The sequence below is a fragment of the Macaca mulatta genome, chromosome 7, assembly GCF_049350105.2.
Source record: "Macaca mulatta isolate MMU2019108-1 chromosome 7, T2T-MMU8v2.0, whole genome shotgun sequence".
NCBI classification, from domain to species: Eukaryota; Metazoa; Chordata; class Mammalia; order Primates; family Cercopithecidae; genus Macaca; species Macaca mulatta.
Genome location: NC_133412.1, coordinates 40,497,476 through 40,602,658, shown reverse-complemented (window position 1 = coordinate 40,602,658; position 105,183 = coordinate 40,497,476). Strand labels below are relative to the sequence as shown.

The window sequence follows — 105,183 nt, the reverse complement described above, 5'->3', positions numbered from 1 at the left end:
AGGTCTGAAATGGCTGTGGGATGAATGGGAAAGGCTGAGACTGGGAACATGTGCAAACAAAGTAGGAGAGTATCGACAATGCTGGTGCCATCAAATTGGTTCTTTCCGTCTGGGCGTGGTGGCTCATGCCTATAATCCCAGTACTTTGGGAGGCCGTGGTGAGAGCATCACTTGAGCCCAGGAGTTGGAGATCAGGCTGGGCAACATAGTGAAACCCTGTCTCTACCAAAAAAAAAAAAAAAAAAAAAAATTAGCTGAGTTAGGTAGTGCCTGTAGTCCCAGCTACTCAGGAGGCTGAGGTGGGAGGATCACCTGAACCTGGGAAGTAGAGGCCACAGTGAGCCATGATCACACCACTGCACTCCAGCCTGGGTAACAGAGTAGACCTTGTCTCAAAAACACCATAAGGCTGGGCATGGTGGCTCACGCCTGTAATCCCAGCACTTTGGGAGACCAAGGCGGGCCGATCACCTGAGGTCAGGAGTTCAAGACCAGCCTAGCCAAAATGGCAAAACCCCATCTCTACTAAAAATACAAAATTAGCTGGGCATGGTGGTGTGTGCCTATAATCTCAGCTACTTGGGAGGCTGAGGCAAGAGAATTGCTTGAACCTGGGAGGCAGAGGTTGCAGTGAGTCGGGATTGTGCCACTACACTCCAGCCTGGGCAACAGAGTGGGGCTCCATCTAATTAAAAAAAAAAAAAAAAAAAGCACCACAAAACAAATTATTTTCAAGTGAAAACACAACAACAGAAACTAAATTTGCAAGGTCTAAGAAAGGAAGGGTGATCAATTTAAAGCTACAGGTTCTACAACAGAATAACCTTAGTGTATGCTGAGCTAAGTATGATGAACAGGAACAGGGGAGCTGGCTATTTTTCTAGATCTTTAAACAATTCTGGGTCAGATATAAAGTTTGCTAAAATATCTTAGGTCTGCCATGGTTTGAGTCATATACCTATCAAATTTGCAGAAACATTTTAAATTTTATTTATTTATTTATTTATTTATTTATTTATTTATTTTTGTGAAACAGGTCTCACTCCACTGTGTAGGCTGGAGTGCAATGGCCCAATCCCAGCTCACGGCAACCTCCACCTCCCAAGTCCAAGCAATTCTTCCACCTCAGCCTCCTGAGCAGCCGGGACCACAGGTGTGTCCTGCCATGCTCGGCTAATTTTTGTATTTTGTAATTTTGTAGTAGAGATCGGTGTCTCACCATGCTGGCCAGGTTAGTTTTGAATTCCCGACCTCAAGTGATCCACCCACCCCAGCCTCCCAAAGTGCTGGGACCACAGGCGTGAGCCACTGCGTCTGGTCCAAATTTGCAGAAACATTTTTAAAATGTGCAGTCCATTTCAGAGAGCCATTAGCATTTTCATTTTCATTACGTAGTTTTTATTTTAGACGAACATTATTATAAAAAAAAAGTTCACCTGGAATAAAATCCATTTAAAAAAAACACAGCATCAGTATCAGTACACAGTTAATGAACTGGCTTAAACAAGATTAACCACATGACAGGTCCACTTATCTGCAGGAGCTTTTCACATTAAGCCATTGGAGTAAAAATAAAATATGTTTAAACATGTACAGTAGGATAATTATATGGAAAAACTAGAGAGTTTCCATTAGGGGCATGATTTTCATCAGTTTATGGTATTTTGCATGAAAGGAACTGCAGTGTCAGCTGCAAACAAAATAAAACCCATCTGTAAGGTCATAAAATTGAACTATAATAACTAAATTCACATTTTAAGAAAAGGTAAGAAAGTGAAATAAGTTCTATTAGTTTCTTGGCACAAGAAATGCAATTGCATATGGCACACGCATTTCAAGAAATGAAGTAAAATCTGAAAATATCCCTAGAATAATTGTTTGCTAAGTTTTATTTCTGTACATTTCATTTAGATTTTTTTCAGAGTGAACATGATAGTCATTAATTTTATTAGTCTAAAAAAATGACTGATTCTACTCTAAAGTCGTGCTAGAATTTGAAATTCTTTTAGCATATCCTGTCCGTCTGGGTCCCTCTGTATCAAGGGATTTCATTTTTAGACATTCCTTTCCAACCACTCCTGTGCGCCCTTTGGATGTAACAAGGAAAAAAGAATGTCTCTTCTGTTTAAAAAAAAAAAAAAATTATAAGAAACCTGATTGCAGAAATGAGTGCTTAAAATTTACGATAAGTAAACCAACATAATGAAATGTGGTTTTCAAATCTTCAGCTTAGAAGCTCATCTTTAAAGACTGAGAACTACATTTGTAAAGGAATCTAAGTCATGAACTTGAAAAGAATGTCTGCTTAAATGTATCACTTACTGACCACAGGAAAAACTTTATAAGCCTTAATATAGACTCTCAGCATTCAGAACCTGTAAAATGGAGTTATAATCTCTTACTTAGAAACTTCTGCAAAAACGCACCTATATTGCACAGCTAAATTTATTAATGGAGACAGGGAGATAATACTTTTTTTATGCTACTGGATATGACATGTATGCTCTATTCTAAACTAATATTTCCTACCTTTCCCAATGATGTCTTCAGTTCAAAACAAAACATAGAGTCTAAATTTTGTTAGATGCTTAAAAGCTGGCTCACTGTTTTTCTACCAGGTATTAGAATACTAGTTAGCTAAATGAGGTATAATTAAAAAATAGTCCTTCAAAGTAAAGAGTATAGTCTTCTGAAAATTTGTAACAAAGACTGCACAAAATGTTTATGTAAATAGTAAGAAACCCTGCAGCACCCACTAACTGATGCACAGGTAGATTATTGTATCATAGTCTGTCCAAGTAAAATATAGCTAAAATAAGTTCCCAGTGAAACATTTTACAATCAACTGATTTACATGCTACTTAGTTACAGCACATTTCCACTGTCTGACAGGCTCAGACTCTATTTGAAAAGGTCTAGTCCAATCATTGTCAAAAATTTACACATGATAATAGAGTGCAGCCACGGAACCACTAATACTGCTGCAAAACTCTTCATGTACCTTATCTGTAAGACCGCAAAAATGTCCACAAAAAACTAGATTTCTTCCGTTTCAGCAGGGAACAGACAATTATCTGTCATTGAATTCATCTACAAATAGAAAAAATAATGCACTGTATGTACATTATTAAGCAAAGTGGAATATTTATTGGGTCATTTTATCATGCAGAAAGTGAATTACCTAAGGTCTTAGCTCAATGTATATACAATTTAGCAAAGCTAAATGTAAGAAAATAGCAAGGACAATTTATTTCTATATAACAGAGCATATACTCCCAGTTTGCTGCTACTTCAAAGAGCACTTTTAGACTCATCTAACTTTCACAGGCTCTTTCAAGTGAAGTTCATGGAGACTAGTTATTCCACATAAGACAAAAGAAGAAAGAAGAAATAGAACCAAAGCAAAGCATTCTGTTAAAAAAAAAAAAAAAAGTAATAAAAGCTAACCACAGAATATGTCAGTTTTGGTTTGCAGACAACCCCTGAGATTATATAAACCAAAGCATTAAGACACCAAATAGTCAGAGGTAAATTACTAAGAGAATTACATTCATACATGGTGTCATAGCACTTATCTTTTAGAAGGTACTTTGTTACCATCCAGAAAGCTTAACTGCTTGGATTTTTTTCAGGAAATAGTCAATATAAGATGTTTCTAAAAAATTATTTTTTCCTTTTGAAAATGTATCTAATTTGAAGATAGTAGAATTACAATAAACTTTCAATCACGGAACTACTAATTATACTAGAAGAGCAATGAATGACTTTTAAGCCTATAGGTAATTACAAAAAAAAATTACGGAGGCTGAAATTTGTCAACAATAAGTTTAGTGTATCAAAAATAGCTTGGGCATATTTGCAGCTGCTAAATTGTTCCTTTATTTTCAAGTAAGTACGAAAGATCGACTGGTCCAAGCATTCTAAAGACATATCTTAATTTGAAGAGAATTCTCTGTGGTAACAAGCAATCCCTTTCCACTGCCATCTCCTGTTCTTAACTATCCAGCATGATAGTAGCCTTTGTGAAGCAAAACAGGCATACCAGGAAGAATAATTATTAACAGAATTCATTTCCCTCATCCCCTCGGTATTATCCCCCCTCTGCGTTATGACACTGAAGGCTAGAGTAACAGCAATGACATAGTGATCTGAATTTGGCACATAAGTTAACACTAAATACCTTATGATGGTTTTATCTACACAAGTATACCAGTACCAGTGTTTGCTGAGAAAGGCAACTAAGCTTTTGGTCGGCTTTAGCCCAGATGACTAGACTAAGTTCTATAACAATGAACCAAAACAGATGGAACTGGGTTCTACACATTCAACAACAGCTGTTTGAAAACTGAAACCTTGGTCCTGTTTTCTCTAATGAAAAGGCAAGACTTTTCCTAGAGGCTACACTAGATCTAAGTACTTTTATTTCTAAAAATACCTCCCAAATAAAACCAACCAAAAGTCATTATTTTCACCATTACCAAGAGCTAGCTCTATTAAATTTATATCAACAAGTTAATCTGTCTTTATATAGGTAAGCTTTCCACAAACTAAAATCTAAACCTAACTTTTGTAGACAGGGGTTATGGCAGGAATTTGGTATTACAACTAAACCAGCCAGCTAAGGAGTGAACCTAAGAAAAAATCTATTACATATCCTTATTGACAGAATCACAGTTAGACGCTGGACTAAAACCCTAAATGGTCTATCTCTCAGCCCACGTAAAATTTCAGCTCAACAAGTTCACAAATAGAAACAGATAATAATGTTCGAATGTGTTACTAGTTTTAGGTAACTGAGTGATTACAGTAAGTCAAACATGGAAAAGAATAGCAAATACAAACCCCAGGGAAAAATGAGATTATGGTGATTTCCAAATGCAGTTTCTATAGATTAGGCAGAGGTAATCATTTTAAAAAGTGATTCATTCAGCTACCCAGACTCTGGCAAACAGGTCAGGAAGGAGCAAAGCTCTTAACAATCTGAAGAAATAAAGAAATTGTGGCCTTTGATGACTAGATGGGCATTTCAGTAAAATTTTTTAATGACTTTAATGATTATTTAAGAAAAAGCCCTTAAATAAATGCTACCAAGGCAGTAATATTTGACCATATGAACCAGACCAAATACCCTTTTAGTATATTAACCTCTGCCGTAAATGCTCTGCTTTTAACATTGCCACACGTACAATTTTGTCTAGAACTTCACGACACAAAAGTGTGCAAACATGAGTCTAAGATTGTGCTGAAATAGGGAAAGGCTAACACTGATGTGCAAAGTAAAAAAGAAAGATAACTTCTGCAACAGGTACTAAAACAAGGAAAAAACGAGTTAGGTCCTGCATGTGTCTCCACTTCATTGCTTCCATGTTTGAAAAAAGCAGCCTGTTCTTTTGCTAGGCCATGAGGCTGGAATCCACTTGGCATTCTGTGTTGAGAGGTCTAAGTTCAGTGGTGCTCTCAGCAGCAGCCGGGAGGTGTGATTCTGAGGCTGGGTGACCTGTGCTTTCAGAGAAGCAGGAAAGGGCCCTCTAGGTGTGCTGCAGTCTCTCAGAAAGAGTTCATCAAAGTAGCGAGCAACGAAAGAAACTGGTCTTCTTTGATCGGTTTTCTGTTATTTTCACTGGTCCACCTGCTCCTGCTGAATTGCTGTCATTCTAAAAAATAGAAGATAAAGTTACCAAGGAAATAAAAGTTTCATGGTTTGACCTCAGTTACCTAAAAAATAAAAATAACTAACCACACCATGTGAAATGTGTATTCTAGTGACATGTGTATTCACTAGAGTATTTTATTAGAACGGGAACTAGTTAAGCACCAATGTTGTCTTTTTATTTGGAAATGGTGAATTAAAAGGAGGAAAATGCCCTTACAACAGCAGCTTTTATATCAATAATGTATTAGATAGGAAGCTTCTATTTCCAGTTCCAATAGAGTGCAAAGTTTCAAAGGTAATGATGGAAACAATGTTAAGATACTGGCATAGGCAATTCTGTTAGAGGTAAGAAGAGCTAGTAGTATAAGGTATGCAATTATACTCAGGACTCAGCATAAAACAAACTTTCAAGGTTGTCTTAATGATTTCAAATTTAAGCACACTTTAGCAACTTCAAAAGCATAGCTACATAGATATAAATATCTGTCACATGAAAACTGAACTGGATAATTTTATGGCAAAAATCGAATTTGTGCCATTACTGTTTTTATTATTCTGGTCAAAACTCAATTTCAAGATCACTTAAACAGCCAGATGAAAGATATGAAACAGCTGCAGTTCAGAAATAAGAATCCTAAACAAATAGAACTAAGAATCAGAGTTCAACCAAATGAGTATCTGAGTCAGGGAAAAAAATGAGTTTAATGTGAATATCTTATAATTAGACCTATCCTTTTCATCAAATGCCAAATAGAGAGCATAATGGAAATAAAAATTATAAGTGATACAAACCATTTTTCTGTTGAGTTTTGTCATTATATCTCGTGCAAGTGTAAAAAATGCCTATAGGTAAAACAAAACATTTTCATTATTATATATTCACTATATATATATATATATATATATATTCCCCCCACCTCAGAGATGGGGTCTTGCTATGTTGCCCTGGCTGGATTGGAACTCCTGGGCTCAAGCAATCCTCCCACCTTAGTCTCTCCTGAGTAGCTAGGACTGCAGGTGTGAGCCACGATGCCTGACTTATTTTAAAACAGAAATACAGAATTTTTCATTATTTCACTATAAATATACCACTTTAAAGTTTTAACATTAAGAAAGTAACAATTGTAATCATAGTATGCATGTGTTTACTCTTTTGAGATTGTATCATAAACATTTTCTAATGTTATCAAACTATCATTCATTCATCAAACATTTTCTTCATGTGACATAATATCTCTCACAATAACACCCTTGTTGAATCACGAGTAACTTCCTCAGTACACCAAAAACAGGACAGAAGCTCTGTCTAAGCTACCTAACTTCCCTAGAGCAGGGCACAGTGCTGATCTAGGAGATGCTAAATATCTAGTTTAATGAGTGAATCATTATGTATTACCCTATAGCTCTAAAATATGTCTTCACAAAAAACTCTACTTTTTATTTCTGACCTTTTCTTTCAAATTGCTCTCACTGTTATAGCTGAATATGTATAATTTTCCGTGTCTTAACACTTCAAAATCCCAACAGTTGCTGGAGCTCTCGGCTAAACTCCCCACTGTGGAAGTCAGTTCAAATAGAAGCAGGGCAAATCTGATTAATCTTAGTGATTAATTTATCCATAATGTCTCTTGATACAAACCAAGCATTTTTTAAACCCATCATCTCTTTTTCTATGAAGCCAAGAACTATTAAAGATTCTCCATTTGTCCCCATGCTAAACCCACTGTTAAATCAGCCTCTGTTCCCAACACTCCTGATCCCCAAAAACTGTTCACGACAAGGATTATTTCCAATCTAATCAAATAAATATGACAACTACTATTATTACTCATTGTCAGTGTCTCACTGTCAAACTCGTCACCTATGAGTCTAACTACACTGATTTAAAGCTCTGGTAAAATTTGTTACCATCTGTATGCCTGGCTAGAATAAGCAGCTCAGGCAACTCCCAGTTCAGGGAGCTCTATCCATACTGTTGCAAATTATAGGATTTCATTCCTTTTTATTGCTAAATAGTATTCCATTGCATATACATACCACATTATTATTTATTTATTTTTTTTTTAGACGGAGTCTCGCTCTGTTGCCCAGGCTGGGTGCAGTGGCACAATCTCCGCTCATGGCAAGCTCCGCCTCCCGGGTTCACACCATTCTCCTGCCTCAGCCTCCCGAGTAGCTTGGACTACAGGTGCCCACCACCATGCCCGGCTAATTTTTTGTATTTTTAGTAGAGACGGGGTTTCACCGTGTTAGCCAGGATGGTCTCGATCTCCCGACCTCGTGATCTGCCCACCTCGGCCTCCCAAGGTGCTGGGATTAAAGGCGTGAGCCACCGCGCCTGGCCCATACCACATTTTCTTTATCCGTTCATCCACTGATGGACACTTAGGTTGATATACTGATTTCTGTCTTTTGGGTAAATATCCAGTAGTGAGACTGCTAGATCATATGGCAGTTCTATTTTTAGTTTTTTGATTGTTCTCCATAGTGGCTGTACTAATTTACATTCCTACCCACAATATATGAGGGTTCCCCTTTCTCTACATCCTTTCCAGCATTTGTTATTGCCTATCTCTTTGATAAAAGCCATTTTAATTGGGGTGAGATGATAGCTCACTGTAGTTTTGATATGCATTGCCCCGGTGACTAGTGATGTCGCCATTTTTTCATATACCTGTTGGCCATTTGTTTGTCCTCTTTTGAGAAATGTCTATTCAGATCTTTTGCCCATTTTTAACTTGGATTATTTCTGATGGCGGGAAATTATTTTGTAGCAAGCAGAGGGAAGCATTTTTCTGCTTATCTAAGCTTGTGTAAATAAATCAGTAGAGGCTTCCTGTTTCCTAACACCCATCGGCCAACCTAAACAAATAACTGTTATATTATTTAAAACAAAAAAAAAGTTCTGATCAGTGTCCACTGGCTAATAAAGTCATGTAGGTCTCGATTTTTAACCATCATGTTATGATGAACAATGAGTAACCTAGGAAATTAAATGTTTATGAGACTATCAGTATGATTAATTACATGTATTAATACATATCACATGTAAATTACAGTAAATTACATGTATTATTTTTATGATCAGTTGAAAAAATGTTTTTTAAAAAAGAAAATATCAACAGTTCTCTTGGTGAAGAAAACCTATATTTTTTTTTTTTTTTTTTTTTTTACACTTTAAGTTCTGGTATACATGTGCAGAATGTGCAGGTTTGTTACATAGGTATACACGTGCCATGGTGGTTTGCTGCACCCATCAACTGGTCATCTACGTTAGGTATTGAAGAAAACGTATTCTCCTAAGACTTTAGATGGTTTGGTTTTCCTTAACAGCTATCTTAATGAAAATTTATTAACGCTACTCCCTGATAAACACACTTTCTTATTTCTACTAAATGCCACTGTTACAATTTATTGTGCTTAATCTACCTCAAATGTGTACACTAAAGGAATGTGTCCTATAAACTAACAGCTTAATTTTCTCTTGAGAGAGTACAGCCTTGAAAGTGATTTAACTCTTCTGCTGCAGGCATACAGAATGACATGAATGAGCACAGGACACTGGTTGGTCTTCTAGTCAAGGATTTCCAGCTGCCCAAACAAAGGGCAAAACTGAACTTCCACATTCTATTCTGTGAATCTTAACTGTGCAATCTAATTAACCCACGTGGAGGCTACATGCTAGAAATTCAACAACCAGTGTCTGCGTAAAAATCAGAAGCAGCCAGTTGTGGTGGCTCACGCCTGTAATCCCAGCACTTTGGGAGGCCAAGGCGAGTGGATCACGAGGTCAAGAGATCGAGACCATCCTGGCCAACATGATGAAACCCTGTTTCTACTAAAAATACAAAAATTAGCTGGGTGTGGTTGTGCACACCTGTAGTACCAGCTACTCAGGAGGCTGACACAGGAGAATCGCTTGAACCTGGGAGACAGAGGTTGCAGTGAGCTGAGATCATGCCACTGCATTGCAGCCTAGCAACAGAGCGAGACACCATCTCAAAAAAAAAAAAAAAAAAAAAAATTAGAAGCACAAAAGCCTACAAAGTGGAGTTGGGTCAACAAAAGGCATTCACTAGGTCAGAAAATACCAAAGCTTTGAGAGCTGCTTGAACACAGGCCCCTAAGCACCTGTGCTGCTCTGTAACAAGTCACCAAACGTTTCCTTCTTACCTCTTCTACATTTGCACTGGATTTTGCGCTTGTCTCCAAGAATTTAATCCCATAGTCAATTGCTAGCTGAAAGGCAAACAGAAATATTTAAATTTAGCAAAAGATGCTTGAACATATAATGCATTTATATTTCTTAGGTTTTTCAAAGTCTCAAAGGTAGGGTATCTATTTCAGAACTCCTGTGGTTCTCAAATTTCTTTGTTTTCTTCTACTGTATTCGGAATTTAATAATTTAACTTAATCATCATAAGAAAGATGGCACAACTTCCATTTAAAACATAATTTAAGGCCGGGCGTGGTGGCTCACGCACTTTGGGAGGCCGAGGCAGGTGGATCACGAGGTCAAGAGATCGAGACCCTCCTGGCTAACACGATGAAACCCCGTCTCTACTGAAAACATAAAAAATTAGACAGGCGTGGTGGCACGCGCCTGTAGTCCCAGCTACTCGGGAGGCTGAGGCAGGAGAATTGCTTGAATCCAGGAGGCGGAGGTTGGAGCGAGTGGAGATCACGTCACTGCACTCCAGCCCGGGTGACAGAGCAAGACTCTGTCTCAAAATAAATAAATAAATAAAATAAAATAATAATAATAATTTAAGTACTTCTCTTTTTTTCTTTTTTTGTACTTTTAGTTCTCTAATATAGGATAAATATCTCCTGAGGTAGGAGAATAGGGTCTGTTGGCAGGGAACCTAAAACCAATTCATACTGACTTCCTATAACTAAATCAAAAGAAAAACCCCAGTCTTCCACGCCCAAGTAACACAAGTACAGGGGTTATTCCCTTTGCATCCTCCTCCCGTTTTCTGACTCACAGATTAAAAATGGAAAGTACCTCTGATTGGTTCTCTCCCACAACCAATCAGACGTCTGCGCAGGGCATAACTTTGTAACTTCATTTCATCCTCTGATTGGTCACCTTCTGCAACCAATCAGACTGGTCATGGGCCACTACTTCATTTATGTAGGGTGTGAACGAAGTAACCCATGGGAAATTTCTAGAGGGTATTTAAACCTCAGAAAATTCTGTAACCAGTGCTCAAGCTGCTTGCTCAAGCCCACTCCCACTCTGTGGAGTATACTTTCATTGCGATAATTCTGTGCTTTTTTTGTCTTCATTCTTTCATTGTTTTGTTTGTGCGTTTTGTCCAGTTCTTTGCTCAAAATGCCAAGAACCTGGATGACTTTGTAGTCAAGATCCTCCACTGGTAAAACTACCATTAGCCTGGGATTCATTCACTCCTTTTATCTGCTCCCAAAGTATAATTCTCCAACTTTACTATACTGACCGGGCGCAGTGGCTCGCGCCAGTAATCCCAGCACTTTGGGAGGTCGAGGCGGGCGGATCACCTGAGGTCAGGAGGTAGAGACCAGGATGGCACATGGCGAAACCCGGTCTCTACTAAAAATACAAAAATTAGCCAGGTGTGGCGGCGGGCGTCTATAATCCCAGCTACTTGGGAGGCTGAGACAAGAGAATCGCTTGAACCAGGGAGCTGGAGGTTGTAGTGGGCCCAGATCGTGCAATTGCATTCCAGCCTGGATGACAAGAGTGAAACTCCGTCTCAAATAAAAAACAAAAAACTATACTGACTTTTAATTACCCTTGTTTTTTTTTTTTGAGACAGAGTGTCACTCTGTTGCCCAGGCTGGAGTGCAGTGGCACTCTCTCAGCTCACTGCAACCTCCGCCTCCCGGGTTCAAGCGATTCTTCTGCCTCAGCCTCCTGAGTAGCGGGGATTACAGGTGCGTGCCACCATGCCCAGCTAATTTTTGTATTTTTAGTAGAGACAGGGTTTCACCATGTTGGTCAGGCTGGTTTTGAACTCCTGACCTCGTGATCCGCCCACCTTGGCCTCTCAAAGTGCTGGGATTACAGGTGTGAGCCATCGTGCCAGGCCTTAATTACTTTTAATAAATGAGTCCAGAACTGAACAAAAATTTAAATACTAAAGTATTCAAGCTTTGATTTCTATTAAGACAAACTGAACTCTCATATATTCCTCAAAAAGTTCTTAGTTTATTTACAATGCTAAAATTAAGTAAATGTTTTTAGGGGAAAAAAGTCTTTAGCAAAAGTTCACAGTCAAATTGAAAAACAAAATGTGGCCAGGCATGGTGGCTCACACCTGTAACCCCAGCACTTTGGGAGGCCGAGGCAGGTGGACTGCTTGAGGCCGGGAGTTCAAGACGAGCCTGGCCAGCATGGCAAAACCCCGTTTCTACTAAAAATACAAAAACTAGCCAGGTGTGGTGGCACATACCTATAATCCCAGCTTCTTGGAGGCTGAGGCATAAGAATTGCTTGAACCCAGGAGGCAGAGGTTGCAGTGAACTGAGAATACACCACTGCACTCCAGCCTGGGAGACAGAGCAAGACTCTGTCTCAAAAAAAAAAAAACCAAAAAAAAAAAAAAAAAGAAAAAAGAAAATTCAATTTGCATATATAATTTTTTTAAAGGCTAAAGCAAAATTCCAAGACTTAAAAAGTGAAGCTTCTAAGTCAATTTAGAATCTGCCACAGAAGTAAATATGTGCACAAAATATCCTTTTGCTTTACAGGAGGACACAAAAGAGAGAAATGCCCATAAACAACATATAAATGACATCCATAGCTTGATCAATTACAAGGAATTTATCCATAAAACCTAAAGCTAATGTATAGTAAAATATTCTTAGGGGAAAAAATGAATTGGAAAATGATTCCTGTTGAAACTTCACCTACCCTGTAACTTTTTTTAAAAAAAGAATGAATTACTTTAGCTTCAAAACTGGGCATTTTCACACAGATCTGGAAGAAACAGCCTGAACTCTAAGCTGCAGGAATCTGAGAAAGGACCAATTTGTATCTCCCAGAAAACATTAGCAAATTCTTTAGGAATGAGTCATGACCACACAGTATAGGGAGCTGGATCTCGAATACTAATTCACACCATTCAAGTATGGATTACATCTCTTTGTTGTTGATATCCAATTTAAAAGGATTAAAACACAGATTAAAAAAAAAACTTAAATCAATAATTAAACAATATGAAGAAAAGAAATGCTTAATGTGAGTAGAATCCAACCTTTATTCATTCCATTCACATTTACCTTCTCCCCTCTTTCTTTTGACACTTGTCTTTTGTCATTCATATCACATTTGTTACCCAGGATCATTCTTTCAACATCGGAAGAGGCATGCTGCAGGGAGAAAATAGCATGCTATAAAAACAGCCTGAGAAAAACCCATTACTTACTAGACAAATCCAACTTGTCAGAAACACATGAATTTAATAAGACAAATAATCTTTCACTCACACAAGGCCTAATTCAGAGAAAAGTTTAAAGATGGGAGGAGGGGCAAAGCTACAGCACAAGAGCCCTCACAGAGCCTGTGCAAACCTTCTTCCCGAGGTTTGGAAAGAAGGTGGAACACACACAAATAAAGCTTACGGTGATCTAATGACAAAATTTCCAAATATTTGGGTCAAAGAAGGACAAAAACTTGGTACTGAGTGAACCAGTGGAGAAGGCATTCTGGATTCTGAACTATTTTAAAAAGAAATTCATCTAAGTTAATAGAAACATGTACAAAATTGTATCAGTCAGATTTCTTTCTTAAGTGACAAAGACATTAAAAAATCTTAATACCAATTATCCTGGGATTAAAACAATCTTCAAATATCTAAGATGGAGAAAATGTCAGAAGGGTAAAAAGTTGCCAGGGTAAAGAGATACTGTTGCTAGCCAAACAGCATGGTGGGATAGAAGTTGGGAACCAGATGTTTTAATCCTGGCTCTTCTTTTTAAAGGCTGTATGAGCACAGGCAAATCATTTCTTTCTGGTCTGTTATTCATGTGTAAAATGTGATCTAGGATTAAATTATTTCCCATATCTGGCCCAAACTTAAAATCTTGTGACATTATTTCTCTGTTCCCCTATGCCCCAGTAGTCAGACTGGCAGCACCAGAGATTTATGGAGCTCTTCAGAGAGAGAAGGCCCAACCTGCCCATGCCCTGCTTCTAAGCAGCTCAGCTGCCTTGCAGAGACAGAGGAGCCTTTTAAAAGCACCCAGCAGGACTCTTCTCCAATGTCACCATTCTCTTTCCGCACATACCTCTTCAATGTTTCTGATCCAATTTTTAATATTGTCAAAGGATTTTTCATTTGTGATGTCATAGACCAGCATAATGCCCTGTAATGGGGAAAAAGACCTTTATTTAGTACTTTATATATTTAAAGTTATAGTATATAATGTCAATGTACTCCTACCCTCCAGAAACCTTTTGTTTGTCCATTTTTCCCTTTACAAAAGGATTCATAATAAATTTGAAAAGTACAGAGAAACAAAAATCAATAAATACATTATTCCACTGGTCTCACCATGTAAATAAAAACCCTGTTAACATTTTCACTGTTAACCTTTAATGAACTGGTGATTGTGGTAAAGGTGAGACACCCTTTCCACCTGGCCTAACATGAAAACAATCAGCACCAACTGGGGCTGAGTGTTCAGTCAAAACACAGATAACACTGGGAGTAAGAGTTCGTCACTTCCATTGTGCACTTGTTTATTCCAAGTAGAAACTATCTTGCTTCCTACTGTTCTACTAAGATTGAGACTACACTGATTTAAAATTATTTTTTATATATGTTGATCAAAAAATAGGTTGTCACTATTTATCTAAGTACATCACAGACACTTAAAATCCAATGTATTTGTTATACTGGTTTAATGAAAGGCATTCTCGTCATATTTTTAAAGACTCCATGTCTGATATATCTTTCTTTCTTTCTCTTTTCTTTTGAGACAGTCTCCCTCTGTCACCCAGGCTGGAGTGCAGGGGCACGATCTCCGCTCTCTGCAAGCTCTGCCTCCCAGGTTCACACCATTCTCCTGCCTCAGCCTCCCGAGTAGCTGGGACTACAGGTGCCCGCCACCTCGCCCGGCTAGTTTTTGTATTTTTAGTAGAGACGGGTTTCACCATATTAGCCAGGATAGTCTCGATCTCCTGACCTTGTGATCCGCCCACCTCAGTCTCCCAAAGTGCTGGGATTACAGGCGTGAGCCACCGCGCCCGGTCCATGTCTGGTATCTCTAAAAGGTTTACCTTCCAAATGTTTAAACTAACACCGGTATGCTATTGCAAAATCTATATCCCCAGACCACACTTCTGTACTAAGTGCTAGAACTACTCACCTGTCCATCTACTACACAAATATTTAGTGAGCACCTAATGTGTGCCTGATACTATACCAGATGCTACTAGCAATGAACAAGATAGAAAAGGTCTCTTCCTCTTGTAGATGGCTAGCAAAGACAACAGACAATGAACCAATATCTATACAACTAATCATAATTTTGACAATTGCTATGAAGATGCACGGGGAGCTCATATGCTAGGGATGTAATTGAATCTGGTTGAGGGGCTGGAGTGGGCAGGGGAGGCTTCCCTGAGGAAATGACATTAAAGCCAAAGCTGGGGATCTTAGTAGACATAAACTAGGCAAAGAACTAGGAGCTAGGGTGAAGAGGGGAAGCCCAGGTACCTGGCAAATGGCAGAAACATTGTAAATCTCTTACTGATGTTGAACCAGAGACCACTGGATTGAGTGAAAGAAAGTCAGCTCTGCAAGGCTGCACAGATCTAATGGGTGGAGGGCACAAGCTGAGGCTGAAGGGCTAGGCTGGGGTACTCGAGAGACCACTGTCTGGACATTGGCCAATAGATACCCCCTGTGATCACGGCAAACTCAACAAAGTAAAACATGAGGTTGTCTTGTCTCCTTTGAATCTTCTATTTGTCCCTGTATTACCATTTTGGTGAAAGTAATACAACCCAGTCAGCCAGTCCAAGCACACATGTGGGAGCTGTCTTCTTTGCTATAGCCAATCAGTCACTAAGTCCTGGAGACCCAATGTCCTAAATATTCCAGAATCTTACCTATCACACACACAGCCTTATTCAGATTCTCACAAATTAGTCTTTACCTGGATTCCCATCATCTTTAATTGATTTCCCTGATGAATTTCATTCTTTTTTTTTCTTTCTTGTTTTTTTTTAAGAGACGAGGTCTCGCTATGTTGCCCAGGCTGGCCTCAAACTTCTGAACTCAAGCAGTCCTCCCACCTCCGCCTCCTGAGCTGCTGAGATTCTGGGCATGAGCAACCACATCCAGCTTCCCTGCTTTCATTCTTAGCCTCCTCTAATCCACTTTCCATAAGGGCACTAGAACTATCACTTCATTGATCAAATCTCTTTAGCACCTCTCCATTACACTCAAATTTAAATTAAAATTCCTTAGTATGGTAGGGGGAAGTCCTTCCAGGTCTGGCTTCCAACTTTGTAAGTAAATATAAAATATAAACATAAATAAATATGTATCATATAAAACACACACATACATATAGACAAAGAATACAGGAAATTAAATGTTAACAGAATATATCTCTCAGAGTAGTGGGATTTTAGATGATTTCTTGGGATTTTCAAAGTTTCCTATAGTATATGTATCCTTTTTGCAACCAGAAAAACATACATTATTGTTTAAATGACAAACAACTTCTCTATCCTCCCTTCCTCTAGCCTCAAATACAAATGCTTCACTTCGGTTACATGCTGGAAAGGCGATTTTACAATTGTCTCAATGTAAATAATTTTATTTATAAAGGTCAGCCTGGGCGTGGTGGCTCACGCCTATAATCCCCAGCACTTTGGGAGGCCAAGGCAGGTGGATCACCTGAGGTCGGGAGTTCGAGACCAGCCTGGCCAACATGGTGAAACCCTGTCTCTATTAAAAATACAAAATTAGCTGAGCGTGGTGGTGCATGCCTGTAATCTCAGCTACTTGGGAGGCTGAGGCAGGAGAATCACTTGAACCTGGGAGGTGGAGGCTGCAGTGAGCTGAGATCGTGCCATTGCACTCCAGCCTGGGCAACAAGAGTGAAACTCTGTCTCAAAAAAAAAAAAAAAAAAAAAGGTCAAAGTAGAGAACTATACATTTTAAAATCATCAAAATGGGTAAATGTTCTATTATGTATATTTTACCACAATAAAAATAAATCAAAGTGGATTCTGCATAATTCCTGATGCAATGTGTTTGGCTGCCTACAATATTAAAATTACCCAAATTATTGCCCTAGCTCTACCATTCTTTGGACTGTGTGAACAACCCAGATCATACGTGCCATTTCATCATGAAGTTTCATTTCACTGGTTAGCACAGAAAGTGTGAACATGGTGTGGTGTTACGAACACAAGCTCTAGAGTCTGAGGCTCCTAACTCAGACTCCAGCACATATTAACTGGGAGATCCTGTAGACATTATTTTATTCCTCTCAGTCTCCATGACCTCATTTACAGAATGAGGACAATACTTCTTCCACGCTAGATCGTTTTGAGGATCTACTGAGATATGTGTAAACTACTTCACCTAGAGTCTGGGACATAGCTTGGACTCAACAAATGGCAGTTATCATTAATTTATATCTTTAGTTTCAATAGCAGAAATCATTCACCTATTTCTTATGTTTTTAAGCTAATAAGATTATGAATCAGTTAGAAATACAAATTCAAGTGTATCAGTTAAAACTTTATGTATCTAGTATATATCTACAAGAAGAACAGCTTCCTAAGAATTCAGAAGATGGTGTTGGTCTATGAGAAATGTTAATAATGTAATGATATGGTCCTGTTTTTCCCCAAAGCCCAAATGTCCATCAGGATCACTGCTATGCCTATGAATGCTGCTGATGTGTTTGAAGTGACATGGTGACAGACTCCAGTATAGTGCTTGTCAACATGCCACATACCTGAATCAACCAAACTAAACCTGCCATAACCACTACTTCCTGAAAATGGGGGCCCCGCAACCCACTGGAACAGATGACTTGAGAGATCCAAGACTCAGGCACAGCAGGATTTCCAGAAGATTTATCTAAGATGGTTTCTAGATCTAAAATATCCCACCGATTCACCCCTTTAGCAAGCATTTATTGAGCCTCTACTACGTGTCAGATACTGGCATTGTATACAGGAGAACAAAGACAGAAATCTCTACCTTCAAAATGTGGAAAATAATACTCTTTAGAATAGCAACAATTTCTAATTATCTGAAGTAATGTGAGGAAAGACTAGGCAGTAAATAAATTAAAAGACAATCCTCAAATCTAAATATATTATTTAATATATTTCCATGCCCTCTTTCTTCATACAATGGACTACAGCCAGACATTCAAGCGAAACATTTACTCTCATATTCTAAGTGCCCCTGCCCACCCTCCAGTGAAAATGAGCATGCAAATGGTGTCAGCACATCATTCCTAGCATGCAAAAAACTACTCAACAGAAAGGCATGTGTGTCTAAGATGCCTCTAATCAGAATTACCTGTAAACTATTCCAAATCATCCCTGTTATGATGTTCTTTTTATCCCTAAAATTCCTTCCTGGGGGAAACAAACAAACGACAAACAAATGTCTTCCTGGCACATATAATAAGCCCCTTCCCTTTGATTCCAGTCTAAGCAAAATAGAGAGTGGCTGGCAGCTATTTTTATTAAAACGATGACCCTTTACAATCTTAAAAGTATTATAGGGTGGAGTGTGCGGAACAAATACACATAAAATGGTTAGTGGTACACTTCAGCTTTAAAAAGAAATCCCTACTCTTCTTGTGGGGATGAGTTATGATGCTACTCCAACACTGGAGAGTGAGTGGTGGTGGAGGAGGAAGGGCAGCATGTCAGTGAGGGGATCTGTGGGTTCAGACCACATCTTCCTGGAGGCGTGGGGACAGCTATCACCCCTTCAGCTCTGTCACCCTAGCACCACTCCAGGAATACAAGAATCTTTTAAGCAATGAGTTGGGAATGATGGCAGCTGGTACCCTACAATCTACCAGTTGGGGTTCATGATCTCAGTTGTTCAACCGTCAGACTCTCTGAGCATACTGGATTTCATCATAGTTCAAGACTCCAACTTGTGCTTGGCTTAGGCCTAAACACCAGAGATAAAGCCGTGGTCTGAACCTGACATTCTAGGCATGGTTAAGCACAGCTCATGGAAGTAAGGCGGCTTCCAAGCTGCCTTACTCACCACTGTACTCCTAGCATCACACTGCCCAGAGCCAAAAAGCAATAAAAGTGCACTGAATAGATGAAACATCTTAGGATAGAACATAACAAGTGACAAAGTTATGACAGCAAGGAAAAATGCCTGGATTCAGCAAAGAACTTGGTAGTCAAGATTCACCAGATTCTTTCCGGCCAGCTGGCAGAATGTGGTCAGGGGGATGACAGAGACATGAGCCACAGCAGTGGATGTTGTGGAGGTGGTGAGGTAAGAGATAATGGTGGCAGGGCTGAATGACAAGAGAGTATAAGAAAGGAATACTTAGTCATAGGGCTTGTGGTTTGCTAAGATTGCCATAAGGTATTAATAAAAGGAAAAATAATGAAAATATAGAATCATATCAGAATGTGTGGAGGAGTTCTAGAACATCTATAAGTTAATCACCTGATTATTGTGATGAAGACCACTGGCAAAGTATACAGTTGCTAAACACAACCAAAAAAACCCTTTAAATGTCTTGTTTCCCCATCATAAATTGTATTTTTCTCCATTGTACTAGACTCCAGCTTGAATCCTATAATCTTGGCAAACAAACATTCATGCTTTACTTCTACCTGAAGAGTTACAAAACCCTACAACACACTCACCATGGCTCCTCTGTAGTACGCTGTCGTGATTGTTCGGAATCTTTCCTGACCCGCTGTGTCCCTAAAATATGAAACAAAGGAGAGTGGTTTTTAAAGTCATCACCAGCATCACTGAGGAGAAACCCTGCTGTAGGAGATGTAATTCTGGTCTGCTCAGGGTGCAGTGGTCACAGGGGAAAGGAGAATGAGACACAAAGGGAGCCCTCTGCACATCTGCAAGCTGGAGGCGGTGGTAGCCACAGGAGCCTGTCAAGAGCTCACAATGACCTGGGTGAAAAACCCAGACCTTGAAAAAAACAGCAACAGAAAAATAGACAGAAAAATCCTCCTAGGAACTGGCGTGTTATATTAGTCGAACACACGTGGGAGGGAATAGAGAATAATTCTAAATTCTTGGACTCCCGGAGGTAGTTATAATCCTTTTTGTAAGTGCTTAATGATTAAAGCACTTTGCTTTCTTGCCTGAATGTCTGATTTCTGTATAAAGCAAGCAGTTGAGCTGGACTTATTACTGTGTACATTCTGCTCAGCAGAGCACAATAAAATAGATCTCCTTAAGAACTCGTTCAGCTATGGAGCCCATGATTTCATGGGGACCTGGAGTTCAACACATAAATTTTGACAATGTTTTCAAAGACTTTTAAACATAAACAACATGTCAAAACTCTATAAACTTTCACATATTTTTGCTTTTTAGCTGATGGCATACCATTAAAATGCATTCTGAAAAATACAAGAGTTTCTGATTTCATTTATAGAAGCAATCCTATAAAGGAAGTTAAATTTCCTTGATACTTGAGAAAATCAATATTCTCAAATTTTCCACTTCCAGCCAGAGCTAATTCATTCCCTGTGCTACTAAGACAATTTAATTGCAGGACAGAAAGCAGCATTTGTCGAAATAGACTAGAAATCTAGTATATATCAAATCCTAATAAAATATGAAGGCCCAGGGGAATATCATAAGTTAAAAAGCAATAAATACCTCAACGTAGACATATACCTTACAAAATACTTTCACACTGCACTCACGTGATGTCTACTACAGCCCAGTAGGGTGGGCTACTGGGTGGGGGTATTACCAGTATCCAAGTTCTGCAGATGAGAAAACAAGCTCAGAGGAACTATGGCCCGAGCTCTGCCACTAAAGAGCTCATACTATTTGTTTATTTATTTGTTTGTTTTTGAGACGGAGTCTCGCTCTGTTGCCCAGGCTGGAGTGCAGTGGCACGATCTTGGCTCACTGCAACCTCTGCCTCCCGGGTTCAAGCAATTCTCCTGCCTCAGTCTCCCGAGTAGCTGGGACTACAGGCGCCTGCCACCACACCCAGCTAATTTTTGTATTTTTAGTAGAGACGGGGTTTCACCATATTGGCCAGGATGGTCTCCAACTCCTGACCTTGTGATCTACCCGCCTCGGTCTCCCAAGGTGCTGGGATTACAGGTGTGAGCCACCGCGCCCAGCCCAGCTCAAACTCTTGAAGGAGACAAGCATCTTAGGTCTCAGCTGTTCAGCTCTGGGTCAGGCCTCACACAAAAGCTATCTTATCTTGTCATTCTCTTTGATCAGCATTAGATACATGGGGCACTTGTTTGATGCACAGCTAACAAATCATGGGGAAATGGAAGCCAAGCACTTTTGGGTAGACTAACGATATTTTCTTGATTTGAACACACTGCTGACCTAGAACCCGCTTTGCAGTGAGGATGGAAGAAAAACATTACCACTCTAAATGTAAGTTGTGAGGACTGAATGGAGACAATTTTGTTGCTGAGAGTAATGAGAGATTGTGCCATGATGTTGTGGCTACTCTCTATTAAGTTATAATTAGCTGATCACACACAGGCTCCTAGAAACACTTATGATCAGGACTACACAGCACAGAGTCAGAAATTCTCTGAGAAACCCAAGGAGGGGATCATGAGAAAAGATGTAATTTTTTAAATCTGTAAAATATTTGGCATCTTGTTCAATACCAATGGATGGAAAGGGCAGCCTATAGTAACCTTCATAACATTTTCCAATGAAGTACACTGGAAACCACTAGGAAGCTAATCACTACGTTACAGGGCAGTTGAGTAGTTGTCCCAGCTTCATCACATATGCCCTCAGGTGGACCTAATCACTCTCAGTCCCTGTTTCCTTCTCTATAAAAGAAGGGCTGGGGGATATTCTTCTTCTATCCCAGTTCTGAGATTCAAAAAAGAAATAGAGCCTAAGGCAAAAGCTAATATGTATAACTTTACTCTTTAGCCCTGCCTCATTCTTAGTCAGTGCTGCTCTGAATTCTACGTTTTGTCTACTGCTGTCATCATTACACATTAGATCTGCAAACATCACCAAAAACCTCCCCAAAGCTCCAAATCTATATGGCTCCATGCAAGGCACTGAACTGAAAGAAATTAAACCAGCTTCTAGGAGGTTAAAAAAAAAATCTAAGAAGAGCTTCTGAGTTCATGTCAAAAATATTCAATCTAGCAATCTGGAGGAACCATATTTATTCATTGTAGTTGGACAGATTCTTCAGGAGTTTATGAACCAGAGTTGGGTAATCATAAGATCTTTGCCTTGTATATTGCAACATTAGAGTTGGGAAACATCCTAAGGACTGATAGTTTGTGTTCCTCCAACATTTATATGTTGAAGCCTAATCCTCAATGTGATGGTATTTAGATAGGGGAACTTTGGGAGGTAATTAGGTCATGAGGGTGGAGCCCTTGTGAAAGGGATTAGTGCTCTTCTAAGAGACACCAGAGAGATGATCTCTCTCTGGGCCATGTGAGGATACAAGTGAGATAGCTGTCTACAAATCAGGAAGCAAGCCTTCACTAGACGCTGGATCTACTGGCACCCTGATCTTGGATTTCCCAGCCTCCAGAACTGTGAGAAATAAATGTTTATTGTTTAAGACACCCATCTATGGTATTTTTGTTATAGTAGCTGTGATAGTGTGATACAGTAAGAAACACATACAATAAGAAACATATTTGGTCTCTGCTCCTGATTCTTGGCACACAGATAGTAAAATTCTTGGACTCTCCAACAAAGTGTTTAAGTTCTTTTTGTGTGCTAATGAAATAACTGGTGGCTGGGGCTCCTGTCCAGCCCCAGGATAGGAGGCTGGTTGCCAGGAGAACCAACCAACTAATAGGTGGGCTGGAACTTCAGTCCTACCACCCAACCTCTGGAGAAGAGAGAGGGGCTAAAGGTTGACTTAATCACCAATGGCCCACGATGTAATCAAGCACGGCTACATAAGGAAGCTTCCATAAAAATCCAAAGGACTGGGTTTGGAGAGTTTCAGGATAGTGAGACACGTGGAGGTGCTGGATGTGCTTGGAAGGTAGATGCCCCCTCCCACAAGGAAGGAAGTGTGGAAGTTCCTCACCCCTTCCCACAGGCCTTGCCCTGTGCATCTCTTCCATCTGGCTGTTCATCTGTATTCCTTGCAATAATAAATGGGTAAACACAAATAAAGTGTTTCCCTGAGTTCTGTAAGCTGCTCTAGTAAATTAAAGGAATCAGAGGAGGGATCATCAGAATCCCAATTTATAGCCAGTCAGTCAGAAGTAGAGGTGACAACCTACTACAACTGAGTATCCCTTATCTGAAAATCCAAAATCTAAAATGCTCCCAAATCCAAAACTTTTTGAGTGCTGACATGATGCCACAGTGGAATATTCCACACCTGAGCTCATGTGATGGGTCACAGTCAAAATGTAGGCATACAACACAGTTTATTCAAAAAATTTCATTGGCCAGGCGCAGTGGCTCACACCTGTAATCCCAGCACTTTGGGAGGCCAAGGCGAGTGGATTACCTGAGGTCAGGAGTTCAAGACCATCTGGCTACCATGTAGAAACCCCGTTTCTACTAAAAATACAAAAAAATAGCAGGGCATGGTGGCGCATGCCTGTAATCCCAGCCACTCAGGAGGCTGAGGCAGGAGAATCACTTGAATCCGGGAGGTGGACATTGCAGTGAGCTGAGATCATGCCATTGCACCCCAGCTTGGGCAACAAGAGCGAAACTCCATCTCAAAAAAAAAAAAATTAAAATATTGTATAAAGTTATGTTCAGCTTCATGTGTATCAGCTGTATATGAAACATGAATGAATTTCGTGTTTAGACTTGAGTCCCATCCCCAAGATATCTCATTATGTATATGCAAATATTCCAAAATCCAAGAAAATCCAAAATCGGAAACACTTCTGTTCCCAAGCATTTTGGATAAGGGATACTTAACCTGTACTTGCAACTGGCAGCTGAAGTGGGGACACTGCGGGACCCAGCCCTCAACCTGTGGGATCTGACGCTATCTCCAGGTAGACAGTATCAGAATTGACTTAAATTATAGGACAACCCAGAAAGAAAAAGAAGATTAAAAAGTATAGGACACCCAATTGGCATCGGCTGGAGAATTACCTGGTGTTGGTAGGGGAAACCCCCTGACATCTGGTGTCAGAAGTACTGTGCTATGTATGAGCAAAAAAGTGTGTTTAAAAATATCTTACAGAGCAGCCTGAACTATGACATAATTTTTTTCTTTTTTTTCTCAGTCTTCATTTTTCTACTTAATAAGAAATATGCAAATAAATCATAAAATATCATAGCTGGAGGGGAACCTCCAGTGTCATCAATCCAACCAATTTACAAGTGAGGAAAAGGTGAGACCGAGAAGGGAAATAACGGGCCCAAAGCCGTCAATGTGGAGGCATCATGGCTAGAACCTAGATCTGTACTTCCTGCCAAAGGTTCCTACGATGTGATTACTTTGTCTTACCAGATTTCAAAGCTACAACAACTGTGACGAAGAAGTAATCTGCATTCCTTAGAATTTAGTTTCCTCCCCTCAAAAATTGTAGTTTTGGAAAGATGAGCTATGGGATCTCTTCTGGCTCCAACAGTTAGTACCCTTTCTCACCTTCCCAGCTCTTGGTGGAGATACCTTTGAAGGATTCCCAATACTTACTTATTTCCCCTTGCTTCTGATAAAGAAAAGATGTTTTAGCTATCACAAGATGACTGTAACTTATTACAATTCACATTTAATTCCTACTTTCAATTCCTAATTAAAGCAGAAACTGTGTGTGTGTGTTTACTTACCATATCTGAAGCTTAATTTTCTTTCCATCTAGTTCTATCGTTCTGATTTTAAAATCAATTCCTGCCAGAAAAACAAAGAAAGATATGTTAAGTTTCTTCAGATGTAATCCAAGTCTCATTAGGAAGAGGACAAAGATTTCTATTGAAAAAAAGCTCTCCAACGCACTGGAAAATGTGAACACAGAGAGGGTGTGAATGGTATGTTTCCTCTGAATACAGGCTGGAGAAAGGAATGCTAATTACTCAGCAAAGAATTCCCACACATGTTAAATGCAACGTATTATATGCCTCATTATTCTGACACAAATGGATCACATCCTGCAAAGTTATATAATTTAGATAGATTGAGAACATGCCATATTTCCAACTTCCTGAAGTACATGTAAACAATGCTTCCTATCTACTCCTCAACCCCAATCCTTCCCTAAAGAAGGCTATGGGACCTCTTTAAAGAATATTCCTCCATCCTCTTCCATTTTTTTATTCAGATTTTGCAATTGACTATGGAAAAAAATCTGCATATTTGACAGTACGGGAGGGAAAGCCTGCATATCTATTTTAAACAGTTAGCAAGTATTTTATACACATTTTAATAAATGTTCCCCACAGATTACTTGCTAGAGCTGAAAACAGGCAGAATAGACTTTAGCCCTGACTGTACTCTAGAATTGCCTGGTACTATGATCTGAATGTCCTCTCCAAAACTCACGTTGAAATTAGATTGCCATTGTGGGATCTTAGAGATACTAAGTACTAAGAGGTGGGACCTTTCAGAGCTGATTCATATGGAGCCTGTAAGAATGGATTGTCCTTATCACAGGAGTGAGTTATCTTGAGAGTGGGTTTTTATAAAAGTGAGTCCTGCTCCTCCTACATTCTTTTCTGCACGAGCGTACTTCCCTTTCCAGTCTTCCAGCATGAGATAATGAAGCATGAAGGTCCTCAACAGATGCTGATGCCATACCCTTGGAGTTCCCAGCCTCCGGAACTATAAGCTAAATAAATTTCTGTTCATTATAAACTATGCAGTTTCAGGTATTCTGTCATAGCAGCAGAAAATGGACTAAGATGACTGAGAAATATTAAAAAAAACACACACACACAAAAATTCATGATTAGGCCCACCCCCTTCCCCAAATTCTGAGATTGTGACTTAATTAGTCAAGGGTGGGACCTGGGCACTGGTAATTTTTAAGTTTCCCAGATGATTCTAACCTGAAGCCAAGAGTTTTGGCTTTCGAAGGGCTATGCCTTTTGAAGGGCTCTGGCACTTCAAAAGTTCAACCCTTCCCTCACATATTTTCCCCCACTATGGTAGTTCAAAACTTATTTATCACTGTCAACGACAAGGAACCACAAAGCCCTTGACAAATATCAGCAAGCTCTATCATATATTAGGAATAAGCTTTCTGAGGAGACCAGTTAGTGAATACAACTTAGTTGCAATTTGCCAAATCCTCATCATCTGGCTACTCAGCTTTGTTTAGATTTTTCTATTATTTTGCATTATATCCAGCAGGGGTTCTCAGCCCCTGGGCCACGGACCAGTACTGGGCTGCACAGCAGGAGGTGAGTGGCAGGCAAGTGACAGAAGCTTCATCTGTATTTACAGCTGCTCCCCATTACTTGCATTGCCGCCTAAGCTCAGCCTCCTGTCAGATCAGCGGTGGCATTCGATTCTCATAGGTGCGCAAACCCTATTGTGAACTGCACATGCGGGGGATCTAGGTTGTACACTCCTATGAGAATCTAATGCCTGATGATCTGTCACTGTCTTCTATCACCCCCAGATAGGACCATCTTGTTGCAGGAAAACAAGCTCACGGCTCCAGCTGATTCTACCTTGGTGAGTTGTATAATTATTTCACTATATATTACAACGTAATAAAAATATAATATAAGTGCATAATAATAATCAAGTAATGCGCTTGAATCATTCCTAAACCACCCCCACTACCACCTCCAGTCACTGGAGGAAAAACTGTCTTCTATGAAATCAGTTCCTGGTGCCAAAAAGGTTGGGGACCACTGCTATACAGAACCCCTTAAAGTGGTTTCCAAGAAATTTCAGGAAAACATGTAAATTACGTATCCTCTAAATTGACTCAAACATTAACTCCAGTTTTGTTTGTTTTGTTTTTTGAGACGGAGTCTCACTCTGTTGCCAGGCGGGAGTGCAGTGGGGCGATCTCGGCTCACTACAACCTCCGCCTCCCAGGTTCAAGTGATTCTCCTGCCTCAGCCTCCCGAGTAGCTGGAACTACAGGCATGTACCACCGTGCCCAGCTAACTTTTTGTATTTTTAGTAGAGATGGGGTTTCACCATGTTGGCCAGGATGGTCTCATTCTCCTGACCTTGTGATCCGCCCGCCTCGGCCTCCCAAAGTGCTAGGATTACAGGTGTGAGCCACTGTGCCCAGCCAACTCCAGTTTTTTTAGGTGGGGAGCATTCAACTGCTAAGTTACTACAATGTTTCTTCATATAAACAATGAAAGCACCCCAAAAGGCTGCTTCCTAGCTCCAGCTTTATACAATGCATAGACATAAACCAACTGAATTTCCCCCCTTTTTCTCTGTGTGGTACTTTTCCCCCAGGGAGCCTTTTTAGATACTCTTGTGAGTCTTGAAATAGGCAACAATCACACCCAAGCTAATTTAGCAGAACACCTTCTCAATCATTATTTCCCCTCACTAACAATCATAAATTATTAGTAAGTATTAGGTTGGTGCATAAGTAATTGTGGTTTTTGCCATTCTTTTTAATGGCAACCTAATACAATCTGATAACCAATATTCCCAAGTTATCTGGCTCACATTTTCTCCGTTAAGGTACCTCCCTCAGCATTTCAGGGTCTGAAAAGGTGACACAAAACTCAGCAACTCAGCATAAATATTACTGCTAGCATCTGACAAAATGTCCTGTTTCCATCACTCATGTAAGATTTAATAGACATTGATTTTTATTTTGATTTACGTTTTACATGCCACCAAATCCAGTGTAACAAAGACCCTCTAGGAATCCTCCTCCAACCTTTACCTCTCTCTGGGCCTGGCATCAAGAAGAATGCCCAGCACCTGGTATGTACTCAATACATGTTTCTTCAGATTAACATTTTAAAACAATTCATGACTTTCCAAATCCATAGAAACAGAATAGTAGTACAATGGTAGTTACCAGGATCTGGAGGGAGGGGGAAAGGAATAGTTGTTTAATAGGTTTGGAGTTTCAGATTTGCTAGGTGAAATAGTTCCAGAGATCATTTGCACAACAGTGTGAACATGTGTAAAACTACTGAACTGTACACTTAAAAATGGTTAAGATTGCAACTTACATATTATGTTTTTTACCAAAATAAAAAATAATGACTTTCAAAATGCCTACTGTATACTTGAATAAATTAATTAGAAGGCTAATGTTCAACATTTCACCACTGAAGAGTTCATTCACTTATTTTATTTATTTATTTTTTTGAGACGGGTCTCCTTCTGTCGTGCAGGCTGGAGTGCAGTGGCGTGATCTTGGCTCACTGCAACCTCTGCTTCTTGGGTTCAAGAGATTCTCCTGCCTCCTGCCTCAGCCTCCCGACTAGCTGGGATTACAGGTGTGCTCCACCACAGCCAGCTAACTTTGGTATTTTCAGTAGAGATGGGGTTTCACCATGTTGACCAGACTGGTCTCGAATTCCTGGCCTCATGTGATCCACCTGCCTTAGCCTCCCAAAGTGCTGGGATTACAGGCATGAGCTAGCCTGCCCGACCTTCATTCACATTTTAAATAAAAGACATCATATACCAGAATATTTGTTCAGATTAATACTTTCCTTAAAAGATAGTAACTCCTGTTCTTTTAAGGTTGATTTTGCCTATAATTGGAAGTCATGGGCAACTTTACCACCTTTACTCAACAACGCCAATTTGAGGCTCCTTAAAGTCTCACTCTCCATTCATCTAAAACACTTCAAAAACTTTCTACTGACAGAGGCTTTTTTTTTTTTTTTTTTTTTTTTTGGTATTTGTTAGGAACATTATCTTTCAGTTATGTGAGAAGTTCTACAAGATGGTGATACTTAGCCATCTTTTCACTGCTCAAAGGTTTTCGATGTTTGTAAGAGCTGTGAACTATGGTATTTAGCTTTTGCTTATGCTGCTGTCAAGGGCCAATTGACAGACAAGTGCTGTAGAACAAATTCAAATTAGCACAACATGGAAAAAAAAAGTAAGTGGGGACCTAAAATAGGCAATAGTTTTAGAAAGTAAGAATTTCACTAAAAGTGGTAAAAATTCATTGAAAAGCACTGAACTGTAGGTTAGGTTCTGTCACTAAAAACTTGTGAACAGGCTGCTTGACTGCTCTGAATCTACATATCCTCATCCATAAAAAAGGGTTGACAGCATCTAATTAGATAAATTAGATGATTTATGTGAACGTGCTCTGAGATCTCTGAAATTCCATATAAACCTAAGAGATTACACATTGAGAGTCTATAACCCGACAGCTCTTGTCACTTCATGCATGGATTATTTGTAATAGTTTTCCAGGATACTGTGCCAACATCTCTCCCTGGTCTAATTCCCCTATATGCCACTTCTAGAATAACTTGCAACAATCCCTGTGGTAACGTCGCTGTACTATTTAAGAAGCCACGGAGCCAACTTCTTCAGCCTGGTGATACAGCCTTTCCCACCAGATGCACCATTCTCCTGACACTGCAAACCTCAGAGTTTCTCCACACGAGGTCTTTTGCTTCTTTCAGTGGGCCCCATACCTCCTTTCCTCCACTCCTGCATGACCACCTCACTTTGCAGCCTTCTCTGAGGATGCCATTCCACCCATGTAATTCTCTCTCTTCTCTCCTCAGCTCTTCACTCAGCCATGCCCATTCCTACCTCAAGACCTGGCTTTTGCACAGTGATTTAATCCTGTGTCATTGGGTTTTATTAACATAGTGCCCTGCAATTGCTCTCAGATCATGCAAAGACTCTATCCTCTCTTTGCCCGTTAAGTTATGCACAGAAACATGTGTACAGTAACTAAATTAAAGGGTAAGTACTCTTACATATTTAATTAAACATTATATACTACTAAGGGTGAAGATGGCTTTAAAAACTTTGGAAATTTGGCCAGGTGTGGTAGCTCATGCCTGTAATCCCAGCACTTTGGGAGGCCAAGGCGGGCGGATCACCTGAGGTCAGGAGTTGGTCAGCCTGGCCAACATGGTGAAATCCCTACTCTACTAAAAATATAAAAATTAGCTGGGCGTGGTGGTGGGTGCCTGTAATCCCAGATAGCGGGGAGGCTGAGGCAGGAGAATGAATCACTTGAACCCAGGAGGTGGAGGTTGCAGTGAGGTGAGGTTGCACCACCACACTCCAGCCCAGGCAACAGAGTGAGACTCTGTCTTAAAAAAAAAAAAAACTTTGGAAATTTCTTAATATATTATAGTTACAATAGTAAGGATGCTGAGAAATCTTATTTCAATAAGAAAATAAAGACACAATACAATTAGCTTGACAATAATATCAGTAGTGAATTAACATTCATGTTAAAATTTAAAGCAAAGATAATTTCCTGATGCTACTCCAGGGATTAAAAGAATAATTAGCTGTAAAATGATAATATAATTAGGATGCTTTCAACTGCAAATACAGAAACCCCAAATCAAACTAGCTTAAGGTAATTTGTTGACTCATCCACAACAAGCTCAGTGGTGAGCTGGGGTTCAGAGATGGCTCAATCTAGGGCTCCAGCTCCCTTCTCTGCACCTCCCTGGGCTCTGCCGTCCAGGGAGTATCAATTTCACACTCTTGACTGACAGCAGTTCCTGACCACAACAGCAATACCAGATGAAAATAGATTATTTTCCTCTGCCTCTCAAAAGTGAGAAAGCGTTTCCCCAAAGCCTCCAGTGAGTTTTCCTTCATGTCTCATTTCTGGACTTATAACCATGGGAATGTCATGTTCTGGCAGGCTAAGGCTGAATTCTGAACTAATCACTGCCACGGAGAATTACCAAGATTGGATTAATCTAAATCCATTCTCTAAATTTAGATTAATCAAGGCCTATCCCTGGACCTGGGTCACTCCTAGAATCCACAGGCTGCTGAAAATAGAATAGAAAGGCTATTGAGAAAAATCATAGTATCTCTATATTATATACATATTATATATCCTCTATATAATACTCAAACCTATCTCATTAATAAAATTTTATATTCATAGCTATATGAAAGGACAAATTTTATATTCATATCTATATGAAAGAGCTGCACTACTACCCTGTCATGAATGCTATTACATTTAATGAGAAACTGTAGTACTTCTCTGAAGGCAATTTCATGTAGTGTTTGGCTAAGAACTAGAAAATAAGAAAGAAAAAGGGGACAATGAGAAGCCCAAGTAGCTGCCACAACATCTCTGTGCTGAACTGTGACCACAGCTGCTAGAAGAGTCCTTGAGTTCACAACTCCAAAGACATGGCTTATCCCCTAGCCCCAGATGACTGGAGACTGGAAAGAAGGAGGGGGCTATCACACCAACAGCAGCAAGAACCAGAGGTTATCCTGGCAGTAAGGGAGCAACTTTATTTATTTATTTTTTTAATTTAAAAGAACTATACAATCTCAAAAAACATAGTTATTGAAGGGCATTATCCCTAAGGTCAAAAAGCTCTTTGTTTAAATTATACTACAGAGCTATAGTAACCAAAATGGCATGGTACTAGCATAAAAACAGACACATACATCAGTGGAACAGAATAGAGAACCCAGAGATAAATCTATACATCTACAGTGAACTCATTTTGACAAAGGTGCCAAGAACATACACTGGGGGATAAATGGTGCTGGGAGAACTGGATATCTGTATGCAGAAGAATGAAACTAGACCCCAACCCCCACCATACACAAAAATCAAATCAAAATGGATTAAAGACTTACATCTAAGACTTCAAATTATGAAACTACTAAAAGAAAACATTGTCGAAACTCTCCAGGACATTGGGTTGGGCAAATATTTCTAGAGTAATACTCTGCAAGCACAGCCAACCAATGTAAAAATGAACAAACAGGATCACATCAAGTTAAAAAGCTTCTGTACAGCAAAGGAAACAATCAGCAAAGTGAAGAGACAACCCACAGAATGGGAAAAAATATTTGCAAACTACCCATCTGACAAGCTATTAATAATCAGAATATATAAGGAGCTCAAACAGCTCTACAGGAAAAAAATCTAATAATCTGATTTTAAAATGAGCAGAAGACATAAGCAGACATTTTTCAAAAGAAGACATACAAATGGCAAACAGATACATGAAAAGGTACTCAACATCATTGATCATCAGAGAAATGCAAATCAAAACTACAATGAGATATCATCTCACCCCAGTTAAAATGGCTTTTATCCAAAAGATAGGCAATAACAAACGCTGGCAGAGATGTGGAGAAAAGGGAACCCTTGTACACTGTTCGTGGGAATGTAAATTAGTACAGCCACTATGGGGAACAGTTTGAAGGTTCCTCACAAAATTAAAAATAGAGCCATCATATGACCCAGCAATCCTGCTCCAAAAGAAAGGAAATGAGTATGTCAAAGAAATAACTGCACTCCCATGTTTATTGAAGCACTATTCACAATAGCCAAGATTTGGAAGCAATCTAAGCATCTATCAACAGATGAATGGACAAAGAAAATGTGGTACATATACACAATGGAGTACTATTCAGCCATAAAGAGAATGAGATCCTGTCATTTGCATCAACATGGATGGAACTGGAGGTCATTATATTAAGTGAAATAAGCCAGGTACAGGAAGATAAACTTCACAAGTTCTAATTTATTTGTAGGAGCTAAAAATCAAAATAATTGAATTCATGGAGGTAACGAGTAGAAGAATGGTTAGGTTGGGAAGGGTAGTGGGGGGTAGGGGAAAGTGGTAATGGTTAATGGGTACAAAAAATAGTTAGAAAGAATAAGACCTAGTATTTGCTAGGACAACAGGGTGACTATAATCAAAAATAATTTAATTATACATTTTAAAATAACTACGAGTATAATTGGACTGTTTGTAACACAAAGGATAAAAATGCTTGAAGTGATGGATACTCCATTTGCCCTGATGTGATTATTATTACTCATTGCATGCCTGTATCAAAATATCTCATGTAACCCATAAATATATACATCTACTATGTACCCACAATTTTTTTAAAAAGCCTCTTTGTATTTCAAAAGTCTTTTTGAGAGCATCATTTTTTGGCAGCACATGATATAATAATTCATGTTCAAAATGACGTTCCTGAGTCATCCTGACTCATGAGCAATCCATGACCCACCAGGAGGCATGCAGCCCACCCAGCTGGAAATACAATCCAACATCTAAGTGTAGGAGGCAAGATTCCAAAGGTATTTCCATGTGTTCAAATATGCCTCAACATTCATTTTTTGATGGTTTTAAAGTAGTCCCAGTTTCCTCATTAATATTTATCTAGTCAATACAATAGGAAATATAAATTGTAAGAAAACATTCCCAAGGGAATGACTCAAAGACATTTTCATTTTGAATTTAAAAACTCTCTCTCTCTCTAATGGATTTTGCTTTCCTGAATTGACTCTTACGCTAAATGGTTGCTTATAACATAAGGAGACAGGGAAATAAGTATGAAAGAGAATCACAGAATTACAGACTTGAGAAGTACTTTAGAGATCATTTAGTTGAGTCCTGTATGTGTAGCTAAGGAAACTGAGGCCGAGAGAGACGCAGCAATTTACCCAGATTCATGAAGACCAACAAAAAAAGGTTAGGTTAAAATCAAGTTTTGGCACTGAAAGATCAGGCCTTCCCTAAGAGGAATACAAGAGATACGTACAAGAATGTCCACATCTTGGTGGGGAAACCTCCTTTTTAAGGGTCATAGTATAGAACACAGGCAACAACTTAAATGTCCACCAACTGCAGAATGCCTTGGTACACAAGAAGAGAAGGAATACTTGAGCAGTGAACAAAAGCCATATTTATCAACATAGATGAATCTAAAAAGATGATGGTAAGTGAAAAGAACAAGTTGCAGAAATATACAGTCAAACCAATTTGTATATTTCTGAAAAAATATTTAAAATACCAACACAACAGTATTATCATTCATATATATGTTTTATATATATATATCCATGTATAATAAAACATGGATAGGAATGATTATTAACAAATTGAGGATAATACTCAATGTTACCTCTAGAGAGAAATGGAAGAGGAGGGATTCATAGAGGACTTCGACTCTATAATTTATTATTTCCAAAATTGAGTGGTGGGTACATGGACATGGGAATGTTTTATATTAGCTATACTTTAATAGGTCTAAAAGTTTTTTAAATTCTTTTAAAAAGCAAATATTAGTAACCTGGAAAACATACATGGAGGTATGTTCATTAATGGCAGTTAAAAACCAAAGCAAATTTTAGAGATGAGGGGTACCTTACAAGATTTAGTCAGGGGAAAAGGAGGCTCTATCGCCCTTATTCAATACAGTATAAAGAGGTCCTGTGAGCCCTTGGTAGCCCACCCTATCCATCCCTGGTCACCAATGGCTTACAGCCCTTCTTTGTATCGAACAAGGGTGGTATGGCAGTGCCTGCTCTTTCCCTGACTAAATCTTCTAGGGTACATTTTATCTCTGAAATTTTGGTTGATTTTTCTACCACCATTAATGAATGCATGCCTTCACACGTCAGATTTCCAGATAACTAATACTGGATCAAGTTCAGATTGGATCAAGTTCAGATAGTGAGGGACAGAGCAGGGAACTGGGGTGGCAAGGAATGCTAGCTACTCTGATTTCAAGCAGGGGGTTTGGGGACTTTTCTTCTCCACCTCGTGGAAAAGGAGTTTTGACTTGGACCAAGAACAAGTGAAGAACATTTGGGTCACTGTTGGGAGTGGCACTCTGGCAGGAAGAACAAAGGAGTTCTGATTTTCCATTCAAGTGAAGAAGGCAGACAAGCCATTGCCCCACCCTTGGGGTGGGAGGTTTGGGCCAGGAGGCTCTTTCCTGCACCTCTGAGGAGAAGGCAGTGGGGTATTTGAGGTTTCTGCATTGTCCAGGGCAACCCACAGGGCACCAGAGCTCCCAGATACCTCACCATGAGGCACCAGTGAGGGGTAAGGAGCAAGCACTTATCCAGAGTACTGCTTATCAGCGATTTCTCAGCAACCAGTGATGTCGCTGGAGGCAGCTGAGGGGAAGGGCTTGGCCAGCAAAACCGAGAGAAGGAAACTTCCAAACTGGCCCAAGTCCATAGTTAACAGATCTAACAGGGAAAAGGAACTTGGAATGAGCAGTACTGGGCCACTTTTCATTCCACAAATTAGATATAATTGAACATGGGAAAGGGACAGATTGACATGAGTCTTTCACACTAAAGTTAAATTAGTCAGTCAACAGATGTTAATAACATAATCTTTTCTGTTTCAAGAGAATAGGGAGGTTGCCCCTGGGTTTGTGAATGGGTGAAAGGATACCATTGCTGGAGTGTGGGAAAGAGTACTTTTCTTGGCCTTCGGAACTCTCTCTCTAGGGCCAGCTAGTTCTCCTGACCTCCAGCATGAGCTGTGACTTGATGAATTTTGGCCGGTGGGTGGTGCAGCTTATAGAACACACACAGCTCTCCTGCTTTGGGTACTATCTTAGGGAAGTCTGCTGCCTGGTCCAGAAAAATCAGGGGTAGAAAAACATCAGGGACCTTCAACTAAGGTTTTCTATACCTGGTTCCCACTGAATTTCTTTTGAAAGACTAATTTGGCTGCAGTCATGAGAACCTTGAAAAAAAATTCAGACTTCTGGGTCATTCAGCCTTTCAATGAATGATAACAATGAAAGATTTCAATGTTGGGTTTACTCACAGCACTGCACATTTTTCTACAAAGGTTATCTATCCCCTTTGACCCACTTTAAGAAGCAGAAGTTAAATACTGTGCTTTTACAACTAAAAAGGAGAAAAAAAAAGGACTTTGTTTCAAAAGTACATTTGGAAACATGTGTGATCCCAGGCTATCTGAATATGGGTTACATGGTTTGTCTATTTACATTTCAGAGATCTTCCAGAAATAGAAAAATAGTTTCCCAAATATTGAAGTCTACTTTAAAGAAATGCTACATTCACCTCCTTGCTTAAGATTTTTATTAACAATAAAGATACAGTTCTTGCCAGTTTTGAAACTTTCTTTGACAATCAAATTTTGCTTATACTTTTTTTGGTGTGAATTTAGATTAATGAAATTTGAGAGTAGCTGATTTTAGGATAATTAGTTGAAATCTCTAATTAGAAAAATTGACTACTGAAATAAAAAAAAATGAGTTATAAACTGAAGCTTTAAACTATTTTTTTTCTCAAAATAAAGGACTTGGAGAAAATATACAAGTAGAAATAAATTAAGAATGTTACTTAGATCGAGGCTGGGAACAGTGGCTCATGCCTGTAATCCCAACATTTAGGGAGGTTGAGGTGGGAGGATCATTTGAGGCCAGGAGTTGGAGACCAGCCTGGGCAACATAGTGAGATCCCATCTCTAAAAAAATAAATAAAATAAAAATTAGCTGGGTGTTGTGGCACGTGCCTGTGGTCCTAGCTACTTGGAAGGCTGAAGTGGGAAGATAGCTTGAGGCCAGGAGTTAAAGGCTACAGTGAGCTATGATCATTGCGCCACCACTCCCCAGCCCTGGCATGGCATGAGACTGTTCCCAAAAAAAAAAAAAAAAACAAACAAACAAAAACCACGTTACTTAGATTGAAACAAAAGAGTTCAAGGCATTGTTCTTTCACAAATATACATCACATTAAGTTATAAAGCTATTTTCACCAAGTACAAGTTATTTTGCTGGATATATTTAGAACTATTTAAATTTGGGTTTATTTATATTAAAATTGACTGTTGTTTGAAAATTAGAAAGTCTAAAGTTTAAGAGGAAAAACACAATAAAAGTAAGTTTAGAAAACATTTAACAACAGTGTGAAATGATCACTGGCAGCCAAATATGTTTATGTTAGCTTTGTTCAACCCAACAGAGGAAAAGGAGGCATTTTAAGGGGGACAAACAAATGGTCAGCAAATATAACTTGCCCTTAAAAAAATACCTGACAAACTAAGAAGACGGACTAGAATTTTCTGATGTGTTTGGTTCTTACATCCTATGAATAGGAAATGGCAAATTAAATGCCATTTATGTATAAGTCAACAGTGACACACATTACCACTTCCTGCTGAAAAAGCTGAACGGCTTTACACTGTTTTAGAATTTTCTATTTGTTACTAAATTAAATTCAATTCTTGGCATTCTTCATATGACAGCTGTACCCATAAGATCTAATCATACCAACAAAATATAACAAACTCATAAACTAATTCCAGAAATTAGGAAGAATTTACTAATTTCTCTTTGAGCCATAAACATGCATTACAGATATACAAATAGTACAATTAAGAATAGTTTTAAATAATGTCTCTATTTGAGTCTTGAAGGGCTTTAATTTGTAAGATTAAAATATAATGATCTAATTAACTCTTAACATATCTCTGGGAAATAAATGAGCAAAATAAATAATTATATATCAAATGATAACTACCAAAATATGTGTTGAATCACAAATAAAAGGTTTCTATAATGCTAGAACTACCAAAAGTCAAGAAAGACAGAAATAGTAAACAAAGTGTAATAACACAGCTACAATTCAGATAAAGTATGCAGAAACAATTAGGAAACACTAAGAATTTTAAATCTGATTAAGGAGCCAGCAGAGATTACCCAGCATTCAGCTCACCATTTGAGCCAGGCCAAAAGACTTTATGACAAGTCTCTTTTGCAAATCTTGCACTTTGAAAAGGAAATGTGTTTCAAGTGTTACTCAATCTAGAAGTAGCAATAAGCTTGACGATGTCAAAATGTGGATTTTAGAGATTCTCAGTGAACAGATGTTTTACCTTCAGTAAAGTCTCTTTTCACAAAGGGGCTAACTGGTGAACAGCCTTTAACTCCTGGCCTCAAGCTATCTTCCCACTTCAGCCTCCCAAGTAGCTAGGACCACAGGCACATGCCACCACACCCAACTAATTTTTAATTTTTTTTTTTTTTTAGAGATGGGGTCTCACTATGTTGCCCAGGCTGGTCTCCAACTCCTTTCCTTTTATTCTTTCTTAAAGAATAAAAGTTCATCGGGAGGCTGAGGCAGGAGAATGGTGTAAACCCGGGAGGCGGAGCTTGCAGTGAGCTGAGATCCAGCCACTGCACTCCAGCCTGGGCGACTGAGCGAGACTCTGTCTCAAAAAAAAAAAAAAAAAAAAAAAAAGAATAAAAGTTCAGAATGCTTCTGAGCTTCCATTTCTTTTCCCATTATTAATTCATCACTATCTCAAGAACCAAACTGCTCCAAAACAAAACCAGTTGTGTCTCTCCTGCTCCATCGTTTCCAATAAAGTGTACCTTTGTAGCAGGAAAACCCCTCTAGTATGAATCTCTATTACTTCCTAAACCTAGAATTTCCTTGTTTGAATTCTGACAGCTTAGTCAGGTCTGTTTCTTTTAAGGGTGAGGTGAATACTCTGAAGACATTCAAAAACTGAAGTTGAAAAAAAAAAAAAAAAAAGAAGAAGTAAATCCCTGATTTTAGGCACTAAGGCACTATTGCTAAGGGAAGACCATATTGCCAAATCACTGGAATTATCACTGGAAAAAATTACAGCTACATTCCAATGATGCTGCACCAAAAATGCAGTGAAACTGATTATTTAGCTCTTTCCAAGTATTGACCATGTATCATATTTTCCATTCATTTAGAGGTAAGTGAAAGCTAAAAAAAAAACTAATAGAACTAAGTAACAACACTACATAGTACAACTAACTAAAAACAAATGATATCTCTTTTCCCTTTTAGAATGAACTCTTAAAAGAAAAAATAAAAAAGATTGTTATCCACATAATATATCAGATAGCAACCAGGGTTAAAACAAACTTTAGCTATATATACTTTTTTTACTTTCCAGGAAAATTCCCAAGTCACTTTGTTTAGAAATATTTCAGCTTATACTGGTATGAACTGTAAAATGTGGTAATTTTCCCCACCCAGTTAATACAAATAAACGTTTTAGCAGAGAGGGGAAGAGGAAGGGTCTTCACCAAATTACTAGAGGCAGTAGAGAAAAATCTAAAGTCATACTCTCCCAGCCTGGGCAACATAGTGAGAGCCCATCTCCACAAATTAAATTAAAAATTAGCTGGGCATGGTGGCACAGGCCTATAGACCTAGCTACTTGGGAGACAGAGACAGGAAGATCATTTGAGCCTAGGAGTTCAAGGTTACAGTGAGCTATGACTGTGCCACTGCACTCCCACCTGGGAAACAAAGCAAGGCCCTGTCTCTAAAATAATATAATAATTAGTAAAATCATATTCTCTCCTGCAGGCCTGCCTCTTCGTTCTCTCGTCCTCTTATCCCCCTGACTTTTCTCTAAATAAAAAGTGATAAGAGGCCGGGCATGGTGGCTCACGCCTGTAAGCCCAGCACTTTGGGAGGTCAAGGCAGGCAGATTACCTGAGGTCAGGAGTTTGAAACCAGCCTGTCCAACATGGCGAAACCCTGTCTCTACTAAAAATACAAAAATTAGCTGGGTATGGTGGTGCATGCCTGTAATCCCAGCTACTCGGGAAGCTGAGGCAGGAGAATTGCTTGAACCCAGGAGGCAGAGGTTGCAGTGAGCCGAGATCACACCACTGCACTCCAGCATGGGTGACAAGAGCAAGACTGTCTCAGCAGCAACAACAACAACAAAAAAGTGATAAGAGATGATAAAATAAACAAACATAACTGCAAACTTCCAGTGTTCTGAATCTAGTTAACAAGAGCCTTTTCTTGATCAAAACCAACATCAATGCCACAAAAGTGTATGAAAATTAAGCAGCACTTACAGTTAACTGTAGCCAGTGTGATGGAAGGATAATTATAATAAGCTATTGCTGATGAGTAAAGTTATAACCAACAGAGTAATGCAGGTAAGAGGATGAGTAAAAAAATTAACATTTTGGTACAAATGCCGTATTTTTGCCAACCAATAATGAAAAACTACCAGTGACTACATCCTCCTGATTTGTAAGCACAATCCTCTATGATAAAAAAGTTTGAAGGTGACAACACCTTCATGGCCAATTACACTTATCTATATATGTAGCCATTCACCTTAAAATAAAGACACTCTTCTAACTTTACAGGGTGCCAAAGGATTCTGTCCTCTATTACTTCCTTGGTTTGGCTTCTTTTTTTTTTTTTTTTTTTTGAGACAGAGTCTTGCTCTGTCACCTAGGCTGGAGTGCCGTGGTGCGATCTCGGCTCCCAGGGTCTGCAACCTCTGCCCCCAGGGTCCAAGAGATTCTTGTGCCTCAGCCTCCAGAGTAGCTGGAATTACAGGCACGTGCCACCACATCTGGCTAATTTTTGTATTATTAGTAGAGACATGGTTTCACCAGGTTGGCCAGAATAGCTCGAACTCCTGACCTCAGGCAATCTGCCCGCCTTGGTCTCCCAAAGTGCTGGGATTACAGGTGTGAGCCACCATGCCTTCTTTTCAAATACTGGAGAAATACATTAAGGATCACTGAATGTCTGTGAGCACCTATCTTTCTCAGGCATATTTTTCCAAGTTACAAAATGCTTTTCAAACAGGTCATCATCAGGCGGTCACCCCAAATGACTGACATGTAAGATACTGAAGACTCATTTGGAAATCTCGAGCCTGACCTTGAGTCCTGAAGGGCAATGACCCTTATTTCTATAGCAGAATACCTGGGAGTGTATATGCCTTTTCTTAGGCATGCATAGAAATACTTCCTGGAAAATAGCTTTCCTCCTCTCCCCCACCCCTTATTTCCCAATGCTGGGGTAGCCACTGAAGCCTTTGTGTCTTATTTACCATGAAGGAATATTTTGAAGCTATTAGAAGTGATCCTTGGTTGTTACCAAGGTTATATAGAGATCTCAAAAATATTTATGTTATCATGTTATAAACGTGGCAAAATATAAAATGCACTGTCTGCAACTATGCAGAAAATACATGTACATACGGAAAGCAACGTGTAAAACAATTAAGTAGCTATGTTAGGCTAAGTATATTAATGTGAGATGATTTTCAAAATTACAAACTAAAATTTTCACTTATATTAATTTTGCATTAATACGTTTTGAAGCAAATATTATACATACGATAGTGAAAACAGTACTCGCTATAAGTATACTTCAAATTCTGAATTAAAGAAGCTTTTAGGGGCTGCCCTTGCAAAATCTTAGCATTTAGTATAATGTTGTTTCTATGGGGAAAAAAAGCACAAAAAATGGCACCAAACAACTAATTCACACACTCCATCAAAAGAGCTGGTGTTAAGTGGGGACTGCAATCATTATCTACCAAACAGCCCACACAAATTTGTTCCTCCTTCTCTAATACTGCAGTTCCAGTTTATTTGCTGTCACCTGCAAGACAGCATGCGGGAAACAAAGAAAGGGATCAAGATGTGAACTTGCTTTCACGCGCTGTGTTTTATGACCATCTGCAGAAACAAATCCAGGAGGAAAGGCATCATTTGCAGAATTCATTTTTCCAGGCTATCCCTGTCCCTAATTAACACAGATAATTCTGAGTTTGCCATATCATAATTTATTAACCATATTAAATTAATCTAATCAGCTGTAAAACAGGAGAGGACAACAGTACAAGTTTTAATAAAGTGAGCTCACTGGGGCAGGGTTCTGTAGCTCACACCTATAATCCCAGCACTTTGGGAGACCAAGCAGGAGGATCGCTTGAGCCCAGGAGTTTGAGACCAGCTTGGGAAACATAGGAGACTCTATCTCTACAAAAAAAAATAAAACAATTAGCCAGGTGTGGTGGTGGGTGCCTGTAGTCCCAACTACTTAGGAGGCTAAGGTGGGAGAATTGCTTGAGCCTAGGAGGTCGAGGCTGCAGTGAGCCATGTTTGTGTCTCCAGCCTGGGTGACTACACTCCAGTGTGGGTGACAAAGTAAGACACTGTGAAAGAGAAAGAAAAGGAAGAAAAGGAAAGAGAAAGGAAAGGAAAGGAAAGAGAAAGGAAAGGAAAGAGAAAGGAAAGGAAAGGAAAGAGAAGGGAAAGGAAAAGAAAGGAAAGGAAAGGAAAAGAAAAAAGAAAAGGGAAAGAAAAGAAAAGAAAAGAAAAGAAAAAAGAGGGTGCTCACTGGATTTTAAAAGCTGCTCAGCTGAGGATCATGGTGAATTCCCACACAAAGGGCAAAAGCACCCTTGGTGAACAATTTGATTTGTTATATTTTTAACTCATCTATCTGTTTATAAAGCCCCATAATACAATGAAGTTAAGAACAAAACAAAACAGCAGGTATGTACAGATTATTTTAAAAATAAATCCAGGGGTTCAGAGGGTGAAGAATTCTGGGTTCCTGGGTGAACAGAGCCAGAATGTTTCCATATATGAACAGTTGAGGAAAACAGCCAAAACTAAACAAAACAAAATTGAACATCAAGTTGTAAATTTACCTCTGCAATTGAAAAGTTAGTATTTTACTATGTTAACTTCATTTACCCAGTTTCTGACTGATTCAAAAGTACTTCTGCAGCACCCTAACAGTAACCCTAAGTTACTAATATGAAAAACAAAAACAGAACTATTCACTCACAGATAACTTTACAGACACAGTGTCATTTCAAAGATGTCCTCAGGCAAGCCTGGGGCAGGATTTCCACATCTGGTGGTCACAGTGTTGGTGTTCTCAGTTTGGTCCTCATTGTCATTAGGTCAGGAAATACATACAACAATGGATGCAAATGTCAGAGGCGTGTGAATCAGAGCAACTCCATCTTATACAAGAGCAGGGTAAAATAAGGCTGAAACCCACTGGGCTCCATTCCCAGATGGCTAAGGCATTCTAAGTCACAGGATGAGACAGGAGGTCAGCACAAAATAAAGGTCAGGAAGACCTTGCTGATAAAACAGGTTGCCCTAAAGGAGCCAGCCCAAACCCACCAAAAACAAAATGGCCACGAGTGACCTCTGGTCGTCCTCACTGTTACATTCCCACCAGCACCATGACAGTTTACAAATGTCATGGCAACGTCAAGAAGTTACCCTATATGGCCTAAAAAGGGGAGGCATGAATAATCCACCCTTTGTTTAGCATATCATCAAAAAATAACCACAAAAATGGGCAACCAGCAGCCCTAGGGGCTGCTCTGTCTATGGAGTAGCCATTCTTTTACTCATTTACGTTCTTAATAAACTTGCTTTCACTTTGCACTGCAGACTCGCCCTGAATTCTTTCTTGCATAAGATCCAAGAACCCTCTTTTGGGGTCTGGATCAGAATCCCTTTCCTGTAACACAAAGAAGTCAAGAAATGTGAAAACACAATGACTATGTATTTTTAACCTCAAATGGTCTATCAGCAGAATGAGAAGTGTGAAGGAAAATGTCACTGGCCATTTTAGGAACAGATCACAACCATAGATGGCAAATCTTTGCATGAATTTCTGAGGGTGAGAGAAGAAAGCAGGAAAAAATGTGTGCATTCTGAAAAATTGATATTTAATCTATTTTGGATAGGTAATATACCTTTGCAGGCCTCAAAGTTGAAGGCTGAAGTCTGTATTTGGAGACTATGATACTGAAGTCAGAAAAGTGGGAGATTTGGCCCCTTATCAGATTTACAACCAATTCCTTATCCTACATGTGAGTATAATCCATTTATCAAATTGTAGATAAAAACATATATATATAATCCATAGATCAAATTGTAGTTTTCTGTTCTGAAAACTGACGGAGGCTGCTTCATTCTAGCTATGTAACAGATATGGCTAAAGAGTGCTCAACCACACGTGATAGATACAATAAGGTTTACCTGAGTCAAATGAAGTCAAATTTAGCAAAAATCAAATTGACTAATGAAAGGGCAAATTTCAAGATTTAATTTGACAAAGAATGAGTGGCTGGGCACGGTGGCTCACACTGTAATCCCAGCACTTCGGGAGGCATAGGTGAGAGGATCACTTGAGCCCAGGAGTTCAACACCAGCCTGGGAACACAGCAAAATCCCGTCTCTACAAAAAATACAAAAATTAGCCAGGCAGGTGGCAAGCGCCTGTAGTCACAGCTACTGAGAGGGTTGAGGTGGGTGGATCGCTTGAGCCCAGGAGGTCGAGGCTACAGTGAGCTATGATCACGCCACTGTACTCCATCCTGGGTGACAGAGCCAGACCTTCTCTCAAAAAGAAAACAACAACAAAAACAAAAACAAAAAAACAGAGAAGGAAAAAAAATAATAAATTATTCCTGTCAATTAGCTAAACAAGAAAAAAGAAAAAGAATTAGTGGGCACCTCCACGAGCCTGACACTATGCTAGGCACTGAGGAATTCAACAATGAAGTTAGGAGTCTCAAGGAGCTCCTACGCTAATAGTCATTAAAATTTCATCATGTGAAAATCCTACTCCATACTGGTGTCTTTGTTAAAGACAATATTCCAAGGTTCGCTGTTTAGGAGCAGGAATTAACAACAGATGACAAACTAACAAAACCATGATTTCCTAAAATGTGACACTGTCTGCTTTAATTCTGCCATTTCCAGAAGCAAGTATATATTTATCACCCAAAAGGCTGAGAGTAAGCAAGTGGCATTTGTCTGTCACAAATGGCAAAAAGTGTAATTAGTAACTTTTCATGTTGTTTAGAAACAAATTCGGCTTAAAATATATGACAGCAATAGAAATTAAAAGTACTCAATACACCACCACTTTTGCATTCTCTCCTAGCACTCCAGTAAATAAACTCTAGTCTTGGTCAAGTTTGAAATTCTGACTTGTAAGAGCTTTGATGACTAGCTAAAAATAAAAATTATCAAACATATTTATAAGGAATGGTAATACTAAAAACTCCATCACAGTTAAGTTACATTAACAAAGGCTAAGGGGCTCAGCAAACTTTGGTAGTGCAGCTGCAGTCTTGAATCCTGACTCCAAAGTCCTTTGTTTGATAAGCATGATGATATTACATTAAAGATGATATTATATTTATTGTGTAACTACTATGTGCCAGGTAGAACTATAGGAAATAGCCATCCCTAACCCTCATTTCACTGATAAAGAACCTACAGCTCTAAGAGGTTGAGTAACTTATACAAAATAACAAGAAAGTGGCAGAGCTGGGGTTTCAGCCCATGTCTGCCCATCTCTGACGTCTGATTTTCCCTTGTTGGGCTAAGGATGAGAATTCTGTGTCTCAAGTGACTCTAACAGGAGAATCAACCTTTAGAGTCCACCCTGGAGGTGGTACTAGCTCAGATTATGGAGGATTTGGGAGGAATCTGTTTCCAATACATCCCTTAAAACTGAACCTAACTCCAGATTATGTCGAGATCACAAAAGGAAAATTGGTTCATTCCTGGTGGACCTAAACATTAGGAATTAGTTCTTTGAGCCTCTGAGTATGCTTAGCATAGCCATTTTATTATGAAATGCTTATTTCTAGATTAATCTGAAATAGATCTGATCATCCTCACAAACTAGAGAAGACCCCATCTATGTAGGTCTGTTTTGATTCAGAATGAAGCTATCTCCCAAGGCAAGGTTCAAAATAAGAGATGTTAAGGAGATAGGGCAATAGGTAATTTTCCACTCATATGATTGAAATCCATCCCATGTCAGCCTATGTGACAGGGACTGTGACACTCATGCTGCTCCAGGAAACATGATCTTGGTTCTACAGTATGGCTAGGAAGAACTAAAAAAGTTTGGATACCTGGGGTATTATCAGTGGTCAAATGTACTTGGCCATTTGAAGCATACCTTTTAAACACACATAAATATCTTCCAACATGGAATGAATGCTTTCTATAACTTTTCTCTATCTAATTATAGTAGCATCCTCCAATTCTGAGTTTATAATGAGAAAGAAACTATGTTGGAAACAACTACAAATGATAAAAATAAAATACGGCCAGCTGGCAGACTGTTCTACAACATCATTGAGGCTCCCTGCATCACTTGAATAAAGCCTGATAGTTTATAAGCGTTTCCTTGTTTTGATCATCACAGACAACAACCCTGAAGATGTGGGTATAACAGGAATCATAACCTCCACACAGAGAGAATGAGTGACTTACCCAACACCACAGTGCTATAAGTGACAGTGATTCCAAATCCAATACTCTGTCCACTACATCACACTGCTTCATTAGGAGACATTTTGTGGGATAATAAAATGGGTTGCTTTTATTCCTCTATCTGAGGCCGCACTATAGAAGAAAACAATATAAAGACAAAAGAAAAACTCCTTTTTTGGAACAGTGTATCAGTCAGGGTCTAGTCAGGAAAAAGAAATCAAATACAGTCATGTGTCACTTAATCACCAAGTACAGTCATGTGTCACTTAACAACCAGTACAAGTACAGTCACGTGTCTTCAAGTACAGTCATGTCACTTAACAATCAGTACAAGTACAGTCATGTGTCTTCAAGTACAGTCATGTGTCACTTAACAACCAGAACGTTCTGGGGAATGCAGTTAGGTGGTTTCATCTTTGTGCAAACATCATAGCATGTACTATACATCTAGTCTACGTGGTATAGCCTATTTATTGCTCCTAGGCTACAAACCTACATAGTATGCTACTGTACCAAATACTGCAGGCAATTGTAACACAGTGGTATTTATGTATTTAAACATATCTAAACATAGAAAAAGTACAGTAAAAACATGGCATAAAAGATAAAAAATGGTGGCTGGGCCCAGTGGCTCATGCCTATAATCCCAGCACTTTGGGAGGCCGAGGCAGGCGGATCACCTGAGGTCAGGAGTTCGAGACCAGCCTGGCCAATATAGTGAAACCCCGTCTCTACTAAAAACACAAAAATTAGCCAGGCATGGTGCAGGCGCCTGTAGTCCCAGCTACTCGGGAGGCTGAGGCAGGAGAATTGCTTGAACCCAGGAAGCGGAGGTTGCAGTGAGCCGAGATCAAGCCACTGCATACCAGCCTGGGCAACAGAGCAAGACTCTGTCTCAAAAAAAAAAAAAAAAAAAGGAAAATAAAAATGGTATACCTATATAGGGTACTTAGCATGAAAGGAGCTTGCAGCACTGGAAGTTGCTCTGAATGAATCAATGAGTGACTGGTGAGTGAATGTGAAGGCCTAGGACATTACTATACACTACTGTACACTCTATAAACACTATACACCTAGGCTATACCAAAATTATATTTAAAAAATAAGGTAACTGTAGTACAACGTTACAATAGTTATGATGTCACTAGGCAACAGAAATGTTTTAGCTCCATTATAATCTTATGTGGGCTGGGCATGGTGGCTCACACCTGTAATCCCAGCACTTTGGGAGGCCAAGGCGGGTGGATCACTTGAGGTCAGGAGTTCGAGGCCAGCCTGACCAACATGGCGAAACCCCATCTCTACTGAAATTACAAAAAAAATTAGTTGGGTGTCGTGGCACATGCCTGTAGTCCCAGTTACTCGGGTGGCTGAGGCAGGAGAATTGCTTGCACCCAGGAAGCAAAGGTTGCAGTGAGCCGAGATTGTGCCACTGCACTCCAGCCTGAGCAACAGAGTGAGAATTGGTCTCAAATAATCACCACCACCACCACCATCATCATCATCATCATCATCATCACCACCACCACCACCATCATCATCATCATCAGCATCATCATCATCATCTTATGGGACGACCATCGTATACATGATCCATCATTTACCAAAATGTTATGTGGTGCATGACTGTATTTACAACAGAAGGAATTTAATAGAGGGAACCAGCTAGATAAGCCATTAAGTTGCTGCAAACTATACTGGGGACGGTAAAAGGTTTAACAACAGCAGGGAGCCACTACCACCCCTTAGCTGGAGAAACAAAAGGAGGAGATGGTGTTACGGGAACTGAAGACCTAGAGTCACTTGACAAGAACTATGATGGTCCTGTCCAGTGAGAGCTAAGGCCAGAGAGAAACAGTCTCTGCTACAGAAGCCACCCAAGGCAGGAAGGGAAAAAGAGAAATATCTTGGTTTCTCCCTTTCTCCTCTTACACTATTTCCTGCCAGTTTCTCTAATTGGCTGAACCCAGTCTGAAGCTAGCTGACCCAGGAGCCTGGGTGGAGAAAGAGGGAAGAATGAAAGTTAGAGAAAACTGACCGAGGGCTACAGTTAATCCTCAGCTGCAATAATCAAATATGTGACTGTTACAAGCAACTGAGATTTTGGGGTTGTATAACTGCAAAAGCTAACTGATACACACCTCCACAAACATCAAGGAGGTAAATAAATAAGCAGACAGAAGTGAAATAAATGGAGAATCAAAAGTGAAATCACAGCAATAATTACTTTTAATAATTGCTTTGAAGGCATTTCCACTACTAATTTGTGAGCCCAGGATGGAAGGCAAGCACATGTACAGACCCCCAGCCATGCCCCAGTCCTGAAGGAGAAGTCCATTCAGGAACTTGTCTAGCAATGTGGTAGGATCCCCAGCTAGCGGTGGAGATGAGCCCTGGCCAGGACTGTCTTGTAGCTTCACAATTAACTGGGCAGTTCGGGACAGGATAACCCGGTGAACTAGGAGTGTCATGCTGGCAACTCAGGAGCCAGGACTTCCAAAAAGGAAGTTTGTCACTGAGTCAGCGATGTTGCCAAGCCCTAAGCCAGAGCAGTACTAATATAGCTCAAAGGTAACCACTGATATGGCCACTCAAGCTTTTTGCTTATAATACTTCCAGCACAGTACTAGCTTCCATCATAATACACACAGCATAGCTTCACTAGTTATTTATAATCCCTCCCTTCTCCCAAAGTAGACTGTATGCACCACAGGATACTGGATACCTTTTTAGCTTATGTAACTCTACAATTACCCATCTTAAAATAAATGGCCCCATCCAACATATCCAATGTTACTTTTCACAATTCCTCAGCAAACAACCTCACAAATGCCCCTTTCATGCTCTGTGGTATTCCCTGCCTCTAAGCATTTTTCAAGATCTCCCCATTGTCTGATACATTCTCCATCCTTTCCATCTAAATCCTGAAAGTGCTTCAAGATTCAGAAACTCTACCTCCTCTGTCCTCCAGTTATCCCAGCCAACTCTGCTCACTCTCTACCCTAAACTCCTACAGAATTTAGAATGCATATCATTATGCAGGCGGCATTTAATTATTTTTGTTGTTTCATATAAGTTTTACCTTCCCAATTACACTTGAACAGAGGATCTAGCACTGTATACAGCTGATTAAGTGCCTGATAAATGTTTAAAGGGATAAATGAAAGATAAACCCTTTTAAAAAAAGCAGGAGCCTCATCTTTTACTTACAGTACTTCATTTGGAACCTCCCTCCTGTTTGCCAAGCAAGTAATAGGCACTCAATGAACACTTCTTGACATTGATCAATTACTTTGGAATACAATCAGGTTTACATATGTCCAAATTGATCCTACTGGAATGCATCTTAATGGCTGGCAAACGAAGTTACATATTTGGGTAACTTTAAGAGATAAAACAAAAAAGTGAAACACAAAAAAACACTAAAATATGAAACCACTGAAAGTTTCATAAAATAGCACTTGACTCTTACTCCTCCTTACTCTTATATCTGCAGTGAACACTACTCTGTCTTCTATTTTCATGTTCATGTCCTATTGTCTTTCACTCCATTAAAAAAAAGTTGGTCTGTACACAGTTGACTTCATGACCCAATAAAGGGTTGTAATCCATATTAAAAACACTGCCTAAAGATCATTCTAGAACAATTTTCTTAAATTATTAAGAAAAGTACAAATGACAAAACAGTACTAAGCATACATAAAGTAGATGTCTTCATTTTAGAACGAAGAAAAGGCAACAATGCAGTCTCTTCTACAGAAATGAAATAGAATGAAAGGTTCTGCTACCATTGTCTCAATTCTAATCACATTTTAATTTAGACAGGTTTAGGCGTTCGGATGATTTTTTAAAATTCCACACACTGAAATAAATACCAATTCTGTAATTATATTAAAAGGCCTGATATAAGGGCTACCACTGAAGTGGAGGGAAATAATTGGATATTTCATGTTGGTTAGAAAGTCTTACTTTCTTCAGAAACCATAGTTTTCTTAACACGTGGACAACAATCACAAAACCAAATGTTGCGGATGTCTCTATAGTGTGTGGGAACTTCTACCATTTTCCCAACAACTAGAATGGCTTCCAGAGTTCATGCAGAAAGAGTAGAAAGCAGAAAACCAAAAAAGAAGAGAGACAATAGACTCATTACCCAAGTGACCCTCTCAAAAACACAGCCAGTGAAGCCAGGAGCAGAAGCCTTCTATCAATATAGGCTCAACAGTAAAAGACCCACTTTTCTTTCATGGAAAAAAAGGGATCTGTCTGATCAAATACAGCCTCCATAGAATTGGTTTTTCTAAAAAATGAGACAAGTCTTCAGTGGCAAACTGCCCTACAGCAGTGGCTTTCTGCCTTTTTTGACCTGCTGGTAAGAAATAATTTTTCTATAACAACACATTCCACATATATACATACTTACATAACTGAAACAAAAGTTTTATGAAATAGCACTTGACTCTTACTGCTCGTTATTCTTACATGTGCAGTGGACTCTGTGTTCTCTTACCTATTCTCATGTTCTTGTCTGTTCTCTTTCAATTCATTAAAAAAAAAAAAAAAAAAAAAGTTGGTCTGGACACAGTAAATTGACTTCCTGACCCAGTAATGGGCTGCAACACTTATTGAAAACATTGACCTAAAGAACATTCTGGAAGTCAAGGTCACATTCTCTCTCTCAAGCTCTTTCTCTCTCTCTTTCTTTCTTTTTTTTTTTTTTTTTTTGACAGAGTCTCACTCTTTCTCCAGGCTGGAGTGCAGTGGCGTGATCTCGGCTCACTACAACCTCTGCCTCCCGGGTTCAAGCGATTCCCCTGCCACAGCCTCCTGAGTAACTGGGATTACAGGCACACGCCACCACCCCCGGCTAAATTTTTGTATTTTAGTAGAGACAGGGTTTCACCATGTTGGCCAGGATGGCCTCGATATCCTGACCTCGTGATCCACCCGCCTCAGCCTCCCCACGCCCAGTGATCTCTCTTTCAAAACAAAACAAAACAAAACAAAACAAAACAAATCCACTGCTGGAAGAAAAGGTCATTTTAGTTTCACTTTTTAGTGAGAGAGAGGAAAATGACAACTTCAGGGTCTAAATAAAATATTTGTTAAACTTAAGAGGCTATTCTAAAGTATTTTTTTCTTCCTATTTTGTGAGTAAAGTAACATATTAGGGAGCAGGGAGGCTAAGATTTAAAGGAAAAAAGGAGAATTCCAATAATGGAAATACTGCTTGAGCAACATGCCTAATATTTTGAGTATGACATTGCCAGGAATTCCTCTATCACCTGAGATACTTTGATTTATCAGCCTAAGGTCAAGAAACAAAAGAGAGAAAGGCCCATCACAAAAGGCCAGAAGACTTCAGCGGTTTGGTAACTGACCTCATTTCAAATGAATGAAGTGGGACTATGCCCTTTAAATGAGGAAATAATTGCCTGCAAAATCAATGACTCCAGCTTCAAACAATCCAGAATGGCTAAAGCACAAACTTTTAGAACAAAATGCAGCCAAACAAAATGAGCTTCAGATTAGATAACCCCGTATAGTGGAGTCCAATGATATTCTTTAAGATACTCTCCTGAGATCCCTGCTCAACAGATAATGATGCTGACAGCTATAATGGGATAGGCTATCATTAATAAAAATAGCTATCACTTCTCAAGAGCCCACTTAGGGCCAGGCACTGGGTTAGGTACTGAATATACCTTATCACTATTCTCGTAACAAGTCTGCAAGAGGGCTTTAATCCCCATTTAACGTAAGAGGAAACAGAGGTCCAGATAAGTAACTTGCTTATACTTGTAGAAAGTGATAAAACTGGGATAATGAACTCAATTGTTATATTTTAAACCTTCACCTCCCATTGGTACATTTCTTTTGCCAACATAAGGGTAGAAGCATTAAAAAAAAAAAAAAAGAACAGATAACCACATGTACAACATACATGAAGCAATAGGAAGGAAGGGAGGAAGGGGAAAAAAGACAAAAAGGAACTGGTCCTTTTAAATAAGAAAGACACATTACTTCAGAAAATGGCAGCTTCCCTTAGTTTGGAACCTAAGCTTTAGCTCTATAGTTCTAAGTGTCTATTTTAACAGCAGTTATTACTATGTGAGCTCTGTAGTCTCAATCCAGGGAAAAGAATCTTGCCACTAGAAGAATAATTTTAAAGTGAGAGTCTGCTTTTGATACAAATATTTGATACAGATACTAAGTGGAATAAACATAGCAATCTACCCTTCTCTCTCCTGAAAAACTGTCTTTATCACATTTTACTTTAAATTTAAAGACAGTTTAAAAAATTGCCTTTACCACATTTTACTTTACTTTACTTTAAATTGTTTAGATTTTCCTCAAATTAAAAAGACAAGCTAAAGAAAAGGTAATAAAATATTATTAAAGGCAATGCTTTAATTATACAGCATGGAAACCACTCATTTGCACAATGAGCATTTTATAGCTGAATGAAACTCTTCTCAAGCTTGGGGAAAACACTCAGAGGTATTCAAAATAATTAGTCCTTTGATCCTTCATTTGGTTTCAAATGGCCATAAGTGACTCTCCAAACTTGGTCAAGGATCTGGAGTTATTATACACAGTACCGCCCAACAATCGTCTTGGTTAAGGCTTTCTCACTGACCCAAAAACATGGCACATAGTGAAAAACATTTTCCTTAAATGTCTAAATTGCTGCTGGAATAAATACTGGTAAAGATTGGAAACTTCCAATGGAAAACCCCCATATTCCATTCAATACTTTTAAATGTAAAGGACATTTATTTTTACATCTTTTACACAAAAAGAAAGTAATCATATAGAACAATCCTAACGCCATTATGCTTATTCCTCAAACCATTAGGCCCCCATATGTACCATCTTTTCATCCATCTCTCAAAGTACATTTGAATTCCTTTTATCTGACTAATCATACATTAATCATATATGATTTACCTAATGAGATATCTGATTATTCTTTCTAAAGATGAAGGAAACTACCATGAGCTCAGAGGATATAAGGAAATGAAATGAAAGAAAATTAGATTCAGTGGAACTAAGAGAAACACAGATGTAATCAACCCATGTGCATCTAGTCAGAGGCCAACTTCTCCCTGGCAAAAGTCCCCCAGTGTGTGAGCAACAGAGACTACTGCACTGATACCACTTTATGACTAAAAAAGGAGGAATACTTTACAAGTCAAAACTTTTTTTTTTTTTTTTTTTGAGACGGAGTCTCACTCTGTCACCAAGGCTGGAAGGCAGTAGCCCAGTCTCGGCTCACTGCAACCTCTGCCTCCCAGGTTCAAGTGATTCTCCTGCCTCAGCCTCCCAAGTAGCCGGGACTACAGGCTCATACCACCATGCCTGACTAATTTTGTATTTTTAGTAGAGACGGGGTTTCATCATATTGGTCAGCCTGGTCTTGAACTCCTGCCTTGTGATCTGCCTGCATCGGCCTTCCAAAGTGCTGGGATTACAGGCGTGAGCCACCGCGCCCGACCACAAGTCAGAACTTTTAAATCAGTGGCACTGAACATTTAAAAGCTGGATTGAGGCCAGGCGCGGTGGCTCATGCCTATAATCCCAGCACTTTGGCAGGCCGAGGCAGGTGGACTGCTCGAGCTCACGAGACCAGCATGGACAACATGGTAGAATCCCATCTCCACCAAAATACAAAAAAAATTAGCCAGGTGTGGTGGTGTGCACCTGTAGTCCCAGCTACTCTGGAGGCTGAGGCAGGAGAATTGCATGAAACCAGGAGGCGGAGGTTGCAGTGAGCCGAGATTGTGCCCCTGTACTCCAGTGGGGGAGAGACAGCAAGACTCCGTCTCCAGAAAATAAGTAAATAAATAAATTAATTAATTAAAGTAAAAGTTGGATTGAAACATTTATATGGACATTCAAAGAGAGGAGAAATCACAGTAGATAATATATATGAAAAATTATAAAGAAGAAAAACACATCATATGGTACTAAGATACTAATTATGGACTCTTGAAGAGGGTAATTTTCTTTTATTTTTCTTTTTTTTTTTTGAGACAGTGTCTCATTCTGTTGCCCAGACTGGAGTGCAGTGACGTAAAAAGGCTTGCTGCAGCCTCAACCTCCTGGGTTCAAGTCATCCTCCCACCTCAGCCGCCAGAGTAGCTGGGACCACAGGTGCATGTCACCACACCTGGCTAATTTTTAAAATTTTTTACAGATACGGGGTCTCACCATGTTGCCCAGGCTGGTCTCAAATACCTGGGCTCAAGCAATCATCCTGCCTCAGCCCCCCAAAGTGCTGGAATTATAGGCATGAGCAGCTGTGCCTGGTCTATAGGGTAAAAATTTTAAGGGCAAATATAATACAGTTCCTCTTTCCTCTGTATGTTCTGCCAATTCCCACTTCAACTTTCAGTAAAAAGTAAAGGGTTGTGAAAATAAGACTGAGTTGACAATTTTAAAACTGGCTAAAATAAAAATGAAAATTATGAGGACCTCAGGCATTTTTCAAAATAAACTAGAAAGAACTTTCCTTCTGATAGTCCATTTACGAATAGCAAAGTCTGTCATACAGGGATTCTCAATTCCTTCAAAGACTACAAAGAAATACAGTATGACAAAGATACAGTGTTAATTGGTTAAATTTTTACATAAGCATAAAAACTACTTACTCTTTACAAACTTGATATTGACCAGAAGGCAGTTTTTCATCTAATATGTTTGAAAAATCAGCAGTTAAGTAAAAAATATCAAGACGATTTTTGGAACACTTTAATCAGCAGTATAGAAGCATACAAATGAATTTTAAAATAAAATCAATGCATCAGTGAGTAATATCTAATATGAAAGTACTCACATTTCACGATGAGACTATGATCAGATGCAGAAAGGCAAAGGTCTAAATCCCAGTAGACAAGGGATGGGTATGAGGGACAAAGGCCCTTGGACTGAATTATCAAGAGTGATGTCTTCAGCTTTCAGATTCCCAAAGCCCCTGTTGGTAGTTTGTGATAAACATGGTATTTGGTCACAAATAGCAACAGCAGGTATCTCTTGTGTCTAGAATGGGAAAGGAGCTCAGAATCCTGTGGAGACTGCAAACTCCTGACTCCATAAGAATGAGGTGGAAGGTCTGAGAACAGATGCCCTATTCAATTTTAAAGACCTTAGTAAACAAGAAAAATAAAATTAAATACTGTATGTGTGTTCCATAGGAAATTATTTTTATTTTTTCTTTTTGCAGGGGAGAACACCACTATATGCAGTTTTAGGAGGAAAAGATAAGAAACATGAATTCTCAGAAGCAGATTTTAACCCCCACAGCTCAAGGGTTACATTAAAAAAGAGAAATGAACTGCTGCTGAAATTAGAAGCAAGAGAACCCGCCCTGGTCACATCCACTGTCAGATGCAAAAGCTTTGTGAAGTGTTAGAAACTGGGCTGGGCATGGTGGCTCACGCCTGTAATCCCAGCACTTTGAGAAGCCGTGGTGGATGGCTTCTGGGCCTTTTGGCTAAGATCAAGTAAGAAGCTGTGGTAGGCGGATCACCTGACATTAGGAGTTCGAAAGCAGCCTGGCCAACGTGGTGAAACCCCATCTCTACTAAAAATACAAAAATTAGCCAGGCGTGGTGGCGTGTGCCTGTAATCCCAGCTACCCGGGAGGCTGAGGCAGGAGAACCGCTGCAACCCGGGAGGCGGAGGCTGCAGTGAGCCAAGATTGTGGCCCTGCACTCCAGCCTGGGTGACAGAGTGAGACTCCGTCTCAAAAAAAAAAAAAAAAAAAGAAAGAAAGAAACTGAGCATACCCATTTCCAAGGAATTCAACACCATTGGTGAACTCTTTTTCAAACTGAAATCAAACTCTTAGATAACTGCATTAGATCCTTTACCTCCCACACTGTAATACTCTGAAAGGAAGAGCCAATCAGAATTTTTAAACACTGGAAATTTCTACATTTTACATGTTGGTATAGAGAAGGAAACCACTTTTTTTTTTTTTCCCCCTGAGACGGAGTCTCACTCTGTCACCCAGGCTGGAGTGCAATGGTGCAATCTCGGCTCACCGCAACCTCCACCGCCTAGGTTCAAGCAACTCTCCTGCCTCAGCCTCCCAAGTAGCTGGGATTACAGACACATGCCAACACACCCAGCTAATTTTTGTATTTTTAGTAGAGACGGGTTTTACCATGTTGGCCAGGCTGGTCTCAAACTCCTGACCTCGTGATCCGCCCGCTGCGGCCTCCCAAAGTGCTGGGATTACAGGCATGAGCCACTGTGCCTGGCCTGGAAACTACTTTTGTTTTGTTCTTGAGAGCAGACATAAGAGATGGGAATAAATGGAAAATGTAGAAAATTATTTGGAAGACAGAATTTACTCACTTTAAGTTTCAACACTCATATAAACAAAAGCAGTTGGAAAGAATTCATGTAGGAATTCCCCATAAGCAGAAGGAAGACTGTTTTGTTTTGGGTTTTTTTTAATTGTCCATATTACAACTTAAATTTACAACTTAAGCTTTTATCATTATTTTTAAAAAGAGAGCAGTATCATCTATAGTCATAAATGCACAGCCTACTGAATTTAAAAGAGGCGCACATTCCAGTTTTAGGCATAAGTACAGTAACTACATAGACTTGAACAAGAAATTCCTTATCCAGTACAGATTTTCTGAGCATTTGGCACCATACAGAAAACCATGATTTACTAAGCACCAATCAACTGACCTAAGTTACACTGTAACAGCACCCCTAGCCTAACCTCTGCTTTGCACCATGTCCCCCTCCACACATATCCACCCGGTTTTGGTAGTGAAATAGTACCTAGAAGACATTTGTCCTCATCGGATTTTATTTGAAGGAAGAAGTCAGAAAGGAATCATCTAGTAATAACTTAGTTACAATTTCAGGTACCAGCAGAGAAGCCGAAAAATGAAAATTAATCTGTGTACAAGCTAAAATTGTCCCTAGTTCTGAAAAGAGAATAGTCAGAACCTAGAGAGTTCCTTTTTGATTCCAAAGAGGGAGGGAAGGAAGGAAAGAAGGGAGGAAGAGAGGGAGGGAGGGAGGACTTAGACACTAAAACATGCTTTAGGACTCTGCCAAAGTCTTATTAAAAAAACTAAGACAAACCTCATAGTTAACTACTGACAGTGGCATGTGCTTTTAATTATATTCTGAAAATGTGCATGCAAGCAAGGCAAAATTATATCATGGTTCTCATTTACATTTATCATTGCCTCACTATGGGAATATATAATCACATACGGACATCTGTGGATGATTATATACGAAGATGGGCCTTTCAAGATCGAGTTTAAGAGTTCTAGTGTCTTGCTATTCACACACCAATCATGAAGCAATTCACTAGAGCTGTTTTAGGGAATACGGAAATATTTGGGGAAGTCCAGAGGCTGTCTCCTCATCACGTACGAAAATTTTGTAATAATTTCCTTCACCTCCCCCTCTCCCCACAGTAAAGCTCAGCAGTGACATTTCCTTTCCCCTGTCTAGTTATATGAATCACTTTGTACTTTACAACATTTTTAGGGATCCTGTGTTTTTACCTTCAATCAAAAGTGATGCCAAATTATCACTAATACATCTTGACTCTTCTGACCCCCAATCAGAATTTCCCCTCCCCTAACTGAAAGTGACATTTTCTAGTACAAAAATTTTCACGCAAAATGAGGTTAGAATAGAATAAATATGAGTCAGATGAACATGAACTGAAACAGAAAAATGTGCTGGTGCAATCCCTCCCTTAACAACTTTATCTCACAACCCAAGATGTTTAAAAATGATAAACATGGTGACCTATCCAAGAACAACCTGGATATCAAGTTTTCGTTGTTTGTGTTTTGCTGTGAACTAGTTCAGCATGCTTTGCTTGTTATACAACCAAGGATGCCTCTACATCAACTCAGAAGGAAAGACTACAATGCACTGTTCAGGAAGATGGGGCTTTTAGGCCAGGCACTGTGGCTCACACCTGTAATCCCAGCACTTTGGGATGCTGAGGCAGGAGGACTGCTTGAGCCCAGGAGTTCAAGACCAGTCCAGGCAACACAGAGAGACTCTCTCTCTTAAAAAATAAAATAAAATGAGCTGGGCATGGTGGGACACACCTGTAGTCCCAGCTACTTGGGAAGCTGAGGTGGGAGAATCACCTTAGCCTGGGAAGTCGAGGCTGCAGTGAGCCGTGACTGCGCCACTGCACTCCAGCCTAAACGACAGAGTGAAATCCTGTCTCTAAAAAAAAAGAAAAAAACACAGGGCTCTTCATGATGATGAATGATCAACTAGGGGCAACTCCCCTTCAGCCATGACAGATATGAGATGTCTATCAATATCTATCATGACCAGTCACTAGTCACAATTGACTAGTGTCAGTCAATATGTGACAATATTAAAAAAAATGTGGTGCTTGGCAAAAAAGTCCACCAAAACTATGACTACATTTAACTGGAAGTTAATTTTGAACTCTATCACACTACCTGTACTTTTAAGAAAATACATTTAAAGAAAGTAAATACTAAACACAGTATCAGGAAGCTTTATAAAGGAAATATCAAACTACGGCTCTCTCTAAAGTCTTCCTTAAACATTCTTTCCTATTCTAATGGCCATCAAAGTTAAGGATATAAAAGAGTTAAACAAGAATCTCAATGAGAGAGATGGTGAACATATACAATCTGGGGTAGAACACAGTTACAATATCCCAGGACGTGAGACAATAATCTCCCAACCTCCTAACACAGAAAGGGACAAGAATTCACTCAATCTGGCTGTAGTTTCAGGAACATCTGTGAAGCATTTCCCAGTATTCTCAGTAATTTCTACACTTCCGATCTACAAAGGATATTCTACTATTTGTTCTCTTGTCAAAAAAGAAAAGTTAGGCCAAAAGAGATTTTAACACAGAACACTTAAGCTAATAAAAGCAGAGCTGGTCTTTCACTTTTATTTGGGTTTTTGCAGATAAGACACACATCTCAAACCAACCATAGAATCCTCCCCCAAACTCTTTCCCTGCTGTTTATCTTTTGATATTGCAAGAGCTCTGATGGGTCCCTTATGTAGTGGTCTCTTCTGGCAAAAGAGGTTTCCTCAGGTTGAGTTGAGCTCCAGCTCTTCAAAGCTAATCAGAACCACACCACACAGTATCTCGAGTATGCTGCTAGAAAATGCCTGTGGTGTGATGTTAAGGAGACAATTAAATTTCTCTTTGTTCTCTTCAGAAGACAATTACATTTCTCATCTTTTATTTGCATACCAGCCACTCAATAAAAACCAGCCTACAGCCTAGTGAAAAAAAGAAGGCCAAGAATGGGCCTTGCCCACAGCTGCAGCTACCACCCACTATTTGCCCACCCCTTTCTCAATAGAAAAGTCAGGGGGAGGCCATGACACACACCTCCTCCTCCTTTCAGGGTCTTCTATGTCAGAAACCCTCCACATTCCCCACGTCCAAAACTGTCTCAGTGCTTTGGTGGGAAAAAATTGAAAAATGATCCACAGAAGGTTGGGAAGCTGGAGGTGGAAGGTACTTGGGCAGCACTGAAGGTTCCCTTGTGCAGACAGCAGGAGGCCTAGCTGTGGCACTACCTATCTCTTACCCAGGTTTGCTTTCACACAATTCAATCTCAGTAACAAAAGATTTTAGGGGAGAGAGTAGAGGTAGACAAAGCAGGAAGAAGAAACAAATTCATTAAGGAAACATTTTGTAATGAAGAATGAAAGTGACAGTGCTGTGTGCAGCACAAAGATGGCTTTCTCAAACACACAGAGAAAGCCTCATTGTCTAAATCAGGCCAATGTTCACAGGGCACTGACAGCTCTAGAGAGGGCCAGAGGCAAAGAAACTGTAGCCTCTTACCTGGGGAAAAAGAAGATTTTTAGGGCCTCTTCTGTCAAAATAAAATAAAAATCAACTTTTCACAAAAGAAAGCCAATGAAACATGCAACTTCTCCACTTCACCACCACAACCACAGCAGGCCTGAATCCCACTCTGAGATGTCTAGAGTTGCAATCTAAGATTATTTTTTCTTTAAAAGATAAATGGTCATTCTCAGCAAACTAACACAGGAACAGAAAACCAAACACTGTGTGTTCTCACTCATAAGCGGGAGTTGAACGATGAGACACATGGACACAGAAAGGGGAACATCACACACTGTGGCCTATCGGGGAGTGGAGGGCAAGGGGAGGGAGAGAATTAGGAGAAATACCTAATGTAGATGACGGGTTGATGGGTGCAGCAAACCACCATGGCACATGTATACCTGTGTAACAAACCTGCATGTTCTGCACATGTATCCCAGAACTTAAGGTATAATTAAAAAAAAAAAAAGATAAACGAGCAATCATTCCTAACATGTTTCAGTAAGCAACTATAATTCTAATTTCAGAATCATCAGAAAAAAAATTCTAAGCTAGTACCTTTAAAGGCTCCCTTCTCCAGAAAATGACAGTTTTATTTCATCAAATTATTATTATTATTTTTTTTTTCCACTTTTTGTCTCACAGGCTGGAGTGCAGTGGGGTGATCTTGGCTCACTGCAACCTCCGCCTCCCAGGTTCAAGTGATTCTCCTGCCTCAGCCTCCCCAGTAGCTGGGATTACAGGCGGCTGCCACTACGCCGGGCTAATTTTGTACTTTTAGTAGAGACAGGGTTTCACCATGTTAGCCAGTCTGGTCTCAAACTCCTGACCTAAGGTAACCCACCTGCCTCGGCCTCCCAAAGTGCTGGGATTACAGGCGTGAGCCACTGCACCCGGCCTCATCAAATTATTTCATAATATCATCCTGAAATTTCAGTTGAATGACAATTTTTTCAAGCACCACATATATACCAAGTACAGTATTTGGCAATGCAAAGAACACAAAGACAAAACATGTTTCTGTCCTAAAGAAATTTATCGTGGCTCCCAGCACTTTGGGAGGCTGAGGCCGGTGGATTGTGTGAGCTCAGGAGTTCAAAACCAGCCTGGGCAACATAGCGAAACCCCAGTCCCTACTAAAAATACAAAAAATTAGCCAGGTGTGGTGGCGGGCACCTGTAATCCCAGCTACTTGGGAGGCTGAGGCAAGAGAATCGCTTGAACCCAGGAGGTGGAAGTTGCAGTGAGCCGAGATTCCGCCACTGCACTCCAGCTTGGGCAACAGAGGGAGACTCCCTCTCAAAAAAAAAAAAAAAAAAAAAAAAATTATCGTGGGAGTGGAGGGTTGGGGAAGCAAAGGAAGACGGTTCTACTTACAGGAACAACGTGTTAAGTGCCACATGAGAGACCAAAGTACTACAGAGTACAAAGTCCTACTGAGGAAAGAGAAAGCATCTTGGTGGTTGGGTTGGGGGTAAAGGGAGACAATTCTGAGATAGCCTCATAAAGAAAGTGACGTATGAGGAACATCAGGAAAGGCAGATGTCAACAGTCCGAAATGAGGTGTGTTCCTGGAACCTGCCATTCTGGGCAGAGCGGTACAGCAGTTAATCTTACACTTCTTAATTTTGTGAATTAGTAAAATGCGCGGGGGAGAATAAAAGGTGGTGACAGGGAGAATAAAAGAAGGTGAAAGTCACGCACTATCTATTCCATAAAGTTTGCTTAGGGAGAAAACTTATCTCCCTTAGAGAAACAAAATAGCAAGAATTCTATTACAATAGTTTTTTTCTTTCACAAATGACAGTGAGATAATGACCATCTATTACTACCAGCATTTTATAAGTAAAGGACCATTTTAATTCCAAAAATGTAAGAAGCACATCATCTCAGAGACTTAAAAATGATATTTCTTCTCATGTAAGGGCCTCTAAAACCCTTATACTGGTCAGGTGAAAATGTGGCCACAGTCCACCCAGCACAGATGTTGAGGGTCCCTGGATGAGAGTTTAGGATTCCTGTAAAAAGCAGAGAGAGATACAGCTGCAGCCACACTGTAGGGAGTTTGGAATGATAGGCCAATGATGATATATTCCAGTGGACAAAGTAAAAAATAAGATTTTTAAGGGAGGGATAAGGGATTAATATGATCATCAGAGCTATGCTCTAAAACTAATTTGCTTGAAGTATATAGAATGGAATTGGGGAAGGACACTGCTCAAATGAGACTGGAAGTGCTCGGGTCACTTAGGAGGATACGGCAAAGTCCAGGAGAGAGGTATTGAGGGCCTAATTTAGGGTGGCAGAAGAAAGAACGGAAAGGACTTGGCAACAAATTGTACATAAGAATTGAGGAAAAGGGGCCAGGCGCGGTGGCTTACGCCTGTTATCCCAGCACTTTGGGAGGCTGAGGTCCGCAGATCATGAGGTCAGGAGATCGAGACCATACTGGTCAACATGGTGAAACCCCGTCTCTACTAAAATACCAGGAAAAAAAAAAAAAAATTAGCTGGGTGTGGTGGTGCGCGCGTCTGTAGTCCCAGCTACTCAATAGGCTGAGGCAGGGGAATCGCTTGAACCCGGAAGGCAGAGGTTGCAGTGAGCCAAGATCACGCCACTGCACTCCAGCCTGGTGACAGAGCTAGATTCCCTTTCCAAAAAGAAAAAAAAATTAAAAAAAATTGAAGAAAAGGAGAGTCAAAGATGACTTCCAGGTTTTGAGCCTAGATACCTGAAAAAAAAAAAAGTTAAAAAATATATGACAATTCATGAAAGGGTACTAGATAAAAAGAAGAAATGAACCAGCTGTGGGGTGGGATGCACACAGAGGGGTCTAAGAGAGGCTGGGAAGAGGAGGAAACAGAAAGTTGGGTAGTCACACATGGAAGGGAGCAAGCTTAGCTCTATCACCACGTGGGAGCTTTTGAGCACTTCTACGTGCCCAGCACTGCACTAGGAGCTACGGATATGATGAGAACCATGATAGATCTGGTATGTGCACTCGCAGAGTTTACAATCTGGCAGGAGAGACGGACATTAATGCAATAATCACACAGACGGGTATAATTACAAATTTTATTGAAGTGTCTAATTCCTAAAAGAGAAAAAAAGGAAAACATAGAGAACAGACACTTGGAAGTGACTTCCATTAAAAGGCAAAATGAGAGACTACCCATGGAAAGGGGAGGCGTGGTTAGAAGAGTAGGAAGTATGCTGGAGCAGACAATTCCTGGAAGCCGAGGGAGGAATGAGTTTCAAGGAGCAGATAATAATAAACAGTGTGAAATGCTGCTGAGAGGCCAAGGATGACAAAGACTGAGAAAGGACCCCTGGACAGTTGTTAATAAGCAGGTCATGATGACCTGAGTGCAGTTTTGAAGGGGGCAGAGCAGGGCTTTGAGGCGTTAATGAGTGAGGAGATGGGGGACAAGACTTACTCTTTCAAGAAATCAAGGAACAAGGAAGGAGAAAGGGGAGATGGGTGACTTGAGAAAGCAGTGAGTTTACGGGATATCCTATTTAGAATGAGGATGATTTCAACAGGGTTGAAAGCAGAGCAGAAAGGGCAAGCAGAGAACTAGACAGAGAAGACAGAGGATGGAGGAGAGGAGGGGAATGACTGTCAGGGCCAGGTCCCAGGAGAGTGGGAAGGTATTATTACATCAAGCATACCAACCAACAGGTTAGCACTGGCTCCTTGGAGAGAAGGGCGAAAGAAACAAGGAAAGGTGAAAATATCCAGAAATCAGAGATGGAAGAAAGGACGCTGGGGAAGCACTTGTTAGGGAATAGGGGATCTTTTCAGGAAAATGAGGGGGAGAGGGGAGTCTTCTGCTATGATTTCAGTGAGACACCAACAGCTGGGACTTAAGGCGATTGCTATGGGCAATCAACTGCACAATCATTAAAAAAAAATTTACTGAGGGCCTTCTCTGCACTAGGAACTGTACATATTTATGTGTGGCATAAATGAAGTTAGCAGGCATTTGCTACTATAGATAAATACTCTGGGTAAAAAAAGAAATGGGCTGATTTTATTGCTTTCACATCTAGAAAAAGACCGTAGGCAATAATAGGTGATAATTACACATCCTTTGAAGCGCATGTATGTGCTAATGGAGGAGATATCACTACTGCAGGAGCCCAAGAGTCATTCCTCAGAAGGAAATACATGGTGTTAGTTCACTTATTCCAAAAACAGATACTGTGTGCCTAAGCACCAGATAAAAGAGCTCTGAAGACGCCAGTCATAGTTCCTGTCCTCCGGGAGCTTCCAATTGGGTATGACAGGCCCTGAAAGCTCCTGCTCTTCCACCATGAAGGCACATTTCACTGCTTTTACTGCCCATGAACTAAACTCCCCATCACAAATCTGTATGTTTTATTAGAAAGTAAAACTCTCACCATCTGAACATTTTTTACAATATGCTTTTCTGGGTACATCAAAATTTTAGGGAACAGACTGGACCCGAGAGTTTCATGGCATGGGTTTTCAGTGCCATTAAACTTCAAAATAAACTCTCTTAAAACTGCTTTTAAAATTATAAATCAAATGTGTCACTTCTTATGAACCTGACATGTTTTCAGAGCAAAGAAATAAAATAAAATGTGTCACTTCCCTGAACGTAACTATAGTCAGAATAAAATCTGTCCTCCTTACACCGCCCCCCTTCATGCCCTTGTCCCTAGTGTGTATTTTTTTTTTTTTTTTGAGACAGGGTCTCACTCTGTTGCCCAGGCTGGAGTACAGTGGTGCCGTCATAGCTCACTGTAGCCTCAACCTCCTGGGCTCAAGTAATCTTCTCACTTCAGCCTCCTAAATAGCTGGGACTACAGGCACATGATCACACCTGACTCATTTTTAAATTTAATTAATTAATTTATTTTTATTTATTTATTTAGAGATGGATTCTCACTCTGTCACCCAGGCTGGAGTGCAATGGCACGATCTCGGCTCACTGCAACCTCTACCTCCTAGGTTCAAGCAATTCTCCCGCCTCAGACTCCCAAGTAGCTGGGATTACAGGCGCCCACCATCATGCCCGGCTAATTGTTTTTGTAGAGACAGCGTTTCACCATGTTGACCAGGCTGGTCTCAAACTCCTGATCTCAGGTGATCCACCTGCCTCGGCCTCCCAAAGTGCTGGGATTACAGGCATGAGCCACTGTGCCCAGCCAATGTTTTTCTTTTTTATAGAGATGAGGTCTCCCTATGTTGCCTAGGCTGGTCTCTAACTCCTAAGCTCAAGCGAGCCTCCCACCTCGGCCCTCCAAAGTGCTGGGATTATAGACATGTGCCACTGCACCCAGCCCTCATCCTTGTATGAGAAAAAGTGTTAAAGGGAGGAAATCACACTTGATGTTCACTTATGCACATTTATTTTCCTAAATCTCTTGAGACAGTTTAAAGATGAAAAAGAAACTAACAGCATGTATTGATACTGTAAAAGTATGATTAATGACTTTTTTGAGATGGAAGTATCACCTTGATTATTAGGGAAAGAAAAACCTATTAACTAACTTTCAAGTTGGGTAATTTACTCCATTAAAATCAGCTTCCGTGTTTTAAGATTTAATGTATTGTTCAAATTCATGTATGCAAACAAACTCATTAAAATTCAGGAGATTTCACTCAGAAACTCACTGTACTTAAAATTCAGGGCCCTAACAGAGGGTATTGAACTAGAATATTTAAATGGAAACATTTGTCCCTTCTAGACAGGGTGTTCTACGCTGTTTTTTGTTTATGTTTTCAGCCAAAGTAGGAATTCAAGATGCCCTGAGAGTCTGCAGCAATTGGAAGAACTTGCTCCTTATATTACACTAACATGATGCACCCGAGGTCACGGGCTGATTTTCAATGCCTCCTTACACCCGCTGATGTAGGGGATAATTATCATCACTCTGGGGATGAGTTTAAAGACAAATATTTCTAATTCTAGCTCTGTAAAATGCATGTAGTCCTAAACTTTATTAAGAAGTAATCTTCTAGAAAACTTACATTCCTTTAAGTAACCAAAATGAATGCTCCCGCTCATATTTTGTAGGGAACTCATGCTAACAGGTGCTTCTTATGTTACCTGGATTAAAAAAAAAAAAAAAAAAACTCTCACCATATACTGAGCCTGACCGCGTGATAGGCCCTGTGCTTCATTAATGCTTTACCACAGTACTTCATTCAACCTCCTCATGACAATCCTCTGCAGAGAAGAGGAACTAAGGGACCACGCAGGTTAAAAAACCACATCGAGGTCACCCAGCTGGTAAGGAGTGGCACCCACAGTTCACCCTGCACCATACCACCTCCCTGAAGATTATGAATCAGAAAAAATACTTCTGAGTCACTGTTGGGATAGAAAAAAAGAATGGCAGTTAAAAATGGATTCTGGAACTAGACTACCATTTACTAGCTATATGACCTTGAAAGGTTATTCAACCATTCTGTGCCTCAATTACCTCATTTGGAAAATGGGGATAACAGAACACAACTAAGACGCTGTTGAAAGAATTAAATGGGTCAATAACATTAAATAATGTTAATGTCTAGAATTTGGTATACAGTAAGCATTCAATAAATGTTAGCTCTTATTAAAATCAAGTGCTATAACAATGAAGCCCCCAAAGACTACCAAGGTTCTTATAGCTGTCTGGACCTACCCTCAGTGAACTAGGGGCTGATTTCATTCATATGAATTTACACACACTTTTTGTGTGTGCTTCCCATGTGCCAAACATATCACATACACAGTAACAGCATTCAATTCTCAAAAAATAAAATAAAATAAAAGTCCTAAAAGGGAGTTACTATCCTTCTCATAATAAAGAAAATGGCTGAATAATTTGCCAAAGGCTCTCAAACAGGAAGTCGTAGAATCAGAATTTGAACTTTGGAGTTTCTATCTCAAAAGCCCAAGTTCTTTTAGCTACACCATTATTTTGAGTCCTTATATCTACTTTTTCCATTTTGTCAGTGAGTCCATTGGCTATAACTTAGGATCACAGTTTGGACAGAGACTTTGTATCTAGTGTATCTAGCACAACATTTCCTTTTCACACATGAAAAAATAAAAGCCCAGGAAGTTTACTGTCGACTTGTCTGAAGTCATATAATGAATGTCTTCCATAGTCCCACACTGCCACTTTTTCCTCTCCGATGTTGGTGGCCTGCCTCCAAGAGGCCCTCAGCCCTGCTCCTAATCCTTTGGGGTCATAGAGAAACCAATGACCACTGCATAAATCAAGACTATAAAGGCTAAGAGAGGGCTCAGAGACTTAACTATGAGGCAAGCTCATGCATTTTAGCAAGTGGACTCTTATATCAAAAGTTGAGTTGCTCGGGCTTCCCTACTTTCTGGATCACACTGGCATTACGGAGACTCAAACAAATCAGGTGTTCATCTAGTCTACAGTGCTACTGTGTCTGTGAGGAAAACTTTGCCAAATAAGGTTTTTACAAACAAAAGCTAGAGTAGATAAAATTTCACCCTCAAATAAAAGGACAGGCTGACATGAAGTTTAAACTTAACTTGCCAAAGGAAGGAAGCTCACAATTAAGGTAGCTGTTCCTAGCACTCAGTAGTCTAAGGCCAACAGTATAGAGCATAACAAACCAACAGTCCCCATGTGGACAGAGAACACTGAGATTTCTGATATAATTAGCTTCTTTTTCACAAAAGAGTCAGATTCATAATTAAACTCTGTCCCCTCCCGTTCCCATTCTGCTGTACACATATTTGATTGCTTCCTAAGGGCCTGAGTTAGAAACCAGGAGACAGCCCCAAATCATAAGTCCACTGACCTCCAGGGGCCAAGAGGGAACTTGATGCATGTTTGCATTAGCTATTACTCAGGCTTGTCCAAAGAGAGGTTGATTTCATCTTCCCACTCAACATACTGTTCAAGGGTTTGTTGGTCAGTTTTAATAGTTCTTACAGACCACTGAAAGGGACTGGTCCTATGGCTAAGTGCCCAACACACTGAGTCCCGTGGAAAACTCCAGCACCTGTTTTGAGAGGAACAGGTTGTTGCGGCTAGAGTAGAGCCCAGAACTGAAGTGCGAGGCTCATGTGTTGGCCCCTCTAGCTTCTTACTTGATTAATCAAGTCAATTACCCTCTCAGAACTTTAGATTCCTTGTCTACAACAAGGAGGTATCCATCTCCTTCTACCTTATACGATTATTGAGTAGTTTACATGAAGTAATAACATAAGTGAAAGTACTTATGAAAGTGAAAGTAGCCGGGCGCGGTGGCTCAAGCCTGTAATCCCAGCACTTTGGGAGGCCGAGGCGGGCGGATCACAAGGTCAGGAGATCGAGACCACGGTGAAACCCCGTCTCTACTAAAAATACAAAAAATTAGCCGGGTGCGGTGGCGAGCGCCTGTAGTCCCAGCTACTCAGGAGGCTGAGGCAGGAGAATGGCGGGAACCCGGGAGGCGGAGCTTGCAGTGAGCCGAGATCGCGCCACTGCACTCCAGCCTGGGCAACAGCGTGAGACTCCGTCTCAAAAATAAATAAATAAATAAATAAATAAATAAATAAATAAATAAATAAAGTGAAAGTAAACCGCAAAGGTCCAAGTGAAGTGAATGGGCAAATGATGTTGTCTCTTAATGTCCTAATTGGCCTCCCCATATATGATCCTACAGTGGTTCCCTACTGCTCCAGGATAAAGTCCAGACTCTTGAATGAGGTTAGAAGCCCTTCTGCCCTCTAATGACCCAACTTCACCTCTTGTCAAATCCCCCACTTCCCTGAGGCTTCAATCAAACAAGATGTCTTCAAGTTCCTCCTTCAAGGGCTATGCCATCTCTCTGGTGGGCAGCAGTGGCTCTGCCCGGAGAGCCTCCCTTCCTTTCTCTCTTCCATTCTACACAACTAACTCCTCCTTCAGGGTCCAATATGAGCTGAGGCGTAATTCCCTCCTAGAATCTTTCCCTGACCTCTCCTCTGCACGCTTTCATAACACGTAGATTTACTCCTTTGTAGCCTTTTTCATCATTGTGCTAAAATTGCCTGGATACTCATTAACTCTTGCCCCTTTCAAAATTTTGCAGACCAAAAAGTGTTGAATGAGTGAATTTAGTGAAAATGATAATGACCTAATGTTTGGCATGAGTAGCTGACTGACAAACCAATAGAGTACCCCCACCCCCAACTTCATAAGCAAGGAGGAAAGAGGTTCTTGGAGATCTAGTTAAAATCTCACCCACCCCAGCCACTCCCTTTTAACCCTAAAGCAAAAGGCTAATCAAGGGCCGAATATGTACTTGCATCCCAGATCTCCTAGTCCAATTCCTTCCTTTTCTCCCACAAAATGTTGACTATGCCCAGACTGTATGCCAGACCATCAGTGTCTTTTCATAGCAAGAGAAATGAAGGCAGATGGGGTGTAAGAGAAAATAGATTTGAAATTAAAAAACAAATGCTCAATGTCAGGCTTTGTGTGACCTTGGGCAACTCCAATGCCTCTAGGCCTCAGGCCCACCATCTGTCAAATGGAAATTTAGCACCAGCAAAGGGCTTCCTATTATTTTAGACTATTTTTCACCTACCTCAGCATGAGGTTTTTTTTTTTTTTTTTTTTTTTTTGTCTTGTCTTGCTTTTTCTTTTTGTGGTGACGCATGTCTCACTATGTTGCCCAGGCTGGTCTTGAACTCCTGGGTTCAAGGGATCCTCCCTCCTTGGCCTCCCAAAGTGCTGGGATTGCATGCGTGAGCTACTGTACCTAGCCTCATCATGTTTTATAGGAAGAAAATGAGACTATTTGAAAATGCTTTATACATTTCTTCTCAAATAAATAGTTTTACAATTTTCAAGAAGTTATTTTTCTGGGGATGTTTAGCTTTATTACTCAAACCAAAGCATTTTAAAGAATAGGATTCAAAAACATTAAGCAATCTCTTTAGTACAACAAAGATTTTAGCCAATTTACAAGATCAATACAGGCTTATTTGAATTAACTAATACTACTTCTTCTTCTGTCTTCATGTCATCAAAACACTAGCGTCTACCAGTGCAAAGAATCCTCATCCACAATCATTAACTGAAGAAAGAAAAGGACAAACCCTTTTACAGACACTGTTTGATTTCACAGACTCACAGAAAGCTGCAGCCAGAAGAGACCTGAAGACCATTGAGGCCTGCACTCACCCTTCATGATCAGAAAACAGTTTAGTCTGATGTTTAAAGGAGGGGCTTGTGCCATGAACAATTCAAAACACAAACCAATTTTTTGTCACAGGCCTACGTACTTTTTAAAATAAGAATTAAGAGATAACTTGAACAAAAAATGGTAAATCATATAATAAGATCACAACATAAATTTAAAATGTAATAGTGCTTATCAAAGTTGAAGGCTGGCCGGGGACAGTGGCTCACACCTGTAATCCTAGCACTTTGGGAGGTCGAGGCGGGCAGATCGCTTGAGCTCAGGAGTTCAAGACCAATCTGGGCAACATAGTGAAGCCGAGTTTCTACAAAAAATACAAAAATTGGTTGGGTGTGGTGGTGCACAAGAGGCCACTAATTCCAGCCTGATGACAAAGTCTCAAAACAAACAAACAAACAAAAAACCCAAAGTTGAAGGCTGAAGGGCCAAAATGAAGACACAACTCTGATGATATTATATATACTTATATATGCATGTTTTTCAACTTAATTATAATGGAATTTTGTGTATGTTAAAGAAATTATTTCACTTTTTCCACAAATTTGTCATCCTTCTATAAGGTTGGAAATTTTCAAAATGATGTAGACAAAATAGCGAAAGGAACAACTCAAATTATTTTGTTTGTGGACAAAACCCCGGTCTGTGTTCACTACTGGCTATGACTGAGACAGGCACCAATTTTTAAAAATTATCTAGTTCTAAATGTAAGAGAAAAATGGAAGTCAAAGGTCACTATTAATTCTCCAACTATTTTACAGAGACGTTTCTAACTCTTCACCCAGTAGTTTACTCCAGCTGCTAACAAAAGCAAAAAGAGACTGAACCAAGTAGCCAAAGAAACAGACAGCGGAAGGGAAATGTTTTCATTTTTCTCTTCCCAACCCAATCCCCTCTCCCTCAGTCTTGGTACGGGTGAGGTGCTAATGGACAGCGAAGTAAGAAAGTGGTTGGAGTCATTCCAAAAGGGGAAAAGGTGACTTTCAATAAAGAATTGTTTTCCATGCTGTATCAAGATTTTACTCAGAGCTATTTAGAGGAGAAAAAGTAAATGATTCCTTGTTGAAAACCATAAACAGCTATCACATCCAAATTCATAAGTAATAGACAAATTACAGAAGGGTTAGTTACTGACATCTCACAACACAAACTCTTTTTTTTTGTAATGGATTTTGTGTATTCGTATGTATGTGTGTATAAGGAGATTAGAGTATGCTGCAATATCCATTCCAGATAAACAAATATTGCATAAGAAATGCATTTACAATTCAACTTCTAATATATCATCCAATACTTCACATGAAAACTTGACCATACATCTTCAGAGACTGTCCTTCCACTTTATACATCAGAATAACATCTATGATTTATTAAAATAATTACCGCCAAGTTCTTCGCCAAAATATGCAAAATTATAATGAGATATGGGAAGCCACGCCAGTCCTAGCTCTGCCAGCGGAAGGCCGTGCAATACTACATGTTGCTTAACAGCTCTGTGGATGGTTTTTATCATGATGAAGTGGGATTCCATACCCAACTGAGCTGTTGCAAAGTGCTTTGAAATCCTGCAATACTGTCACGAGACCACAAGTAGTACCATTATCCAGGCTTTCTCAGAGGTAGCAAGCCTAAATATGATGAACATGATAACAAGCAGAGTGTTAGCACTTTCCCTGAGAGCCAAGAATTAAAATTCTGGGCTGAGGAAGATGGGAGCTCCCTGGAAAATGTCCAAAGTTACAGTAACACGTAAATACCAAAGTGCCTAGTTAAACTAATGCTAAATGCCACAAGTAGGACAGCAAGAAAATACTTTCATCACAGCTAATTGAGCTGCTGTGGAGAACCTGGTTTCCAAACTATTTCCACCACTTTATGTGGCCTCCCAAAGGAAGTCCCAAGCAACTAAGTAACTTTTTTTGAAAAGTAGATTTATTTCTTCCTCTAAGGACAATCATGTACCTACCTCCTTTCAGGTTCTTATTAATTCAACTCGAAATAAGAAAAATCCCAAAACACAAAACTGAACATAGGAAAAGGGCACCTCTCCAGACATACTATATCTAATAATTATTTACTAATATTACTAATACTGAAATTTAGCCATAACATATTGGACAGCAAATAGCTACCTAATCATTTTAGAACACAGCAAATGTGTAGGAAGTTGCCACCCTCCCTCTCTTTCCCTACTGTCCATGGCAGACATTAGAAATCCATCACAGCCCTCAGCCTTGCAGAGCTCAGACGGGACCTCAGAACTCAACAAAAAACAGCATTCCTGGCAGCCACTATCAATCCATCAGGATTGATATTTTTCATCCTAGCTTTGCATATTCCTCAACATACTACGCCAAAATATTGAAATGGGTCTTTAAAGAAAGCCACTGCAGCCAGGTGCGGTGGCTCACACCTGTAATGCTAACACTTTGGGAGGCCGAGGCAGACAGATCACTTGAGCTCAGGAGTTTGAGACCAGCCTGGACAACACAGCGAAACCTCGTCTCTATAAAAAATACAAAAATTGGCCAGGCGCGATGGCTCAAGCCTATAATCCCAGCACTCTGGGAGGCCGAGACAGGCGGATCACGAGGGCAGGAGATGGAGACCATCCTGGCTAACACGGTGAAACCCCGTCTCTACTAAAAAATACAAAAAACTAGCCGGGCGAGGTGGTGGGCGCCTGTAGTCCCAGCTACTCGGGAGGCTGAGGCAGGAGAATGGCGTGAACCCGGGAGGCGGAGCTTGCAGTGAGCTGAGATCCGGACACTGCACTCCAGCCTGGGTGACAGAGCAAGACTCCGCCTCAAAAAAAAAAAAAAAAAAATTAACCAGGCATGATAGTGTGCACCTGTGATCCCAGCTACTCCGGAGGCTGAGGCAGGAGAACTGCTTGAGACCAGGAAGCGGAGGCTGCAGATTGCCCCACCACATTCCAGCCTGGGCAAAAGAACAAGACTCTGTCTCAAAAAAAAAAAAAAAGCAAAGAAAAAGAAAAGAAAGCCACTTCATGACAGTTTCAAGACTAATGATCATTTTTTCCCGTAAGATGAGAATAAAACATAACCATAAACATCAACACTACAGACATATGCTATTCCAGTGAGATACACAAGGGGTCTATATAAAAATATTTATATAATTTTTTTTTTAATAGAATTTGGCCTTATTCAACCCAAACGCCTAGTCCAGGTCTAATCCACTCACTACCCTGTCACTCAAATGAGTGCTGGGCAGAACACAGACACAAACACAGCTCCATCTGCTAATTAAAAATGGGCATGAAACTGTTAACAGGCATCTGTTGCATTGTTTGAAGCTAATGGGCAGAGACAAAGCTGAAATGGCTCTTATAATGCAAACCCAGTGATTTCACTCATTTTCTATTTGGTATTTATGTTAGTGGGGGGTTGGAAGCTGGTGTTAAAACAGCTTATTATGGAGACTGAAAGATAAGTGAAATATCTTTGATAATCTAAAACAACCCTTTAAAACTGATTATGGAAAGATATATAGCATTTTATACTGGGGGAAGTAACATTCCTGTGTTAAGAGTCCAAATTAAACACTTTTCATCTTAACTCAAATATCATCTAATAATCTACAATATTGTGAAAGAGAAGAGTAACAAATTCAAGCTATGCTTTACAGCTCATATAGGGCTTTCACAATTCATCCCTTCATCCATTCATTCATCCAGTGTGTAGACATTTAATACAGGCCTTGGAGATTTAAAAGGTGAACATGACTTGATTTTTGCCTTAAGGAGCTCACAGCAACTCTGAAAGGTAGACATAGTATTCTTACACTATGTTATAAGAAACTAAGGCCCTAGAAGGATAACTGACTCCCCAAAGCCCACAAAGCTAGAAGAGCAGATGCCCCGTGGCTCTTAATTCAACATGCTATCTCCATAATGCCAAACATGCCAGTCCACTTCATCTGCCCGTAAAATGAAAATAACTTAAGGCTTTTTCATGTCAATACCAGCTCTGATAAAGGATCTATTTTAAAGTACTGGAACCAGCACACATCCTTGATGGCCATGCCTGCTTTGCAAGCTGGTAGCTCACAGGCGTCATCTAGCCCACAGACATGTCTGTTTGGCCCTTACTGTAATGACTCTCACATTGTTTTTTGTTTGTTTCTATTAATTGCCCATAAAGTTCAATTTTTATGAGAAATTTTCAGCAAATCTTGAAATACGTGATGATTTTCCAGCATGGCAATGGTAAAGCTGCAAATAAAAAGCAGCCACTACCTCAGAGAGGGGAATACATACAATCCAGGGTCCACATCACACCCTGCTGCTTCCCATTCTGGTCCACTCCCCTTATTCATAGTTCCCACCAGACCCAATTGAGTTTGCAACCCCTAACCTAGGCAGTAAGAATCTACAATCTTACCTTGAATTTCCCTTTTTATGTTTCTATGGCTACTTGCATTTCCGAAGCTTAGCGATATCATACCCCACATTACTCGCCACCTAAAATCTACTTCCCCATCCTCACCCCAACCCTCTTCTCATGCTATGAAAACTCTATTCCTGCAAAATATTCTCAAGTAACAGTTCTAACACACACAGGAGAGCTGATGTCCAGAGCTGGGCGCAGACAGGAGGACCTAGACTAGAGCCGACCTGAGGCCGACAGCTCCCTACCCATCCACTTCAGGATCTATGGTTCTTTTCAGATTCAGTTATGGAATTCAATTCAAAAATATACTGCTAAATTTTTCTTTGTCCTCACAGACTATTTACCTCTAAAACAATACCTAAACCTATTTCCCTCCAGCTTTTCTCAGTGGATCCAAACAATCTCGCTGCTGTTGCCAAGAGAACCTCCTCCCTGACTTGCTGCCTGCAGAACAGCTGGTGAAGCTCTTCATTAAAGTACACATTCTTCAGACCGATCCATATTTGTACCCAAGACTTAGTTTCCCCATGTCCATCCTTTACATGTAGGAAGGCTTTTTTCATTCACTAGAACATGGATTGAAGAGATGAGTTTAACCCTTTATGATCAAGTATTAAATTCAACTTTTTCTGAACCAGAGTCATTATCAAAGCTATCGCTTAGATGGGAAATCTACTGGCAGCTTTGAAAGAACACAATGACATTAAAATAAGGCTTTATGTACAAAATGTTCAATTTGAACTTGCATGTTCCTTGCATATTTTTGTTTGAGAAGCTGAAACCAAGGAAAACAACTATGAAAATGAAAATCAACTTGCTCTACATATCTGGACTATGCTCAGCCAAATGTTGATATCATCTTGGATAAAAATGTAAATATGACAAAGTTTGTTTTTCAGTCAATAAGTCTTGATAAAAGCTTTGAAATGCTACCAACCAAAAACAGTTTTTAATTTTAAGCAAGGATCAGCAAACTTTCTACAAAGAACCAGTTAGTAAATATTTTTAAGCTTTGTGGGATACATATGGTCTCTTGTGCATATTGCTTTATTTTTTAACAACCTTTAAACAAATATAAAAACCATTCTTAGCCTGTGATCTGCACAAAAACAGACTGCAGGTCACACTTGGCCCATGGGCTGTAGTGTGCCAACCCCAGATTTTAAGGAAAGTGAACCCAAGAAAAATATCCAATGTTACAGAATAAAATGTCTAAAAGTACTCTGATGAGACTAAGCTGCAACAATTACCGACATACCCCCATTCATATGATTTTATTAGTTACTTTATGTATGGAAGAAATTCTAATGATGGGATACACTTTCTTCTCCTAATCTGAAATTATAGACACAGAAAGAAAGGGCAAAGGACTACTATGCACTGAGTTATTCCAGTATAAAGTCCAACAGAACTCAGAGTCATTGTAGTAACATTTGCTATTCACCTGAACAGCCCTGGCTAATCGAAATGGAAATGTCTCAACTTCCCTCACATAAAGGCGTATGTGCAAACTCTACTTCTTCCCTGGAAAAGGTGATGACTTGAATTAATGCGGATAATCATACTGATTAGGAATAGTAGCAGCTCAGTTGTGAAAAGTGACACAGACTTGAATTTGGGGTTTCGCTACAGGATCTGCTATAATCAGCTGTGTAATTTTCAGGGTGTCAAACCTTCATTTTTTTAATTTATAAAATTGGGACAGGAATAAAGTAGATAATATCTAAGACTCTTCCTGCTATTAAGCTATGACTATACTAAATAGTGAAACCACTCAGGAAATACCTAACAGGAAGAAGGGGGCAGGGCAGGAGAGAGATGGCAAAGGGAAGAAGCTCTGATTGTCCTGTCAAGAGGACAGGGCTGGGTTATCTCTTTTTGTTCAGCCAGCACCTTTTTCTGTGTAGAGCCATTTCAAGATGTCGGTATGCCCTCATATCAATATTAAAATGCATCCATTTCCCATAGGAAATATAATCTATAGCTGACTGTATTATCATTCCTAGTTGTCTTTATGTTACATTTTACAGGCATTTAATTAAATGTGTTTTTGTTTGTTTGTTTGTTTTTTGTTTTTTTGAGACAGAGTCTTGCTCTGTTGCCCAGGCTGGAGTGCAGGGGCGCAATCTCGGCTCACTGCAAGCTCCGCCTCCCGGGTTCACACCATTCTCCTGCCTCAGCCTCCCAAGTAGCTGGAACTATAGGTGCCTGCCACTATGTCCGGCTAATTCTTTGTATTTTTTAGCAGAGACGGTGTTTCACTGTGTTAGCCAGGATGGTATCAATCTCCTGACCTTGGGATCCGCCTGCCTTGGCTTCCCAAAGTGCTAGGATTACAGGCGTGAGCCACTCTAGCCAATTAAATGTTAATTATGATTACATAGGGTTTTTTAGAGCCAATAAAAAAAAATTCAATTTTCAAACATTTGAACTGAAAGGCGGGTTGGTCCTAGGCACTGGACCAATAATTTCAAATGGATAAAACATCCCTTCTTCATAGTTAACTAAATTATTGACAGATATCCTAGAAGATCTTCAATAAGTAAGATAAAATAAAATCTACCTTCCACCACCCCTCAAAGAGCAAAAAGAAAATTGAGGGGACCTGCGATATCGGAGAAGATAGCAAAACCTTATTTTATTTACTTATCTATTTATCTTTTAGAGACAGAATCTCGCTGTCTCCCAGGCTGGAGTGCAGTGGTGCAATCATAGCTTACTATAATAACTTTGAACTCCTGGGCTCAAGTTACCCTCCTGCCTCAGCCTCCTGAGTAGCTAGTATTAAAGATGTGCACCACTCCACCTGGCTAATTTTTTAATTTACTTTTTGTAGAGATGGGGTCTTGCTGTGTTGCCCAGACTGGTGTCAAACTCCTGGCCTCGAGTGATCTGCTTCAGCCTCCCAAGTAGCTACGACTACAAGCACACACCACCACGTTTGGTGAATTTTTGTATTTTTGTAGAGACAGAGTCTCGCTATGTTTCCCAGGTTGGTCTTGAACCTGGGGCTTCAAGTGATCCTCCCACCTCAGTCTCCCAAAGTGCTGGGGTTACAAGTGTGACCCCAGCAATAGCAAGACCTTAGAGAAGTGAGAAGAAGAAAGTATCTGTGAGACAACTGTATCTGGAATCAAAATGACTAATTGTCTCCTTCCCTTCTTGATGACAGAACCCCTAGCAAAACAGTGTCGAAAGATGGCAGATTCCCGTTTTTAAAACTACTAAAACTTTGACAAAGCAAAACTAAGACTTCAAATGTATCTTCATGGGAAGAAACAGACACCTATACATATCTACCAAAACACATACACACAAACCCCAGGCGTTAAGAAACGCATCTTTCCCGTATGACACAGAGCTTATCAAGTGTTGTCAGCAATGCTGTGGCAGACCTCATCAAAACCCAGTCAGAAAAGCACAGGAACTTACACACTTAGGTACTTCATGACTAGGGAGGAGACGGGCTGTCACCTCAATAACTTCAGATCACCTGGGAATGAGGTGAGGGGCATGCAGGGAGTGGCTGCTAGAGATGTCAACACCCAAAATCTATACTTGTAATCAGTGAAGAGTCTGTGGAACCAGAATGATGCTAACATTCACCTTATTTTCCCAGCTTAATTTTGACTGCAGAGCATTAGGTTTCAGGTATATAAATTCTGCTGTTTGAAGGCAGTGTGCTACCACTTCCTGTTGGAGCTCTGGGGCTAAATAAGAGGTACGGGATTTCCCCTCCTCCACGTCAACTGAAGACACAGCTCACAGCCTCTTTTTACCACATCCACCTCACAGAAAATATAAAGACCAAGATCTCACATGAGATTCACCTCCTTTTCATGTTCACTTCCTATTCTAATCTGTTTCAGAGCACTGGTTTTCATGCCTTCATAGCTGTCACCCTCCAAAGAACCTCATTTCCATCATTTTTTGAAATCCACTGATAGACTTGAACCCTTCAAAATGAAAAGTAATTTTTAAAAGGTACTATTTTAAAAGGAAGCAGACACCCTTAAAGGAAACATGGGACAAAAATTAAGGAAAAAACAGAAAATGAATAAAGCTATCACAAACAAGCAAGTTATCCAAGAAGCTTAACAAAAACAGCATCAGTGAGATTCACTTACTTTCAAGGCAGGAGATACTTCTGGGAGGCTCAAATACAGAATGGACAAAAGGACACCCACTCAACTTGTTAGAAATTATCCTTTACCATCTGTACTGCAGTATGCATTCAACAATGAAAAGTCATTATTTGAGGCTTTGAAATTAATACCAGTGTCAAAAATTAACGCCCTTTAGTTGCTGTACCAGCAGCTACCACCAAATCTTAGGAATATACTTTAGAGATGACATTTAAAATCTGCTTTTTCAGAAAAGAAAAAGTCCCACTCAAGACTGACTGCCAAGAACTTGCAATTCAAACTTCCTTAAGCCCAGACATCATAACACCCAGGAGATTTTAGACCATTCAAGCTATATGAAAGAAGCCAGAATGAGCAAACAAACCATAGCCTTTTCTAATACTTAAAGAGTGTTCTACACCAAATACTCTTTTTTAAAAAAAAGATAAATTATTTTTAAAAATACACAAATATTTAAACACACGTATTACCAAAGCACTAGCTCTCTATTATTTCCCAACCCAGAAATTCATGGGGAAATATGCTCTAAGAACCATATGAAAGATGCCTAAATAAGCCACTATTAGAGGCCAGAAACATCACCAAGACAACCAAAAGCTGAGATATTCTTAAGGTACTTAATTAACCTGCAGCTATTTAACAGGAGAAATGATGTTAAGGTGGTCACTTCTAAGACAGCTTAAAACCAGCTTTGACTTGGTCTTCAGTTTATGGTAAGTTAAGAGATTTTGTTACCTGAACACAGGGTCTTCCAGTACAAAAGTAGAAAGGACAGCTCCCAGCCAAGATCAGAAAGACTCTTGAATCAATTGGAAGTAACTTAGAGGTGTATCACATGTTGTGATTCATTTAACAATAATTAGAACCAAAGCAAAATATACAGGGAGGCAGGTAGAACATAAGATCAATTCCTTGGCTGAGAAGTTGTTAAACATTCAAACCCAAGGATTTAAAATACTGAGAAGTCTTGCTTCTCAGGAGATCATAGTAAAGAGGTGAACCATATTTTCCTGACCACATCATTTCCAAAAGTCACCAATTCCCTTAACATCCATTAACACTCACAGAACAAATTAACGCTCTACAGACATTATTCCATCATTAGTCACATTTTGCTTTCTCCTGCACTTGATCCAAAGGAAGTAAAGAGAACATGGTAATCAGTTACTGGAGCAAGTCCTGCGCCCCACTACTTTCCATTTCCTCTCTTTTCCATCTCCTCTGTCTTCTCTGCTCAACCTCCCTTTACTATGATGTTGCTTCCTCTTTTCCTTTCTGTCTCACACCCAGATCTCCTTTACTTTCTCCACCAAGTATCCTCATTCCGCCCTCTAATCCCTTGAACTCTTCTTCCACCTACAATTTTCTTCTGCCCCCTCCTACGACATCTCGGTCCAGACCTCCTGTGGCCAGCCGTCCCCTTCTTCCTCACCTCCTGACCGCTCATTCCCCTGAATTCCCTTCCAGTTGCCTGGTTCTCACCTCTCTGTCCCTTGTGTCCTCTGTCCCTTTACTTCACATCCCTCTCATTGCCCCATCCCTCATTTCCCCCTTCACATTTCCTTCCTCTCCTGTCTTTTAATCCATTTGCACGTCCACTATCCCCTTCTCTCTCTACACGAGATTTCCTGCGTCTTCCCCCAACACATTTTGTCCCTCAAAGACCCCTCCCTGTCAGTCTGCAAACCCTCTCGTTCCCCCAATACCCCTAGTCCTTGTTCCTCTGTTCCCCTTCCCCTTCCTTTGCCCCCAAGTTACCCCTTCGCCCTAGCCTCACGTTCCCGCTCGCCCCTCTCCCTCAAACGCCCTCGCCCCTCTCAGTGCCCCCGCCACCTTGCAGTCCCCGGGATCTCCTCTCCCGGGCTCCCAAGCGCCCCCCGCCCTCTCCCCGTCCCCTCGTACCCGCCCCCCAATTCTCTCCCCGGTCCCGGGCCGCGGCCCCTCCCTCACCGATGGTGGAGATGAAGGTGGTGTTGAAGGCGTCCTCTGAGAAGCGGAACAGGAGGCAGGTCTTGCCCACCCCCGAGTCGCCGATCAGCAGCAGCTTGAAGAGATAATCGTACGTCTTCGCCATCTTCTCGCTCCGGCCCTCTGACCGGGGAGCCAGAGGAGGCAGTGGAGAGAAGCGAGGAGGGGGCCGCGGGCGAGGGGGCGTGCCCGCCAATCCGCCGCTGCTCGCTCCGCCCCGCGCCCCGCCCCTCCTCTCAGAGAAGGCCTGCGCGCCCCTCCCCGTGAGGCCAATCCGCGAGGGCTTCGTCATCACCGCCCGCGCCCCGGGGCTTCATGGGACTTGTAGTTCCTCCCGGGAGCCTCGGGCGTGCCCCGCGCGGACTGTCCAGGCGGCTCCAGCGGATAAAAGACCTGCTATGGGCGGGGTGACAGGGTGGAGGCGTTTCCACCCGAGCTGGGAAGGGACGCCCCGTTTCGAACTCTGCTGGTAGGGCCACCGGAACTTAACTTTGTAATTTCTTTGTGTGCGGGCGCCTTCCAAATCCAGGACCTCAGAATCAGAGTCCCGTAGTTCCCGCATCTCTTCCGCCGAGACCTGGAGCAGAGATGCTTTCTTTCCTTGGCGCTGCTGTGGCGCAGCCTACGGGTTATCTGCAGAGTGCATTATCCAGCTTCTCCCCCAGGCCATGCCCAGAACCACTATAACCCCCCTCCGGCAGCCCCTCAGTCACAGAGCTGAGAAAGAATGGTTACCATGCTAACTCGAACCTCACTCGTGCCCCCTTCTTCAAGCCACACAGACCAGAGCCAAATACGATGAGTATTCAAAGAATCTTTTACGCTGATCGCTCCTCTCTCCTCGCAGGAGGATGGATTTTTAAATCTGGGAAACCTTGTGCTACAGGTCTGTGCCCCATAAAACTGCAAGCGTCCTGTGAGGCGGGAACCGGGCCACGGGAATTTAGAGAGTAAGATTTCAATTTAGTCTTGGGTTTGCTGCATAACCGCTGTGACAAGTCACGCAAACACTGTACTTTTCAGTTTTCTCATCTGTAAAATGGATATGAAACAAGATACTTCATAGGGTTCTAGTGAAACTTAAATACTAAATGTGGAAGTTCTTTGAAACCCATAAGGCACTGTTAGCATTGATGGTAATATTCATTAGTCTTCAGTAGGCTCTCACTTAACTGATGACGAATATAGGGGGAAACAGTATTCTGTTATACTCAAGTTAATCCTTTATTATTTATTGTCTTAGGCTAATTCTTTGTTTTGTGGGTGTATTGTTCAGTCCCCTTTCATTTGCTAGTGGCAGAAACCCAACCGGATTAGCTGTTGTGAAAAGGGAGTTGACTGGTTCAGGTAATGTGGAAGCAAAAGGCTAAGGAGGTGTGGGACCAGGAGTCTACCCTGCCAGGGCTCTCTGTCTCTCATCTGTTGTTCTCCCTTGAAAGTTTTAATTTCTAATATGTCAAATACGGACAGATAAAACCCACATAAACAAAAGCTTCTTGGAGTCTTCAATAATTTTTAAGAGGATAAAGGGGTCTTGAAACCAAAATGTTTAAGAACCTCTGGTCCAGACGTTTACCATTTATCTTAGCTATATAAACACCTTCTGGAAGGCTAGAGGTTATTAAGGGAACCAGTGGACTCCACCATTAGTGGAATAAGAAAAGAAAAGAAAAAAAACGTGGACAGTTAGTTGAACAAGCCAGTAGGCTTTTTCAGACACATACTGTGTGCCTTGTGACTTTACGAACAGTACCACTGATAATCCATTCTCGGTCGCATTGTGGCAGAAGACTTAGTTGGCCCTGGAATTGGCCTTCATTTTCTATGTGGGTAAAAGATGAAATGTATCATCATTAACTTATTGATCATACAGTAGCCAGAGGGCGGCGGCTGCTGCTGCTGCTGCTGCTGCTGCTGCTTACGGAATGTCTCATTCCTAGAGTCCACTAGATAGGAACAAAGCTCTAATGAGGTCAAAGTCACAGTGTCTGCCCCTAATGAAGAAGGATTCTGCTCTCTGGCACAGGCTGAGTCTCCTTGCCCAAGCCAGTCCTTGAGCAAGCCTCTGAACGTGACTTCAGCCATGGTCTGAACAGTGTGGATTGTTCTATACCTTCCTCCTCATTCCTGGAAAAGAAGGGGGAAAAATTCCGCAAAGACGAGTGAAATTTCTTTCTTTTTAAAAATATATATTTATGGCCGGGCACGGTGGCTCACGCCTATAATCCCAGCACTTTGAGAGGCCGAGGTGGGCGGATCACGAGGTCAGGATATCGAGACCATCCTGGCTAACACGGTGAAACCCGTCTATACTAAAAACACAAAAAGCCGGGTGTGGTGGCGGGCGTCTGTAGTCCCAGCTACTCAGGAGGCTGAGGCAGGAGAATGGCGTGAACCCGGGAGGCGGAGCCGAGATCGCGCCACAGGGCGACACAGCGAGACTCCCTCTCAAAAAAAAAGAAAAAAAGTATATTTATTAAAATCATGTTTAGTCCCACTGTCTGTATGCAACTATTATCATTCTCTTTCTATATGAATCAAAATGTAGAAATAAAAATGTAGAATAAAAATGATACGGTAAAGAACTTAAGTTCAAAAGAGAAACTAGCATTAGGAATTTTAAAGTCCCTAAATTTTCTTAGGGGAATTTTGTTAATTGGTGGGAATTTTAAAAAATAATAATGTTGTCTTATTTTCACTTCCCCAGTTTTTCTCTGCTACCAAGTATATATAATACTGGGACTTTCTAGCTGGTAAGTTTGGGCACCACTGTTGAACCATTCAAGCATTTTGACATATTGATACTACTTCAAAAAGAATTAGTTTTTTTTCTCTTACACATTATTCATTTTCATATTTTGTGCAACAATGTTATTTAGATATCAGAGTCTGGTAACAGTAACTGAGTACTCTTGAATGAAGGCATTTTGCTCAAAGGACTGAACATTAAGTATATCTGTAGCACTACAGTTACCTAAGGTAGCAGGTTGCTGGTTGCCACTGTTCCTTCTTTCTCTCAGAGCTATCAGTGGACCCCATTTTAAACTCCAAGTTACTATGCTCTGAGTGAACCATATCAATACTTTCTGTCAGTTTCCCAAGCCCACCCTATAAATACTACATGACTGCAGAGCACTAGGCAGACCAGCACATTCAATTTGATTTAGCGAATGTTTATTGAAGCCTTCTATAGGGTTAACATTGTACATGACAGCTTGACTACAGTAATCTAGATGTCCAAGGAGTCTACCTGCTGTGAATTTTGTCAGACCAACACTCTTTCTGCTTTTGGAAAGCCACTCCTCTTTCTAATGGTGACTGTGAATCATGTCACTTCACTGCATATGCCACAGAGGTAGGCATATGACCCAGGCTGCGTCAAGTTCTTCGAACTTGACGAACTGCGTCCGAGTTCTTCCCTGTGAATTTTTAAGGAAATGGGTTATTGCTGAAAGGTCTGTCTGGTATGAGGTCTGTGTGAGCTTTTGGCTGGTTTTGATCAAAGTTTTAGTTCATTTTCCTGTATTCTCTTGTTCCTGCTCTCCTCTGCGTTTACTTTGTCCTCAGGCTAACTTTCCTCATGGTAGCAAGAAAGACTGCCATGTTGCACAATGCCAAAGGCATTATTCACTCTTCACAGTAATGTATTCATCTTGGGGGTCCACCCCCAAGATTCTACAAACATAGTCTTGAGGGTCTGTGTGTTCTCTAAGCAAATTTTCAAAATAATTTAAGAATTATTAAACTGGTTTAAGTTGCTCCGTGACACTTGAGAGCAAGAAATGTCACCTTTCTTAATTGCTTTAATGAAATTAAATTTGACTGAGACTCCTACTTATCAAAGGCTGGCAAAACCAATATCAGGTTTTTATTGTTTTTGAGAAAGAGTTTCACTCTTGTTGCCCAGGCTGGAGTGCAATGGCACAATCTCAACTCACTGCAACCTCTGCCTCCTGGGTTCAAGCAATTCCTCTGCCTCAGCCTCCCAAGTAGCTGGGATTACAGATGCCCATCACCATGCCTGGCTAATTTTTATATTTTTAGTAGAGATAGGGTTTCACCATGTTGGCCAGGTTGATCTCGAACTCCTGACCTCAGGTGATCCACCCACCTTGGCCTCCCAAAGTGCTGGGATTACAGGCAGGAGCCACCACGCCCGGCCCAATATCAGTTATTATTGGGACTTTTCCTCTCCTTAATTGTATCTTATAAGAATCCAGGAGCTTACATGGTCCTGAAAAATTAAAGGCAAAGCAGCCTCTGGGAATCAGTGTGTACCCATCTCGGTTGACACTTCTGCCCAGCCACTCTTAGGTTCTGGCCCTCTGCCATCTGTTAAGCACAGCTGTCCCGGTGGGCTACAAAGATGTCCTTTATGGTGATTATCTTCACTGACTGATGACTCAGCTGTTGAATAAGTTCTCTCTCTGTTATTGAATGGTTTGTGTGCTTCTTTGTCTGCTCCCTTAAAAGTTGAGCTCTTTGAGGAAAGAGACTGCTAAGGTATTGCTGCATCCCCAGCATGCTTTATACATAGTAGGTACTCAAGGTGTTCAATGAATAAATGAATAAAGATCTGACTGGCATCTCAGCAGTCTAGCTAATTTTAAAACATCTGGACACCTTTAGTTTATGATTTGCTATAATAGGTGTTTGGGACCTCACTAATACCTTTCTATTTGTACTCTACCTTGTATTTATATGTTATTCATTCGGTAAGTACACTATTCATTGTTGTGTTTAAGAAATCAGCATAATTATATATTATTTTTCTGGTTTGTCAAGATCACACTGAATGATAAGCCCTTAAAAACACCAATTTTTCATATCACCTGTGTGTCATAAAGAAAATGCTATTTAGTGATACTCCAGTGTATAATTCTACAATTATCCTAATCAGAGGGACAAACTGTACCCTTTCCACTCACTGATACTTCCTGAGCAATCACTGGGTGAAAAATGTCCACGCAAACGTTCATTAAGTTCACAGTTTGAAACTAGCTAAGCAAGGCCACCTGGAGGATGCAAAAAGATGTCTCGTGTGGTCCTTGCCCTCAGTTTGCTCCCAGCTAATTGAGGGGAGAGACCACAAGTGAAAAATTCAATGGTAAATGTGAGGCTTGTACACACTGCATTTATCTTGATAGGTCAAGATAAGTTGTCCATTCTGATTGGTTGGCTTTTCATTCGGATTAGTGGGGCATGCATTCTAATTGGTTGGGTGTTGATTTTGATTATTTGAGCATCCATTCTGATGGGCCAGGCTTCCAATCTGCTCGGTCAAGTGTTCCTGCCAAACTGATTGTTACATACTATGCATACCACCACTGAATGCAGAAGTTAGATAAAAGTGAGAGATGATAAGACCCCTACATTATATACATTCTACATAATGTAGAATCAGTGGGAGCCCTGAGCTTGTTTTCCTGCAACTAGATGGTCCCGTCTAGGGGTGATACGAGACAATGACAGACCATCAAGCATTAGATTTTTTTTTTTTTTCTTTTTGGGACAGAGTCTCACTCTGTCACCCAGGCTGGAGTGCAGTGGCATGATCTAGGCTCCCTGGAACCTCCACTCCCCAGGTTCAAGCGATTCTCCTGCCTCAGCCTCCTGAGTAGCTGGGATTACAGACGCACACCACCACACCTGGCTAATTTTTGTGTTTTTAGTAGAGATGGGGTTTCACCGTGTTGGCCAAGCTGGTCCCAAACTGCTGACCTCAGGCGATCCGCCTGTCTTGGGCTCCCAAAGTGCTGGGATTACAGTTGTGAGCCACTGCGTCTGGCCTAGGCATCGATTCTCATAAGGAGTGTGCAGCCTAGATCCCTTGCACACACAGTTCACAATGGGGTTCATGCTCCTCTGAGAATGTAGTGCCACCTCTGTTCAAACAGGAGGCGGAGCACAGGTGGTAATGCTTGCTCACCTGCTGATCACCTCCTGCTGTGTAGCCCAGTTCCTAACAGGCCACTGACTGGAACCGGCCCACTCAGGAGTTGAGGACTCCTGCACCCAAAGGTGGTTTGGAAGGAATTCATTCTAATGCCTCTTATATTATTTCTTTCTCTGATAATAAAGTTGCTGACAATAAAATATTAGTAAAATTCATTCATTTCATTAAGCTAGGCATTGTTATTTTGTGGGATTTTGTGTAAAGTAAGATGTGCAATAAGGACTATGCATTTTGGGTAGAGCTTCTTGTAAACTTGAGTTTTTTGGTTTTGTTTTTTTTTTTTTTTAAGTCTCTTGGGGCCAACTTTAAAATGGACTCTTATCCAATGGCAAAGTCAAGACATGCTGAAACTCACAATCAGCATCAGAACAGGTATTGGGATGCTTATGGTAGTAAATAACAGAATACTAAATGACCTAAATAAAAATACTTAAGTAAACCATAAAAATATTTAACCCTAAACTAAAATTATCAGATATAGGCCTAGTGACAGGTGAGGCTTAATCCAGTAGCTCAAATTATATGCCCAGTTCCTGGTTTCTCTCTGTCAGCATCTTAGCAACACGTCTTCGAAATAGCACTTATTTCAATAGGCTAGCCCCAGGTGGTTGCAAAATGTCTTCCTGAAACTGGTGGGGCTCCTTGCTTCCATATTCACACAGAGCAGAATGTAGAGAATCCTTTTCCCCAAGAGTTCAAATAAATACCCAGGAATTGAGTTCCATGGGCCTTGACTGCCCTTCCCTGAACCTATCCAGGTCCCAAGAGAGTGGCCTCAGTCAACTGATCTAAGCCACTGGGACTGGGTGTAGAGTCAGCCTCACCCTAAACACAGGGTTCTCTTAGTGAAGACTGGAGAAGATAAGGCTAGGAAACCAACAAATGAGCACCATCTGTGTTTGTGTGTCAGATGCACATGGATATTTGTTTGCTTGTTTTTGAGACTGAGTCTCATTGTATTACCCAGGCTGGAGTGCAGTGGCGCGATCTCGGCTCTCTGTAACCTCTGTCTCCCGGGTTCAAGCAATTCTCGTGCCTCAGCCTCCTGAGCAGCTGGAATTTCAGGCACACGCCACCACACCTGGCTAATTTTTTTACTTTCAGTAGAGACAGAGTTTCACCATATTCGTCAAGCTGATCTCAAACTCCTGACCTCTGGTGATCTGCCCACCTTGGCCACCCAAAGTGCTGGGGTTACAGGTGTGAGCCACCATGCCTGCCCATCACGTGGATATTTGTGTCAAGTACTACCAAGTGATGGATTACATTGGAGAAATCACAGAAATGAATCCAGAAAAAGTGTAATTTGTTATTCTCTAAACAGATGGGTTGATGCTTAACTGGGAAGAAGGAAATATGGCCTCCTTGAGGAGGGAATGGGTAGCCCAAAGCCAGAATTAACCAAAGCACTTCGACACCTGGTCTCTTTTCTGCCCTACTTCAGGAATCAGCTAAGGGTATAAAGCCCATTTTGGCAGCAAAGAGTTTAAAATGGGCTTTATACCCTTAAATGGCTCCTGAAGCCAACTTTCTGATTTTTCTATCAGGCTCTGACTAATCTGTCCTGGAACTTTGTAATTGTAAAAAGGACTGAACTCAGCATCAGATGACCTGAGTTCTGTTTCCCGTCTGCCACTAACTAGTTCTGTGACCTTAAACAAGCACAGCCTTTCTGTGCCTCAGTTTCCTTAACTGTAAAATGGGAGGAGCTGAAATCATCCATTCCCATCTGTAAAATCCTTTGAACTCTTGAATCCAGGCCTCCATAACAGATATCCTGAGACCTGGAAGTTCTGGTCTTTCACACAATAGTCTCCTGAGCCACCCAAACACCCTGGTGAATCGGGGGATTTATCAGCAACGTCAGAGGCCTTGTGAGTCCCATTGAGGCCATGTAGGGTATACAGCTAGGAAAGGAGCCCAAGACACCTAGTTCCTTGTTCTAAACAACATTCGATTCACCCTTATGACTCAGTTATCAGTGCTTCTCTCTTTCCAAGGAGCACAAAGTTTCAGTCCTGAGATAGCAACAGTGATTTATTGGGTTGCCAAACTACTGGGTTAAGAGAAAAATGAAATTCTGCTTTGTACTTTGAGCCAACTCCAATCAGATTTCTGCCTGCAATTGCTACTTAATATGAATAATCATAATCATTTCCCGAATAACCTTAAACATAGACATATATATATATTTATTTATATATATATATATATATTTAGAGGCAGGGTCTCACAATGTTCCATAGGCTGGAGTGCAGTGGCTATTCATGGGCACAATCATAGCTCACTGTAACCTCAAACTCCTGAGCTCAAGTGATCCTCCTGCCTCGGCCTCCCGAATAGCTAGGACTACAGGTGCACACTACTGTGCCTGGCTCTGACTTTTTTTTTTTTTTCTAGTTTAACAATAGCAAGGGCTTATAAACAGAGTTAATCACAGAACACGTTGAATTGCTCCAGAACCTGTGATAAAACACCCTGTCCCTTTGTGAAATTCCTTGCTCTCACTGGTTTAGACAGAACTGAAGAGTTAATATGAAATCAAGCAAGACTCTTTGATTATTCACTTTTAAAATTACAAGGATAAATGATGATGATAACCTGATAGAATGCTGAATAAATAAGGCTGAATAGGTGATTCCTTTGGGCCAGGTTGAATATTCAGATTAAGAGAAACTGAGAATGAAATCCCAATCACGTTGTAATTTCCCACCTACCGCTTTCTGAAACTCAAGTAGCTATATGGTCTAATTAGGCTGTTTGGGGGATTATCACATTTTATTTCTGCAATGAAAGGCATCATTCGGGGTTTAATATTTATTGAGGCTTTTATGAAACAGAGAGGTTTCCATATGTCTCTAGAGCAAAACATTTGTGTTTGCCATCTGCTACTCAAGAGTAGTTTTATAGAAAAAGAATGCAAATTGCTTGCTTCTTTAATTACTTTGGGGCTAGGCTATACTATAGTTGGGACTGCGGAATAGCCAGTGGAATTAATTGCTGGGAGAATACCGTTGTTTACTCAGCCACCAACTTAAATAATTCTTTACAAGCAAACTGCATAAAAAGAGATTAAAGCCTAAAATTATTTTCGTTCTTTTAACTCAAGGCAAAGACCAAGTGAAGAGATGTGTGAGATTTTTTTCGAGCTGGCAAAAAGGTGACCCTATCTAGGAGACAAGGCTTTAAGGTCAGTAGAGTATCAGTTCTCTTTTTCAAGACTGACACCAACTGAATCTGACTCATACTTAGTACTTTAAAAAAAATAAAAAATCAAAGGATCTCCTTGAGCTCAGTATCAAAAAAAGTAATTTACTTTTCATCACCAGGAGCTAATTACCTGCGCTCTGGACTCCATACTGTTTGTTTCTCCTTTCCCTCTTCTCACTGGCTTCTCGAACTGTGCATAAGTCTCTATTCAATAACACCTTCACTAGCTTGTAGAGAGTCATCATTAGAAAATATAGTATTTCTAATCGCTTTTGCTTAATCAGGAGTCACTTCAACCATCAGGGCTCACCGAAAAGTAGAAACTCTGGGGCTTAGGAATTGTCTGTGGATTTCAATTGCTGATGCTTTTTCTAGCTTTCCTCACAGTAAAATTTTATTCATCAAGGTTATGAGAATACAGAATGTAAGAAATTGACAGATGAAAGGGACCTAGTCTGCCCGCTGACTAACTGAGATCCTTGATAGGTTATCTAACCTCAATGGACCTCTGACTTCTACGATTACTTCTTGCTTTAAGAGGCCATAAAAACCTGCCGGGTGCAGTGACTCACGCCTGTAATCCCAGCACTTTGGGAGGCCAAGGCAGGCGGATCACGAGTTCAGGAGATTGAGACTATCCTGACCAACATGGTGAAACTCCGTCTCTACTAAAAATACAAAAATTAGCTGGGCGTGGTGTAATCCCAGCTACTCGGGAGGCTGAGGCAGGAGAATTGCTTGAACCCAGAGACGGAGGTTGCAATGAGCCGAGATTGCGCCACTGCACTCCAGCCTGGTGACAGGGCGAAACTCCATCTTGAGAAAAAATGAAACAAAAAACCAATGACTATACAGATGTATTCCAGGGTTTCTCAAAATGTGTACCTCAGAACACTAAGTGAGTCAGCAGGTGCTAGTAGGTGACACAAGAAGAAAAGATTTCAGGGCTAAGCATTTTGAGAAATGCTGCTATCAGTTGTTTAGACGGTGCAGCTTCTCTGACATCAGTGTGCAGAGGCGCAGCTGTGAGTCTCCACGGCAAGGTGTGGCACACGGCTTTCCCCACACTCCAGTCTGATGGTGCATCTTATGGGGCTTATGTCCTGCAGACTGTATGGTAGGAAACTGATTTAATCTAAACCTTTTTTTTTTTTTTTTTTTTTTTGAGACGGAGTCTTACTCTGTCGCCCAGGCTGGAGTGCAGTGGTGAGATCTCGGCTCACTGCAGCCTGTGCCTCACGGGTTCCAGAGATTCTCCTGCCTCAGCCTCCGGAGTAGCTGGGACTACAGGCGCCCGCCACCACGCCTGGCTAATTTTTTGTATTTTTAGTAGAGACGAGATTTCACCATATTGGCCAGGCTGGTCTCGAACTCCTGACTTCAGGTGATCCACCCGCCTCGGCCTCCTAAAGTGCTGGGATTACAGACGTGAGCCACCGCACTCGGCCCTTATTTTTATTTTTTATTTATTTATTTATTTATTTATTTTTGAGACAGGGTCTCTCTCTGTCACCCAGCATGGAGTGTAGTGGCACGATCTTGGCTCACTGCAACCTCTACCTCCCAGGCTCAAGGTATCCTCCCACCTCAGCTCAAGGCATCCTCCCGCTTCAGCTCAAGGTATCCTTCCACCTCAGCTGGGACCACAGGCCCTCACCACCACGCCCAGCTAATTTTTATTTTTATTTTTTGGTAGAGATGGGGTTTCACCATGTTGCCTAGGCTGGTCTCAGACTCCTTGCCTGAAGTGATCTGCCCGACTCGGGCTCGCAAAGTGCTGAGATTAGAGACTGAGCCACCTCCCGCAACATAACCCCCTAGTTTTAGATATGAAAACACTGAATAGCAAAGTCCTACTATCAAGTTGAAAATCAGCATGTTTACAGGAAGCTATGAGGAAAGACGGCAGCATCCATCTCCTGAATTCCTGACAGACTGGCCTGAGAACACCCGTCCCTGCCTCCCAGGTTTCTCCTGAGTCCCAGGGGAGGGCTCCCTGCTGCCGCCTCTGTCACTATCAGATCCACAGAAAGATCAGAGAAGAGGGTGGGGCGCTGTGACGTCTCTCTGTCCTCCACACTTGGGGAGGCCGCTTCACCCTCAAGCTCTGGGGCACTGGCAGATGTGGTACTAACCTGGAATGAAAATCACCTTCTGTGCAGAAGCATATTTACCCGAAATTCTGAATGAACATTCTGAATATTGCGTTTTTGAGAAAAAGACTAATGTCAAGTAATTAAACTAACATTGGCATTTTTTGCTTTGTCTTATTCTGTATTTTGAACGAATTATAGGCTAGGTTAGAAGGTCAAATCACACCCAGGCTAATTTCCCACGTTGACATTTAAAGTGCTATAAAAATGATCTGCACAATGAAATGTTTTTACAGAAAAATTATTTAAATTTCTTGAGGGCATGAATTATATTCACATTGTATCCCTAATGACTGACTAACACAGGCTTGGCATATATTAGCCACATAGTGACAAATATGTTTGCATTAATTAGTAAATTATAATCTACTAAGCAGGTTTTAATAAAATTAAATAATGGTAATAATACGCTCACAGCACTAATGGTATCCTACCTTTTCAGATTAATTGGCTTATCATAGTCAAGGACCATGAATTCTGGTTAAGGCTTATTAACAGAGGCTATTTAACAGTTTTCACTTGTAATCTCCTGGTTTCATAAACATGTTCTTTCAGGTGATAATAAGTGAGATCATTTCTATATTTGACTTTTCAACACATACACACAGAATTGGAATGAGCTGGTAGTTATCAAGTCCTATCTTCCAGTCACTGAAGAATTCCCTGTACAACCACTTGGTCTATGCTTAAACATCCCCATAGATAATGCACATAATAACAACCTTGAAGAAATGTGTGATCCTGGAGGGCCCTCTGAGTCATCAAAGAAGGATTAAGTCATGTTAGTAAATGATAGTTTGTGTTCTATAGTTTCATTCATTCAACAAAAACTCTTTCAGCACCTATAATATATAAATCAACTTGCTAGATACCATAAGAGGAATAAAGATGAAACTCACACAGACCACTCAATAAGAAACCTATGGCCTTCACAGGAGGTGGGACCCACACTTAAATAGTTAAAATACTAGGTAGAATTATGATATGCTGGTAATGTACTGTTGTGCTAGTTTATAGTTCTTTTTTTTTTTTTTTTTTTTTTTTTGGAGACAGAGTCTCACTCTGTCACCCAGGCTGGAGTGCAGTGGTGCAACCTCCGCTCACTCCAACTTCTGCCTCCTGGGTTCAAGCGATTTTTCTGCCTCAACCTCCCAAGTAGCTGGGATTACAGGCACACACCACCATGCCTGGCTAATTTTTAAATTTTTTTGTGAAGATGAGGTTTCACCATGTTGACCAGGCTGGTCTTGAACTCCTGACTTCAAGTGATCCACCCACCTCAGCCTCCCAAAGTGCTGGGATTACAGGCGTGAACCACTGTGCCCAGCCTTATAGTTATTTCAAAACTAGTTTATATTTCTTTAGATACTGTTAGTCTATAATTAAGTGGATTACCCAGTGTATTAGAACACCTAATTCCCTAACTATTGTTGATAAATGGAAGGTTACAACACTCAGTATCAGTGACATCGAGTTTTACTAGCAATCATCAGCATCACCTAAGAGAGATGCTCTTGGGTGAACCATCCCAGCAAAGTCTTGCTGACCAGCATTGAGTCACCTCCTTTAGGAACAATATTATTGGAGAAAGTTGGAGGAACCCTTGCCTGAACCGAGAATCCAGAATTCAATGCTGTTAGCATTTAAACACACAACAACAAATTTGCATCAAAATAACCATTGTACACATTTCCTTACATCTTTTGCCTTGAGAATTTGGTGATGAAAATACTTTTTACATGTGGACATTTTTCCCTTAATATTAAATATTGTAAATTATTATGCAAAACTGAGATATGGGTGAACAATAAGGAAACTCATAATTTTGGCTTCTTTGCATCTTAAAGCCAGGACTGTGATCATGACGCTGATTCTGAAGGAAATGATGTGGACAGAAGCTGTGTTGTCTGACAGCTCCTCACAACCTTGACTGACCCAAGCAACCCCCACAAAAAGCAATGCCCAGCGGTCCAGGGAGTCAAGCTTCTCTTCTTCCTCCCCCTTGGTCCATTCTGGGGAGGCAGCAGCAGTGGCACTGACCTTTGGATCACCCTCTAGAGTTTTGATGTCTGGTTTTACATGGGAGTGCAACCGTAGCAGTAAAATATTTACTTATGGAGCTCATTCATTCATTCTCTGGCTCTCATACCTACTGGAGATAATGCCTACTGCACAGTATAAGTAAGTTATTTATTGGAGGTAGCAGATAAAATATTGAAACAGCTCATGCCTCTGTGCTGTATAGTTGAGGTAGAAATAATGGTACCCAGATTTGTGCAGACTCTATTAACTCACACCTTTGGCTTATTTATTATTTGTACAGATACGATTTGCTCTTAGGTCTTGGCAAGAGGGGCCTCTCCCCTGGGGCCCACTGTGTAGAGAGCCCTATGATACCCTTGTTCTCTTCTGGCCAGTCCTCTCCACTGGGCAAGGAGTTTACAGACAAAGTGGATTTACTCACCCAGAGCCATGCCATCTTTTTAGGCTACATTCCAGGTACCCAGAACTCAGGATTCCCTGCCAATGGCCCTGCTTCCAGGATTGGTATGGACCTCTTCTCCTTATCTATCCTTCCTTCCTTCCTTCCTTCCTTCCTTCCTTCCTTCCTTCCTTCCTTCCTTCCTTCCTTCCTTCTTTCCTTCCTTCCTTCCCTCCCTCCTTCCTTCCTTTCTTTCTTTTTTATTTTTTTTGGAGATGGAGTCTCGCTCTGTCACCCAGGCTGGAGTGCAGTGGTGTAATCTCGGCTCACTGCAACCTCTGCCTCCCGGGTTCAAGCAATTCTCCTGCCTCAGCCTCCCAAGTAGCTTGGATTACAGATTACAGACACACACGGCCACGCCCAGCTAATTTTTTGTATTTTAGTAGAGACAGGGTTTCACTGTGTTGCCCAGGCTGGTCTCAAATTCCTGAGCTGAGGTAATCCACTCGCCTCGGCCTCCCAAAGTGCTAGGATTACAGGCATGAGCCACTGTGCTTGGCCCTTTCTCTTTTTTTTGAAACAGAATCTTGCTCTGTTGCTTAAGCTGGAGTGCAGTGGTGCAGTCTCAGCTCACTGGAAGCTCTGCCTCCAGGGTTCAAGCGATTCTCCTGCCTCAGCCTCTCGAGTGGTTGGGATTATAGGCGTCTACTACCATGCTCAGCTAATTTTTGTATTTTTAGTAAAGACAGGGTTTCACCATGTTGGCCAGGCGGGTCTCGAACTCCTGACCTCAAGTGAGCCTCCCAAAGTACTGGGATTACAGGTGTGAGCCACTGCACCCGGCCCTGATCTATACTGAGGGTGGACTGTACAATTGGGCCATAGGCCCAAGTGGTAACCAAAAGGGGGTGATGATATGGCCAGCACTTGGACATATGGGCTGGAATCCACATCATGTGTGTGTGAGGCCCTTCATGATGTGGGCCCAATTTGAAGGGTGAAGGAAGGGCAGTGTTCTGGGCCAGGGCTGCTCTCCTGAGCCACCACGTTTTGGTATGGAGCTCTAAGGAGCTGAAATATTCTAAATTCAAACCAATTATCTGCATCATTATAAAGGTATATCTGTCAAGGTAGGAAACCCAAGTTTGTTAGCCTTGGCTAGAATTTTTAAATATTTAGACATATGATATGTTGGTTTTCGTTTTCATTCTTGCTCCAGGCCCCACAAAATGGGAAACCGGGCCTGTCCTTGGAATGTGTTTGATTTTGAGTTTGTTTAAAATTCTAATATAAAGGCTCTAGTAAGTGGTTGGAGTGTGGGTAATGGGTGGGCCACTTTGCCACCAGGTCAATCAGAGCATTGCTGTCAACCAGCATTCCAACTATGTTCCAACGTCCTTCTGCTCCCTGATCCAACAAGAGAAACTGTGTGTGTGTGCGCGCGCGCGTGCATGCGCATGTGTATAATATCTACTGAAAACCAGGAAAACATGACATGGCTGTGCTCACATCGTCCAAACCTCACACTGATGTTCTGTTCTAGATCGCCACAGCTGCTCTGCCAAGCTCCTCTTCCCACTTGGCTTCCTTTAGCCGCTCGGAGTTAGGAGCGAGGCATTTTGAAGGCCTCCTCCAGGAGAAGAAGAATGAACTAGAAAGGGAATCATGCCAGGCTTCCTTGATTGAACCCCACTTCACTTCAGCAAATCCTTAAGCCTTTCTGTCTGTTTTGTCAGCTGTAAAATGAGCAGACTAATTCAGCTCTACCTCAGAGGGCAATGAGTGGCAGGTTTAATTAATGCTGATTGTGACGGGCTTTGTAATGTAAAGTTGTATATAAATGAAAAAGAGCTTTAGAGCCATTTTATCCAAAGTCAGCTAAGTTTGGAGTGCATCCTGCTTTCCATGGCTATGGTTAAGCCTCTACGTTCTGATCACAGACTGCTGCAGACAACAGAGGAGCAGGAAGGCACAGCCGGCTCACATTGCCTGAACAGAAAGCAGGGCTTAGCAATGGCAGTGGGGGGCAGAGCATGTAATCAACGCACGTCTCAGATGTCTGCATGGCAGGCAGCACCAAAATTCACTAGGTCCAGCTGGTGGCAGATGATGGGCTGGTTTTTGCAATCAAAGTGCAAAGAACAAGGTATATCCGTTTATTCCTGGGACTGTTCTGGAGAGATCCTTGAGATCTAAAGTGTCACACAGAGGGAAGAGCTCTTTCCGAAGATCTCCTCTGCAGGTCTTCCTATCATCCCTGCCAGGGTTTGCTGGCTGACAGCTCATGATAGGAGTCTCCTCTTCAGGGACAGTGCTTACCGAGAACACGCTACAAGGCTCAGGCCTGTCTAGAATCCATTCCTTCCTTTAAAGTCTTGTGTCTTTCCTACTTCACTTAAAGAGATGGTGATATGGTTTGGATTTGTGTCCCTGCTGAAATCTCATGTGTGAATTGTAATCCCCAGTGTTGGAGGAGAGGCCTGATGGGAGGTGATTGGATCGTGGGGGCAGTCTTCCCCCTTGCTCTTCTCATGATAGTGAGTTCTATGACATGTGGTTGTTTAAAAGTCTGTAACACCTCCCCCTTCGCTCTCTTCCTCCTGCTCCGGCCGTGTAACACGTGCTAGGCCGGGCGCAGTGGCTCATGCCTGTAATCCTAGCACTTTGGGAGGCCGAGGCGGGCAGATCACGATGTCAGGAGATTGAGGCCATCCGGGCTAACACAGTGAAACCCCATCTCTACTAAAACTACAAAAAATTAGCCGGGCGTGGTGGCGTGTGCCTGTAGTCCCAGCTACTTGGGAGGCTGAGGCAGGAGAATTGCTTGAACCTAGGAGGCGGAGGTTGCAGTGAGCCGAGATCGTGCCACTGTACTCCAGCCTGGGCAACAGTGCGAGCCTCCGTCTCAAAAACAAAAACAAACAAACAAACAAACAAAAACGACGTGCCTGCTTTCCCTTCGCCTTCCACCATGATTGTAAGTTGCCTGAGGCCTCCGCAGCCATGCCTCCTGTACAGCCTGTGGAACTGTGAGTCAAACCTCTTTTTTTCAATAAATTACCCAGTCTCAGGTAGTTCTTTATACCAATGTGAGAACAGACTAATATACATGGCTACCTAACTTAGCAGAAGTCATAGTGGTCCCACTGAGGATCACACCTGGGAACTGTTGGTTACTGTGGCTAACATGGGATTTCTGTCTCTTTCACACGATTCATCTAGCAACATTCACCTGCAGCAGATCCTAACTTGTATATGCTTAGTGGACATGACCACTCCTTCCCTTAATCTCCTAGAGCCCTGTGTTTCTAGGATGACAGATCATATTCAGTGTTGTGGTATAATTATGCTTATACAGGCTCTTCCTCATATTAGATGACCTTGAACTCCTCGAAAACCCCAAGAGGGTCTTAAGCATTTTTATATTGCCCTTGACCTCAGTACTTCTTTATAGGAAACATAAAAGACACTTGTTCAAATGCACTGGAAATAAAAAGACGTAATGAGTGATGAAAATGATAGGAAAGCCTAATGTCCATGAGGGAGCTTTGTTTTCAAAAATAAAAAAAAAAAATCTTGTTGGAAGATCTAGATATATTATATTCATAAGGATTAAAGGTCTTCAGCTTCAGCCAGACTTAGGTTTATAGCTTGGTTCTGAGAACTTAGGAATGGTACTTAACTAGCTCTGTGCCTCAGTTTCCTCATGTGTAAAATGGGGATAATAGTACTATCTACCTCATAGGGATGTTGGAAAGATCAAATTAGATAATCCATGTGAAGAGTGCCTAGCATGGTGCCTGGCACAAAATCGGTGCTCAGGTGATATCATCGTCATCATCACCACCACAACCACTATCAGAGATTGTGGGGGAAGGAGTCTTAGCTGCTCTTCAAGGCTCACAGTATAGCTTTTGGATTTAACAATGTGCCCCATAGTTCCCTTAATGGCACCTGATAAATCAGAAGCAGGAACCCACTTAGGTAAGAACCTCTAGATTTTCTGCTTCTTGCCCCTAATTTCAGATTTTCTTCTTTGGCCACTTGAAGAAGTGTGAATAAGATAGTTCTCATTTAGACATAATGTGAGGGCTGTTTAAAAAGGCATTTTGCAAATGAATTACTTGTATATTATGCATAGTAATTTTGTTGGTTGTAAAATATACTGTTAGACACACGTAGATCCTTGTAAACTGACTCACTTCCAATGTACTTGGCATGTCTTTAGTTTAAATGGTTTCTCCCCTCAACATGTGGTCCCCAGATTTGATTATTCCATATGAAAAAATGTTTTTGTTGGCCGGGTGCGGTGGCTCATGCCTTTAATCCCAGCACTTTGGGAGGCTGAGGCAGGCAGATCAACCTGAGGTCAGGAGTTCGAAACCAGCCTGACCAATGTGGAGAAACCCCATCTCTACTAAAAATACAAAATTAGCCGCATGTGGTGGCTACTCAGGAGGCTGAGGGAGGAGAATCGCTTGAACCTGGGAGGCGGAGGTTGCAGTGAGCTGAGATCGCGCCATCGCACTCCAGCCTGGGCAACAAGAGCGAAACTCTGTCTCAAAAAAAAAAAAAAAAAAAGAGAGAGAGAAAAGAAAAAATGTTTTTGTTGTAGACATTCACCACCAGTTTGCTGAAGTTTGTGGAGAAAATGTTTTCAGTTAACAAACGATGTCCCATTAATGCTGGGGGTTTGAGGGAGAAGGCAGGCAGCCTGGAGGGGAGGGCGCAGAGCCACCAGCTGCGGTGCCAAAGGCAGCAGAGACGCGTGGAGGGAGTGGGCACCTTTAGGGTCTTCTGTTCGGTCTGTGCCTCCGTTCCTCAAAGTTGCCGCCAGCCTCCTTCCACAGGCGTGGCCCCAGCAGTCACCATCTCCTCAAGTGGCCCTGCAGCTCTACCACAGATGACCAGGGTAGACTCTCCTGACCCAAGCTGAGACAACCAGATTCTCTCTCCAGGGCACCTGGAATTAGGACACAGGCCTCTGGTCAGTCTCAGTTGGCCCTGGAACTAGGACAGCTTATAATGGGGGGGCTGGCCTGGCCATTTTCACTATGTACTATGGAAGGAAAACTGGGCTGTGCAGAAAGGAGACTGACACAGTGTCAGGGAGAAAGAGAGATGAGAAACCAGGTCACCCCAAGAGAAAAAAGGAGGTGGCAAGAGTATGGCTGTCTCCATTCGCAGTGGCCTCTCAGGGCTTTGTTCCCACCCCATGAGGCCCAGCTGCCCTTCCTGCCCTGGCCCATGCCCAGCACACTCTGCATTTTAGCTCAGGCAAGTGTGAGATATCTCTGTTACTGGAAACCCAAGGAGCCTTGGCTAAGTCCATGGGCTGGCAGGGAGAGAGGCTTAGCCAGAGATTTTGGTTGCACAGAAAGGGTCTGCCTGTTCACACCTACCCTGCTAGTCCCATCACACTCAACTTGCCCGTCTAAATCAGACATGCACAGATCATTTTTACTGATGATAATATTAAATGCAACAGATTCACACTTATCCCTAAAATAATGTTTTCTCCTAGTCACTTCCTGATATACCTTCTTGTGTCGTAGGAAAGTGGATAGATGGCATTATAGATGGCATACCCAGAATGAAACAGGATTGGCACTGGTCTTGCCAATTCCCCTGACAATCGGTCAGTCCCATTGCTGGGACATTTGATACTCATCTGTAGCTTTGGCCCTGCCCCCGGTTCACATGCAAATCCTCTGTCTAGATGGAGGGCTTTAAGAAGCCCTGTCTCAGTGGTTCAGGAGACACAGTTTACTCTGTGACTTGTCCTGCATTTTTTTTTTTTTTTTTTTTTTTGAGACAGAGTCTCGCTTTGTCACCCAGGCTGGAGTGTAGTGGCATGATTTTGGCTCACTGCAACCTCGGCCTCCTGGATTCAAGCAATTCTCCTGCCTCAGCCTCCTACGTGTGCCACCACGCCCGGCTAATTTTTGTATTTTTCGTAGAGATGGGGTTTTGCCATGTTGGTCAGGCTGGTCTGGAACTCCTGATCTCGTGATCCGCCCGCCTCAGCCTCCCAGAAGTGCTGGGATTACAGGCATGAGCCACCGCGTCCAGCAAGACAAGTTTCTTAATTTCTCTAGAATCCAAAGGGATTGCTGAAAAGATCACATGAGATAATGTGCCTGGCAAAATTTAGCAGGTATTTAATAAAATAAAACTGTCTTTCTTTCCTGCACTTAGTTTTTTTAACAGGTTTATTGAGATATAATTTACATACCATAGAGTTCACCAATTAAAGCATACAATTCATTGGTTTTTAGGGCAGGGCACGGTGGCTCATGCCTGTAATGCCAGCACTTTGGGAGGCCGAGGCAGTCAGATCACGAGGTCAAGAGATCGAGACCAGTCTAACCAATATGGTGAGACCTCCCCCCATCTCCTGTCTCTACTAAAAATACAAAAATTAGCTGGGCATGGTGGCGGGTACCTGTAATCCTAGCTACTTGTGAGGCTGAGGCAGGAGAATCACTTGAACCCGGGAGGAGGAGGTTGCAGTGAGCTGAGATAGCGCCACTGTACTCCTGCCTGGGTGACAGAGTGAAACTCCATCTCAAAAAAAAAAAAAAAAAAGTGAAATAGCATTGGCTTTAAATATATTTCGACAGAGACACATAATTGAACAATCTACTAGAAGGGCTATTGTCATTTAGTAGTGCCAGGCCAGTAGTCATTGGGTAGCATAGACTCTCAAGCAGGAGGGCCCTGGTCAATGAGCTTGGAGGTGGGGAGGAAGGGGTAGGTGTGCTGATCAGTAGTGTTTGCTAATTTCCATGGTGAAAATATTCCCACTATGACCACTTTCAATCTACTAAGGTGAAGTCAATTTACAGACAGTTGGGAAGAGACGAGCACAACCTTCTGATCGGTAATGCCTAAGTCTTTTTGGAGTATTTCCATTATCATCAGAACTGCTAATAAAATATCTGTATTGATCATTTTGGGATTCTTTTTCTCTATCCTCTGATCAGAAAGCAGGGAGCAGAAATGAAAAATGAAAGAAAGAATGATCTGTTAGATTAATCCACAGACTGGAACATTGGCCTTGAATAAAGAAGAGTTGACCTTCTTAATAATTTTACCTGCCTGGGTATAATACATTGCACAGAGTAAGGGCTCTATGGGACATGGCTTTCTGACTTGTAAATAGTATGGTTATATATTAAAGATAGAATTTCAGATTAGAGGCCAGGTGTGGTGGCTCACGCCTGTAATCCTAGCAGTTTGGGAGGCCGAGGCAGGAGGATCACTTGAGCTCAGAAGTTCGAGACCAGGCTGGGCAACATAGTGAGAAACCATCTCTACTGAAAAAAAAAGAAAAAAAAATCACTTCACATTAGGGACAATCCACTCCAATTTTAGACAGCTCTAATTGTTCCTTATATTGTATCAAAATCTGCTTGCTTTTTAATTTGAATTCACCTATCGAAGTTCTGTCTAGGGAGGGAACATAGAAATACATATCATTCATTTTACAAACAAGTCTAGGCTGGGCACAGTGACTCACACTTACCATCCCAGCACTTTGGGAGGTCAAGGTGGGAGGGAGGATCACCTGAGGCCAGGAGTTCAAGACCAGCCCGAGCAACATAGGGAGACCCTATCTCTACCAAAAAAAAGAAAATTAGCTGGGCATGGTGGCACATGCCTATAGTACCAGCTACTCAGGAGACTGAGGAGGGAGGATCACTTGAACCCAGGAGTTTGGGATTATGAGTGAGCTACGATCTCACCACTGCACTCCAGCCTAGGCGACAGAGTGAGATTCTGTCTCTAAAAAAATAAAAATAAAAATAAACTGTAGAGCTAATTAAGGATGATATTTCATCTCCTCTAAGGCTTTATTTCTCCAGGATGAGTATCATTGGCTCCTATAAACAGTTTCCCATCACTCTTATCACATTTCTCTAGTCATGCTCCAATTTGCCCATTTCTCTCTTAAAATAGGCCCAATGACTGAACACACTGCCAGCTGAGAATAACAGGGAACTAGTACTTGTCCTGTTCAGATTATCATAAGTGTATCAGTATATCACTGGCTGCTATTTCACGTTTGTTTGAGGGCAATTGGAATTTAAGTGGTTTCATTTACTTAATGAGTTTCGGATGAGTGAAATATTGGGGGAAATACTTAGGGAAGACTAGATTTCCTAGTCTCACCTGCCCTGTAGGCCATATTTGCTGTCTTTAGGAAAACCCAAAATAACTATGGTCTGTATATTGAAGGGGCCTATTATGCATAGCTACTTATGGAATGACTATGTAACATGACTGGGAAGACATCTCCAAGGTGAAGGCCCCCTGGAAACAGGAAGTTAAAGTTCTCTGCTGGCCAGCGCTTATCCTGTGTAAGTGGCTCCTTGTGCCAAATATTGGATCTTGAAATAACAATCTCTCAGCTTTTGATTCAGAGATTCCAGTAAGTATTTTTTGCAGATAGAACATATTCTCATAATCTTCCTTAAGGCAGAACTGTTGTAATGACATTGCATTTTACAAGTTGTTATGAGGGAAATGCCATCAGTCCAAGATTCCCAGAGCCAACTGATTGCTTTTGCAAATTCTAAGCACCCCGGAGAACTTATACAGCAGTGGTTCTCAACCCTAGCTGCTATGGAATTTCCTGGGAGTTTAAAAAAATACTGCCACCTGGGTTCTACCCCAAGTACTCTAATTTAATTGACTTCAGCTTCCCCTTTGGTGATTCTTTTTTTTTTTTTTTTTGAGACGGAGTCTCGCTGTGTCTCCCAGGCTGGAGTGCAGTGGCGTGATCTCGGCTCACTGCAAGCTCCGCCTCCCAGGTTCACGCCATTCTCCCGCCTCAGCCTCCCAAGTAGCTGAGACTACAGGCGCCCGCCACCACGCCCGGCTAGTTTTTTTTGTATTTTTAGTAGAGACGGGGTTTCACCATGTTAGCCAGGATAGTCTCGATCTCCTGACCTCGTGATCCACCCGCCTCGGCCTCCCAAAGTGCTGGGATTACAGGCTTGAGCCACCGCGCCCGGCCTCCTTTGGTGATTCTAATGTACAACAAATTTGGATTTTATTGACTTAAAGAGTTCCTAGAAGTGGTAAGAAAGAATGAGAGTTGCTGGAATGAACAAAGTATTTTTGTTCATTCTAAATGAAGAGGGGAAGAGAGGTGCTTTCCTGCTCCATTGTGGATAAAAATCCTTGATTTCTTACCCTGGAGTAGTAGGAATCTGGGTTCTGGCTTCCTGACAACCACTAGGAATTACAGTTGGCATTTATTGAACACTTGCAGTATACTATGCCTCATCTCATTTTTTCTTCATATAATCTTATGAAATAGGTATAAATATTTTCATTTTAGAGATAGAGACACAACTTAGAGAGGTTAAGCGGCTATTGAAGTTTCTGTGCTCCCAGGAAGTAGGGTTTCCAAATTGCTTACTGCTTTGTATATACCAGACATTCCATAAATAGTTGAATACGTTTTTCAGTGTGAATAAATAGAACACCATTCTTCTTTATACTTTGAGCCCTTTAACTCATTAGCCTTTTAGTCAGCTTTTATTTAGTGGAAAACCAGAATGCTTTTCACTTATTTTGCTTGTACTCACTTCCCAAGGGAAGAAGCAGAGGTTACTACAGTGTCGCATTAATTCTGCAGTGACTTTGAATCACTTTTCTCATTTTATCTTATTTATTTGTTTGTTTGTTTGTTTTTGGAGACAGGATCTCAATGTTGCCCCGGCTGGAGTACAGTGGTGCAATCATGGCTCTTTGCAGCCTCACCCTCTTGGGCTCAAGCAATCCTCCCCCCTCAGCCTCCTGAGTAGCTGGGACCACAGGCACATGCCACCACGCTAATGTTCTTTTTTTTGTAGAAATGAGATCTGGCTATGTTACCCAGGCTGGTCTTGAACTTCTGGCCTCAAGCAAACCTTTCACCTTGGTCTCCCAAAGTGCAGGGATTACGGTTGTAAGCCAGCGCACCTGGCCTTTCCTAATTTTAGAAACAAGTTAACTGAGGCTTCGCCAGAATTCAGTCGTCTTTTGGTCTTTTCATAACACGAAGGTGAGATAGAGGAATGATCAAAGGCGTGCATCAAGAAGGATCGACTAAAACTAAGACGAGAAGAAAGGGATTCTAGATAACTGGAATTGGGTTGTTAAAGAATGACTATCAAGTCAGCTCTATTGAGTATGGTACTCAGCATATTCCTGGAGTGCCCATTATGCACTGTGCTAGGCTTTTGGGGAGATGAGACCAAATCCTGATCTTCAAGAACCCCATGGGCCAGGCACAGTGGCTCACACCTGTAATCCCAGCATTTTGGGAGGCCAAGGTTGGCAGATCACCTGAGGTCAGGAGTTTGAGACCAGCCTGGCCAACATGGTGAAACCCCCTCTCTACTAAAAATACAAAAATTAGCTGGGCATGATGGTGCATGCCTGTAATCCCAGCTACTCAGGAGGCTGAGGCAGGAGAATTGCTTGAACCCAGGAGGTGGAGATTGCAGTGAGCTGAGATCGTGTGACTGTACTCCGGCCTGGGTGACAAGAGCGAGACTCCATCTCAGAAAAAAAAAAAAAAAAAAAGCCAAAGGACTTTTGGGGAAGAGAAGGCATGACACACGGAAAGTGAAATAGCAGTATAAGAGCATTTTTTTAGAAGTTCATACAAGACAGCAGTAGTTATTGACAAGTGGTAAAGGTAGGCAATAAGAGTTCAGAAAAGGGAAAGATTTTATTTGCATAAATTTATGCTGGCCTCAGCACCTTCATAAACTTGACACTGTGAACCGTGGGTTACAATGAAGTTTGAGAGAACACCGTGCGTCTCAGTCACTCTCTTCCCTGGAGCCTCGGGCGGATAGTGAGAAGGTTTGCAGGAAGCAATGGTAGGGGAAATGAAGAGACCTGATCATCAAGGCAAGCAGGACAGGTGCTGGGAGATCTCACCTGGCTGCCAAGCTTGGCTATTTTGAATGGCTATTTTGAAATATTAATGATTTTTTTCTCCTGCATGTTTCCCTCATTCTCCTTTTAAGCATTAGAAGTGTATAGTACTTTCTGGGCT

At 40.9% G+C, this 105,183-nt stretch overlaps 1 protein-coding gene across 1 annotated transcript; it reads right to left on the bottom strand.

Annotated features, from left to right (window-relative positions):
* Window positions 1–2,238: 2,238 nt before the first annotated feature.
* Window positions 2,239–80,572, bottom strand: RAB8B (RAB8B, member RAS oncogene family). The gene is given in 8 exon segments (NM_001257955.1): window positions 2,239–5,654; window positions 6,446–6,496; window positions 9,827–9,892; window positions 12,920–13,009; window positions 13,928–14,005; window positions 19,530–19,590; window positions 24,637–24,697; window positions 80,363–80,572. Coding segments are annotated over 8 exon segments (624 nt in total). The 5' UTR covers window positions 80,487–80,572; the 3' UTR covers window positions 2,239–5,561.
* Window positions 80,573–105,183: the final 24,611 nt, after the last annotated feature.